This window comes from Melitaea cinxia, chromosome 29 (genome assembly GCF_905220565.1).
Source record: "Melitaea cinxia chromosome 29, ilMelCinx1.1, whole genome shotgun sequence".
NCBI classification, from domain to species: domain Eukaryota; kingdom Metazoa; phylum Arthropoda; class Insecta; order Lepidoptera; family Nymphalidae; genus Melitaea; species Melitaea cinxia.
In genome coordinates this window covers 4,509,562-4,653,740 of record NC_059422.1, presented here as the reverse complement: position 1 = coordinate 4,653,740, position 144,179 = coordinate 4,509,562, and the positions used below count along the sequence as shown (strand labels likewise).

The following is a 144,179-nucleotide window of genomic DNA, read 5'->3' as shown; positions in this document are numbered from 1 at the left end:
CTATCTCACACACACATTCTCTATCTCACACACACATTCTCTATCTCACACATACATTCTCTATCTCACACACACATTCTCTATCTCTCACTCACTCACACACACACACACACACACACACACACACACACACACAAACACTCCGCACAAGTTTTATTTTTTTTTACTTTTTTCATGCAGTGTCATGAAAAAACGTGAACAGTAAAAAATAATCTATTAGTCCACAGGAAATTTACTGGCAAGACGATTACTTCATATAGTCAATTACATACTTAAAAGATATGTTTATTAAACTCAGTGATAATTTTATAATCTTGTATCTTTAATAGCAACTATATACATACCATAATAACGTAGTATATTCGGATGCGCCAGATGTGGTATAGCGTACACGGAGGCTTCCTTATGCCAGGCGGAAGGTGAGGAATACAACTTGACAGCCACGGGGGTTCCCGCTAGACTACCGCGCCATACCGACCCGAATTTGCCTTGACCTGATAAAACGATGACTTACATTACCAGATAAGAGTTTCATTTTTTAAAAATAAACAACAAACGCGCAGGCTGCGCACCTAACTCTAGTTCCTTTATACCTTTGTCTATTTAATTGTAAATATGCGGCTAATTATTTGTACAAACATGTTGACAGGAGCAGACACCTCAGAAATCTTTAATATAAACTGACACCCTGCTCATGTCAGCGAAAGCAACAATCAACATCCCTCATCATTATCATCATTGGTACGGAGGCAGAGGAAAATTGTATCAAATCGCAATCTCTCTGCCTCCACCCAATTTTCTACTCCAACTAGCCTCTTGCTGAGGCCTGTGTCTAATAATTCATCGTAATTATTACAAAAGCGACATTAAAATACAAACTGTGTACCAAACTTATAAAAAAAAAAAAAAAAAAAAACTCTAGTTCCTATATTCAAAAACGATTTGTTTTATTAGATTTGTTCATATCACAACATATTCAATAAAAACAAGTGTTACAGCTTACTAGATTTAATTTGACCTGCAAAATTTTTCATTACATTACTGGTACTATCACTGTATAATAATTTCTGAACCGCCTTTATAACTAGGCTTAATTATATACCATTATAAATAGATTAGCTTCTATGTTATCATTGGTTGAAACTGTGCAAATTCTCATAAGCATTAGATTATGTACAACACAAATCTTAGAGAGCTAACTAAAATATTATATAGCTGGTCCAAATCTCTAAAATTTATTGCTTCATTGCATACCGTGACACTAATGAATGTAAACATAAATAAAAAAAACCTGTATTTTAGTTTCTACTTTTATACAATGATTTTTTATTTTATTTTACACAAATTGGTGAAACTATATTGCCATTGATGTCAGAAGAACTAAATTATCACATGTTCAACACTACTTCGCTCTTTCAGCGATAAGACCGCCTTTGTACATCTTTCATTTTATGTTTTTTTTTTCTCTGTTGTTTCTTTTAATGGTGTACAATAAAGAGTATTATTATTATTATTATTACTTTAGTAAAAATAACCTACTCTTGGTGTATTTTTAGCTCTAATTAGGTTGCACAGGTGAACTTAGCGATAGTACATTTAGGTCATTTCAAAAGGCCAAGTACGAAAATTTATTACTCAGAAGATAATCTATAAATAAAACAACTATTCATTTTTTAAAAAACTGCTGGTCCTATTAATTGCCTTAGTTTTCAAGATTATTTTGCTTTAGTTTTGGATTTTCAAAAAATCTAAGTTTATTTAGTAAATTAACTACAATAGTACATTTTGGTTGCAGTTTAGTTAGATAAGCTTACCTATATGTTCGATCAGGGTTAAGTTATCAACACACAGCAATCCAGTCGCCAGTGCATCAGGTCCAGTGCCCATTACATCTCCTGAGAACAGATATATATAATTAAAACTAGATAGATTTAAAATGTACAAGTGGATCTACATATGGGTAGATACTTGACAGTCACAGGTCCGAAACCAAATTAGTTCCTTGACTTTTTTATACAAATTTTTTTTGTACCATCATAAGAAAATTTCTATATATTGTATAACCCTAACCCATTTCTAGAGGTGTGTGGCAGTACACTATTACAATCATTTATATGAAAACAATGTTATTAACCAAGAGTAAATCAAGAATGCGAACGTTGTTAAAGGCACCAACAACAGGACAGTTGTAAATTCTTGCTAATATCAATAAAACATATTAACCTTTCTCTATATCAACTCCATTGCTAAGATCGTCCTTGTCCAACTCCATTCGTTTACAGTACATCTTCCTAAACACAATAGCCATTAACAAAACTGCTACTAAAGCTATGATGGCAGATGCTACGATGTTTGAATAGTTTGGATGAGTTGCGCTTTCCATTGTTGACTCAGCTTTTATCGTAACCGCTGTTTCTTCTCTGAGCGACGCTGTTGAAAATTTGAAAGTCATATAACATTAACTAAGATTCAATAGAAAGTATATCAGTCTGAATATGTGTATATGCGCGCGCGCGTGCGTTCGTGCGTCTCTCTCTCTTTCTATGTGTGTGTGTGTGTGTGTGTGCGCGTGTGTGTGTGTGTGTGTGTGTTTGTGTGTGTGTGTTTGTGTGTGAGTGTTTGTGTTTGTGTGTGTGTGTGTGTGAGTGTTTGCGTGTGTGTGTGAGTGTTTGTGTGTGTGTGTTTGTGTTTGTGTGTGTGTTTGTGTGTGCGTGCGCGCATGTGTGTGCGTGCGCGCATGTGTGTGCGTGCGTGCGCATGTGTGTGTTTGTGTGTGTCTGTGAGTGTGTTCGTGTGTGTTTGCGCATCTGTGTGTGTGTGTGTGTGCGCGCGCGTGTGTGTGTGTGTGTGTGTGTGTGTATGAGTGCGCGCGCGTGTGTGTGTGCGCATGCGCGTGTACGTGCATGTATTCGTGTACGTGCATGTATTCGTGTACATGCATGTGTTCGTGTACGTGGGTGTGTGTGTGAGCGTATGTTCGTGTGCGTGTAATGAAACAAATTTGAAAATTCAAAATACATACTGAAGTCAGCATTGCAAAAGCTTTTAGTGCAACAGCAGAATTTGCTCCCGGGCAGTCTTGCAGTTACTTTTGTACATTTGTCACAACTATTGGTACCATCTGTTTGAGATGAACGCCAACAACCTGCAAAAAATACGAATATTGGCTGTAATAGAAATTGGTAGCAGAGGTAAATCTAGTAATCATACAGCAATGCACTGCTTTGTCGTAAGAAAATATTATGTTACTTTTGTAAGAAAAAATCGGTTACACTGCTTAGAAGATGGTAGCAAATTTCTACAAATGTTTGGGATTTGGATGCTGTGACTTCACTCACTTTCTGTGATCAAATTGGGTTAGATAGAAGTTAGCTAGTATATAAATTAATACAAGAAAGAATTCAAACCTTGTCCCATAACAGTGATATTCCCTTCATTGTCTTGGTGCCAAAGAGTATAACAGAATGCTTTTGGATCTGTGCACTGTTCTACTTGAACAGTATCGCCATTTGGCAGAGTTGTTTCTGATAAGTTGCCAGCATCTATAAAGAAAATAACACAATTTTGTGTATTTTATTGAGGTAGCGCTCGACAGGAAATATCCAACTTAAAATCTGCAACAACCCGACCGGGGAAGTACTTCAATCCTACAGAAGATAACCAGAAGATAACAGCCAATAAATACTGCTTTCAAGTAGTGTTACGTTCCTGTGGTAAGGGAGAGAGTTCCTGGGGTAGGTTGGGGGTGATGACTAAGTGCTTGCGATGCTTCTGATATTGCATGCATTGTTGCATAAAATAATAAAAATTACTAACTATTACTAATACTTAATTTTATTTGCTTCTTCTTTTGAATATTCTTGAAGCTGTTGAAGCTATCATTTTGTTTTATATTTACCCATTTACTCATTCAATTAGATTAATGGCTATGTCAAATAGAACAGAGGAGGTACAAAGTAGATTAATCAGTTTAATTGAGATAATAATTTGTTTAGAAAAGCTGTCACACTATGACACATAGAAGTGTCAAACTAACTAGTTTTAATAAAATTTAATTACATAGTGTTTAAATTCAGTATATTAATATGGCAACTTCAGAGATAGCGAAAAAAGTTATATAAATACTCAATCGTAATTTCTCATACAACTTTTTTTATGAAATTATATTTAGTAGCATTATTCCGGGCCCAGTATTGGGGCCGGTTCTATACATAATTTACACTTTTGATTTGCCACTCTGTCTTTAATGTAGATGCAATATCTTGCAGATGACACTAAAATATTTAGAAATCCCTATCACAAAATATATTGCTACAATACATTTACGACAAATAAACACATTTATTTTTCAATCCTAATCATTGATGTTGGATACAGGCCATTACCAGTTATTTTAATGGCCTGTCTGAATAAATAAATATTGTTTACATTCCATGCAAAAATTCAATGTAGGTTTTATTTGTCACCTGAAGCTCAAAAATCAGATACCTAGAAGTGATAAAAAAAGTATTTTTTTTTTCAGAAAATCATATATAAAAAAATTCTTATTACAAATTTTTATGTTTACAATTTCAGCAATCATATTCTTAGTAATTTTGGTTAGTCTTTAGATTAAGACCGGTCATTTTGAAGTTAGATAGTTTAGGGTAATTTTTTATTTTTTTTGTAACGAAATTATGTCGAGAAACTGTCTAATTTTGAGCTTAGATAATTTAACGGGTCTTAATCTACAGACTTATCGTAATTTCTAATGTTGATATGTATTATTATAAAATTAACTATTAATTATATACTTGATTTAATTATAAATTAAAAAATGCTACATTATACCAAATATCTCATTTTCAACCACCAATTGCGCATTTTTATCCTCATCATAGGAGGGTGTTACACTCATAGCCACACTGTGGATCTTATATAAGCAGGATATTGTTGGAACAATTACAGTAGGCGCATCAGTTACAATAATTGCTGGTTTAATTTTGTACTTCTTAACTTGTTTAGTTACTCCCTTCTGATCATCATTCGCAACATTTCGCGATATCTCATCACCTGTTACTATATTACTTTTAACTGATGCAGAAGTCAACTGATATAGATTTTCTTCATCAACGGCGTCAAGCAACTCATTTGAATCTAGAATATTTACACTTCTTTTTTCTATTATTTTCGGCTGGTCTTGCGTCAGTGGCCAGTATATTGCATCCTGGCCATTATTCCATTGAATTGTTCTTCTATGGTGGTATTTAGTAAAGGTACGTACGTAGTGTGTTGGTTTTTGATGGTATATACTATTCCTGGTTTCGTGGGAGGAATCGTCGTGAGGTCGCGATGTTAAAACCTTCGCGGTGAATATAAAGAGAAATAGCACCATACATTTTAGTAATGGTGTTACTCTCTGTGATAGAATACCTTCCATCATTTTGATAAATTAAATTTTTATTTCAAATCAAATCATTTTGAGATTATAAATTATTATAGGTAATTTAGTGCAACCTAATTGCAGCTAAGCAACGACAGTGCATATTATTGATTTTTCTCCGCGGAATCGTTCAACACTATGCGCCACTTTTTGAAATTGTAAACCACTTTTTATATCATTAAAACACTTTATTTCTGTCTTTTCTGACTTTAAAACGAAGACCGTGAATTCTTATGAATATTTTATTAATTGATAAACTATTTAATTACATATTTGTACCATTTGTTTGATTATTTGAATATATCTGATGTATAAATTGAACACAAGAGTAACGAAGTTGGAATAATTGCAAACGGTTTCAATGTTTCATTCACATCGCGGCGTAATTAACGTTGTAAAAGCAATTAAAACAGAAATCGATCGAATGTTGACAAACACATTTTACTACTCGCCGACATATTGACCGTGTCACTCCGTTTTACGATTATGTCATCGTTACATAACAAAATAAAACCTTTTTTAATATAAAAAATTTAGGTTGCTCTAAAAAATTTGGCTTGATATAAAAAATATAATAATCATTATTTTAAATTAAAGAAAAGATAAGATAAGACATATTAGAAATCTGTGAATTAATAATTGATAAAATGTCATTATGATATTTCTTATACGTCAGAATGACAGTTTTTCCATCTAAATAGTTAAATACATAAAAAGTGGAACTTTAGAACAAGGGAGCCGCTCCTTTGTTGCTAAAGAGAAGAATAATAGTAGTACAATAGTCGTTTAATGAATTCTATTTATACTTCCTTATTATAAATTTAATAGTTTATACCCTTTAAATATTATTACAATGTCTTCCATTGCGGCAGCCGAGGAAATTGATGAAGCGAAAGAGCGCGCCCATTTTCGAGCAGTTGTGAACGCTTTTAAATATTATAAGTGAGTATATAATTTATACATATGAATATTTACAATAAGTCATAATTTTTTAAATATATTATGCTGTATATAATATAACTGAACTTAAATTTAAGTAGTTATAGCAGACATGAATCCACTTAGCAACAGTAAGGTGCATCAAATTAGTAAATGTAATTAACCTCTTTATTTGCAACAATAAGCTTTGTTTACGTCCTGTACACGTCTGGATCTTTGCCCTTAATGTCATAGTGCCGTAAGGTCTATTTCGCTATTAATATTAAGGCTATTTTAATTTTTTTTTTTATTAACAACATACTTAATAGGACATTCGGTAGAAAGTGTCTGCTATTTATTAGCTGTTTAATGTTCTATTTTTTAAAACTGAAATTCTAAATTTAAATACTAAAAAAATAACACTAACATTATAATAGAAAACTGAAAATATGATTGAAAATTGGTACTTTAAAATATTAAAAAGAAATAAATTTTGTATTAAATATATATTTATTACCCTACTTTATAGTCATTACATTTTACTGTTGAAATTTTATAAATCATTATGCAACATATTATGACTAATTCTATTAAAACTATAGTATATTAAACCATAAGTTTACAAATATTTTGAGTCATAGAATTCATGTTAGTAGGAACATTTATTCATTGTTTGAATAAATATTCCATGTACATACTACACAGTAAACATAAATCCAAGCTAGTTGATAAATTGTCTTATTAAACCATAGTTTTAAAAAATAAAGTATTGATAAAAACATTTACAAGTTATTGTTGGTATCATTCTAATTAATAATTTGTATTTTTTTTAAATTGTTAATAAAGTATTGATAAAAACATTTACAAGTTATTGTTGGTATCATTCTAATTAATAATTTGTATTTTTTTTAAATTGTTTAAATTTTTTTAAGGTATTAATAGTATATTTTGTTTACCATCTCAATAATATCTAGAAGTTTTACCTTTCTCTATCTCATTTCGCAAGAAGACCATTCCCAATTATTTTTTCACTTCTGTTATATCTTTGTGTTCAATAAGAATATTGATATATAATAATATCTTTAAATATATATTTGTATTTTTTTAGATTATGCAGTCTCGACAGGATACACAAATCGGAAAAGATAATCTCGATGCTCCAACCTAATCACCAACGTCGTCTTGAGAAGTACAAAAGCTACCTCACCAAATTTAAAAAATGTTTAGACGCTAACAATATTATTGTTCATCTGATAATAAAAGATGTTGATACCATGTTCGAGAACGTAGATCACAGTATTGATGCAAACACAAATGGTACGGAAAATTTTGGATGTAATTACAATAACTGTGAAGTACCCTCGCAGAAGCAACATAAAATGCAGCATGACGTTGAAAAGGTTGGTCTTTTTTTTAATATTTTTAACTAGCTCTTACGCACGGCATTGCTTGCATTGAATTTTTTTTTCGTGAAAAGTATCATATGTTTACTTCTAATACCTAATATGTGTGCAAAGATTCATGATCGGTTTTGTAGTTTTCGCGTGAAAGTGTATAAACAAACTTACATTGACATTTATAATATTGGTAGGGCTTCAAAATGGTTCAATTTTCCTTCGAGAGAAATAATATCAATCTACGATTTAGTAACAAAAATCTTATAATCTTATACTAACTACAGTAAACGCACTGCTTTGCCTAAGCGATTTACATGATTTTGGCTGTTCCACTTTCCTCCATTAAAATATATCCCATCACACGTAGTGATAGCATTCTCCCGGTAAAAGAATTTTTAAAATCAGTCCAGCAATTTTCAATTTATCCAATGAATATTTAAAAATAAGGTTAAATATCGTAGTTGCATTAAAAATAAATAATACTCAATTGTATATTACTCCTAACAGCGTTCCTTCAAATGGGAGGTTCTGTAGGTGTTATAGATCATGTTCCACATAAAAAAAAATCCTGGCCCATTTATAATTTAAGTCATAAGTATATTGTTAAATAGACAAGCTACTTTGATGGACTCATTCCGCATGATACCTAGTTGAGTTCTAATTGCCAATAGTTCAGATTATAGCAAGATAAATAATGAATAAGTGTTTAAATAAATTTAATATAAAATGTGCCATTGACACTTGCTGACCCACACACTAAATCACGATTGTTATATTCAATTGTGGCTATAGTAGTATCTGGTATAATAGAATTTATATGTGTACTCAAGAGATGCAGAGCGCTGTTGATAAATATGTATGGGTAACGATTCTGTAATATTGTAGGCTATAAAACACTACTATGATTTAATGGCATAGAGGATAGTGTAATCTCAGTTAGTATACTCACTAAGGGGAATCATTTCCTAGAAGAGAGATAGAATTTAAATTGAAATTGAGTTTCATTCAACAAATTTATAAATTTTTTCATCATTTTTAGACATACGTTTTTCGTGTTACGAATATGACAAACACAGTAATATTAAGTGTAGTCGACATTGTTAGAAATTTATTTGAAAATACTTTAAATATATCAGATCAATGGTATTACTACCACTATCGACAAACATCATGAGCTATTCTGGCAAAGAAACTAGATTGTAACTGCAATAATCTTTGTTTAATAATGTTTACAAATGACTTCCAAATCGTAGTGGTAGTCTTGCTGTTTTTTTTTGTTGTTTTTTGAACTAAAACTTCTATACGCACGTTTGACTTGGGGAGTAAGCTGGTGAATGCGTGACGAGAGCGTTACAAAAAGTGTGATCGGGAAAAGGTAAACGGACATTGATATGAAGATATACCTTAAATGGAGCTAAAAAAGTTTTACTTCAGTCGTGTGGTTTAAAGCACACTTGTTTGTCTACCTTATTAATGATAATGACGATCTCTGAGATAAATATTAATATTGTTGCAGGTTCAAAGCGTTTTGAAGAATATAGTAAGGGACTGGAGCGACGCCGGCGCAGCGGAGCGGGAACAGTGCTACAAACCTATATTAGAAGAACTAGAAGCACGATATCCAACTAAGCTTAGGTAAGTATGCTCGCAATCTTTCTCCGCTTCTACACCTGACACGCCACTTATACGACGCGATCGGTAACTGCAGGTGTCCCGTTGACATTGTATTTTTTTTTTCGCTACTTGGTGTGCGTTTGTTTCTTTCCGAAAATAATACAACATAATATGCCTATTAAATAAATTTTACGCTAAAATGTAGCCAAAAGTGTACACTACAACAGACATTAGGAAAAATATTCCCTCCGCCTGAATATGTTCTGTTCAATAAAAAAAAAAAAAAAAAAAATAATAACGAATTAAGAAATTTGAATTTCTTTGTAATAAAACATTTTTTAATATTGTTTTTGTTCAACAGTGATAGGGCGTACATCAAAGTACTAGTCCCCGGCGCGGGGCTAGGTAGGCTGGCGTGGGAGATAGCGGCTAGGGGCTATTCGTGTCAGGGAAATGAATTCTCTCTATTCATGTTATTTGCGAGTAACTTCATACTGAATAAATGTCATGAGGTGAGTTCAATATTTATATTTAAGATGTAGGGTTAGCTAAGTTAGTTTCTTAGCTAACCGATAGGCATAGCTTTTTTTTTTTACGCTGGAAAATGCTTTTACGCACTGACCCCGCCACCGAGCTTGGAAGCGGGAGTGTGGGGGTCCCGGCGGTAGGTGCAATGCCGGACTACCCACTAAAAACCAGCGGTGACCTCGTCGTCCTAGTGGGGCGCCACGGTACCACTATAAGTATTCGCCATGACGCCCCGACGTATGACCGCAAGTGCTGCGCGGCCGCCTTCGCTTGTAGAGCGCTCTCGGGCACCGAGAGCGCTCTATTGCCTCGAAAAGAGGACGCTACGGCGACATGGCCGCAGCTTCCTTAGCGCCTCGTTGGCTACTGGGGGCGTTTGTACTAAGCCCCACAATTTTCCCTATCTTTGGGGCAATCTCGCCCCCCCAGATGTGCGCTGCCGGTTTTCCGGCGCTGGAACAGACTGCGCAGCACGGCGTAGCATTGCAGCTGCGGGCAATGTGTCCTTCCTTCCCGCACCGGAAGCACAGCCTGCTTCGGTCGACCGCGAATGGGCACGTCGGGCGGGTGTGTCCAACGCCCATGCACTTAAAGCACCGTAGTGGGCGCTGTTCCAGAACTTTGACTCTGGCGGAGCTCCAGCCGACAAGAAGTTTGCCAGCCTCTGCCAGAGTCTTCGCAGCGGGGAACGGGCAACGCAGGACTACGGATCCCATCCCCCCGAACCAACGAAAATTTCGCCTGTCTTCATGAACTCGGTGGCGCAACCAGTGGTCCTGGCCACCGATCCTGCTACCATTAGTCATCCAGCCCAGAAAGTCGGAGACTCGCGAGCTTCATGGGCTGGACGACCCTCGCCGTGCCCTCAAACCGATAGGCATAGCTAATTTAACCCTAATTAACTTAGCTAATTAGGCAACGGTTCATCGGCTAAATGGCTAACTACTTATAATTTATTTCTAATAATTTTTAATTTATTTTTTGTTTTATATTCTCTGGCTAGTATTTAACTTACTGTTTTGTAAAATATTTAAAGCGGAATTTATACTGTTGTAAATAAGTTTGCCCTATTACCTTAAATCAAACAGACACTTCTCATTTTCTTTATATTACACTTATGTAAAAGGTGTGTTATTTCAGGTTAACAAACACACAGTATACCCCTGGGTACATCAGTATGTGAATCACATGACAAGCGAGCATCAAATCCAAGCGGCAACCTTCCCCGATGTACCGCCAGCGACTAAACATTCAGATTTTTCGATAGCGGCTGGTGATTTTCTTAAGGTAATAATTACAATTTACTTATTTATGTTACTGACTTTTTAATAATCTATATAAAATATATGCGCGCGCAGATCTTTCGAACGACAAAATAAATTTGAATAATTCGTTTTTTGTACTAATCGCAGTCCACTGCTGGACGTAGGCCTCCACCAGTTCGCGCCAAAAATGGCGTGAAATCACGTGTGTTGCCCATAGTCACCACGCTGGGCAGGCGGGTTGGTGTTAATTATTGTCACGACAAAATTTGTCTTAATAAAAAAAAAAAAAAAAAAAAACTTAAAATTAAGATAGTATTTGGTAAAATAAATGTCGTAATTTAACAATAGCGAAATTGACTGTGCTTCCCTGGCATATAAGTCCGCTAGATACCACAAGTTGCTTATGGGAACTGGTGATTTTTTGTTAACAATATTACACACTAAATAAAAAACAGTTTTATAGTCAAAAATAGAAAACAATTCAAACGTCTGTCCCAACTGCGATTTTGGTTCATATATTATTTTCAAAAAGTAACTGCGATTGCCGATTCTTCTCTGCAGAATCTACATTCCGAATCGGCGGTAGCGACAATTCTAAAAAATAATAACCACTTTAAAATCTTAATTTGTAAAATGTCGAATATTATTATTATAATTCAATAAAAAATTTCTTCCATGTATTGGAAAAAAAATTATATTTCACACTATTTATTATTGAGTAAAATAATATAATATGCTAAATTTCCAGGTATATACAGAGTTAGATGAATGGCACTGTGTGGCAACTTGCTTCTTCATAGACTGCGCTCCGAATGTGATCGAGTTTATAGAGAGGATATACGCTATCCTGCGTCCCGGCGGTTATTGGATTAATCTGGGACCTCTGCTTTATCACTACAGGTAATTAACTTACACCTGCGTTGTCATGTATGGATACTTTGTCATTATCATATACTTGAAACAAGAAGGTTGAGACCGTTTTAACTCCATTACTGTTTCATACTAGTTCTTTTTTTACACCACTAGATCGGTAAACAAGCATACAGCCCACCCGATGGTAAGTGTAACCACTTACCCTAGCTTATAGAATAACATCAGAAGCATCGCAAGCGCGTTGCCAACCTTACCCACGACCCTGTCCGAGAGCTCTGGTCACCTTACTTACCACGGGAACACAACACTGCTTGTAAGCAGTATTATTTAGCTGTGATCTTCTGTAAGGTCGAGGTACTTCCTCAGTCGGGTTGCTCCAGGTTTTCAATAACATTATACAAATGACCGCAAGCGCAACAGCCAGTGATGTGACTGATGCGACAAACAGCTTTCTAATGGAAAAAAGAGTGATTATAAAATCGGTTTTGGTTTATATAAAATCAGTTTGATTGTTTATGGATTCTAAATGAACACATTTTTTTTCATTACTAAGTTTTGTTATTGTTTAGAGTAGAGTTATCAGTAGAGTAGAGTTATCACTTAATTTTTTTTCGTTTTCAGTGATATGCAAACAGAAATAAGTATTGAGCCACCGTATGACATTTTGTTAGATATTATTAAGGATGTTGGGTTTGAGATTTTGGTAAGTTTGTTCTTTTTAATATTTTATTATACAATTTTTTTACTGTGAAGAATCTCAAACAATAAAAAAAATCATATTTCTATTTGTAAAAGATTACCTCACCAAGTGCATGTAAATGCGTGTTCAGTGTGTAAAGAAAAATAAAAAATATGTCCTAGTTTTACAAAAAAAAATCTAATAATATGTGGTGAATCTAATGTACAATTACTTATTCCCACTTAATATGATAATTAATTAAATGAATTAGTTTGTTTGTTTTTGTGCAGTATTAGGGCATTTTATCTAATAACCTGTTGTAAGACTAAAGTCCGGTGATAGGAAGGGGGGTTTGGGGGGCAGTACGCATATGGTACCCACTTACCATCAGGTTGGCTCTATGCTTGTTTGTCCTCCAAGCCTAAATAGAGATGTCTTCTAAATTGAATGGAATAATAGGTTAAGTTATAGGTTATATATAAACTCTGTTTTCATTTGTTATTCCTAAAATAAGCAATTTAATGTAACAGCCGACTGATATAACAATTTTTTTTTTCGATAAATACACATACACGCTTTAGCCTGTAATATCTCACTGCTGGGCATAGGCCTTTTTCCCTATGTAGGAGAAGAATCAGATCTTAATCCACCACGCTGCTTCAGTGCGGGTTGGCATATTCCCTACTAATAGTAACGATCGCTATCAGGTGTACATGATAACAACAGTGACCGACGGCTTAACGTGTTCTCCTGGGCACAGTGGGGAGACCCACAAGGACTGCACAAACATGAATGGCCAATACAAATATTTGTCATATGCGGGGATCGAACCCGCAACCGCCAGCGCAGCAACCACTAACCAGTGCTTTGACTGTTGCGCCAACGCGTTGTCAATAAACAACATTCACGTCATCATTCAACATCGTGTCGTAAATACACATACCGATGAATACGTATATTACACCCATATTGAGAGTTGGAATCGAACCCATAACTCCCGGACCTGACAGCAGGGTCACTGCAGACTGCGTCAATAACCTAGTTATAGTTTTATCTTGCATAGTTTAAAAATGTTTTTATATGTTACAGAAGGAAGAAACCGGTGTTAAAACGAAATACGCACAGAATCCAAACTCTATGATGCAACACGAGTACAAATCTGTTTTCTTTGTGTGCATGAAGCCATTGTTGTAAAAGTATTATTCGTATTTAAGTCGCTGTGATTATGATATTGATGTATCTGTCCAAGAGATTATGAAAACGTTTTGAAATATAGCCATGTTTATTTCTTTTATTTTTTTTATTCAACACCTTATGACCTGACAGAATATAGATAGAGCTTGAATCGTGTTTTTTTGGAAATTTTATTTAAATAAGAATTACATACTGATGAAATATGAATATAATTTTTCGATCTTACCGACATAATAAAACAAAAAAAAAAAACAACTAGTTATTTCAATAAAAAAATCACGAGTGTAATTAGAAAAAAAGGGTAAAAAATCGATCTAAAGACATAGGATTTGAACCGGGGTTTTCTCATTTCGAGACCGCTAGTATAAACGTCAGACAGTGATTCTAAGATTACGAGCATAATGTAAACACAGTAATTATTAATCATTAATAAGTAAGGATAATAGTGTAATTAGTGTTTTAGGTCTAGGTGGAGTGTGTACATAACAAGGCTAAAAATTATTACAAAACAATCCTGCAATGTAATGACAGCCCTGGATTATTCCTTTCTTAACATACCAATAAAACAAAAGTTTCAATCTGTTAATGTTTTATTTAAATATTGTATAAAATATCTTCCAATTTTGTTAGCATCCTCGTTTGAATGATTCATTTTAGCGTAAGTCAAGAACTGCCTTCGTAGTCTTAATAATTTCTGTGGGTTGACTGTGTTCATGAAACCCACTTCAAGTTCACACCCTGGGTAGTCTGGAAACTTCACTGTGTCTAGATTTAACTGTTTCGAGTCGAGAATGTGTTTTGAAATGGCTTGAGTTACTTTGTCTATTTCATATAGAAAGTTTGTTGAACTGAGGGGAGGCTGGAATGAAATAAAATTCTTAGTTACAAGCTTATTAGATAAAGATTTATCTACAATATTGATTGATTGATAAGTTTGATGGCTTAGAATGCAGAACACACAAAGGAGAGACCGTAAAGCATATTATTGATTGTCAAACGTGAGCCGTATGCTTGTTTGTGGTCATAGTTGTATAAAAAATTCACACATTGCACATCAGACTGCTACCGACCTTGTTCCAACAGATAACCATTTTTTTTTTAAATTTGAATAACTCTGCAAGGGAAAAAATTCAACTCCAATGGGGCAGTCCAAACTGCCTTCAAACTTTTTAGTGATTGCCGTTCGAATGGTTAGTTAAATATATTATATATAAAAAAAATCGACTTTATGACCATACAAAAAACCAATTTCATATCTAAGGATCTAATATTATTTTTGTACTTACATTTTGTGTACTCATGTTGGGCGGAGGCGGTTTCTTTTCAAACAGAACTTTGTAAACTGCTTCTAAATCTAATTCATTATCTGGTTGCACGGTAAATAGTGGACTATCCCATCGGTTATTCTGGTTAGGTTCTTCAAATCTGTCATTAAATTAATACAATTTATAATTGTTTAGGTGAATGCTATTAAGGTAAAGAAGAGAATAATTTTACAAATGTTAGCTTGGTTTAAATCAAAATTTTTAAGATATTGTGAGGTAAGGCACAGCAGGAAATATCTTGCTTAAATTCAGAGCAGCCCGACTGTAGTACCTTAACCTTGCAGAAGATCACAGCCAAATAAAACTGCTCTCGAGTCGTTATGAGTGTTCCTGTGGTAAGTAGATAGCTACAGAGCTCCGGGGAAAAGTAAGGGGGTTAGTGTCGGCAACGCCCAAGCAATGCTTCTGGTGTTGCAGGCGTCCATTGGCTACGGTTATCCCCTTATATTAAGATGGGTTGTACACTTGGTTACCACCATTGTAACATATAAAATGTTATTTATCCAATTACATTTTTTTAGACATCAAAAAAGTTCTTTTTCTTATTGTTATGTCTTGTTGATTAAGTTACTGGGTATAAAATTGTTACTGGCAGTAGTGAAGCAGTAATGTGAATAAATATATAAAATAAAAAGAGTTACCTTAATTTTGTGAGAGCATTAAAAACTTCTTCTGTATATGGTTCACAATTACTACCGTTAATATTATCATCACTACTGTCTTGATTATTTTCGTTTTTATTTATTCGTAATACATTGTCCTTCCAAGCATCATTGTGATTTCTTATTGTGTAAACAGTACATTGTGTTGATTTGGAAGCTTTTGATGCACAGTATAATTCATAGCGGTATCCTGAAAAGATTGATTGGTAGAATTAGTACAGTATAATCATATTTCCATTTCAGTCTATTGACCATATTACTTGCTAGAGATATCTTTAGCTATAAGGCAGCCTTATTGTGGATTTAATGTTAATTCCCAGTTATAAAGTCTTTTGTATTGTTAAAAAAGTCTTTGGTAAACAATTAAGTATATTAATATAATCATAAGTTCAAATAGTAACAATATATCAGTTGATAGAAAATGTGCATCATTCACAAATGTTAATAGTTTTGAAGACTGAATAACCCCTGATGAATGTTCGATATATACCGATCAGTTCATCGGTAATTTGAACAGCTTGGTGGGTGAGAGTTCAAACTCTTATATCACTGGGAAATATAATAAAACAAATTGTTACAGTTTATTAAAATACAAACATATTTTACTGTACAACCAATAAAACATTCTACATAGAAAATTTGTGTAAGGAAAACTAAAAATACAAAAATCAATCTTCTCTCTTCAACAGTGATTTTTTATACATATGTTTAACATACTGAGTTTGTAAAAGTAAAATTATTACCTTTGATATAATTGCTTCCGTCCAATATAACTACGTTATCCTTATTAATTAGCCGTATTACTTCAGATTTCAAATACCCTCTAACTCTCTTTTCTTTCTGAAAATCGAGATAGGTAGAATTTTTCTCATAACCTAGCTTTATAATTGTTTCTTCTTCTGAAACGATGTCGACATGCTTATTGTGCGTTTTCTCGAAAAATTCTTTTAATTGATTCGCCCGAGTCGTTTTTCCACTAACAGGTGTACCACATAGTATAATTAAAGGCATTTTTATTTGTTAGCATATCCTGGATAAGTGGATACAAATGTTTACGTCTGTCACGTCAATCTGACAAAATTAAAATTTTTTGACAATCATAGACTAAGGAATTCAACAAAATGCCAAGGAAGCTAGGATCAAGTAGAGCATACTTCATCCTTGCAAGGAAGTTATAGGTTGGGTATAAGTTCCTTGCAAAATGCACACTAGTTAGAGTAACTAAGTTTTGTAAATATCTACTTCACTATGAGAAGTTAAACATTCTTAAGTATGAGTAAAATTTTTAAACATTAAGGATCACGATTGCTTCACTCTAGATAGCTCTTTTGAAGAATTTTACTTATTATGACCAAATAAACTAATGGGGGTTTTGATTCACTCAAAGACTGTTCATTGATTTTATTATCCAAATACATCGAGACAGATAACCATAGCATTACTAGTAAATTGTCTACAAATCTTTTAATCCGCAATACATTTATGTTTTTTACGCTTCCTTCTTGATCGAATATACCTCTTAATTTACTACCTTTTTTTTATTGACGACAAAATATTTTTACGTTCACATACTAATAAAATTTGGCGAGACACACTTTACCACTTTTTTTGGTAAAGTGTGTCAGATCGCTATATTTGCTCGGTTAGTAGACTAAGTGGCAGTTACTACAATTATTTTTAATTATACGCTTCAGCCTGTAATATCCCATTCTTGAGCATATGCCTCTTTTGCCATGTAGGAGAAGGTACAGAGCTTAATCCCTATATGTATATCCCTAGATATATTCCCTAATATGAGTAACGATCGCTACCAGTTGTACATGATAACAACCGGGACCGACAGCTTAACGTGCTCTCCGAGGCACGATGGGAAGACCCACAAGGACTAACATCCAGACCGGACATAAAGTATTTCTATAAACACAAATATCCACTCCGAGCGGGAATCGAACTCGCAACCGTCGGCTTTTAGGTGCCGCGACACGGCACATGCACCATTATACGAGAGCGGTTGTCATCACACAAATATTACGAAATATTGAATAAAGTAGGTATTATTATTATACATGTTTTAGACATTTTACTTAGGTATATTAAATATCAACAGCTGCTTGCAAATGTGAAACGAGTTATTGATAAATTCTTATCGTTGTCGTCGCAGAGGTGAAATAGAAATTTGATTGAACTATTTCAAAACCGTGACTATATTTTTAACCGATTTGCAAAAAAGTAGGAGGTTCTCAATTCTATTATATTATTTATATAACGATAGTTGTAAGCTTTGCATTTTTAATTATAACAGATCACTATATATTTTATATAAAAGCAAATTTTTAAACATTAATAGGACAACAATATCGTGTTTTCTAGCGTCTTCGGTGCGACAAAGCCATGGGGCTCAACTAGCAGCTAACAGGGGTCACCAACCCGCCTGCCCAGCGTCTTGACTACGGGCAAAACACACGAGCTTACGCCATTTTTGGTGCGAACTTGTTGAGGCATATGTCCAAGCAGTGGACGGCATTAGGCTGAAGTGTAATAAAGGAGAAAAAACGAGTGTGCTTTAGACCACACCAGTGAAGTCAAGTCAGTGAAGTCAGTCTCTCGTCGTAATCAGCAGTTTACTTCTCAAGTTTTACTCACAACATTTACTACAAGAAGTTTTACTTCAAAAATTGTTAAGTAAATACGCGTTACCCCAGTCATAAGTTCTGAGGTAACAGACATAAATAAATACAGCCAAATTAAGAACCTCCTCCTTTTTTGAAGTCACTTAAAAAGTAATTCGATTGGTTGATTGACTAATTACCAAACTTGTTGCCCAACTTTTTGCAGATCTGGTTGTTAGATTGGGCACCTGCCCGATTAGTTGCTAGATCAATTACTTATGCTTGTTATATTTTGAGCCTTTTGAACCACCGCGTACTGGTTTGATCAGTTTTGTCGATTTTATTTATTACTAGCTGCGCTAGTAATAAATATTTGGTGCAATTCGATTTTAGAAATAGCTACGCTTTATACTTTTGTAAGGACTACTGATGTCTTTAGAATACGGCCCTGTTTCACCAGTTGTGAATACCTATTTGACGGATGACAATAGAAATAGACCTTGACAGCAGGAGCAGAATAGGCCAGTAAGACCTAATTCTACTCAATTAATAAACTGTAACTTTAAGATTAAATTGCGACTAGAAATATCTCATAAGGCATGATTTCGAAGTTTGCACGATAATATTTTTATATTATTTTAGTTTTTTAGAACCAGAGTTAACGCAATTTACAATTTCAAGGTTTGTAATTGGCACAATTATTATATACATAATTGTATTTGGTCGCAAACGAAAAAAACAGACTTCAATTACATCGACGAGTAATACAACGTACATCGACGAAAAAAATAGTCAAGTAACTACGCATTATCAAAGATTACTCAAAAAGTAGTTCTCAGATCTCCATAAAATTTAAATGTGACCACATGATAAACATCAGCTTTCGATTAAATTAAAAATTATCAAAATCGGTAGACCTAGTAAAAAGTTATGCGGGTTGTCGAAAGTTTCCCTCAATTTCTCTGGGATCCCATCATCAAATCCTGGTTTCCTTATCATGGTACCAAACTAGGGATATCTCCTTTAAAAAAAAAAGAATTATCAAAATCGGTACATCCAGTAAAAATTTATGTGGTACAATACAACGTAGGTCGACGAAAAAAGCGTCAAGTAAAAACGCATTATTAGATATAACTCGAAAAGTAGTTGTTAGATCTCAAATAAATTTAAATGGGACCAAATGACACACACCACCTTTCGATTAAAAAAAAATGTCGAAATCGGTCCACCCAGTCAAAAGTTGTGAAGAAACATACATAAAAAAAATACAGTCGAATTGAGAACCTCCTCCTTTTTTGGAAGTCGGTTAAAAAGAAGGACACGACATGAAATGTCTTACGGCCAATTTCAATATTCTGTCTATCACTTAATTTGCTTTCTAGAGTCTATCTCTATCTTGTGACGTAATCTTCATACAAATTGTGTCTAAAATGATATTAATAATAAACGCTTTATACTCAACGGCCCCTAGTAGTTACTCCTGTGTTGAGGGTCCGGAAACGGTGCTCTTCATCTTCTTGGATCGGTTCTGAGTATTCTTTCTAGGCAACGCCTTTGGATATGGTCGGACACATTCAGGAGATAAAACCATGGTTGATGGATTCGATACTGAGCCTGTTGTTTATGAAGGTGAGGTAGACAGGATATCAGCAGATGTTGGAGGAGCATCGACAGTTGATGGAATTTTAGCACCAAGTCCATGGGCGTCATCAGTTGTTACTTCAGCATCTCGAAGCTCAGGCATAGGTCTATCAGTGACAAATGATGTCAAAAAATCATCCTCAGTGAATGTGTTTTTGTTAAATGGGTGTATCCCAGTTTTCTGAAACCCCGCAATAACATTTTCCATAGAAAATGCGGCGACATACGCGGTGTTGGCAAATTGAGCCACTTCGTATATAGGTACCGTTTTTCCGGGTTGAGATATCATCCATGCATTCATGGCCTCCCTGTATCGGGCTTTGAAAGGACCATATACCGAAACATCCAGCGGCTGAAGGCGATGGCTACAGTGAGGTGGAAACGTCAAAATTGTTATGTGATTGTCTCTAGCCAACGTGACAATGTCAATTGTTATGTGGCTAGAATGATTGTCACATAGTAATAAACAAAGGTTCTCCTCAGACGGCTTCACATACTTGATGAAGTGTATCATGCTCCTGTAGAAACTCTCTTCAGTTATCCAACCACTTGGATTGGCTAAACCTAATGCTCCTTTTGGACAACCTTGTAGCATGAATTCCTTGAAATGGACTCTAGGAAACACGAACACAGGAGGAACAGTGCCACCAGAAGCATTAATGAATCCAAGCATAGTGACTAACTGTCCTCTCTCTGTCGATGTCACCTGTCCAACTTGTTTACACCCTCTAGTTGCAATTACTTTTGGCGGGTTAGTCACTGTTAAACATCCAGTTTCGTCAAGGTTCCATATCATATGGGGTTCAATTTTCTTTTTATTTAATACGTTTGCTAGATTTTCGTAAAACTTACCAACATTTTCTTGGTTAAAAGATGTAGCCCTGGATAAAGACGAATTTTCTGGTTTGCGTAACGATAATGATGGATTTCTTTTCATGAACCCTCGAAACCAATCCTTTGTAGCCTTTTGTTGCTCAATCCACTTTTCAGGTGCGACATGATTCGCAGCTGCAAATTGGTAAGCGAGCTCTTTAACCTGGGTTGTTGTGAGTCCGTAACACATCTTCGACGATCTTTTTAAATAATCTGTAAGTTGGGCCTCTTGTTCTTGGCTAAAAATTCGTCTATTGCCAATATTGGGATCATGAGTATACGTACTTAAAGGCTCTTTAACTTTCTTAACGATATCTGCTAAATATGATTTTGATATATTATATGCTGTCGCAACAGAACGAATAGACTGTTCTTTTTTTCCACAATACACAAGCACTAACGCCCAGACCACGACAAACAACTGTATGGCCAATACAAATGTCTATCGTGAGCGGGGGTCGAACCCGCGACCGCCAGTGCAATAGCCAGTGCTGTGACCGCTGCGCCAACGCGTCGTCATATATATCAAATAAAAATCTACCGCTTGTAGGCGAATCTAGGGATAGATTATTGAAAACAACCGTTTCTCAATGTCTAGAGCATCCTAACGGGGGGAGTGTCTTGACCTTCAAATACTGCATTCAAGATTGTTGCGTTTATGTACTGATGTAGGTATATAGCTTTTGTGGATTCGATGTATTGACAGCAGCGGTACGGTAGGTAATGCGCTTGTGATGCTCATCGCGTTGAGTGTGACTTTAGGCTGCAGTTGCGTAACTTACTAACTTGTATGTACAAATTTTATTCACATTTATTTTGCAAAGCATTTTAAATATATAATTTACTAAATATAAAAACATTTTTGTCTCCGACTGTACCTAATTAAAAAGGAAAACGTAACGATACAAACACGGGATAAACCCAACGTAAATATTTTATTAAATAACTAGACACTGCTCACAGCTTCACCTGGTTTTTTTTCACGACGGGCTGTGGCGTCTTGTCCCGGACACACAATCATCAAAAATCATCAAACTGTGTTCTGTTGTCTGGTTGAAGTATTTTGATGTAAAATGACTTTACCCACGTTTGACTTGGAGAGTAAGCTGATGAATGCGTGACGAGAGCGTTACGAAAACTGTGATCGAGCGAGGCGAACGGAAGTTGAGAGGGAGATATAAATTTGTGGAGATAGAAAGGGAGAGAGTTACGTTTTTATGAGTTTTACTTCAGTCTTATGGTCAAAAGCACACTTGTTTTTTAATTTATAACAATAATTGTTCCCTTTCTGTACCTCATACCTCGTACCGTCATAGTGTGATATTTTGTAAAATATTATATTTCTAAATAATAAAGCTTATTAGTGTCCCATAGTTTCCTAATTTTGTATAATATTAGAAAAGATTTAGAACGACATTTAATCTCCGTATTAATTAAGAAAATGTAAGAAAATACTTTGAAAACGTAATGGAATTACGACTTAAACTAAGTCCTTTTTACTTATCGACTTAAATTGTTGGCAATAAAATTTTATATTCACTTGTTAACGTACTAATTAAAATAGTCTATAAACATCCCACTACTGGGTGAAATTTTCCTGCTACATAAGAAATAGATTGGACGCTTTTCAACTACGGGTTTAGGAACAATTTTCCTTTCAAGAATATTGGTTGGTATGGTTATGACAAACATAGACATCTTGAGCTTTACAGACTCTCCAAAGAATGATAAAGAGTAACGAGGAAAGACATTGAGGTAAGAATGAATTATTTGTATAAGTAATTATTCCGAATAAGAATTGAATCCGTGACCGTCGATGTTAATGAAACTTTCCACTACGGCACTAAAACGTCTTGTTTAGGCAAATAAAATAAATCCGCACAATAATAAAAGCGTGTAAAACAAAGGAATAAATAAAGCATCGACACTAATATTCTCGGAATTAAGACGGACTGCTATTGTCCCTCGGGAGCTCTGGCTGGCTTATCTTTTGCTTAGAGCATGTTAGCCACTGAACTGTGAAATATTTTAAAAAGTATTTCATATTTTTTTATTTTAAATGAAATGAAACGAATATTTATTTCGTCATTAGGTGATTATACACGCAATGAAAGTAAAAAAATGAACATAAAAAACTAACAAAAACGTCATGGTAGCAAAAACAACAGAAAGTTTAAAAATTGCTACATCTTAACATTAGATAGGTACATCACAAAAAATAAATTTCGGACTGTAAGGTGGCGTTTTCAACATTTAAAGTATCAAAAAATATTTCATATTAGGTATCGCATTAGGTAATAAGCCTGTAATGGTAATATATTTATGGCAATAAATAAATAAATAAATAATTTTTTATGGTGGCCTTTGCCTATGATAACTTTCGACCCAATCGACATTTTAAAGAAGATAATTAGACTATACAACTGGTATAATAAAGAAGTGATTATGCTCGTAAAAAAGAGCTGCTAAAATATCTGTAAGAATAATACTAATTGGTACAATTTTTACGTACTAAATTAACAGCTGATATCTAAAAATTGACCATCAGCCTCAGCTAGCGAATACGTATAAGTTCATTTTACACACTAATACTACTATATTTTATACATTTTGTACATAAGATAAAATAATAATTAAAAAAAAAACAAAAAACCCGCCTGCGTGAAGAACAACTAATAGAAAATCAACTGAAAAAGCTGGAACAAGATAAAAATTCAATATGCACACTTAGTCAGCGAAATAAATAGAAACAATATCAAACATTTTGTGCTGTACATTTAAAATATATTAATACGGTAGTCCTTCGAAACTTTATGCAACGTCGTAGATAATATGCAGTCGGAGGCATGAAATTGAAGGATAAGTCAAATCATTCTCTCTTTGTGCATCTCACTGATAGCAAGCCCGGAGAAAGATCTCGCTCTGCTCAAAGCAACGTAAGCATGACCTTTAGCAAATAGGTGACTACATAAGTCAACAACTATTAGTTTTAATATAATGAAATTATTATTAAAATTATTTGTTTGTATTTGGTATTATGTGTTTGTTATTGATTTTATTAATGTAATTGTAAATTGGTGTGACATTTATTAATTTTTATTTGTAATTTTAATTGTATGTTTTTTTTTAACCATTGTATTTTATTAGAAAGGCTACACCCCGAAGTTGATCGTCGCCTAGGAGGCGAGTTTGGCATGGCATAGGCGTGGGAAAGAGCAAAGTCCACATTTTTTAAACTTTAATATTGTATTTCTTTATTAGTATTACGGTAATAATAATCATGATATACCTTTTTAAAATTCTTGTATTGTGCCCTTCAATTTGATACCCATATTGTAGTATTCGAGAAAAAATTTTTTTTTCTATAGCTACAATGGCTTCGCGCACCCGCCATGTTTGATTTTTTTTAATGTCACCTATCTAAGAACACTTGGGCAGCTAAGACAAACCTAACGATACCTCAATTATGTAAATCCGTTCAGTGGTTCTGGAAATATGAGGTAGTAAAGAATATTACATACAAACATACATACATACATACAAGATACGCGCGAAAAACATAACCCTTCCTTGGCAGTCGGGTAAAAATAAGAAATGTTTGGGGGCCTTTGATGTCACTCTTATAGGTAAATTTGGGATGTATAGGAAAATGACTGAAATTTTTTCACACTATTCGATTAAAAATGATTAGATAAGTAATTTTATTTCCTTATTCATATTTAATTAATTAAATGGCTTTAATGATAATTATATTTTTATATCGATTCTAGATATTTGTTATTTTAATTGTAAATAAATGTAACGCCACATGATTTAAAAATAAAGTTATTATAGAATTTTACCTGTATAGCGAGTTTATTTCGTTGATTGAAAATTATTATGGGCAGTTACGGCTGCTTTAAGTAAATTATATTTTAATCAATATATATAATTTCAAATGTACAGTAAAATAATTATACATTTTTACTATTACAGATAATTAATTGAACATGGCGTTTCTAATAGGGCCTCAGAGTATTGTCAACTAAAGTAATTAATTTTAGAAATTTTATTATCCACTTACATTTAATCGGTCTGCTATATTACTTATGTATTTCTATACATTGGAAATCCTCAGAAAGGTCAGAAGCAAAAAATACTTTGCTAATTACAAAGACATGCAAATTGTGTGGTTACATTACTTTATTTACTTTATAATCAAATTCAAACTTTTTTGATTCGAGTCTTTTTTAACCGACTTCAAAAAAGAAATAGGTTACTCAATTCGACTATATACATATAATGTTCGGGGATAACTTCGTTGTTTATGAACTGATTTTGATATATTTTTTTTGTTGGAAAGGAGATATCCCAAGTTATCCAAGTACTATGACAAGGAAACTAGGATCTGATGATGGGATCCCAGAGAAATCGAGGGGAACCCTCGAAAATTGTTGTGACGACTAGTGCGCTTGTTATTTTTTTAGTCTACTTACGCTGTATTACTTGTCTATGTAATTAAAGTCGGTTTTTTTTCGTTTACGAGCAAACACAATTATTTAAATCGAAAGTTGGCGCTTGTTAAATGGCCCTATTTAAATTTGATAAGTCCGGAAGAGATCTTTTTTATTTATATTTAATAATGCGTGGTTATTATTGACTATTTTTACATTAACTATGTTGTATTATTTATGAAGTCAGTTTAATGTTCACGAGCAAACACTATTAATATATCTGTAAATGCCACAATCTAAAAAAGTACCGACGTAAGCTGATCTACGACATAAAAAAAGGATTTATAATTAAAATGTCACACGGAGTTAAATTCGCTCCCATAGGAGTTCACAGCTCCATAATTTACTGTGCGCAATCCTTACATCAGAAATAAAATGTTGTGCTCACCTATCTACGATTCAGTTCGCGTTGGAACGCTTGCGGTGTTGTTTCATTGAGATTGAAATATTCAGGGATATTTTAAACAACAGGGTAAGGTTTTCAATAAGTAATTTTTAAATAACTTAAAAAATTTAAATTAATTTTAGGGCCTTATGAAATAGTCAGTACGTAACGGTAGGAAAATGTATTTAAATAAAAACAAAAAAACTTCGCTATATTTTAACGTGCATTCTTGTATAAATACATTTATATATTTTTGTTAATATCTGCATATATGTATACTAAAAATGAAAATAATGCAGTTTTTTAGGAGTGGTGTAATATTAATCCATTTAGGATTTTTATCTTAAGCTATAAGACAAAACACAATAATTATGACATAAAATAAAATATAAGAATTATTTTCTTCCAATAATGTAGTCGATTTAACTTATTTTTAATTATTGGACATATTTATAATTCTAAAGTCTTAATTTCCTTCCAATCCCACATACCAGGTAAAAGAAATGGTTTATTTAAGTGAATTTCTATTTTGGAAGCAATTGATTTAATAATAATAGTGCTTTATTTTTATTTCTAAATTATTTTCTGTGTCCATAGCGACTTAAAACTAATTTACGAAAACTTGATTATACCCTATTCAAGGAGCCATGAAATAAAATGTAAGCGAATAGTTCGTCATTTTAAAAGATGTATTAGCGATTTCTTCCAGACAACCTTTGGGTATAGAACAGCGTATAGAAAAGCGGTTAGGAAGTGTACAAATAATTGTTATAGAAATTAGAATACATCACAATAGATTATAAAATTATACATACATATATACATACATATGCTTTCACACTTACTTACATTCACATATACACATACACTCATATATAAATATAAACAATAGCGTAACGCTACAATGAGTCACCCTTTTACGTGCATGCAGCCGGCGTTCATCGATTTATTAGACGTTGTCACGTCAAAACCAATCAATGTCGGGTACATTAAGAAAAAAGTTTTGAGGTAACACACATAAAAACTAGCCCGTTGGCGCAGTTGGTAACATGGGGAAAGAGGCATAGGCCTCTACCACTAGATCAGCAGTGAGATATTACCACTCGTGTTGGCGCAGTTTGTGCCCTGCTTTCTACTCCGGGGGTTGTGGGTCCGATTGTGGGAATCGAATCTTGAGTCTGGGTGTAATATATATATATATATATATTTATTTATATGTGTATTATTTATATGTATGGTTATTGAAAAAAAAAACATGTAGCTATACAGTCGGCTGTTACCTATAACAAGCATTAGTTGCTTACTTAAGGAACAGATGACCGTGTGTGTATGTTATAAATATTAAAAAAAGACGAATTGATAATCTTCTAATTTTTTGAACATTGGAATTGAAAACATTGCGATAGATACACATTTAATGAATGAAAAAGAGAGCAAACGACCTTTATATACCAAGAGCTTTTACAGGTTTATTACTAGCCTATCAATGGTTTATCATACACTTATCAACAAGTGTCAAGATTTCAGATTTAAGCTTTTATTAAAACACTTGATAATATACCTATCTCGACATTACACTTAAATCTGATTAGCTTTCGTCGTATATACGTATTGATTTTTTTGGTTTATTATAACTAGCTGAGCCCGCGTCATCGTCCGCGTGGAATAAAAAAAAAATATTGTTCAGCTCGCAGAGTTACAATACAAAAATATTTCTAAAATAATAGTAGCTTAAGTTACACCCCCCGTCCCGTCAAAATTGGTCCATCCGTTTCAGAGATTAGCCGGAACAAACAGATAGACAAAAATTATAAAAAATGTTATTTTGGTATATGTACCGTATATACATCTATGTATGTATTTCGTAAAAAGTGGTTATTTTAATATTACAAACAGACACTCCAATTTTATTTATTTGTATAGATAAGTTCAAATTTGAATTTCTAATAATTGTTTGTTTTCAAACAAAAAAAAAAAACGACTTCAATTTACAAAGACGAGCATTGTACAATACATATTATGTGGCATAAATCAAAAAGTAATCGTCAGGTCTCACTCAAATTGTAGTGGGATCACACGGCAAGCACAAGCATATGAATCTATACTTAAACTAGCTGACTCGTCAAACGTTGTCTTGCCACACACACACTTCAGCCTATCGCAGTCCACTGCTGGACATAGGCCTCCCCAAGTTCGCGCCAGACATCCCGGTCTTCCGCAATCCTCATCCAGCCGACACCGGCAATCTTACGTATATCGTCGGTCCAACGGGCCGGAGGACGTCCCACACTGCGTTTGCCAAGACGCGGTCTCCACTCTAGGACCCGTCTACTCCAACGGCCATCGGTCCTGCGACACAAATGACCAGCCCACTGCCACTTCAACTTGCTAATTCTGTAGGCTACGTCGGTTACTTTCGTTCTCTCGCGGATAGTCTCATTTCTAATCCTATCTTTAAGAGAAACCCCAAGCATAGCCCGTTCCATTGCACGTTGAGCGACCCTAAACTTGTGGACCAGTCCCTTCGTCAGTGTCCACGTCTCGGCTGCGTATGTTAACACAGGCAGGACGCATTGTTCGAAGACTTTTGTTTTCAAGCATTGCGGAATCTTCGAAGTGAAGACTCGACGAAGCCTGCCAAACGCCGCCCAGCCCAACTGAATCCTCCTATCGGCCTCCCTCTCGAAGTTGTTGCGGCCCAGTTGGATAGTATGGCCTAGGTAAATATAATCCTGAACAACTTCGAGAAGGGTACCATCGACCGATACCGGTATCGGTATGACTTGGTTGTTAAACATGACTTTCGTCTTATCCAAGTTCATACAGAGACCGACACGTCGGGAGGACTCGTTTAGGCCGGCCAGCATTTGGCCTAACTCATCCAGCGTCTCCGCAAAGATGACAATATCGTCGGCGAAACGAAGGTGAGAGATGAATACACCGTTGACGTTGATGCCTCGTTCCCCCCAATCTAAGGTCTTAAAAACATCCTCTAGCGCAGTGGTAAACAGTTTCGGTGATATTACATCCCGCTGTCTTACCCCGCGCCGGAGGGAAATAGGTCTTGTTCTTTGGTCATTGACATGAACGGTCATCGTCGCCGCGTCGTACATAGATTTCAGTACATCGATATATCGCCAGTCGATATGACATCTCTGCAGAGAGTCCAGGACAGCCCAGATCTCGACAGAGTCGAAGGCTTTCTCGTAGTCCACAAATGCCATACACAGCGGTTGATTATATTCTTCCGTCTTTTGAATAATCTGCCGAACAGTATGGATGTGGTCCACGGTGCTGTAGCCATTTCGAAACCCAGCCTGCTCCGGTGGTTGGAATTCGTCGAATTTTCTAGCGAGACGATTCGTAACAACCCTCGAAAACAGCTTATAGACGTGGCTCAGAAGTGAGATCGGTCTGTAATTCTTTAACAGAGACTTATCGCCTCTCTTAAAGAACAGCACCACCACACTCCTGGACCACGCCTCCGGCGTGGTACCTCGGTGGATGACGGCGTTAAATAGTCTTGCCAAGGCTTTCAGGACTGGTCGCCCTGCGGCTTTAAGGAGTTCAGTGGTAACTCCGTCATCCCCCGGGGCCCTGCCGTTTTTAAGCTGCCCGAGCGCTGCACCAATCTCATCCTCTTCGAAGTCCGGGATACACTCCGAATAATGGCGCAACAATGGTGCCCGTGGATCTTCGGTGTCTCAAGTCGCAGGCTTGCGTGCGCTCGACGAGTACAGCTGTCCATAAAAATTCTCAACCTCTTCTCGGACCTGAGGGCGAGAGCAGACGGTTCTGCCATCTGCTGTTTTAAGCTTCGCAAGAAGGCTTCTCCCCAATGGTCTTTGGAAAACTTTGGACCCCCTATTCTGCTCAATCAGAGTAGTAACCTCTCTCGTATTTGAGCAGCGGAGGTCTCGGCGGATAAGTTTCCGTATCCTCTTGGAAAGAGCCCTCGTTGTCTTGCCGCTAGACGCTATTTAAAAAAAGACGCTTTTAATGAAAGGTGGTAGAAAGGTGAAAATTTGGGTTTGTATGTATTTTTCAACGCCAAATCATAATAAAATAAAAAATCAATAATTTATCTAAAAATCAAAAAAAAATTTAGGGGTGGACTACCCTTATGGGGGGAATGAAAAATAGATGTTGTTCGATTCTCAGACCTACTCAATATGCACACAAAATTTCATGAGAATCAGTCAAGCCGTTTCGGAGGAGTTTTACACCGCGACACGAGAATTTTATATATTAGATTATAAACCTGAAGAGTTTGTTTGTTTACTTGAACGGGCTAATCTCAGAAACTACTGGTACGATTTGAAAAATTCTTTCAGTGTTAGATAGCCTATTTATCGAGGAAGGCTATTATAGGCTATTTTTTTTCAAAGTAAGGCGTGCGAAACCGCGCTGTACAGCTAGTAAGAAAATAATCAACATAACACCCACCTAGTAAATTTAAAGTGTATTCTCTCTCTAAAAAGTTATGAAGTTACAAGTAAAAAATACAGTCGAATTGATAAATTCCTCCTATTTTTGAAGTCGGTTGAAAAAGACATGAAAATATGAATCGATAAGTAATATTTTCAACAGCTTTGACATTTACTGCCAGGCTGCTTATACTCCTGAATTTGTGCCATAAAGATTTTTTGGTAGTACAACAATACTTGTTTGTGTGTATAACTTTAATTCTGAAAATATTATGTTGTAATTTAAATTATTTGATTTTAAGACTTCTGACACATATTGTTAGATTTCTTTTATTACAGTAAAAACTAATACAAGCAACTATTCACATACAGTTTCTTTCAGGTACGATAAAGATGAATTCGAACTAATGTCATCAAGTGAAATCAAACAATGTCGATCATATTAATCCTACTCCTCCTTTTCGAAAGTCATTTATGTGATGATAATATCAACAAATTGTTTGATAAAATCAATGATGCAACTGTCAAGTTCAATGCCATCGGAGCAGATATAGCTTGGCAGGCATCTGTCGATCCTGGCAATCCAGAATTACCAAGAAAAGCGGCAACTTACCAACAGAAAAGAATTTATTGGCAACACAGAGAATGTAAAAGATTAGGAAATTTTCATAAAAATCGGAGTTTGAATTCGACTCAAGAAAGACAGGCTTATCTTTTGTGCAGAGAACCAAAATTTACGTATAGTGAAGCTAGGTAAGACTTTGGGGTTTTAATGTAACTATATACATATAAAAGAATGGCATTTGGCCTGAAATTATTTTAAAGTGATCTAGGTATGATAAAGTGTGATTATTTATTATTAACAAGAAATAATTTAAACGACAAATGTAATATTGGTTTGACTGTTTTGGTTCAATATTTATTTATTTAGTAACGGATACACGTCGTTGGTTTACAATCTCATTAATTTGTTAATTTGGTCTCCTAAAGCTGAGTTTACAAAACTACTTAATACCAAAAGCTAATTTATTAGTATGCTTTTAGTCTGAAGTTATAATATTAATTACTTTTTAAATAGTTCCGTAATAGTAGTTCCGTAAATAAAGTTATAAAATTTTATTTTAATTGATCTGTACTTAAAAATTTACAATAAGGTCGTAAAGTTAATGCACTCTATCGGAAATGAAAGCTACTTTACTATTTTATTACCGTTACAATTAACCGTTTATAGATTTAAACCATAAATTGAAATGCTTAAATCAGCACTTTAACACAATAAAGGCACTATTTTTGCTTTTTCTCTTTGAAATGTTTTGTTAGTAGGAATAGTGTCAGCAATATGCTGGTGTACTTCTGGTATTGCAGGCATGTAAGCTAAGTGGCTACGACAGTAAAGAATATAGCAACCCCCTCTCTTCCCGTGGCTGTCGTAAGAGGCGGCTAAGAGAATAACACAGTTCCACTACCTCCTTGGAACTTAAAAAGCCGACAGATGGCGGGATAACAATCCATGCTGACTTTGGAATACACAGGCCGAAGGCGGACAGCAGCATCTTCGTTGCAACAAAACCAGCCCTGCGGTCACCAACCCGCCTGAGCAGCGTAGTGAATATTCAACACACACGAGTTCACGCCATTTTTGGCGCGAACTTGTGGAGGTCTATGTCCAGCAGTGGACTGCGATAGGCTGAAGTGAAGGCGTCCATAGTCTACAGTAATTACTTACGATCAAGTATAACGTACGTCTATTTCCCACTCTAGAGGTACAAAGAACTTTAAGAGCTTGAAGAATTTTTTGTTACAGGGAAATAAGTAAAATTTACGAAGAACTACAACACATTTACACAGATGTAGTAGTTTGTATTCCACATAATGATCCAAATATTAATATAACGGCTAAAGAAAATGTTATTGAAGAATACATTTTCAGTATCAAACATTACTTAAAATTTAAAGAAAATTATGTTAATATCGCTGCTAAAATAGCTGCTAATAGTTTTAATGAGGAAGGAATATGTTTGAAAGGAGAAGAAGATTTTGAGAAAATGATGGAATATTCGAGAAAACCAGACGTACTAGAGTGGGTTTGGTTAGCTTTTAGAGAGAAAATGCAAATAATGAAGGAACCCTATGAAAAATTGATTAATTTGGAAAATACAGCGGCTCGGCGAAGTGGTATGATTTAAATATTAGTACCTATTTTAGATATACTTAGGGTAGTTACATTAAATAATTGCTTAAATCAATATGAAAACATGGCCTTTACTCCATATAAAAGAACGGTTACAGTTAAATTGCGAATATATTTTTTTCTACTATGAGGTTCTTCATTCATCAGGTTGCCATAATAACAATTGGGATCGACGGTTTTAGGAACATTCCGAGGCACGGTATACCCACAAAAACAGACACCTAGACTGGAATCCAACCCAAGACCATCGGCTTTAAGGCGACTACTTAAACTTCTGTACCACAACGTTTGTCTTCATCAGAATAAGTACTAGATTTAAATTTTGAAAATAGTAAAAACATCAAAGTTAACCTATTGTAATACATGTTCGAGAAAGCATAATAATTCTTTTTTTAATCTTTTACCTATAAAATTATTTTAATTTCAGGCTACACTGACATTGGAGCATCTTGGCGTGAAGAGTTGGAGATACCCAATTTAAGAACGATCAGTCATCGGTTATACAAAGATATAAAGCCATTATATGCGCTTCTCCACGGTGTCGTAAGATTTTATTTAAGAAGAGAATATGGGGACATTGTGCCGGAAAAAGGACCGATACCTGCTCATTTACTAGGTAAATATAAATACTATTCATAAAATTGCGAAAGTTTATAAGGATAGATGGATGTTTGTTGCTCTTAAGATTAACATCTATTGAACTTATTGTAATGAAACTTGGTATATGTATGTAGATAGCTGAAGATGCATGGTTACATAGTGCTATTTTTAGTCACGACTTTCACGAGATCGGAAGGACGTATAAACCTACAAATGTTAGAAGACATAAATTTGAAAATGATGTTTGTGTAATGTAGTCTCTGTATTTTAGTTTGAATGTGTGAGATAACGCATTGTTATTGTTAGACGGTATACTAGGAAAGTAGTGTTTAAGTATGTGTATAATATTTTCAACAGTAAATTATTATACGATAGCTATACATAAACAAAAATTATAAAAAAATTAATTTTGGACCATGAATATCAATCTATATATCTATATATTCTATATAATATATATAAAAGCGAAAGGTCACTCATCACGAAATTTCCGAAACTATAACACCTACATACTTGAAATTTGGTAAATAGGTTTTGTATAGGACGTAAACATCCGCTAAGAACGAATTTCACGAAATTCGACCCCTAAGGGGGTGAAACGTGGGTTGGAAGTTTGTATGAAAATCCTATGTTTTTGAAGTAAGAGACTTGAAATTTAAAATGTGTGCTCTATAGATGGTGAGAAGGTGTCTAAATAATTTATCTTTAGAAATCAACTCCCTTTTAGGGTTAAAACGGGGGATGGTAGGTTGACTCACTCATCACGAAATCTCCGAAAATATAACAACTATAAAAACAAATTAGGCAGGTAGGTTCCTTATAGGCCGTAAACATCCGCTGAGAACGGATTTTACGAAACTCGACCCCTAAAAGGAAAGAACAGGGGTTGCAAGTTTGTATGAAAGTCCTATGTTTTTGAAGTAAGATACTTGAAATTTAAAATGTACGGTCTATAGATGGTGAGAAGATGTCCAAATAATGTATCTTTAGAAACCAACTCCCTTTTGGGGTTAAAACGGGGGATGGTAGGTTGACTCACTCATCACGAAATCTCCGAAACTATAACATCTACATACTTGAAATTTGGTAAGTAGGTTTTGTATAGGACGTAAACATCCGCTAAGAACGAATTTTACGAAACTCGACACCTAAGAGGATAAAACGGGGGTCTGAAGTTTGTATGAAAGGCCTATGTTTTTAAAGTAAGAGACGAAATTTAAAATGTATGCTCTATAGATGGTGATAATTGTGTTTGCTCGCAAACGAAAAAAAAAACCGACTTCATAATTGATGTTTAATTTTTTTAGTTTATTTTTTTTTGTTTATTTTATTACATCGATAAGTAATAAAACGTAGATCGACGAAAAATAGTCAAGCAACTACGCGTTATCAAAGATTACTCAAAAAGTAGTTATCAGATCTCGATAAAATTTATATGTGACCACATGATAAACATCAGCTTTCGATTAAATTAAAAATTATCAAAATCGGTACACCCAGTAAAAAGTTATTATGGATTTTCGAGAGTTTCCCTCGATTTCTCTAGGATCCCATCATCAGATCCTGGTTTCCTTATCACGGTACCAAACTAGGAATATCCCCTTTCCAACAAAAAAAAAAGAATTATCAAAATCGTTACATCCAGTAGAAAGTTATGCGGTATAATACAACGTAGGTCGACGAAAAAAGCGTCAAGTAAAAACGCATTATTAGATATAACTCGAAAAGTAGTTGTTAGATCTCAAATAAATTTAAATGGGACCAATTGACACACACCACCTTTCGATTAAAACAAAATTTGTCGAAATCGGTCTACCCGGTCAAAAGTTCAGATGTAACATACATTAAAAAAAAATACAGTCGAATTGAGAACCTCCTCCTTTTTTGGAAGTCGGTTAAAAAGGAGTCCAAACAATGCATCGTAATCTATATATATAAATGAGAAAGGTGACTGACTCACTCATCACGAGAACTCAAAAACCGCTGGATGATCCATCCATCCAGGATGGACAAAGGTGAAATTTAGCAAGGAGGTAGATTATAGTTAGTAAACGTCCGATAAGAACGGATTTTTTGATATTCCACTGCTAAGGGCGTTTGATTGGGGTTGATAGTTTGTATGAAACATATTCAGCAGCTATAAGTTCGCTTGCTAGGAATAAAACTGAAAATAAAACTAAAAATGTGGTGTATAGAGATGTTTTATAAAAATAACTAATAAATTATACTAAATTGTGCCTTTTCTTTCGCCAACAAGCCAACACGCCAATGTGCCAATACGCCAACACGCCAACAGTCCAACACGCCAACAGCCCAACACGCCAATACGCCAACACGCCAATACGCCAATGCGCCAACACGCCAACACGCCAATGTGCCAATACGCCAACACGCCAACACGCCAATGCGCCAACACGCTAACACGCCAACACTCCAACACGCCAACACTCCAACACGCCAATACGCCAACACGTCAACACGCCAACATGCCAATACGCCAACACGCTAACACGCCAATGCGCCAATACGCCAACACGTCAATGTGTCAATACGCCAACACGCCAACACGGCAACAGGTCAACACGCCAATACACCAATGCGCCAACACGCCAATGTGCCAACACGCCAATGTACCAATACTCCAACACGCCAACAGTCCAACACGCCAACATGCCAACACGCCAATACGCCAACACGCCAATACGCCAATGCGCCAACAAGCCAACACGCCAATGTGCCAATACGCCAACACGTCAAAAGTCCAACACGCCAACATGCCAACACGCCAATACGCCAATGCGCCAATACGCCAACACGCCAACAGTCCAACACGCCAACAGTCCAACACGCCAACATGCCAACACGCCAATACGCCAATACGCCAACACGCCAATACCCCAACACGCCAATACGCCAATACTCCAACGCGCCAATACGCCAATGCGCCAACACGCCAATGCGCCAATACGCCAACACGCCAATGTGCCAATACACCAACACGCCAACAGTCCAACACGCCAACATGCCAACACGCCAATACGCCAACACGCCAACACGCCAACACGCCAATACGCCAATGCGCCAACACGCCAATACGCCAATGCGCCAACACGCCAACACGCCAATGTGCCAACACGCCAATACGCCAACACGCCAATACGCCAATGCGCCAACAAGCCAACACGCCAATGTGCCAATAGGCCAACACGCCAACCGTCCAACACGCCAACATGCCAACAGGCCAATACGCCAACACGCCAATACGCCAATGCGCCAACACGCTAACACACCAATGTGCCAATACGCCAACACGCCAACACGCCAATGCGCCAACACGCTAACACGCCAACACTCCAACACGCCAATACGCCAACACGCCAACACGCCAACACGCCAACACGCCAACATGCCAACACGCCAATACGCCAACACGCCAATACGCCAATGCGTCAACACGCCAACATGCCAATGTGCCAACACGCCAACACGCCAATGTGCCAATACGCCAACACGCCACTACGCCAATGCGCCAACACGCCAACAGTCCAACACGCCAACATGCCAACACGCCAACACGCCAATGCGCCAATACGCCAACACGTCAATGTGCCAATACGCCAACACGCCAACACGGCAACAGGTCAACACGCCAATACACTGCGCCAACACGCCAATGTGCCAACACGCCATGGACGCCAACAAAAATAACAAACCTGTTTAATAACGAACCGTTATTTATGATATTATATCTGTCCAGGTCCGGAAGAAGCCACTTCGCCTTCGACTTACCCTTTTTGCGCTTGATAAAGCTCCAAAAAAGTTTAGGGTTTGAAGACAAAGTTGTTTCCAGGCTATTCAAATACAATTTATAGTTTAGATTATGAAGGTTCGCGCAACGCTCCCTGAGCAATTTAAAAGTAATTAAATCACGAGGGTTGCGATTTTTACGATATTTAAATTTTTCATTGATGACTTTTATCAGTGCTGCAGAAAACCATAGCGGATAGACCGTGTTTTGGATTTGGGCACATGTTTAGCAATGATAATTCTCAGAACAGCAATCATAACTCGACAATTTCTTCTCCCAAGAATATTATTCAGGGCACTTGTAATTTTGTCATAGTCAGCTTTGTAGAAGCGGAACCTAGCCCCAAATACAAGATTCGTGCTTTTCCTGAAAGTAAATTTTAACGGAAAACTCAATAGGAGGGTGTAATGGTTCTATCCCGGAAAGAGGGTCCTTGCTTTCGCTCAATTGGGAGATAACCAGAGAGCTAATTACTGGGACTAAAACGCGATTTTTATTATTATTACAAAAATTATACTGTGTAAGAGCATTTAATGACATTAAATCAGTAATCCTGTTATTCAACAAATTATTCGTTGTTATCGGAGTCAGTGCAGGGCCAGTCGTCTAGTTCCAACACAGACCACCCAAGTTAAAATCCCCCCAAGAACGATTATGTTAAAGGAGCTAAGTTTATCAATTATATGATTTGTATTTAAAATGAAGTGTTCCAAGATATGTTTCTGTACCGGAGGGGGAATATAAACGGTGCTAATGTACAGATAATCAGTTTGACTATTGGTATTTAGCAGTTCAAGTTTAACCCATAAATCCTCACAGTGCGATATACAATTTATGTGGAGTAATTGTGAGATTTTTCCCAAATAGGAAGGCAAACATCTTAACCTAAGTGTATTAATATAATATATGATATGATATTTGAGAGCCAATTCATTGACGAAAGCAATCTATAAAATATTACGGTACAATGATTAATAAAATAAAAATATTCCAAAATCGAAAAATGTATCTCTTTTCGTAGCATAACAGATGAGATAATATAAAAAAAAATATCCCAACTGTTATGATAAGACATGATAAATATTTATAATATTTTTTATACAACTAGGTCGCCAAACAAGAGTACGGCTCACCTGATGGTAAGCGATTACCAGAAGCATTGCAAGCGTGTTGCCGACCTTACCCCGAATCTCCCCCAGGAGCTCTGGTCACCTTACTCACCACAGAAACACAACAATCATTTATTTATACTAACCTATATAACCATTTATCCATTCCGTACTCTCAGTTATTTTATGATCTTGAAAAATTAAAACGAAAAAGGTCCAATGAAAATAAAAAAAATTACATTTAAGTTGTTACATAGCGAGCAATGAACACTTTGTGACTGTCACAAACAAAAAAAAAAACTGTATAGTTATTATTTTATTTATTTATTGACAATTGACTTATCTCATATATAAAATTCTCGTGTCGCGGTGTTTGTAGTTAAACTCCTCCGAAACAGCTTGACCGATTCTCATGAAATTTTGTGTGCATATTGGGTAGGTCTGAGAATCGAACAACATCTATTTTTCATACCACTAAGTTAAAAAGGGGGGATTAAAGGGGTTAATAAAATATATGGCAAAACAACGTTTGCGGGGTCAGCTAATTATGTATATGACCATGGACATGAATATCAATCTACGAATTAAGTTACATTTTCATGACACACTAAGTTAAAGTTGATTAACATTCTGTATTTTTTAGGTAATTTATGGTCACAAAATTGGGAGCCACTGGCGAATATGATTTTATCGAAAGATATCAATTTGGACGACAGAATAAAAAGTTTGAATTGGACCGTGAAAGAGATGGTAAGTTTGTAAATCTCTTCTGTAGAGTGATTGGACCAGTTTTTGGATTCCAACTCGGTGTGCTTTGTACCAGAGTGTACGTGGTCCCCCTCGTTGACCCTGGATACGAATTCAGTGATCCAAGATGGGTTGGAGCTTGGTGGCTCGGTAAGTTCTAAGAATGACTCTGCACGTTGGTAGTTTCTTTATAGCATATATATTAAAATATACAACATCGGCTCTAAATTAGCCGGACCTTTAGCTCAAACATTATGTATTACACTTATTATACAGACGATTATTTGGATTGATTAACACAGATTGACAATCCTGTGATTACCTAGTAAAGTTAGGACGTGGTCCAAAACTTTTTATTTAGGTATATGTTATGACGTTTTACAGGTATATAAAAAAAATCAGTATACGTTTTTAAATTCTTGATTCAGTTGCAGTTGCAGCAGTTGCTTTTTTTTTAAAAATAATTATCTGGATATTGCATATAGTTAAACCAATAACTACGTAAGTGGTAAGAATGGGTGAGTGTAGCACTGGAACAGGCGAAAAGTTTTTCAAGATAAGGCCAGGTTTCGCACAAATAATGATAAAAAAATATTTGCAGACAAATTAAGAGCCAAGTACCACAGTTTTATTTCTCTCGTTATAAATTAATAATAGAATATACGAAAGGTCTTACTTAAGAGTTTAAGTAAGACTTTTTGTATATTTTAAAAGTTTTTTTATGTTACATATCTACCTATTATTTGAGCCAGTTGTTGACCTATTTTGGTATTTTATTTTAAGAATTACCTAATTTGAAATTTATCTTATTCTTGCAGGTCAAAAGAGCAGAAGACTTTTATATGTCGCTGGGTCTTCCGTCGATGACGGAAACATTTTGGCGGGAGTCTGTTTTTTCCCGCGAAAATCACAGATTAGCGCGATGTCATGGCACAGCGGCAGACATGTTTAAAAATGGCGACTACAGGTCAGTGTTGCCATTGTAATTGTAGAGAGAGAGTCCAGTCATTGTTGAGCCATTGAGTCATTCTTGAACCTATGGATGTTAAAACTTTTATTAAAAAAAAATTGTCATTGTCGAATAAATTAACACTATGATAACTAAATTTAAAAGGAATAACGTGAGTTTAAGTTTTTTTATAAGACTAGGTCGGTAAATATGCGTGACACAACCCTCCCGATGGTAAACGATTACCGTAGGCTATAGACGCATGCAATACCTTACTCCCCATAGGAACATAGCGCTACTTGAGGGCTGTGTTATTTAGCTGTGACCTTCTGTAAGGTCGAGATACTTCCCCAATTGTGCTTCTCTGAGCAGAATATATGCTATAGCTTCTATGCCTTAACTGAATTTATAAAATTATATTTTTAGGCTTCTTTATTGTTCTGGTGTTTCATTTGAAGATTTTTACGTCATACATCATGAATTCGGACACATACAGTATTATATAGCTTATGAAAATCAACCAGGACTTTTTAGGGTAAGATAATATAATATTAATAAATTTATTAAATATTTATTGACGCTATTGTAATATCTTTTACTAATCTTCTTGTATTCGAAAGTAATAAATTAGCTTAGAGATAAAACAGCATTCCTAATTTTTGGTTACTCGGGAGTCCCGAGAGATTACAATTACTGCATTTTTTTACTTTATTTTCTCAACAACACTATAGAATTATAAAATGTTTCAGCAAGCAAATTCAGCGTTACACGAAACCATTGGCGATACAATAATGTACGCAGTGATGACACCCCAACACTTGCATAGACTCCGCCTAATAAGAGATTCTGAACTTTATAATACAAGTGACATACATACGAATGCAAATTATCTTATGAAAGAAACATCGGATAATCATAAACAGAATATAGATAGCGATGCAAGAGATAAGTCATTTAGTTTAGATTTAGATAATATGAATCTTGAAACTCTTGAGAACTTTAAAGAAATAACTACAGACGAAATCCTCATTCTAAAACAAGCTTTGAATAAACTACCACAAATACCATTTTCCCTTCTCATAGATGAATACAGATGGAAGTATTTTGAAGGTAGTATAGATAAGAATCATTTAAATGAAGTTTTTTGGGCAATGGCTAAAGATATTCAAGGTATAGAACCTACTGATTTGAGGACTGAGGAGTATTTTGATATCGGAGCTAAGTTTCATGTTCCTGATAACACACCTTATATACGGTAAGTTGTGTTATGTTAATTTTTATCACAAAAGAAATAATTTCTCATGGTAGTTATTTTCTCTATTAGCGTAGTCATTTTAAATAGTATATTTTGTCTGTATGATTAATGTTGAGTTTTGATATTTATTTGGAATATTGGAAGTATGTTCATAGAAAAGAGATAAAGTTAAAAAATATATCACATTACTAGGTACTATAAACTAATAGCCAAAATGAAGCGATAGCAATAAACTAAAAGAAAAAAAAAACTAGCTAAATGTGACTCAAATTCATGCACCCATGGTTCTGTACAAACAAAATTATTAAAAATATTTGTATTAGATGATGTAACTAAAAATTTATGCTTTTCGCAATTTTCCTTTATCTGTGCTACAAGAAGATGCTTCATACCGAATTTTTAGATTCTGAGTTCATGGGAAGTACCCTGTAGGTTTTGATTCCCTTGCGAGTGTCGAAAACTTGCACAATTAAATGCTTTATCTTTTGATTGCGATGGCTTAGAAATTAGATTTTTTTCACAGCTCCAAGAGATAGTAGACCTAAACAGAGCTGAATTTCATATCAGCACTCATATTTGATAGGTCTTGACAGACAGACGGACAACAAAGCGATCCTATACGGGATCCGTTGTTTCCTTTTGAGTTACGGAACCCTAAAAACACCTTCGAGGTCTTATGTTTGTAGCTACGCAAGGACATCGAAAATACACCTTTTTAGTATTGACTAAGAATACGTTTTTCGTTTCAACTTAATTTAAAAATACAGATTTCCTTTGTATAATGTATCTAAGTGCCAATGATAAGTTTATATATTTCTTTCAATTTCAAGGTATTTCCTAAGCAGTTTTCTTCAGCACCAACTCTTCGAAAGTTTGTGTAAGGCTGCTGTTTTCGGTCACCGGAACGTTAAAGAACCTTTACCCCATACTATAAAAATGAATAGATGTGATATATACGGGTCTAAGGCCGCAGGAAGAATATTAAAGTAAGTTACTTGTTGTAAGACTTCTAGTACATATTAAACAACTATGTTAACAATCAGGTGCGACAGCCTTACAGGCATTATGGCGTTGTTTACTTTTACATAAATACTGATTGTTTCTTGTTTTTTTGACGAGTCGTTGGCGCAACGGGCTCAGCACTGGTTTGCGGCTTTTGCGCTGGCGGTTGCAGGTTCGTTCGATTCGGTCATATAGATGTTTGCCGTGATCTGGATGTTTGTGCAGGTCAGTCCTTATAGGACTCCCCAATGTGCCTAGGGAATATCGCCAACCCGCTTTGGAGCAGCGTGGTGGATTAAGTTCTCTCTGATCCTTCTTCTTCACGGGGATACATGACTAGGCCCAGCAATGAGATATTACAAGCTGATGCGAATATATATTGCAGCTGCGATGAGTATTTTACAAGGGCGTTAGTCCTTTTGACAGTAACAGTTCTGAAGATTTTTGTTCAGGTAATTAAATATATTTTAATACATGTGTAATGCGTTTTATTTTTCAGAGATTTGATGTCGCGTGGACATTCCCAACATTGGAAAGAAATTTTGCGAGAAACAATAGGAGTGGATAAAATTTCTGCATCTGCCCTCAAGCGACACTACCGCCCTCTATACGTAATGTTGATGCGACTAGTCGAAGAGCACAATATTCCTATTGGCTGGTAATAAGTTATCTGGATTTATATATTTGAGTAAATATCTATGATGATACTGTGTTTGTATTAAAGGATGATTAAATTATTTGTATTTTATTAATCTCTATTCAATAATGTTAAGTGCCTTACTTATTAGCCTACCTTATAGCAACTAAGGTGTTTGTATTTTATATTTTTTGACACTAAATTCCGCTAAGGAATGAACACTTCTGATTTTTTTAATGTCAAGTCAATACCGAATCTTTTGGGGGAAAACGTAATCAGCAGTTTTTTTTCCAAATTTTTTTGTCTTCCAAAATCGTAGGCAATTATATCACCATAGTCTTAATCAAATAATAAAAAACAATTGTAGGTGATACTGGAAAAATCATTAACGCTATTTTAGCAACACTGGAAGCCACTACATTAATTAAACAAACAAATTAAAAGTGAAAAACAATAAAACAAAAGCTTAAATTAACAATAAATATATTTCACTTAATTTAATTAAATAGTGCGCTGACGTTAACTTAAATAATTACAAAACATGGAAAAAGTCATAGAAACGTATAAAATTAAGTTGTCTGTGAAATAATTTATTAAAGCATTATAGTTAATTGACAAATTCAATATATTTACAATATTCTCTAAAGTTATGGTAAAATGAACATTATAATCTAACACGGCTTTTTAATATACTTTTTTTATAAAATATTTACAAATATTACTATTTACAAAAAGCTTAAAAAAATAATATTGCGAATAACGCGAGTATTTTCTATTGCTTTCAGTATCCATTTTTTTTTGTAAATTTTTACTATCACATTTTAATTTAATACCAACAATTTTACTAATAAAAGATATAAATACTTTTTTTAAACGTCAAACCTTTTGGTTTTATAATCTGTGTAGGGTAACAAATGTGACGTAGCAATTAGTGTTGCCATTTAAAAAAAACATCAATTCAATATACCTTTATGAAAGGAATATAAAATTGGGAATGTTGTAATAAATAATTTGAATATTATATCAGTACGATGATGCAATCTCTTGGTGTGATATAAAAGAGGAATCCCGATTATGCCAGGCAGTACCGAATTGATGAATGAAATAGTTATGAGGAAAATTTTTAAGTAATATTTGATATCTAACAATGAACAATTTCCAGCTAATATTGGGCTTTTGACCCTTATTTTATTATTTATCAATATTAAGTCGTTGGGGACTTTTTCCAGGGGGGACCAACGGTTTAGCTGAATTAATATCAGCTATTTATTAAAAAATGAAGGTCATTATTATTGTTAAAGATTAAAATACCCATTCACTATCTTTATTTTAGTGTGGTGTTTTTGACTTTAGTGAAGTTGATTAATGCTGTACATCTGAAGAGATTTTTAGGGTAAAATGCAGAATGCGATTTTTCCCTTTTAGCTATGCTTATGTTAACAAACGATTTTAACTCCAAGATATGTAGTGTTTATCTGAATTATCTTACAATTGGACAGTTGATAATTTCTAAGTAGTTAACGCTTTCCTCAAAACTTTTACTTATTGACAATATTGTTTCTCCAAAATAGTTTAGTAGTTTCAAACGGTCACTCCTTTAGAACCTAACAAAATTTGTCCAAGTGTTTCAATCGAGTGGGACTAGATTGTTAGGCTAGTGGGGTAGCGGGCTACAGGGTTAGTGGGCGGATAGGCTAGTGGGATGATGGGCGAGTGGGCTAATGATTTAGGTGAGGGTGGTAGCATGTGATATCCAGTCAACAGTGTGAGCCACACGATGGTAGATGCCTGGTTGACCTCGCGAGGCACATGAGTAGCCTGCTGATACAACACCAATGAGGTACCATCGGCCAGCACGTTCTAGCATCAGTGGTCCTCCACTGTCACCTTGACAGCTGTCCTTGCCACCACCTCGGTAGCCCGCACACAGCATCTCAGGGTATATCACTACATTTATACCTGCAAAGTTTAATCTCAATTATAAACTCGTTTCAATCTTATATTAATGAGGATATTTTAATTCTTTTTTTTATTTTGATATTAATATATCTTATTTTATAAAACATAAACTCATAAAGATGATGGTTCACGATGAATTAGCGTGTAGTTGTATTGTATGATGCCAACTCATACTAATATTATAAATTTGAAAATAGCTAATTTTGTATGTTACGCTTACATGCCTAAGCAAGCACCTGAACGGATTTTGATGAAATTCGGTACAAAGATAGCACAAAGCTTGAGAAAAGATATAGCTACATTATATCGAAAAAGAGGCTTAAACGAGGGCCACTAACTACAAACGAATAGTAGACAATGTCGAGGGTACCAACTAGTATTAATAAGTTTTTTTGTTTCTATCTACATGCGCTGTTCTGTTCCGAAAGTCAGAAACTTAATACTTGTGTTATAGGTAACAGCTGGCTTATATAACTACATTTTTTATATAGCTAGATATTTATATAACGCTATCTTTACTTCTACCACTTCTAGCACTATCTTTGCTTCCTATAAATATAAATAAATAAATAAATAAACCCTTCACACTTAACGACCCCCACTAGGATTATATTCCGTGTCAGGGGTCCGGAAATACACACAATAAACGAGCACAAACTCCCAGACCACGGCAAACATCTGCATGGCCAATACAAACGTTTACCATGCGCGGGGATCGAACTCTCAACCGCCTGCGCAACAGCCACAAACCAGTGACGTGACCGTTGCGCCAACGTGCCGTCAAAATAAACAAATGGACTAACCATTAGCCCGATGCCAGCGCTCGCACACGCGGTTGTCGAGCACGGGCACGTCGACCGCCTGCAGCGTGCGCGGCCGCAGGCGCGAGCCGGGGCTGAGCGCGCCCCAGCCCGCCGCCCAGCCGTACTGGCCCAGGAAGTCGGACCCTCGCTCCGGGAGGCAGATCGGAGCTGGAATGTGAAACCGAAACGGCTCATTGCCAATAGAAATATGCAATATAGTCTGGTGCAATAATTACGTAGATATTATCTTTCGAATATTAGCACGTGAATGTTATTGTAAATCAAGGCTTTGCTTTGTGTGACAGTGACGTTGTCATTATGTTTAACATAATTTATTAATTTTTTGTCCGAAAACAGTCGATAAACAATGGAACTTAACATTTTGATGTAGGATTTCGTATTTTATTATACACATTTAATATCGGTCTCTTTATAATGTTTTCAGCATGTATGCATAGGCAATGTGACTGTATGGATCACTTTGATAAAAACACACAAGTATTAATTTAGAACACGCAAATGCATTCGCACATGCTCATACATCTTCGCTCACTTATACACACGCTTTACCCACACGAACACGCATAAGACTTCACTTGTCTTTCGATTTTTTGTTTTGTTATAAAACATTTATTTTTATTTAAATTTTTTTTTTAAATAATCCCTATCGTTCTGATGTAGACCAAGTAAGTACCTTATAAATTGTTTAGGAAGGGAGTTGTTCTTATGCATATTATGTATATAATCTAATAACTCATCTATGGAATGAAGTTGCTATTAGAATACTTCCATTACATACATTTACACATTTCTATTGTTCCGTCCTTGTGGGTCTCCCCACCGTGCCTCAGAGAGCACGATAAGCCGTCGGTCTCGGTTGTTATCATGTACACCTGATAGCGATCGTTACTCATAGTAGGGAATATATCCCCCCAACCGCATTGGAGTAGCGTGGTAGATTAAGCTCTGATCCTCCTCCTACATGTGGAAAGAGGTCTATGCTTAGCAGTGGGATATTATAGGCTGGAATGTAACATATTTCTATTCGAAAAATTTGTCCTTACCAATATGAGGCATGTAATGAACGTTCCTATCCAGCGTTAGTACAGCGACGTCAAACCTATCGGCTTGCGGTGTGAATTTAAACAGCGGGTGGACCTGGAAACAATAAATAAAGTTTCCAATAATTATTTAGCCTTCAATAAATTACTAGGCGTTGATAAGTTTAAATAAGTCGAAATATACAAAAATAAACTAAAGAAACTAAGAAAGAAGAATATTAAATAAAAAATACCATATATTTTAATTCGACAATGATCTGAAATACTTTATTTCTAAACAAAATTAAACTTTTCTCTATAATTCAGTAATATATATATATATATTAAAAAAAAAAAAAAATCGAAAATGAAAACCAAATCATCTAAATAACACTGTTTTCAAGTAGTGTTGTGTTCCTGTTGGTGAGTAAGGTGACCAGAGCTCCTGGGGGAATTGGAGATAGGGTCGGCAACGTGTTTGCGATGCTTCTGGTGTTGCAGACGTCTATAAGCTACGGTAATCGATTACCATCAGGTGAGACGTACGCTTGTTTGCCGATCTAGTGACATAAAAATAAATAATAATCGAATTGTTATAGCAGTTTTATAAAACGTACCTTAATAGATCGAACACCAAACGTGTACGCTGGGAGCGGTTCAGCGGCCGAGTTGATGACGTAGTCACCGAGCGTGACGCGCACGTGACGGGGCTGAGCGCGCGCCACGCAGTGACCAGCCGTGACGACGTGGCGTCGGGATATAAGGGAGCCGCCGCATCTGTAATGTGGGGATAGATTTTTGAGGATTTGCGTAGATTTTTGCGTAAAGTAAAACTTCTTGTCCCACGCTTAGGTAGTAAGCTGGTGAATGAACGAAAAATGGGCGAGGTGAATGGAAGTTGAAGGGGGATATAATTTAGATAGACCTAAAGAAGTTTTACTTCAGTCGTGTGATCTAAAGCACACTCTTTTTATTTATTTATTCATGAAACAAAATAGAGTACAGATATGAGCGTACTAGAAAAATATATAAATTAGTAATTGTAGTTCTATACTATTGTCCATAAATATGTTTCCAAATTGGAACAGAATACGATGTTTACCAATTTGTTTTGGATAAAAGGAGACAGCAGCACCAGAGGAGCCACAAATATATCGTTCATCATCATTAAGAAGAGAAATATAATTAGGAATCTTAGAAATAAGAAAAAAAAAACATTTTTTTTGTGTGTATGTGTTTGTGTCCATGGCGTGTAGATTTGCGTGTTGTATAACATTGCTTAGTGTAAGCCTTCATGTCAAATTACATTAATAATTGGCACGGTAATAAAAAATAAGAGTTACCAATATGCAGCTAAAATTGCATAATTTTATAGCAGTGAATTTGCAAATACATAAACAGTATAATTACAAAATTACCTACACATCTGGAGCAATCAAATATTATTTAACATAAGTACCTCAGATAAGTACAGCCAACATACAGCACAGCTATAATGCAAGCTAATCTTTTTAGTTCGTATTAGGTGTAGTCGATTTAATAAAATTATTTTACACTTAGTATAGTAATTTTATTATACATGCCACATACAAAGTTACTAATACCAAATATATATAGTATCTATATATAGTATCTATATGTATAGCAAGGATGATTTAGCCAATGTCACGTAAAAAAACTTTGTTTTAAAATACATATAAACAAATAAAACGCTAATACACAGAACTAATCTTAAGAATTTCACTAAAACCATTTAAGGGTTATCGCAAACCGGCGACTTCTCGCCGCGATCTGACGCGGAGCTGTCGCTTGCATCGGTGACTAGACGTTACTACAGATTCTCAAAATTAAAACGTACACCTTCCCTCAGCGTTCCTCAGCGCTCACAACGAGACTGACGCTGCGCTGTCGCGCGACTGTCGTGCACAGTGCAAGACGCGGCAATAAGTAGCGAGTGCGTGCGACTCCCCTAACCCCTAGTTTGTCGTCGCAACTCCACGGTTCGCAGCGTTGAATAAAATTGTTGCCCGCAGCCTATCGTCGCGTCTAGTCGCCGAGCTGTCGCTGTCGCGTGTCGCGTAGTGATATACCTACTGCCCTGCCTGCCTACAGTAAATATAATTGATTTTGACGTATACGGTAGTTTTTGAGTGTTACATTAAAAAAACTTGCGATTTTTATATAATATATACAATATTTTCATGCAATATCATATTGTAATAATTTTTAATGTAATTTGTTTTGTAAAAAAAAGTTATTTCAAATGATGTCATGTTAAAATATTCATTTTTTTTTGTATCTAATATTTAATGGCATATTAAATTGCAAAAAGTTATTTTTATTGTTCTTTATTATGTACATTAGTTTCTATACAATTATTATATATATATATATATATATAACATTATAATAAAAATTAATTATAAATAAATTAATAATGTTATACAAGAACAGGAAAAATATTTCGTTTTGCTTGCGATAATCGCTTCATAATTTGCTAAAAGCGACCGATTTGCTTCGATGATTGCGACGGAAATGCGTGCGATGCGGCACGGATACTTGCGGATGTTGACGAATTTAACATCATTTAATGATATAATGAAGAATCATTATACATATATGACACGAGGTTTAAATTTGTAGGAAGTTTATTATAGCTACGTAAAATTAACTATGGCAATGAGCCTTGTGTGTGTGTGTGTGTGTTTTTGTGTGTGTGTGTGTGTGTGTGTGTGTGTGTATGTCGCTTTCAACAACTTCGAATGTCGTATCTATTTGTTGTTTTTTATTTTCTAAATTTTTTATACCATTTGTGAGCAGTTAATATCACAATAATATTATATGGAACATTAAACCAACCATACATGTAAATATATTTATTTACCTTACTTACCTGTTTGAACTTATTTACCATGCATATAAACATGCAATATCTACAAATAAAGTTAATAATATAAGAAGAGGAATGTGCGAAAGTTTTTCTAAAAGGCGTAGTCTAAGGAAATTGCCTATTCGTGACTAATTTAAAATCTTCAGAATCACATTAGTCATAAAGTTAGTTTTTCAACAATTAAATGCTTACTGTTAGACATTGCTCTCCTTTATGCTATGCATAAACCATTTTAGCATTTTATGCTCCCAACGATCATTTCCCTTATGTAGAACTATATGCCTTGTACATTAAAACTTTGTTATGTGCTATAGCCCTTAAACTTATAACTTGTTCAACACTTTTTTGCAGTGAAACTTCTTTAAGCGCATGAGGGTAACATTTTCATGGATGAAACGCAATCATAATAATATTAGCGTCACGAAGATGTGCAACGTTTTTGGCGGACAACAGAGCCACCTATCGTGTACTATACAAACTACAAAGGTTGTTACATTAATATCGACAGTATTACATTGCAAACTATTTTATTATATTCTATATCGTATAGAGACAATATAAACAGGCCTTTTCATCGTTTTCTGGGTGATTCTGAATTTTCTTATCAGCTCCTTCAATAACTTTTCGTAATCGGGAGTTATCGTCATCAATAAGTCAAATAAATCAATCATCCACGTACAAGTATTGAGCAACGTCTTTGGGCATGGACACAGAGAGATTTTAGATGAGAAGCCATTTTGAAATTCGAATAAAACTGAGCTGAGTGGGACGCGTTGTTTAATCTCTTGAACATTGTCATAACGTTCAATGCTGCTACATTGGAAGTAATTTACATTTCCTTCGTTTTGATTTCAGGTTCACCAGCCGTGACACACTGTTGAGGTAGTATTTAGTCTCTGTGAGGTGCAGTCGTCAAGACACTTACTATAGGTTTGTGTTGTAATCATCGTTAATAATGACGCAGAGTCCGACTAATCTAATAGCTTCAAAACCTTTTCAAATTCAGTGATAAATGGCAACACGAAGTTTAAATCTCACTGTCATACTCACTTGATCATGATATTTATTAGCCTTATTATCTGACATTGTATGTGTAGTGAATGTGGCAGTAGAACGGAAAGCAAAGTACTCTTCTTAGATACTCTTCGGATTTTAAATCTGTAGTGATTTATGTAGAATACCTTTAGGAACACCCTTAACTGACTCTAGAAATCTGCCTTCATAAAAAAAAATCATTTTCAAAAAAAAATTGCCTTTAAAAAAAATTCAAAAAAAGAAAGCCTTTTGATAGGCACAACTGATTTCGTGGCTGAAACCTCATTCGAACCTTTCCTATTATTTTAGATTTTATTTGAAATTAAAGTTTTTGTTCCTTCAAACTGACGGTGTGTTATAGTTGTCTCATTCTCAATTTAATTTCTCGTGGGAAAGGCGTGCAAGTATTCCTTAGGTTAAAAAGGTTTTTTCTTCTTCGTTATTAATCATTTTTTTTTCAGAACTGTGACCTTATTTGAATTTTAGTAGACAAAGTTGAAGTACATTCAAAATGCATTACTTTAGTACACTCTAAAATAACCCCGCAAATGTTTTCATAGTGTCCTATTTTGAAATATGAAATAGAAAATTTTTAGAAGAACTATAGCTAAAGAGCTTAGATCGAAACTATAGTAATCTATGAGAACATGCAGAAGATACAGAATAATTAGTATATTACTCTTGTACAAAAATATTACACTTAACACTAAGATTTAAAAAAAATATAACAAAACGAATTCATGTTCTACTTTTTTGTATACCAAAAAAAAAAAAAAACTAAAAGAAGCTACCGAAATTAATAATAAACTATAGTAAAAACAAAACCGAAAGCCATAGAGTAAATAAGAAAAGAACAGACCATCAATTTCTCTACTTATATTTTAAAATAATAGTATTCTCGTCTAGCAAGAACCTACATCTACAACGTGCTGTCTCTTTCGCACATTACCTCTCTATCCAACACTGCTTCCAACCGATAAGCTCGAAAATTGACATAAGCATGTTGCATCTGTAATATTAGAATTAGTACGTTATAACTATGTTAATAAATTATTACCGAAATAGTAACGGTAGTACCAAACACCTAAACGGTAATAGTAGCATCAGTACTCCATTCTTTACTATGTCATGGAATTAATGAGCAAGAAAATCAAAAGCTGGGCATAGGCCTCTTTATCCATGTAGGAGAAAGATCAGAGCTTAATCCACCACGATGCTGCAATACGGGTGGACGAATGTATTCCCTACTATGAGTAACGATCGCTATCAGGTGTACATGATAACAACTGGGACCGACGACTTAACGTGCTCTCCGAGGTACGGTGGGGAGACCCACAAGGACTAAAAACTAGACCGGAAATAAATATTTGTATAAACATATCACTCCGGTATAACAATATCCACTCCGGGCGGGAATCAAACCCGCGACCGTCGTTGTTTAGGCGCCGCCGACACGGCACACGCACCATTACACCAGAGCAACCGTCAAATATAATAATATATAGATATTGAAATAAAAATATTTTTGATACTAATGGTTAAACACGACTGAATTAAAACAGCCTTTGCCTCATCTCACACTGTGCTTGGTACATTTTTCTTTCCAATACAGATAGAAGGCAGGAGCTTAATCCTCCATATTACTCCATGACCAGAAAGATCGTACAGAAGAAAATATAATTACTTTGTTTTATTAACAAGAAAATTGTAAGCTTTTCTATTATGACCCGAATGGTGATGGTACTACTATTACTGTTTATCGTTCGATTTTCTAATACATCGGAGTAATGGCTAAAAATAACGTATTTACTTGTGAATTTTTTAAGAGAAATTAGAATACCGAACGTAATAAATAACATTAATTAGTTGTGAACATTATTATCGATACTAATTAGTATGTTTATGTAATTTTATTACAATATTACTATTTTAGTGTTATTAGTTTTGAAAACATAAATATGATGTAATTACATATACCAAAAACTTCTCTTGGTATTAATTATTAATAATTAGTAGTCTTAATAATTGTTAATATACAATAATATACAAAAATACAGATTTTATACAATTGTTAGGAAAATAATAATATAAATAATGAAAAAGTAGATATATTGTCTTTGTAGATACAACAAAATTAGAATGTTATTATTTTTTTGAGATGTTAAGCCTTAAAAAATTTCATATTTTTATATACAAATTATACAAGTATAATTTGTACAATTATACAAGTATAATTTGTGCATATTAAAAAAAATAAATAAACATCGATTTTATTAATAGAAGTCATAGCATGTGTTTATTTTTGTCTATTTAATATTCAGAAAAATATTTTTAATTTAAATCTCTAATCTCTAAATATAATTTAATAAAATTAATTATTTATTTAATTTATAAAAGCATGATTAATTTAAAAAAAAATTCGATAATGTATAATGAACTTTGCAGTACTCAAGTAGAAATCTCAACACAGAATTTCAATCCTTAATAGATGGTATTAACAGCGAAATTCAGAAGGCATTTGGTTATACAGTAAAAATAATGTTATTATGTAACATTTACAGAATTTGACTTTATATTATTATTACCTAAATATATTATTATTATGTATTATAGTGGTTATAAGATTATATAACAAATTTCATTAACCTGGACGATCCTATCCGTATGTACGCTTGCCAAGGGAATGTTCCGAAGCCTGCGTCATCGCCACCGACAATCCTCCGCTGTGCTGTTTGCTTACCAACCGCTACTCCGCAACCTGTAACCAATTATTAATAATATAAATAATATTATTAAAAAAATACGAAATAATAACAAATAAAATAAAAAATAAAAATAAAAATATTATTTAAATAATAAAAGGCCGAAGACACCAACCCGCCTACCCAGCGTGGTGACTATGGGCAACACACATGAGTTACGCCATTTTTGGCGCGAACTTGTGGAGGCTTTTGTTCAGCAGTGGACTGTAATAGGCTGTAGTGATGATGATGATTAAAATTTTAGTGGTCGTAAAAAGTGCTACGTGCACGCTACTTTTGGGGAGTAAGCTGGTTACGTGAAGAGAGTGTTACGAAAAGTGTGATCAGGCGAAGCGAACGGAACTTGAGAGGGAGATAAGTTAGTGAAGATAGAAAGAGAGCGACAAAGAGTTTCGTTTCGTATATTACTGTAGGGTACCTAAAAAAAATTTACTTCAGTCGTGTGGTCTAAAGTACACTCGTTTTTTTCGAGTTTATGTTTAAACTTTTAGGTATACGACAAAATAAGGTGTAAAATTGTTGTGGGGTTAATCTATACATATAATAAAATGGTAGGAAAGTCAAAACTGTACATTGAATATTTATTTAAAAGAATACTTGGGGTGTGATCTACAATCGACACCGAAGCCAAAAATATAGTTTTTAGAATTTTTGTCTGTTTGTCTGTATGTATGTCCGGGATAAACTCAAAAAGTACTGCATGGATTTACTTCAAAATTTGCACGAATATTATTAAGAAGTCGGGTCAACATATAGGCTACATATTATCACGCTATCACCTACGGGGAACGAGCAGTGAATCTTTATTTCTTCAATGCACTCTGTAACAACGTGTAATCTAACGACGCATATTCGAATATTATTGTTATTATGTTAATAACCATGCTATAAGTTAGCTTCAGACTATAAATAAAGACATTCTGTAGTATATTTAGTAAAAGCATTGCACCCGTGCGAAGCCGGGGCGGGTCGCTAGTGTATTTATATGAATTAACGTAATAATAAGATTTATTTTGTTACACGTTTTATGCCTATAAGCCTAAGGTAAAAGTTTGATTGTTTTGAAGGCATTTTTATTAGCAGCTACTTCTCCGATCTTGGCGGTATAAAGCAGTAACTACAAATGTAAACAGCACGTATAGTGTACTAATATAGAAAAAAAACCTAATTTTGTGTGTCTTAGACAATTATCTTTTAAATTACAAAATCACGAATCACTTCTTAAACATTCCATTGTGACATGTTTGATAAATACAATTAAAAAAGTAATGTTAACTAAAAAAGAGAAATATTTACAAAACAGAATAACTTAGATCCAACGAATTTGTAATATAAAATCCCACGAACATATAGTATATAAGCTATATATAAGTAATGTTACCATATATAAATTACCAGATCAGGTTAAAAGTACATTAACATTGCATTGTTAACTTGCGTAAGAATGCAGCAATTCAGTTCAATGGGACAACAGCATATAATTAAGTTATGTCTTGTTTAAAATGGACAAGTCATTTGGATGAAAATGACGAAATAAGCATCACGTCGTAAAAAGTCACAACTTATTACACGAATAAGCATATTGTTCTAAGTTACGTATTCAAAATAATATATTACATAAAATGTTTATAATACCTTGGTCAGGCGTTCGTTTCTCTTCAACCTTTTTTAGCAACTTTGGAAATTTTACATTGAAAAGTTTTAAAGTAACACTGGCGCTTAAAAATAGTAACGAAACTAAAAATATATCGAATTTCATTATAAACTATTCACATATTTTATTACAAAAATAATTTTATACAAACACTATTTTGTATCGAATTATATATATTTAATATTAATCAAATAACCAAACAATTTCACTATTAAAAGTCGTTCTTTAACAATAAAATCACGAGCACTAAAGAATCTTACAATACGTCGAATTAAGTTAAACAACTAATAACACCTAACTCAAAATAAAGCAAATAAACTAAAAAAAAAAAACAAAAAAAAATCCAATAACATGCACGTCTTCAACAATGTAATTATTGAGTGCAACTGAAAACGAGAACCGTAAAAAAATTACATAAGTAACAGGTGTGATGCATAACACTTTAAAGGGAATAAGTTACTTTATTCTGGTCGTTACTTAATGTATTAGTTACTTTATTATTTTACGGAAATATATCGTTCGTTATCGGTCGTATAAAAGTATGTCATATGAGATTTACATCTCATATAACATATAGTTTATATCAAGATATATAATATTTAAGTAGGCTTCTCAAGCACGTTTAAGTAAATTACTATCACGTGTTATACAGCTTCCGTAAAATCTATACTAATGAAAAATGTATCTAAACGATCGTTTGGATGTGGTACATTAGCGACCTATTTATATAAGTCTCTTTAAGGAGGAAGACTGTAATATTAATTTTGTTCTCTGAAAAAAAAAAGCTGACTTCTATTTTCATAAACAACAAACAAAACGAAATCAGTTTTAAGCATTATTAGCGACAACTCAAAAATTACTTAGGTAGGGTAGGGAGGTAGGGATGTAAGTAGGGAGGTATAAGATAGGGCAGAAAATATCCTGCTCATATTTTAAAGCACCCTGACTATGGAAGTACCTCGACTAAATGATACTGCTTTCAAGCGGTGTTTTGTTCCTGTGGTGAGTAAGGCGACCAGAACTTCTAGGGAGTATGCATTGGAAATTATGCACGTACGTAAATTTTATTTATTCATTTTTATTTCTCTACATATTATTAGAAAAATCTGCAAAATTCATAAACAATTGTTTCTGGGGAGATTCGTGTTGTACCTTGCGATACTGACCTTATTTATCGACTGAATTGTAGAGATAAAAAACTCGTCAGAACTCACTCAAATTTTAATAAGACTACAAGACAAGTGCCAGCCTTTGAATTAAAAAAATATATCATAAAGGCGGTCGAATGCAGTCGAATTGAGTACCTCCTCATTTTTTGAAATCGTTTAAAAAACAAACGTACACTTACGTAGTTTTATTAAATTTATTAAATTAATATATCAGTATAAAAGTTTCACATTACTCTGAGTCTTTATTTTGCAATAAGGTGATCTATTTTGTTGTTCGTATAGTCACTAATCTACTCTTACGTCAACTAATCTTATTTTGATTGACCAGCATATTCAAAACTTTTACAGACACGAAACAAGAAAGCCCATTTTTCACAGTTGTTAATACCGATAAAAATTACATTGATTGACCGAAAAATTATTTTGAAATCGGTTCATAACCAATCAAATAATTGCTAAAATTATTCAAAAACGGGATATTTACCAGGTTTTTTATTTTCATTTTGCTGAGCTCGATATTTCGACATTAGCTACGAATGTTTTGGTCTTATGAACAATATATTATTTATATATATATGTTTGATTTTTGTGTATTGATGCATATGTTGATAGTAGGAGCTTAAAAAAGTTTATTCTATTGTTTTTAGCGCATACAAGTTTTTTTTTAATGTATTTATTTACTGGCGGACCTGGTAGAGGTTGTCCTGTCTGGAAAACAACTACTAAATTTGATAGCTTACATACCGATAGCAGCGCCACGTTTCGGTTCCAATTGAGATAAAAACTATCTCCCAAGTTGGACCAAATTACAGATACTTGTAAAATTTGATAATAATTGGTTCAGTAGTTTCGGAATTTATCTGGAACATACATCGTGACATATATAATATATATATATATATATATATATATATATATATATATATGTACACGAAGAAGGTGAAAGACTTCAACTTGAACTTTCACGATTGCGGTCGGACTGCGGTTGTGACGAGGAACAGCAGAAAGTCAGTATGGTAGGTTATTTTGAAATACGTATACATAGCTATTTAAGTGGGTAAAATTTATTTATATTTAATTATATAGTTTTACTAGCTGACCCCGCAAACGTTGTTTTCATGTATGTTATTAACCTCTTTCCTTTAATCCCCCCCTTATAACTTAGGGGTATGAAAAATAGATGTTGGCTGATTCTCAGACCTACTTCATATGCACACAAAATTTCATAAAAATCTGTCCACCCGTTTCGGAGGAGTATTTTAAACTAACACTGTAAGACGAGAATTTTGTATATAAGATAATGTATGTAATTAAATAAATAATAAATAAATATCTTTACAATTCACACACGGTCGTTTGTTCCTAAAGCAAGCAACTTAATGCTTAACATTTTTGAATATCATATCAAAAATTGACCGCTCCAGCGGGATTCGAACCCGCGTCTCCAACTGACCGTGTCGGCGCTCTAGCCAATTAAGCTATGGAACAATGTACCCGCTAGAGCGAAAGTTCTTTGATATGATGATTTTTATTTTCGGTTTAAGCGAACTTAATGCTTGTGTTATAGCTAACAGTCGACTGGTATAGCTACATGTATTTTTTTCCATAAACATACTTATAAATAATACATATATGAATATATAAATAAATATTTATATTACACCCCGACTCGGGGTGGGAATCGAACCCACAACCCTCGGAGCAGAAAGCAGGGTCACTACAAACTGCGCCAATGGGCTAGTCACTAAAAAAACCGTAATACTTTGTCAATCGGATAACTATGAGTTTTCTTTTGATTTTGATTTATTTGTATTTTTTTTTGAAGTTAAACTTTTTTTGGCGCGTTAGATAAAAATGGAAATAATGAGACTAAATTCTTACGATGCGCGCGCACACCGTCACAAAAAACCGACACTCTAAAGTTAAGTAGTCAACGAAGAAGAAGTTAGCAACGTGAAGTTAGATAACCAATGACCACAATTTTTTTAAATTATTGTAACGGTTCAATTTGAGGTTGAAATATAGGCTACGATATATCATGTAGTGACAAATATAAATGGAATAGCTGAATTAAAAACGTGTGAAAACGCTATATATAGTCTATAAATAAAATAATAATAATAAATTTATTCGTATATATCTTTAAGAACAATAATCAAGTAAAATTTTAGTACTTCTTTGAAAAGTATGGACTAAGATCTTGGGGCTTCATCACTTCAGCCTATCACAGTCCACTGCTGGACATAAACCTCCACAAGTTCACGCCAAAAATAGCGTGAACTCATGTGTGTTGCCCATAGTCAGGTTGACCGCAGGGCTGGCTTTGTCGCACCGAAGACGTTGCTGCCCGTCTTCAGCTTAGGTGGTTAGATGGTTATCCCTTAGTCGCCTCTTACGATACCCACGGGAAGAGAGGGGGTGGCTATATTCTTTACTGCCGTAACCACACAGCACAGATCTTGGGGCTTCAGGGCAACAAATATCTTGCAACTTACATTGTTGCAAAAAAATATCTTGTAAAGTATAATTTCACGGTTGTTAGGTAAGCGTTACAATGCTATATGCTATGGTTCTGTGTATCATGATGAAAATTATTTCAAAATTATTTATTTCGTAACTGTACGGAGACAAAAATTTTTTATTAAGACATTGATTTCTTAATAATTGACTCTACATGTGTCCTTAAATATAACGAGCTGGTAAAAATGTGTTAGGCATTTATATTACAAAGAATTATGTTTAATTATATAGAGGTTACATGATGGCCGCAAATGTTTAAAAGTCACTCAACAATTTGGGTTATTTTTAGACAAGCAAAGTTTATATTTTCTATATTTTTACCTCAAGAGTGAATAAAAAAAAAAACCAAAAAACAAGAAAAGGCAGGTAGGAAACAAGGTTTATTATTTCGAAATTGATGGGGAAGATTAGCTTTTTGCTCTTTCGACAAAACTTGATTATCGATTTTCATAAGCAGGCTCAATAAAACATTTTGTTCACTTATGAAATTTTTAGGTAACCAGGAGGTAACCAGTATATATATACATATATAGACAACGGCATAAAGATGCCTGTTGTACTAATAATAATTTATTTATCTCTAGACAAAATAAAGGCTTGAAATAATGAAAACGATTTCTTCGACTTATCCTTTTGTTTATTGACTATAATGATTATAAAACGATTATATAAGAATGTCAACGGCATCCGATAACAATTTGCCAATATCGGAACTCGTGTTTTATGTAAGCCGTGAGTCACGGATTGCGAAAGAATCCGATAGGATGTAAGTCTCATTAGCATATAATGTTGCACGGGTGTTCGTGGTGTGGATGAAGATGCACTTTTTATTTTATATGGATTTAGCCTGTTACATCTCTCTGCTAAATAAAGTCCTCTTTCTCCATGTTTTTCTGAATAATGTTACTCAAATGAAGTGCGGTAATTTTTTTGTGTTTGTTCATTTTAAAATTTTACTTTTTACAAATTAAAAAGATGTCTTAGAAATACAGAAATCTTGTAGTAAAAAAACAAGTTATTAACACCAATATTGAGATGCAATATTTGTCAACTTATTCAACATTTTTAATTATGAATGATTGTGGGTAGTCTGGAAGAGATCACTATCTAGTGATAAGACCGCCTGTTGCACGCGATTTAATTTTTTTCTTTAAGCTTTATTCTTATGTAATTTTTATATGTTACTGTAATAAAATTATTGCAATAAAGTTATTTATTATTATTATTGCTGGGCTTCTTATAACTAATAAAATACTCAGCCCAAAAGAAATCGTTAAAGCAAGATATTTATATCATTAAACAAGTATCTATTGTTATTTTATGTGGTCTCAGTCGTCGGGGTCGTATGCATTTAGAAAGCAAACTTTAGTAAAGGAATAGGAGCACATAAAAATGTTTGCTAAATACACAATTCTCTAACTATTCCAAATAAACACAAAATTTCTGTATCAAAAAGAAATAATCTTTATTTTTGTTAACTGTATTTTATGAATTTTTATGTATGTAAGTGTGTTATTGTTTTCTAATGTCTACGCGAATTTCACTCATAATGAAACACCTTTTTTCGGATTTTATCGCGGTTTATCAAGGTTTTTAGAATACTAGGAGACGTCCTCCCGTGACCATGGTTGCTGTAAAGTATCCGAGATGGCAGACATCCGAAAAAGTTGTTTCATTATAATGTAAGTGTGGTGCCAGGACGACAACTGCCAAGCACAGTAATTTGTGTCTGTCAAGTGGCAGCGAAATTGTATTTTTTCACACACACATACAACCGCGTGCCAAATCGAGTTTAACGATCAATTTCTATTGTTATATGTTAATATATAAACAATGCTCATGTACTGATGGTGTTACATAAGAAGATCGTTTAAGGATGTAGCTGGCATACAGCATTTTAATGACAAAAACTGTGTCGCCTTAATATTAAAATATTCATAGCGTTTCGTGTCCTTGACAATCGTGAATGACCTTGTGGTGACTTTTTAGAAGATTGATTAGTATTTTATCATTGCTTACTTTCTTTTTTATATTTACTGTGAAATACTTTGACATGCCTAATATAAAAAAAAATTACTACGTAAGTAGGACAAAAGTTAAAATGTTACAAATATATTAAAACTAGCTGTGCCCGCGGCTTCGCCCGCGTTGAAATTAGTGTGTCACAAAGTTTTGCCGGCAAATTTCCAGTGAAACTCTCATCAAAATCGGCTTAGCCGTTCCGTAAACCTTCCTCTTGCCAATGGTGGAGCCCTCTCTACAATGGTGAAACCGCATGAAAATCCGTTCAGTAAATTTTGAGCGAATCGATCACATACACTTTTGGGGACTTATAATACACTAACTGTTGCCCGCGATTACGTCCTCGTGGTTATGAAGATATGTATTACTATAAAGATGTTTAACGCAAATTATTTTTTTATTTCAGTCACTTGAAATGCTTACCAAACTGAGTAACTTTTTAAAAGGCACAATTTAGTATAATTTAATAGTTATTTTTATAAAACCTCTCTATACACCACTTTTTTGGTTTTATTTTCAGGCTGTATATGTTTCATACAAACTATCAACCCCAATTAAACCCCCTTAGCGATGGAATATCGTAAAATTCGTTCTTAGCGGACGTCTGCTAACTATAATCTACATCCCTGCCAAACTTTATCTTTGTCCAACCTGGATGGATAGACCATCCAGTGGTTTTTGAATTCTCGTGATGAGTGAGTCAGTGACCTTTCTCTTTTATATATATAGATTACGATGCATTATTTGGACACCTCCTCACCATCTATAGAGCATATATTTTAAATTTCAAGTCTCTTACTTCAAAAACATAAGACATTCATACAAACTTCCGACCCCCGTTTTATCCCCTTAGGGGTCGATTTTCGTAAAATTAGTTCTTAGCGGATGTTAACACCCCATAAGGAACCTACCTGCCAAATATAAAGTTTGTAGCTGTCTAGTTTCGGAGGTTTCGTGATGAGTGTGTCAACCTACCATCCCCCGTTTTAACTCTAAAAGAGAGTTGATTCCAAAAGATACATTATTTGGTCACCTTTCTACCATCTATAGAGCATACATTTTAAATTTCAAGTCTCTTACTTCAAAAACATAGGACTTTCATACTAACTTCTAACCCCTGTTTTACCCCCTTAAGGGGCGAATTTCGTAAAACCCATTCTTAGCGAATGTTTACGCTCTAAAAGGAGCCTACTTGCAAAATTTCAAGTTTATAGGTGTTATAGTTTCGGAGATTTCGTGATGAATGAGTAAACCTACCATCCCCAGTTTTAACCCCAAAAGGGAGTTGATTTCTAAAGAAACACTATTTGGACACCTTCTCATCATCTATAAGGCATACATTTTAAATTTCAAGTCTCTTACTTCAAAAACATAGGACTTTCATACAAACTTCCAACCCCCGTTTTATCCCCTTAGGGGTCGAATTTCACAAAATCCGTTCTTAGCGGATGTCTACGACCTATAAGGAGCCTATCTGCCAAATTTCAAGTTTTTAGGTGTTATAGTTTCGGAGGTTTCGTGATGAGTGAGTCAACCTACTATCCCCCGTTTTAACCCCAAAAGGGAGTTGATTTCTAAAGATACATTATTTGGACACATTTTCATCATCTATAGAGCATAAATTTTAAATTTCAAGTCTCTTACTTCAAAAACATAGGACTTTCATACAAACTTGCAACCCCCGTTTTACCCCCTTAGGGGTCGAGTTTCGTAAAATCCGTTCTTAGCGGATGCCTACGTCTTATAAGGAGCCTACCTGCCAAATTTCAAGTTTGTAGGTGTTATAGTTTCGGAGATTTCGTGATGAGTGAGTGACCTTTCGCTTTTATATATATTATAGATTATCAAATGGTTTTGGTAAACTATAAACTTAGTAATAAAATCGAAATGTTGTTATTATTATTTTTCGATGCTCTGGTGTTGAAATATGGTATTAATTTGATAGTTGTTTTTCGAAAGCTCTCATTGTTCTAACAATATAATATTTACTAAATTCAATTCTGTAAGCATTCTCAAACAAAGACTATCACTATAAATTTAGTAGACTACGAGATGTGATGATGTTGTGTAAGATTAACAAATTATATACATTGTTTAAAATATCTGTATGTACAGATTTTGTACTAATATTATGGAGCTTAGAAAGGAAACTACAATCTCGTTTTTATACTGTATCTGAATATTGTAAAAAGTCAGGTTTGAAACAAACGCCATACTTTATAGGAATTTTTTACGAAAGTGTGATATTGTCATGGACAGTCCAGCCATACAAGCTTTACTCAATTAGCTTCAGTTAGTACGAAGTGCATCCTAATCTATCAAGTAGATCCTAATTTATCACGCTGCTCTAATCTGAGTTATATATAATATCGCAGATTTTTTTTCAAACTTGCAACAAAACTCTTATTTTTTTTCCTGAACTTAAAAATGAGAAAAGTTTTATATACAATCGATTCCAGCCCGATTACTCCACTTCCGTTTTCCCAATCCGTTTAAAATTTTAAATGAATCATTTTTATTTTGTTATTAAGGAAATCAAAAAATATTCGTAAAATATAATGATTATTTCCTCTTCACTCGTTTGATAGTTTGCAATTTAAGACAACGTCTGTCAAAACAGCTAGTTAGTAATAACAATATAAAAATAATTGGTTATCATCAAACGAAAAGCAATCAAAAAAGATTAACACGGTACCGTTAATTGCTATTCAGTTCTCAAATGTTTTGACACACATAGCCGTGTTTATATACGTGTTGTGTTTATTAATTCGTTAAGTAACATATATATTATGTCACTTAGAAAGTTGTAGTTCGTATGACCGACTTATCGTATTTGTAGGTAATGTTACGTCACGGTGGCATCGTGTATGTTTCCGAGAGAGATTTTTCGGTAATAGTGTGTTGTTAGCTTAGTAAAATAATGATTGTTGTTTTGCTGTGTGTTGAACGTGAAACAATAGTGAGCCAGTTTCGTGTTTGTGTGTGTGTTTTCAGTTGTTTTAAATGGAATTTCTTTTTTAACCGACCTAAAAAATGGGGATTATGTTTTTATTATGTTTAATGAGACCAGAAAAGTAAAGGTGTCAAAAATAGTCTACTAATGTGTAAAAAATACACGAATGCTCATCAGATATTTAGCTGATATACATAAAGTTTTAATAGGAATTAATCTGGCTAAAAAATTGTTTAAATAAAAAAATAACTACATTTATCTCTAGGATAGAATCGTAAGTAAAAATCAGAAAATAAATGCAACTGATACATAATAAACATGCCTTCCGGCATAAAAGACATTAAAAAGAGGTTTAAAATACTTGTTATGGAAATTTTAACTAATAATGACTTTTTTTTCATACGCAACCACCCAGCAACAAACATCTATATGACCAACACAATTGAGGTTGTTATTACGACAAATTTAAAGTATGCCACTTAGATATTTTCCCTGTAATCATTTTTATTATGTGTCATATTTATTGTATATTTTGATTTTGAAGTTGGTATCCGGCATTAAGCAATTATAACAATCATCGTTGAGTCATAATTGGAATTATGTGATTGGACAAAATTTATCGAGCAATTTTGTAAGTTTACTCTTCACTTTCCATTTTAGTGACGTAGTATAAAAATATTTGTTCATTTACTAGTTCGAATTTGTCAGGGACCCAGATTGTAAAGCGTTTTTGTAACCGACTTCCAAAAAAGGAGGAGGTTCTCAATTCGATTGTATTTTTTTAACCGACATCCAAAGAAGGAGGAGGTTCTCAACTGTATTTTTTTAAATGTATTTTACATCAGAACTTTTGACCGGGTGGACCGATTTCGACAAAAAAAAAATTTAATCGAAAGGTGGTGTGTTTTATTTGGTCCCATCAAAATTTATTTGAGACCTAACAATTACTTTTCGAGTTATATCTAATAATGCGTTTTTACTTCACTATTTTTTGGTCGACCTACGTTGTATTATACCGCATAACTTTTTAATCGGTGTATCGATTTTGATTATTTTTAATTTAACCAAAAGCTGATGTTTATCATGTGGTCAGATTTAAATTTCATTGAGATCTAATTACAGCTTTTTGAGTAATCTTTGATAACGCGTATTTACTTGGCTATTTTTTCGTCTACGTGCGTTGTATTACTTGTCAATGTAATTGAAGTCGGTTTTTTTTCGTTTGCGAGCAAACACAATTATTATGGGTTATTCAGCCTGTTTGTTAAAAATATGGTACACAAAAGTCAAGTGTTTTTAAGTGTTATGCAGAGTTTGTTGCTGATTCTTCTCTGTAGATTCTACACTCCAAATCTGTGTTAGCTTTACTGTTTTATTTTTATTAAATAATTTAACTATATATAATTTATTAAAATTAACGTAATTTTGATTTGTAAAATGACGATTCATAAATGCTTTTGAAGTCTTGAATAAAGTAGATTTTTATTTTGATTTTGAACTAATATATACATATAATAAAATACTGTACAATGTGAATGGGATGCTTGTGGAGACAGATAAAAATACATATGTATATAAGCTTACATAAAGTAACATATATGTGGAAGAAGATGAACTTTTATGGACTCCAATGTGTGTAGGTTTTAAAGAAAGTCAAATACTTTAGAACACTACAATATTACGTCAATTTTTAACACAAATGGAGATGAAAGTTATGCCTTTTCTCCTTACATTTTTGGTGTTCTAAAAAATAAATGTGTTTTTCGTATTGTCTTATTATGAATAGGTTTTAGGTTGTTTGTTCACTGTTAGTTTACAAGTATAGCGCTATACCTCGCTATGAATATGACAATCTCATGATGGTGGTAAGGACAAAAAACTCTTTGATGTGAAAGTTTAGCTGTCTGTATATTATTAGTTACTGAAAATTTTAATTTGTTGTATAATACAAAATATATTTAATAGAATTAAATGAAATACGAAATAGTAACTGTCTTGATATGCCTTAATCGGTATTTACGAGTATAATGATTTATTTTGTGTATAATTTATTTAAATAAAAGAATTTGATGTTATATATGAGATGCTCTGTACCGAACTGGCATTAGGTACTTTTTACCTAAATCGATTTTTTTGGAATTTGTGGGCTATTATTTACTGCTTAGGGTTCTTCTGCACTATATGTGTACATTTGCTGTTAACTAAAAAGATATACTTCCTATCCGTCACTGCTATATCGTGTCCTGTGCCCAAAGGTTATCTGGAAGAAATCGCTCTTCAGCGATAAGATCGCCTCTGTACATCTTTTTTTTAGTCACTACTGTTTGTTTATATTTTGGTGTAAAATAAATAATATATTATTATTATTATACATGTATATATGGTGTATCGAAACGAAAATACAGCTATTTGCAGTTACTACGCTATCGATTGCTATTAAATGCTATAATTTAATGGAGAGGAAGGCTAATGGTGACTTTGAACGTGTTCGTGTAACCGGCAAAGCGTAACAATAAGCCGATACGGATGTAAGCTGTTTTAAATGTATGGACTCATATGTCGAACTTTCCCTTAAAGCATCGATCGCGTCTTCGTGCTCTATCGCTTGTCTTTTCGTGGACTTAATTTGTAATTTACTTTTTTTTATTCTATACTAATATTATAAAGCTGAAGTTGTTTATTTCAGTGTTAGATAGTCCATTTTTCGAGGAAATATTATAAAGTACTAGTACTTTCCAAGTTGGGCTGCTGGAAATTTTGGGCTAGGGATTTCCTACTCAATAAAATATACACATTACTGACATATTCTTAATTATCTTGGACTGTTGGTTTAACTAGAAACTTTCATAACTCAACTGTCCTCAATAAATAAAGCTATTTTCTCAAATTAAAAGTTAATAATAATAATAATAAATAAATTACAATTTTTATTATTAATAATCAGGAAATTGATTGAAAATAAGGCAATATAATCAAATTTTATTAATAATCGTTTTATTAATGTAAATAGTAATAGCATCGTTTATCTTTTTGTTATGAATAAAGAAACGTTCATTGTTATGAAATAAAGTTTCGCAATCACAAGAAATTTAAAACAACATAATTACACGGGAAAAGAATTTAAATAACATTTGTAATTAGTTTTTGACTTTACTTATCTAACAGACACGCCGTCTCCGTTGTGTTCATTAAAGATCTTGATACATGGACCGGAAATAAATTTAAACGTAAAACAATTTTGGCATTTAAATGTGTATGTAATGTGTGTTGTTTATATCGCTCACTCAATCACTCAGTCACTCAATCATTCATGCAATCAATGACATTTACTTATTCACTCAGTTTTAGGGCGTATTTCAATAGTTGCTCATAAAATATATCTTGTACATAAGTTACTAATAGTCCTAGTATCCACGATTTAAGGCAGTAATCTTGGACCTAATTAACCTAAACTATCAACCTAACTAGCTAAACTTACTTTTAGATACACAGAGTGCTATTAGTTGGGTTATTATTTTATCTGTCGGTTACCGTTATCCATTAGACAGATTTATTAGCAACTAATGAAATAAGCCTTTAGCCTGTAATATCCCACTGCTGGGCATAGGCCCATTTCCCGATGTAGGAGAAGGATCAGAGCTTAATCTACTACGCTGCTCCAATGCGGGTTGGTGGATATATTTCCTACTATGAGTAACGATCGCTAAAACGTGTACATGATAACATCCGGGACCGACGGCTTAACGTGCTCTCCGAGGTACGGTGGGAAGACCCACAAGGACTGCGCAAACACCCAGACCACGGCAAACATCTGTATGGCCAATACAAATGTTTGTCATGTGCAGATATCGAACCTGCAACCGCCAACGCTACAGTTACAAATCAGTGCTGTGGCCGTTGCGCCAACGCGTCGTCAAACCCTTAGCGAAATGTGCGAAATACATGTAAAATTAGTGTTGTAACGATTTATGAAATGATTAACACAAAACGGAAACAAAATTTAAATATCAACCAGAACTGGCACATCGTTTTGTGTTATTCACATAACTTGCCCAATCACTCATTTATTTACTTACTCATTCTCGTTTAGAAATCTTCCGATGTTGTACGACCTACATTCAAGACGAGAATCTATACTAATACTAGCTGACCCCGCAAAAGTTATTTTGCCATATATTTTATTAACCTTCTCAATCCCCCCTCCCCTTATAACTTAGGAGTATAGGGGTAAAATAGATGTAGTTCGATTCTCAGACCTACCCGATATGCTCACAAAATTTCATAAGAATCGGTCAAGCCGTTTTGGAGGAGTTTAACTACAAACACCGCGACACAAGAATTTTATATACTAAACTATAAAGAGGTAAAGTTTCTAACTTTGTTTGTTTGTAGGGGGTAATCTTCGCAAATACTGATCCAATCATGAAAATTAACACAACACAAAGCTACACTATTCAGGGGTGATATGGGCTATATTTTATTGTTATTGAGCAAAAAAATTAGTGAAAAATAATACTATATGTAAATCAAGTCGGAGAAATGCGAGCGAGATGAAAACTTTACTACATATTTGCGCCGCAAAAATATTTAACGGCCAACGAAGTGGACACGAGTCCGCTGGTAGTTTATAAAATGATTAAGACTTTTTTTAAATTTATACATTAGGGAAATTTCTATAAAAAAATAAAAAATAATAGAATTTAATATGATTTTTTTCTTTTTTTTATCTTAGAACATATTATATTTAACTTTTTACACATTGTCTTTAACTACTTTGATTAAGGTAGGGCACAGCAGGAAATTTCCTGCTCAAAATATGAAGCCACTAGGGTAGTCTCGACCTTACAGAAGATCACAGCTAAATGATACTGTTTTCAAGCAGTGTTGTGTTCCTGTTGGTGAGTAAGGTGATTAGAGCTCCCGGGGCGAATTGGGGATAGGGTCCGCAACGCGTTTACGATGCTTTTGATGTTGCTGACGTCTATGAGCTACGGTAATCGCTTACCATCAGATGAGCCTTAGGTTGACTTAATTACTTAGTTACATTAAAAAAATAAGTACATGTCGTCCATGAGATACTTCGCGATATAAAAATGTAAATTATTCACTAATTGATTATAAGTAACCGGTCTTAAATAACAAAATATTAAAAAATTTGAAATTCTGCACGAACTATTAGTTATTAATTTTTATTTATCTACATATTGTACGCCTTTGTACACTGTATTTTATTTGTAATATGTTATTGTGTTGATTGTTGTTGTGTACAATAAAGAGTATTATTATTATTATTACTAGAAAAATTTGCAAAATTCTAATACTAGTTTCTGAAAACAGTTGATTATTCAACGGTGGGCGGGTTAAGTACCATCTTTGACTAAGCACATACAAGGTTATTACTTCACGCTTAACGTGTTTTTTTTGATACGGTAGGCTGATTTACGTGTTAACTTGTAAACTTTCTAGACTAATAAAAGTGTCTTCAATTTTAAAAATGTTTTCTACTATAATGCTGTTTATTCAGGAACCAGTTAATACTATTTAGAGTTTATAAGAGGCTGTAATATATCTACTATATGACTATGATCAAATGACCATAAATAACGACGTAATTTTCACAAAGTCGGTCGCTGCTGCCTTTATATTATAAAAATGAACGCTTCAAAATCAACGGCCCCAAAAGGATTTTCTCTTGTGACGGGGGTCAAAAACACCCACAATACACTAGCACAAACGCCCAGACCCCCGCTATATATCTTAGATATTATTTTAATACATACTATATATACGGTATACACACGGTATATATTTTCATGATTTTCCTGTATGGACTTTGTTGATAGTATTAGTTCCGCCAATGGTTTCGCAATAGGTAATATCATTAATAAAATATTTGTCTATCATTTTGCATAATAAATAGTAATTTGCCTAATAGCCGCCGGTAATTCTTGCGACGGACTCATGTCGCTTCTTTGACTATACTATTAAGTTTCGTATCCTTTCCTCAATGATTCATGAAGATGATTCTGACGGGAAGTTGCTTGCTGTACTTATTAGTGATTGGTTTAAGTGACGAGCGCTTTATAATTATGTTAGTAGTAGCGATATTATTATTTTTTACAATAAAAATTACGCTTAAACACGATGGCTTCTTCTTGGATTTTCTGTTTAGGGGGTCCAAAAATATCAAACAAAAAGTACTGGATAAAAACATCAAATTAAAATAAGTCAAAGCAGTATTATATTATACCTCAAATATCTACAAGTTTGGCCGTAAAAGGTATAGGTAAAGGTAAGTGGCGATGTGTCGTAGTTTTTTGATTAAGCAAGTTGTAAAAAACGCTTGACAACTCAGGGATATGAAGCCTGCTTGTTACTCAAAAAAAAAAAAAAAAACACTTTTCAACAGATTATGCTACAATTATATCAGAAGTTTTTATTTGTAAAAATAACATTTCTTCGTCAATCTCATAGTTTTTTCTAAACAAGAAATAAAATTAATGTACGCATAACGTTTGAATGCTTTTATGGTTATTGTTCTACTAAACCAAACTGAAACCGCTTGAAAACGGCCCATACCTAAGCAAAAACCTTCTCTCAACATTGAAAAGATATTACCAGGTCCCAGAGAAGCTTGGGGGCGGGATCGTGGGCCGAATACTTGTTGGACATGAAGTATAAAAAAAAAACTATTTTTAGAGCAGTCCACTCCACTTCGCTGGTTTTCAGATAAAGTTTATGTGAATTTATAATATCTTCACGCATATCGTCTGTATCTCTACACGTGTACCACACGTAGCGATAATCATGGTCGACGACGCGTGGTTTCCGCGATGCCTGCCTTTCACTGTTTACTTATGCATAACGCCAGAGTTTGAGTGTTGACGTTAACTATTTTTCACCTGTTCGTTATGTTAGTAAACCGTTCGAGATTTCCTATTATTAAACGACATATAAACGACTTATAAATATATATATAAATGAATAAGTAAACTAAATCCAAAACGAAAAAATATTTATTCAATTAGGCTTCAAAAGCACCTTCGAATTGTAATTTTACAAATTAAATTAGGTATATTATAAACAAATATCTTTAAATTAAGCAAACGATCATCTGTTTTTGAGGTAGGTAACTTAATGCTTGTGTTTTAGGTAGTAGCCAGTTATGTAACTATATTTAATTTGAAATAATCTAATATATAAAATTCTCGTGTCGCGGTGTTTGTAGTTAAACTCCTCCGAAACGGCTTGACTGATTATCATGAAATTTTGTGTGCATATCAGGTAGGTCTGAGAATCGAACAACATCTATTTTTCATACCCCTTACGTTGCAGGGGGGGGGGATTAAGGGGGTAATAAAATATATGGCAAAACAACGTTAGCGTGGTCAGCCATTTATTGGACCCCATTAGGGTTCCAATAAATGGCGTTATTTGATTCGTTTATTTACTATTTGATATGGTATTAATCTTTTTCTTAGACTAGTAAGCCTTTTTTATGCCTATTGAGACAGTTGATCTGAAGGAATAAACTCCAGTCGTGCGTCGGAGCTGACATAACCATTTTTTATCGATGACTCCTTGGCGTATTTTCACACTATTGCACTAGCGGTCGCGAGTACGAGCCCCGCTTATGTCAAACATTTGTATAATCAATACAAACTGTGCTGTGTTCTGGAAGTTTGTGCTGACAGAGGGATTAAAATCGAGTCCGAGCTTGATTGTGAGGCGCTTATTATTTATTATTTCTTTATTCCACAGTAACTACTCAGTAAAGCGTATATATAATAAAAAAAAGATATATCTTAACTGTTAGGTAGTGTAGTAAACTTCTATTAGTCAAAGTTTTCTGTCACTTTTTGATTGTTACGGTGGCGAAATTTAGTGAAATTTCTAGTATATATTGCACATGCCTATCATTTTCCGTCACACTGAATATTTATTTATTTATTGATTGTTAATTTATTGCAGAATACTTTAATGAATTGTATAAAAGGCGGGCTTAATGCAAAAAGCATTCTGTTATAGCAAAAACTGGATTATGTATTATCATGGATTATGTATTATCAGTAAGGGACCGGTTTTGTTAGCGTTTCTAATGTACAAAATTTTGATAAAAGTATATCATTTTAGCATATAAACGTGTACTCTACGCTCGTTAGTAAAAAAGCGTGAATAAAGGATTAAATAAAATAAAATAAATTACGGTTGAAACAAAAGTTCAATAGACATTTTTATCATAACTACAAAAATAATGATCAGATATTATACATATTTACAATTCACAACTTAAAAACATTTACAGATAGTTTTGGTACAAATCATGTCTACGTGGATTTGGGCTACATGGATTTGGGGATTTTTTCCCCGTTGAATCGCTATGCCGATTCTCTGGGCAAAATATGCAAAAGCCCTTTTGTCACCAGTAAGCAATAAGGCGAGGAGTTATCTTATTTAATTTTTTTTAGTACTGCTACTCCAAGGTCCAAGTGTTTCGACTGCAAACGGCACAAAGATGTAATTTGGAATTAGTGATGAATATTTGTGCCGTTTAGTCGTTTCAGCTTTTTCCACACTTTTAAGGCTTGTAAATAGCTTGGGAGCATATTAAGCTATTGGTCCAGGTTGTTATCATGTACACCTGACAGCGATCGTTACTCATAGTAGGGAATATATCCGCCAACCCGCATTGGAGCAGCGTAGTGGAAGCTCTGATCCTTCTACTACATGGGGAAACAGGCCTATGCCCAGCAGAGAGATATTACAGTCTGAAGCGTATTCATATAGATGACCTTTTAGAGTGTTGTCTTCATTACAAACTAGTAGTACAGGAATATATCGATTTCTTTTTCTTTAATACAAACCCTGTACTGACAATTATTAACACAACTTAAATTAACTATCCGATTCGTTGCAGACGTTAGGAACTTGTGCGTACATTTGTTTAACACATTATGACGTATCATTTTTTCATTATATGTATTCAATATAAATGCCAATTTGTCGTTTTATAAGACATTAGTTGACTACTTATAATTGGAATCGGAAAATTATACAATGTGTTGCTCTCAAAAAAAACAAAGATTTTATTATACAATTTTTCTTTATACATTATGATACAAAAATAAATTATAAAAACCCCTAACCTACCTGAAAAAACAAAGAAACGACATTTAAAGTTATTTACCAATTCCTATACATACAATTAAAATTAAATATTTCTTTTATATGTGACTATTATGGACTGTCAAAAATCTCTTTATAAAACAATACATATTACTACTGCTATAAAAAAAGGTACTATACAAATATATACAAACTCAAAGGAATATATTCCTTAATATATTTTTAAATTCTCACATACGTAATATGTAAACAACGTATATAACATACACGCATATTATTAAGCTCTTTCGTTCCCATAGATAGTGTAAAGTCATTTCCTCGTCTTGAATTCTTGTTTTCGCATTCACTTTATTGTTTCCTGGATGTTAACGCACTGTGGTTATTTTATCGCTCGCTAAATATATTATTCTAATGATATTTAAAAACTTACATAATATTTTATTTATTTGAAATCTTTTATAATAATTGACAAGATGATTCCAGGTGGCATTTGCTTTTGAGGATGTTTGTTTTCAATTGACATTTATCAAGTTTTTTACAGATTTCTATTTTTTAACACATTCGTAGTTCTTAACTTAGACAATTTTATGGCTGTGTTTTGCCGGTGACAGATAAACGAATTTAATTTCTGTTATATATATATTAATAGACATACTATTCAGCCTGTATTATCCCACTATTGGGCATAGACCTCTTTCTCCATGGAGGAGAAAGATTGGATCTTAATCCGCCACGCTGCTCCACTGTGATCAATATCAGGTATTTTTGATAACGACCGATGAACGACGGTTAAAAAAGTAGTGTGCTTTAAACCACACGACTGAAGTAAACTTACAAAAAGTAACTCTCTCTCTTTCTATCCTCACTAACTTACGTCTCCCTCTTAACTTGCGTTCGCTTCGCCCGATCACGCATGTCGTAACGCTCCCGTCACGAATTCAACAGCTTACTCCCCAAGTCAAGCGTACGTAAAGAAGTTTTACTTCAAAATTATTTATATTTGTTATTAGAAAGATATTTTATTCTATGCCCGTGACTTCGTCCGCGTGGAATTTAACAAAATAGTTATTGTTCACTTCGCTGAGCTATAAAAAATAAAATAAAAGTAGCCTAAGTTACTCCTTATTACATCCGCTATCTACTAGTGAAAAACCCATCAAAGTCGGTCCAGCCGTTTCAGAAATTTGCCGGAACAAACAGAAAGACAGACAGAAAAAAATTATAAAAAATATTATTTTGGTATATGTACCGAGTATACATAAATATGAATTTAGTAAAAAGCGGTTAATTTAATATTACCAGACACTCCAATTTTATTTATTTGTATAGATTTATAAAATTAACATCAAAATTGTATCTCTAGCGAACAAAAAGTCTAGCAAGAGTTATATATTTTAAAGCGATCGTCAGACATATTTCAATAGTTATTTAGGCATGGCTTTCGTTTGCACAATAACCCCAAACTGGGAAACACATCAAATATTTGTTAACAATATAATAAAAATAGTCTTTATTACGAAATTGGAAGGTTTAAAATTGCAAAACTTATTAGAAGAGCGTGTTTTACGATTGCCATTTTGGTTTTTTCGTTGAGTAATGTTTATTGAGATCCGTTATGGTGAAATGTATGTGTATTATAGGTAAAAATATTAGATCGGTTTTAATGTGACTTAATAACTGAAATTCACAATAAATTAACTTTTTAGTATAATTTATTTATTATTTAGAGAACTATACTTTTCAAGTGACTCGGAGAACACGTTAAGCCGTCGGTCCCGGTTGTTATCATGTACATCTGATAGCGATCGTTACTCATAGAAGGGATTATATCCGCCAACCCGCATTCGAGCAGCGTGGTGGATTAAGCTCTGATCCTTCTCCTGCATGGGGAAAGAGGCCTATGCCCAACAGTGGAATATTACTGACTGAAGCAAGCGTTTCTATTCTTTTCAAGTGGTTGAATTGTAACACCAAAATATTTATTTGACAAACAACAAAAATAATTTATGTATTTTTTTTGTATATACTATATGTGCATAGAATTGCGTTGCATTATCTTGTATAATTTCATAATGGGATCAGTTAAATTATTAAATTATAATTTAAATTTTCCTCAAGAATTATGAAATATTTATTTAAATGTTATTATTATAAATTTTTGAGTTATTTGTGGTATATATTTTATCGTCAATGTAAGTATTTCGTGTATTCAAAACAAAAGCGGAACATTCATCCCGTTTCTTGTTTGTCCAACTTTCAATTTTAATTTAGTTATATTATGTGGAACTATTCAGTAACTATAATTAACTAGCTGACCTGGCGAACTTTGTACCGCCTTCTTTATTTTTTTCTTAAATATAATAATTAATATATCAAAATAAAATATAGCGTATCTTTCAAGTTGGATCAAACTGCACATGGTGTGCGAATTTTATTATAATCGGTTAAGTGGTTTAGGAGTCCATTGAGGACAAACATTGTGACACGAGATTTATATATATTAAGATATTGAAAGAAAAATTACGAAAAAAAAAACTATTTTTGTACGAAACCTCAACCTCGCTTCGCACTTCGTTTTGTATCTAAAATAGCAGCATTAGGCGATTATTCCGATTGTTTGAACGTCCATAAAACCCTAATGTTACTTTAACTCAGTCGTAAAGCGTCAAAAACGATTTCCAGACATGTCAGTTAATGTTATAAAGACGATTTCACATTTGCATGTTTTATATTGTGCGTTTTGAAATATTTTTTGCATAAATTGAAGAATGAAGATTTTTCATTGTTATTATCGAATATAACGGAGCGTTGACGCAACTGTCATAGCAATTATGGCTGTTGCGCTTGTGGTTGCGGGTTCGTTCCCACGCATGACATACATTTGTAAACGCCATACAGGTATTTTCCGTTGTCTGAGCCTTTGCGTTTGAGTACTGTGTGTGTTTCCAGATTCTTAATACAGGAGTAATTCTTTTTGGGACCCGTGGAGTGTTAGGCGTGTATAAGGCGCTTATTATAATATATTTATAACTGTATACAAACTACAGGTATTAAATGAAAGCACATATGGCATTACGGGAAAAGAAATCGAAAAATTGCATTACTTAATAATAATATACAAAACGTTAACCAATTAGACAAAAGTTTGATATTAGTTATGAATCAACATATATTGTACCTAAACTACGTAGTTCTATTCGACTAATTTTTTGTATGAAGCATAGAAATTGTATTTCCGCCAACCCACAACCAGCGTGGTGGATTAAGCTCTGATCCTTCTCCTACAAGGGGAAAGAGGCGCATTCCCAGCTGTGAGACATTACAAGCTTAAGCGATAGATATTGTAAGTAGTATAAGTATATGGTTCGTAATATCACAATTTCTGTTTCTTTTTTACGAGAAATAGTTTTTTTTTTAAATTATTTACTTTTAAAATTAATGTAATAAAGAAATATTTTAATAAATTTCATAATATTTAATCTTCAAAATAGCCAAAAAAACTTAATAGCACAGAGTATTAATGAATATGCAACACTTTTCAATAATTATATAAATGTGCAAATGGCTTTTTTTACTATTTTTTTTTTTTTTTTTGATGAATGAAACTATACTATTTAGTCTTGTATTAAATTATCAGAAAAAAGGATAATATATGTTTCTATCTATACTATGGTATTATTAATGTGACATTTTTTTTGCAGCGCTTGAAAGCAGATTGATAACTGTGATCTTCTGTAAGGTACTTAGGTGAGGTACTTCCCCAGTCGGGCTGCTTTATATTTTGAGCCGGATATTTCCAACTGTGCCCTGATTAAATTTAGGTACTCCGCTGCATAATTTTATTTGATGATTCTCTGTTTTACTATTTTAACCACATTTTTGTATAAAAAGTTAAAACACAAACATAAATATTACAAAGTTGTTATTTTCAAGCGTTATATTTTTTTTAATAATATACTTTCAAGTATTTTTTCTTCTATCAATTTATAAAAAAAAATAAAAGAAAAAAAAAATGTTTCCATCCACACAATGATATTATTAAAATCACATAATCTGTATATAATAAACATGTGAGGCCAGCTGAGTTGAGATCTTCATGCGCCGGCGCCAGTGAAAGTGATTACGTAACAACAGCTGACATGCAGATAAGTCAGTGTCAAGAATATTTTGTTTATATAGGCTTCGAATGAAATAAAATTTCTTTTAAAATTAATTCAAAAATAATTATTGCTGCAAAATCATTCATTAATTTATTCGAAAATGTTATTAAGCTTTTACGATCACTATTAATATTTTTTTAAAGAAAAACGTCTTTACGCACACTTGGCTTGGGGAGTAAGCCGGTGAATGCGTGACGAGAGCGTTACGAAAAGTGTGATCGGGTGAGGCGAACGGAAATTGAGAGGGATATTTGAGTCAGTGAAGATAAAAGAGAGAGAGAGTTACGTTTCGTAAGTTTTACTTCTGTCGTGCGGTCTAAAGCACACTCGTTTTTTTATGGGACTTATTGTACCATTATTTTGAAGCTCCAGATTTTGCAGGCGCCACGCTCGTGGGTGATTGAATCCCGTAGAATAAAAAGTATTTATTTTAATGTTAATTTACGGCTCTCGACTAAAGTGCACAGATAATTTCAACATTGGTACGTAGAATATACTAAAATCTACAGACATAGTATAAAATTTTGACACTACAGTTAACAGAAACTCAACACTAAGAGCACTGTTATTTGGTAATTTTTTTTTTTTAAAGAATGATGTATTTCAGAGCAGCGTCCTGCTACAGATTTAGAGATATTTCCTGCAGAGCCCTTTCTCAGTAGGATCAGTTAGGAGATAATTTAATAAAGCCTCAGGCGTTCCTACTTTCTACTACAATAAAAATCATAATTTTGTTAGGACTGAAGATTGTGTGAATAGATGATAATAATAATAAATGCTCTTTATTGTACACCACAAAGTAACATTACAAAAAAAAAGATATTTATTGCTATTTATTAATTAGATATTATTATTATTTATCAGATATGTGTTGCTACGCAATAACTACTGATCTGGTAACAAAGAAAATCATTTTCTAGGCAGGAATATCCAGAATAGTCCAATGACTATTTCTGTCTTTATATTCTTAACCGATCGTGATGTCATCGATTCTTATCGGTTTCATCATTTTACCAGATGATTAATAATTACTTTCAACAGATTAATTATTATCTACCTATCTTATATTGCTTGTGTATTGCTACTTAGGGTTCATCTATTAATCGAATGTTTTGTAGTAACTCTTTAACTGCCTTTTTAATATTTGGTGAGGTTCTAGATTATTTCTCCCTGTGCTCAAAAATCAAGTGTAATCTAATTAAATTTTGAAAATTTAGGCATCGTGATTCAAATGTCGAGGCAGGCATCAAGGTTGCAGTGTTTGGTGATTGTTTTTTTTTTTTGGTTTATAAATCGCGCTTTTAACGAATAATAAATACATGTGATATCTCACAGTAGTCCTCCTCTCTCCTTATTATATGTCGTGATTTCCCCCCACTTTGGAACGTTACGTGATAGACGTCCCCTTATGCAAAATTTCTATTATTATTAATAAAAGTTACTTAATTAATTTTTTAGAAATGTTTTTATAAATGTTTATACGCTTTTTTTGTTAATATTTTTGAAAACTTTTATTGCTTTCGTACTAGCAGTATATGCATGTACACTAAAGTACAGTAATACAATTAGTAATTGCTTCTAGCTATGAACTTGTAAGTAATTAAACGCACAAAAAATGCAATAAATAATGCTGTTATAATATATTGTTGTATTATGTAGTTGGTGTTCATGATAAATAATCATTGTGTTTGCTCGCAAACGAAAAAAAAAAACGACTTCAATTACATCGACACACACAACACTACACTTAAAAGACAAACTTAATAGAACGACTACAAGATTCGAGCAATAAGCATTCGCGGTAATTTTTTCTTCCACTTCACTCTTTTGGGTAACGGCATGTTTCTTGAAGTATTAAAATTTTATTCATTTATAGATATTTAAATGTAAAAATATAATAAAAAGGGGTATAGTGAATACCTAAATTAGTACTTTGAAATAAACAAAAAAATTCGTTAGCTTAATGACATTAGTAGTCGAGATTTATAATTATTTTTCTGGGTTATCTAGTTAAAATATACATAGCAGATGATTTGATTTCTTTTACCAATGTACACAATTTAATAAAAACAGATCTTACTCATATATTATTTTAAACAAAGCGCTTTGTAAAGTATGTTTATTTTATAATTTACTTTGGCATATATTAAACTTAAAAAAATATATATGTAGCTATACCAGTAGGCTGTTACATATAACAGAAGCTAATGTTTGTAAAGTAAGCAACTTAATAGTTCCTTACTGTACGAACAGATGACCGTCTGTTTATGTTGTAAATATTTATTTATAACTTAAATAAATATAGCATAAAGGAGAAGCAGATAATGAGTTAAATGAAAAATGTAAAAAAGATGAAAATTTGACTTACCTGTGTTCACCTAATGAACATGCATAGAAAGTGTTAATATATAATATAGTACATAATATATAAATAGATGTGAGGAAGCAAGACATAGTTAAAGAGCTTAGATAGAAATATATAATATACATAACTTATATACAATATACCTGTGACCACTCGAAGGTAAAGAATATTCTGGAACATTGTGGAATTTTCTATGATTCTACCTATGTCTTGCCACACGACCACATCTGAGCTCTGTTAGTTTTGATTTATCCGTTTTAAATCACACAGTTTTGTAATTACTATTAAAAAAAATAAATACGTTACTATGATGCTATACTAATAAAAAATCTAGAAATGACTATAAAGGTTTTGATAATCTTTTCACAGATTAAATAAAAATAACAACCCAAGAATGAAATAGAACGCAAGTCGATACAAATTACTCAATAATAAAAGTCCGATGCGATAAACCGAATACAATTAGAATTACGCAACTGTGTGATAGAATTCGCTGATTTTAAACACTTACTTTCATCGTTTATAACTGGACCAAAACTGTGTCCTTCATTCGCAGAGTACTCTATACTGTTCGAGTCTTGAACACCAAGTAAACCAGCTTTCGCTACTCTGTGACAACAACTCTTTAGTAAGCCACCACAAGAACCTTCTAGAAGGCCACCAACCATCCAGCAGTAGAAGAAAAATTCACAGGTCCCACCTTGTGAACAGTTCTTTTCAAACTGTGTTTCATCATTCTTAGAATTTTCCGTAAAACTAGCTTCTGGCACGTTATCTATTAATCTCCCTTTTCTCTTTTCATTTGTACTCGGAAATTGTACTTTGTTTGTACTCTTTAATTCTCTGATTATTTCGTTAATTTTCTTTATCTGTGCGTCAGATATCGGTTTGAATTCTGGTAACACAGATTCGTTGGAAGCGTACGCGTACTTCCTTTTAATTTTAACTTCTGTCTGTATGAACATAGGTTTTATATATTTTGTTGTGTGTTCGTGTTTATTATTTAATAATCCGATTCTTTTAATTTCGTTGTATCGAGCTCGATGTGGTTCGTTGGCATCTGTTCGGATAAAAAAATTCATTTGAATATCTTACAATACTTTATACATGTTACTTAGAGATAGAAAATGTTACAAAGTATAGATTATATAACATAGAAATTTGTGATGAAGTAAGGAATGTGTTAGTGAAGTAATGATGTGCTGCCTGTATTTACAATATAAAACAAAATTCGTATAAAGTAATAACTTCAACCATAAAATATTTGTAACACATAGTTCCGTTAGCTAACATGATTATGTAAGCGCTAAACTTCTGAACTACGTTCTAAGAATCCCAAAGATTGTCTGTATTTCGTTGTATATTTATAATTATTATCGACTTTTAGCCACGAAGTCATAGCATAATAGCACCTTTTTCGGTAAATTTCAGATAAATTAAAAAAAATGTTTACGGCTAGTGAGAAATTTTAATGATAAATTAATGAACGGTTCTTTGTAAACGAATACACGGTCTTTAAAATCCTATTAAGCATAGATTACTCTCCTTCGTATCATCTCCATTTCGATAAATGTTGGAAATGCTGCAAGTCGCTTACCTAAACCAATTTAGGTCACATTTTCAGGTGGTTCCTATATTTTGTATTTTGATTTCGGCACGCATTATGTACTTATTTGCTTAACAATAAGATACCGTCATTGACAAAAATCGAAGAAACAAGACCAAGTTGTTTTAATGGACGTTATTACCCAATCTTTAAAATTATTACAATATTCAGCTATAACTACAACATAAGACCTATTCCTGGCCAAAGCTGGTCCAATGACCTTTGCCTCCTCTCTCCTCTTTTCCTGATTAGCAAAGAGTGATGTTTATAAGCCTCTTCTGCCTGTATTTTATCTCAAAAAAGCAAGAAATCTTTTCAAGTATTATATTGACAATGGGTGGAGGATTGGGTTGGATGGTCGGATTGGAGCACTTGGAGATCATTGCACTTCACTATTCGATGTGGGTTAGCGACTAATTTTCTAACATGAGTGTGATGTAGGTAGTATGTATTTATTTAATTAGTTTTTGAGGGTAAGACAAATCTTGTGTATGTCAGTCTCTGATTAAAGTTAATAACGATTGAACGTAGTTTCCTTAAATAAGCTTCCGTAGAATCCCCAAGAGTCCAGAGATTCCCCAGTGGCGACGATATAGCGGTTATCACGCGTGCACATTAAATAAACTCAGTGTTGAGTGTAGTATGTGTAGAAGTGCCGGGACTGTGCGGTATTAATTATTGCGTTGCGAACAGCGAGTATAAAAGATGGCGGTTGGAAAGATCGGTGCGTTTGACGTGGCTAAGGACAATTGGGACACATATGTGGATCGTTTAGATCAATATTTTATTGCCAATAATGTAAAAAGTGAGTTGAAAGTCGCAACTTTAATTACGGTCATTGGTAATAGTGCGTATGAGTTGATGGTTAACCTTTGTACCCCGGACAAACCGTCTTCAAAAACGTATACGGAGCTTGTGGCACTAATGAAAGGTCACTTAAACCCCAAGCCGAGTATGTTGGCTGAAAGGTTTAAATTTCGGCAACGGATCCAGAAACCAGGTGAAAATATCGCGACATACTTCTCGGAACTAAAAAGACTGAGCAAGGATTGTTCTTTTACGGCAGACAGCTTAAAAGGAAACATGAGAGACCAATTCGTGTGCGGCTTGGTAAACGATGACATACGGCAGAAATTGTTTACCGAAGACGACAGCATCACTATCGACAAAGCGTATAAGGTGGCCTTGTCAATGGAGGCGGCAGAGACGAACGCAGCATTAGTGGAGGATGGTACGAGGGGCAGGAACGGCAGCAGCACACAGGAAACCGCGACCGTACCCGTGCATAAGTTTCGACAGAGCGGCGGCGGCGGCGGGTGGCGCGGAGCGGCCGGCGGCGGCAGCGGGCGGCGCGGAGCGACCGCCGGCGGCAGCGAGCGGCGCGGGGTGATCGGCGGCGGCAACCGGCCGGCGAGGCGAAACACGCGCATGACGCGTGAGTCAGCGCAAGCTAGCGGCGGCGGTCCAAGTACCACAAGCGGAGCGGGCCAGGACGAGTGCAGAGTTTGCGGGGGCAAACATAATTCAAATACGTGCAAATTTAAGCTATACGTATGTCGAATTTGCACTCAAGAGGGGCATTTAAAGAGGATGTGTCCAAAGTTGGTGAAAAATAATTCTTTGCATAATATGCAAGAATACAGACAGAGCAGCGACGGCGACGGCATTAGTGGCGCTTACTCAGCGGATAGCGACAGTGACGAGGTAATAGTACCTATTAATCGCTTATCAATTGGACAGTGTAAGCCTATTATGATTTCTTTATGTGTGCAAGGCTATGACTTAAAAATGGAATGTGACACGGGGAGTGCAATCTCTTGTATTAATTATCAGTTATATCAAAAAATGTTTTCAAACTTACAAATTAAACCCACTAAGTTAGTTTTAAGATATTATACGGGTGAACTAGTGTGCCCGGTGGGTGTAATTAGGCCAGTTGTAAAATATAATAATACGAAAAAGATATTGGATTTGTACATTATTAAAAATGGAAATACAGTTTTATTAGGTAGACAATGGATGGCGGAGTTGAACATATTAGTGTCAACCTTACAGTACGGTACAATTAATCATAATAATTGTGAAACCGGTTTTAACTTCGCGGAATTTCGTTCCAGATATTGTAAAGTGTTTGCGGACGGTCTGGGGCGGTTCACGGGAGGACAAGTGAGCATTCGTGTGCGTGAGGGAGCGCGGCCGGTGTTCATGCGCGCGCGGCCGCTGGCGTATGCGCTGCGGGAGCCGGTGGAGCGCGCGCTCGAGCAGCTGGTGCGCGACGACATCCTCACCCCCGTCGACCACTCGGACTGGGCAACACCGATCGTGCCTGTTGTGAAGAAAGACGGTACGATTCGAATCTGCGCCGATTTTAAGTTGACTTTAAATAAGGTTTTGGAGGTCGACCGTTATCCTTTACCTAAAGTAGAAGATCTTTTGGCTCGCTTGCATGGGGGCGAAAGATTTAGTAAAATAGATTTGTCACAAGCGTATGCTCAGCTGGAACTGGATGATACTAGGAAATACGCGGTAATTAACACTCATAAAGGGCTTTTTATGTATAAACGCTTAATATATGGGTTGTCATCGAGCCCAGGAATTTTTCAACGGCGATTAGAACAACTGTTCGCAGATTTGCCTCACGTGGGAGTATTTTTAGACGACATTATCATAACGGGGAGGGACACGTCTCAACACATAGATAATTTACATAAAGTTTTCGAACGCCTGCAGTCTAGTGGTCTAAAAGTAAAAAAAGAAAAGTGTACTTTCTTTGTGGAATCTCTTGATTATTTAGGGCATGTCATAAGTAAAGAAGGAATACATACGTCCAAAGATAAAGTAGAAGCTATCGTTAGAACTCCGATTCCAAGAAACGTATCAGAGTTAAGGGCTTTCATTGGGATGGTCATGTATTACGGAAAGTTTATAAAAAATGTAAGTTCAATCCTTACGCCCCTGTATAATTTGTTGCGTGTCGGTGCGAGATACGATTGGAGTGAAGCGTGCGATGCGGCGTTTTCGCGTGTGAAGCGGGCGCTGAGCTCGAGTGAGGTGCTGGTGCACTACTCGCTGGAGCTGCCACTGGTGCTGACGGCGGACGCCAGCGCCGCGGGGATCGGCGCCGTCATCTCACACATCACGCCCGGGGGCGAGCGGCCCATTGCGTACGCTTCGCGGACACTTAACTCGGCTGAACGTTCGTATGCACAAATAGACAGGGAAGCATTAGCCATTATATACGGTGTCAAGAAATTTCACCAGTATTTGTACGGTAGGAAATTTATTTTGAGGACAGACCATAAACCCTTAACATACATTTTTGGTAGTAAAGTAGGTATACCAGTTATGGCGGCGTCTAGGTTACAAAGATGGGCTATTATCCTTTCAGGTTATTCTTACGATATAGAGTATGTTGCGTCCGGCAAAAACTGCGCCGACGCACTGTCACGACTGCCTCAACAGACAAATAAAAATAACATCGTAAACGAATATACTTATTTAAATTTCGCGGAAAGTTTTTTGCCAGTGACGAATGATGACGTGCGCGTAGCAACGGCTCGGGATCAGGTACTGAGTAGAACGATGGTTTACATACAGTCGGGGTGGCCGTCACAGTGTGTAGACGATGTATTGAAGCCGTATTTTAACAGACGACATGAGCTATATGTTGAACGGGGTTGTATTATGTGGGGCTACCGAATTGTAATACCAACGTCATTACGAAACACAATTTTAAAAGAATTACATGTTAGTCATATGGGTATAGTGAAGACGAAGTCTATGGCTCGTAGCTATGTGTGGTGGCCCAATATAGACGCAGACATAGAATCGACGTGCCGCGCGTGCGAGACTTGCGCGATGGAAGCGACCGCACCACCGCACGCCGCACCTCGCAGTTGGCCGTATTTAGCCCAGCCGTGGAGTAGATTACATATAGATTTTTTAGGCCCGTATCAGGGAAAAAATTTCTTTATAGTTATAGATTCCAGCTCAAAGTGGATTGAGATATTTGAAATGAATAAAACTAACGCTACAGCTGTAATAAAAGTAATGCGGTCACTATTTGCGCGTTTTGGTTTACCATTGGAGGTAGTATCAGACCAAGGCCCGCCGTTTACGAGTACAGAGTTAAAGGAGTTTTTAGCTTTAAATGGTATTAAACAGTCGTTCTCTCCAGTGTATCATCCGGCTTCAAACGGGGCAGCAGAGAATGCCGTCAAACTATGCAAGCGAGCAATAAAGAAAGCCATCCGTGATGCCGTAGATATTGACACAGCGTTACAAACATACCTACTAGCTTATAGAAATAGTATTCAAAGCACAACAGGAGAAAGCCCTGCCATGCTGTTGCAGCGCAGGCCGTTGCGGTCGCGTTTAGACCTATTGCGTGGAGATCACGCGCGCCAAAAACAGGTGGAGGAGGCACAGCGTCGGCAAATGACGAGCTCCGGCGCTGAGCCCCGACAACACGCGGCGGGCGATGCGGTGTGGGCTAGGAACTACGGAAGTCAGGACAAATGGTTAAAGGGAACCGTTATAAGTCAAGAAGGTTCGCGTAGGTATGTAGTAAATAGTGATGACGGTCGACTTCTAACGAGACATAACGATCAGATTAGGCGCAGAAGTCGACGTTCTAGTATAATATACCCAAATGCATCGCCCGAGGAGGCCAGTGAGGATGTCGTCGAGCAACAGCCGCCACCGACAGTAGCGACGCCTAGGAATAGTGAGGGGACGGGTAGTGGTGAAGTAGGAGGTCAGGAACCACCGCTGGTGACTGATGCAACTCCAACAAAGGATTCGCCAACCCGTAACGTGAGCGCGTCACACTCGCCGTTGATTAATAATAAATCACCGACCGCACCTACCGCGAGTCCCATGAAGCGTCCCACCCGTATTGGTAAAAAGCCAGTTAGATATGGGTTTGAGTTTGATTAGGTTAATTATCTAAGAACACGAAATCATTAATTAGACATACTTAATCATGTTTAATATAGCGTCATAGTATTTAAGTAGATAGTGTGGTTGTAATAGATATAAGTTAGATATAAGTTAGATATAAGTTAGATATAAGTTAGATATAAGTTTGATACAGATAGTTTTTTTTAAAAGTAAGTATTTGTATATTGGAAAATGTCTTAGTTTAAGTGTGCAGTAATTTAAGTGTGGAGGTGTGATGTAGGTAGTATGTATTTATTTAATTAGTTTTTGAGGGTAAGACAAATCTTGTGTATGTCAGTCTCTGATTAAAGTTAATAACGATTGAACGTAGTTTCCTTAAATAAGCTTCCGTAGAATCCCCAAGAGTCCAGAGATTTCCCAATGAGTAATAATCGCTGTCAGGTGTATATGATAACAACTGAGACAGACAGCTTAAAATGTTCTCTTTAAAATGCATCCCTCTTTTTCTCTCTCCTTCAAAGATTTAGGCGATAGCAAGAAGGCCATATACCTAGACCAAAATCAAACGTATTTTTACAAATACATTTATCTGTTTGGCATCTAATCGGGTGAGAACTCAAAATCACCGGCGTTGAGGTGACTAAACCATCATACACATATATTAATCCAAATAATAATAACATACTTTATGGCACATCAAAACATGAAAAAGCTTAAAGATCACTTCAGCCTATCGCAGTCCACTGCTGGACATAGACCTCCACAACTCGCGTCAAAAATGGCGTGACCTTATGTGCGTTGCCCATAGTCACCACGCTGGGCAGGCGGGTTGATGACCGTAGGGCTAGTTTTGTTGTACCGAAGACGCTGCTGCCCATCTTCAGCCTGTGTATTTCAAAGCCAGCAGTTGGATGGTATATCGCCATCGGTCAGCTTTGTAAATTCCAAGATGGTAGTGGAAATGTGTTATCCTTTAGTCGCCTCTTACGACCACGGGAAGAGAGGGGGTGGCTATATTCTTTAATGCCGTAATCACAAATCAACACAGTTTAAAGATATAAAAATATATATACATATCATCTAAAATATATATACAATCACCTAGGGTTTACTGATTCAATCTTTAGTTCTTCAATTGCCTATAATTAAAAATGTGTCACAAAAGTGTTGCCGTTATAAAAAAATGTAGAAAAGTATATCTGATCGGCTGATTTTTTTAGCTTTGTGTAAGCCTCTATTTTTTTTTTAATTTAACAAAATGCATAATAGTAAAACATTTGATAACTTATTAAATGGAAAAGGCAATAAAGATAGTTCCATTTAAATATGTTTCGTAAGAAGCGCTATTTTTCTCGGACGCTAAGTGGGTCGTACCGTCAGCAAAACATTTACAAACTTTTTGTTATTTTCATTTATGAAAAAAGTTTTATTTATATCATCGACGTAGTACCATCGATAAAATGCATATTATTTATTGATTACATTGACAGTTGCGAGTTTTTTTTTGTACATGACAATCGTTTGTAAAATAACATACAGATGTTTGTCATAATCCGGTGTACTTATATAATATTCTAAGGTCGTTAAATTACTAGTGCCGATAATAAGCTTTAATATGTTACTTAAAACATATAACAAATTTACTTTTTCCTGAATTATTTTATATTATACGAGCTGTACCCTGCGCGCGTTGTTACGCTTTATTTTATACATACAGATTAAATGTAGTAATTAATTTTATTACTTTTACACGCATTGCAATGCTCCTGGTGTTACAGACGTCTATAAGCGACGGTAATCGCTTACCATCAGGTGAGCCGTACGCTTGTTTGCCGACCTAGTTATTTATAAATAAAAAAACGCATATAAACACACGCAAAAAAAAATTGATGTTATTGTTTTGTGGTATACAGTAAATAGTATGATGTTATATTACTGTAAAGTTTATTTATTATATATGACTGTATTCGACAAATATCATTAAAAATCTTCAATATAAGATAAACCCAGGTAGGCTATATAAAAATTACTGTGTGATTAATATTGATGTAAGTTTTGTAGCATTTGTTTAGTCGCTATTTGGATAACTGATTTAATATTTTATCTACTGAATTATCCTTAATTATATGCATGTGGTGTTTACCTATATGAGTTGTGCACTTAGATTAAGCATAATGCATGTTCCGTTTTGTAATGAATGTTTTAGTGTAATAACTGCTGGTAAACTAATAAATAAATAAATATGATGAGTATCCTGAGCATCAACTCACAAGGTAGACAATATACATACTAGTAAAATCTAAGGAAACATTTATTAATTATTTTACATTAAGTAAATCCAAAGTTTTAATATTTTAAGTATTTTTTGCAATATTAGTTCAAAATTATTTTTGCGTTGACGCTACAGTTTCACTTTCACGTACTGATCGCGTAATGTTATACAATTACATCGTTATTTGTATTGTGCTGTAAAATATTATCGGCTTTGTCATCAATTTAACATACACAAATAATACTACTCGAAATAAATACACAAATCTACATTCATACAAGTAACGCTCACATATAAAGAAATTTCCAACGTAACCACACATTTATTTCATATACATACATAGAAATTTGCGTTCATATTAGTAAACACATTGCAAAGTTATGAACATAATCATAATGGAAATTTTTTAATGATGATTATGCAAAATGCAGTCAGACGAAATTCAGTTCCATCATCGAGTTTCCACCTTCGCGTAGAAAATTTCCTTTATAGGTTTTTAACCGACTTCAAAAAAGGAGGAGGTTACTCAATTCGACCGTATATATATATATATATATATATATATATATATATATATATATATATATATATATATATATATATATATATATATTATTGTATGTTCGGGGATAACTCCGTCGTTTATGAACGGATTTTGATAATACTTTTTATGTTAGAAAGGAGATATCTCTAGTTTGGTACCATGATAAGGAAACCAGGATCTGATGATGGGATCCCAGAGAAATCGAGGAAAACTCTCGAAAACCCGCATAACTTTTTGCTGGTTGTACCGATTTTGATGATTTTTAATTTAATCGAAAGATGATGTTTATTATGTTCAACTTTTGGAGTAATCTTTGATAATGCGTATTTACTTGACTATTTTAGTTTGCCTGCAAACACAATTATTTAAAATGTGAATAAAATCCCACAAACAATTTTATAATTAGTAATAGAATATTAACGCTTATGCAAACTTTATTAACAAATCATTTTAAATATTATAAGATTATCAGTTGTGTAGCTTACAGAACATTTGCATTTAATGAAGATTTGTGAGCCTATTTGAATAAAGGTAATGTGAGAAAAAAATATGGTTCTTCGATAGGATATTTCGAATTGATTCAACAAGCTTTGCTCAAACAAGCGTACAGCTCACCTGATGGTAAGCGATTTCCGTAGCTTATAGACACCTGCAACACCAGAAGTATCGCAAGCGCGTTGCCGATCCAATCCCCAATCCCCCCAGGAGCTCTGGTCACCTTACTCACCAACAGGAACACAATATTGCTTGAAAACAGTATTATTTTGCTGCGGTCTTCTGTAAGGTCGAGGTACTACCCCAGTCGGGCTGCTCCATATTTTGAGCAGGAAATTCCTGCTATGCTCTACCTCAGTTCGAATTGTTTACGATATTGGTGTTTTATCGCACAAAGTTCAGTAGTCCGGCGACGCAATCCCTAGAGAGCAGGAAGTAAATCTATTTTTGAATATTAAATTATTTTTTACACACTCTTTTTTCATCCTAAGAAATGAAAGCTACCTTACATTTACCGAACTTTAAAAAATACCTACATTGTTAAGACTAAAAAAAAAAAAACAAGTTAAGGTAACAAAAGCATCAGTCAATTAAAAAATTCTTTTTTTTTCTTTAGGGTTAATGGCTTTCAATAGTGCCAAATGAGCACAGATGATTTTGCCAGTGTCACGTAGAAAATTAAAAAAATTAACATCTATATATTATGTAGGTACATTACAAACTTAGGCAATATAACTATTGTTATCTAGCAACCCTAACCTAGTCACAATGTTTAAGGAACATCAAATAAATAAGCATCGTTTTATCGTAAAGCTTCTCTGAAATTGATTGATTTTTGGATGCACACAAACAGTTTGAATTCATTAATATGTAATTAATATGGGTATTTAATTATTTTAAACTAGCGATGCCCGCGACTTCGTTCGCGTGGAATTTAACAAAAAAGTTATTTTTCAGTTTGCAGAGTTATAAAATAAATACATTTATAAAATAATTTCTAAAGTAGCATAAATAACACCTTATTACATCAGTTATCTGCCAACGAAAATCCCGTGAAAATCGGTCCAGCCGTTTCAAACAAAAACAGACAGACAGACAGACAAAAATTGTAAAAAATATTATTTTGGTATATGTACCGTAAACATTCATATGCATTTTGTAAAAAGCGGTTATTTTATTATTACAAACAGACACTTCAATTTTATTTATTTGTATAGATTGTATATATATAAACTTAAATAAATGTAAACATCATTATTTTACAATTACTTTAAAAAGTAAAAACACGACAATTACATAAGTATTTCAAAGTAAAATGAAGATCATTCAAGGTGTAAGTGTTGCGTAATACCTTTTAAACCTATAAATTTAAAAACCGTGTCCAAAACACATCTACTGTTTAATGAAAGCTTGTTACTCGTATTAGCGTTTATTAATACAAACTTGCTGTGTGGCTACGGCACTAAAGAATTTAGCCACCCCCTCTCTTCCCGTGGGTGTCGTAAGAGGCGACTAAGGGATAACAAGGTTCCACAACCACCTTGGAACTTAAGAAGCCGACCGATGGCGGGATAACCATCCAACTGCTGGCTTTGAAATACACAGGCCGAAGACGGACAGCAGCGTCTTCGGTGCAACAAAGCCCGTACTGCGGTCACCAACCCGCCTGCCCAGCGTGGTGACTATGGGCAAAACACATGAGTTCACGTTGTTTTTGGCGTGAACTTGTGGAGGCCTATGTCCAGCAGTGGACTGTATAGGCTGTAATGATGAATACAAACTTAATGCGAGTATAAATATACATAAATATCAATGACACGCCGAAATGTATGTACGCGCGTACCTTCTTAACGACCGCACTAAACTGGATTAGGTGGATTAAGTTCTGATCCATCTCCTACCCATGTAAGAGGTCTATGCCCAGCAGTGGGATATTACAGGCTGAAGCGTAAATATATATATATATATATATATATATATATATATATATATATATATAATGATAATTAATACATATAATTGAATATATTGAATATAGACAGACATACGGTCATCAATTCCTAAGGTAAGCGAGTTAATGCCTGTGTTTTGAGTAACAGACGACTGATACAGATTCATACATTTTTAAATAAATGTACACATAAATAATATTTACACACATACCTTCGGATTACAATACACATTCATAAAATTATATACAGTTTCCAGTATATGAATATATATATCTACTATAGTATCTTATATACACGATAAGTTACCTATAGGTTCATCACTTCATCATCATCACTTCAGCCTATGGCAGTCCACTGTGTCCACTTTTAATCCTATCTTTGAGAGAAACTCTTAAGCATAGCCCGTTCCATTGCACGTTGAGTGACTTTAAACTTGTGGACCAGTCCCTTCATCAGTGTCCACGTCTCGGCTCCATATGTTTACACAGGCAGGACGCATTGCTCGAAGACTTTTATCTTCAAGCATTGCGGAACCCTATACCTATAGGTTACCTAACGTTTATTAAAGAAGGCTATAAAAGATCGTGCTATGATTGACGAAAGCGAAGCTGGTTACCGTTTTATTATTTTGTCACACTAGACGCATGCTTAGCGTCGCTTGAGATGACGCGATGCATTATTGCTTTTCACATTAATGGCGGTAATGTTTGTTTGACAACATAGTACCGAGTATACAATACTAAAGCTTAGCGGCATGTTACGAGTATGTATTTAGGGCTGTCGTAACAAAATTTATGGCAACTTGAAAAACTGTTAAATACTCAACGTCGCCAAATATACGATTTTGCTGTTACTCTAGGTAAAATTGGACCAGATGATACTCACATGTAGGCATCAAAAAGTGTGTGTGTCAGCTCCGACGCATGACTGGAGTTTACTCCTTCAGATCGACTGTCTAAATATGCACAAAAAAGGCGTACTGCTCTAAAAAAGATTCATACCATATCAAATGGTAAATAAACGAATCAAAAAGAAAGAGGAGAGAAACGTAACGAGGTCATTCGTTCAACAGATTTAACTCGTCATATTTTTTTTCATACCGGGAGCTGCTTTGAAATTGGAGTAAACTCCATTGAACTCTAAAAACTCTTAGTATTATAATCTAATATATAAAATTTTCATGTCGCGGTGTTTGTAGTTAAACTCCTCCGAAACGGCTTGACCGATTCTCATGAGATTTTGTGTGCATATTGGGTAGGTCTGAGAATCGAACAACATCTATTTTTCATACCCCTCAGTTAATAGGAGGGGGGATTTAGGGGGTTAATAAAAAATTATGAAATTTTGTGAGCATACGGGTAGGTCTGAGAATAGGCCAACATCTATTTTTTCATATCCCTAAGTTATAGAAGGGGGGGAATGGGGGGGGGGAATCAAGGGGATTAATAACATATATGGCAAAACAAAGTTTGCGGAGTCAGCTAGTAGTATTATAAAATAAATAATACATTTGTCATTCGAATATGAACGTCATGTGATCGTAATCACTAGATTTCTAATGTTATACGTTTGAAACGATCATGAAATGTTAAACATGTGGCCGAGCCCAAGACTGAAGTAACTTCATTTTTCTTCTCTGGTTATCTTTTAGCTTCAATTGACAGGTATCTGTCAAAACATTTTTCGAAACATTGATTTTATTTTAATGAATTTAAAATTAATAAAATATATACAACCTTGATTTAGATTCTTGGATACCATTACATAGTAAAAACCAAGTCGCTTCCCGTTGTCTGTATGCTTACATCATTTAAACTACGGAACGGATTTTGATGCGGTTTTCTTTAGTGAATATAGTGATTCCAGAGGAAGGTTTATAAGTATAATACATGCATAATGTAGTAGAGGAACACTGATAGTTTTTGCAAGGGTGCGAAGGGGGCGGGTCGCTAGTAATTAATATAATTAGATCCGATGTAAAAAGGAAAAGAAAAAAAATATTTAATTTACTTTCCTTGACAAATTATAGGTATAAAATTGAAAGTCTTAAAAATGTAGGAAGATAACAAATAGTGTACATAGCAAGATCAAAAACTAGTAAAGTCGGTTTGAGAATTGCTCAACGGGAGTCAATGACACTGAAGAGGGAAAAAGAAATACATACAGGAATTCGATGTGTGAAGGAGATAACTATGTGTGTGCCTGTTGTGACATGCGACCGAGCGTGGCAGTGAAATTTGTTAAGAGGCAGTTGTTTTTATTAAACACTAGGCAGATGTCGCGGTTTCACTTACATTCATGGCTATTGTTATGCGTCTATAGATCAATATACATACGTGTAATTGAACCGCTGAAATGTACGGGCATACATTTCAGCGCATAGCAAATAATTACACGAAATTTGATATAAACATATCAAATTTCGTTCGTTTTTGTGTAATAGAATAAAAAAAAATCCATATCTTCGTTAAAAAATATGGAAATACGAAGTGCATCGATCCAGTTAGTTTATTATAAAAAATTAAAACTATATGCACACTTTTAAATACAACAACGACGTTTATTATGTGGTCACATTTAAATTTCATTGAGATCTGATTACAACTTTTGGAGTAATAACGCGTATTTACTTGACTATTTTTTCGTCTAACTACGTTGTATTACCGATCGTATTACAGACTTTGATGATTTTGAATTTAATCAAATGCTGATTATCATGTGGTCCGCTTTTGAATTTCATCGAGATTCAATAACAACTTTTTGAGCAATCTTTGATAATGCGTATTTACTTGGCTATTTTCTCATCTACCTACGTTGTATTACTTGTCGATGTAATTGAAGTCGATTTTTTTCGTTTGCCAGCAAACACAATTATTTCTTTTATTATTATGCCTTGACTATCACTAAAATTAAGATTTCAAATTAAGATTTTCTAAGGCTTATATTGGCTCTTTGAAGAATCTTCGTGTATTTATTCTTTAAATATTTCCTACCAGCTGTGTCCCGCTGTCTCACTCGCGTCAATTAGAGGAAACAACGCACTAAAATTATATATAGCCTATAACCATCCTCTGAAAATGGACTATCCAAAACAAAAATAATTTTCCAATTCGAAGCAGTAGTTCCTGAAATTAGTGCGCTTAAACAAACAAACAAACATTAAAGTCTTCAGCTTTATAGATATAAGAAAAATTATTAGTAAGTCTGATGTTTATAAAACAAAGCAGTAAACGTAGCATCTGTAGACCAAGCTTACTAGTTCTCCCAAAAATAAGAACCAAATTTACAAAAAATAAATAAATAAATAAAATAAAATTCTTTACTATCTTATAAGGCGAAGCGTTTTGTATCGTTACATTTATTATGTTGTTCTCATGTAAGTGTAAATAAAATTCTTTAAACTTTTATAACATTAAAATCGATGAAAGATGTACAGACGTAAACAGCTACAGTTTTCTTATATCAAGGTACCTTTATATATTTTCTTCGCCTTAAAACACAGATGCATGTTGCCTGTAGTATCGTTAAAAAGATTTAATACGACATTGCTATAAATTTTAATACTCGTGTCACGTTCTAAGTTCCGTTATGTTTACGAGTTACAACTTGGGATGTTAATGCCAAGTTATAAATTTGGTGACAAAATCTTATGTAGTATTAAGACACAAATATATACAATATATTTACCGCTCTGTTCATCTATTACTACGTATATTTAGTTTTTATTTAAACAATATCAAATAAATAACTATTTTATGCTTTTAAATTTCATTGTGGATTATGGTTAGTACACGTTCAAACAAATTATTGTAAATTATTTTGTTTACTTTTTTTTAAATCATTATTATTCGTAAAAAGGAATCTCGAAAGAAAGAAAGGTCCTTTTATTATCTTGTAAAAAAACGAAAAAAAGAACGTCTTATACCTCAGTGTGTATAAACCTTATTAATTGTAAAGATTTAAAAATGACTCAATAAGTAGAGATGAGGATTTTATCATTTCGTAATAGCACTCTATTCATTGTGATAAGTTAGGTCGTTAAGAAACCCTTTTGATGAAGAGGTTATCTTGTAATAAAAATAAATTACAATACATTCATTTTCCTTTATAAAGAGACCCGAAGTTGTGATTTGAGGTTTTATATCTTTGTATTATTTATTGGAATTAAGAGATAAAACGTTAAAATATTTCATGTCAGTACAGTAGTATCAATACCCATAAAATTTCAGAATAGTTTCTTTATCTGTTTGTGGAAATAAATAAATATTAGATTGTCGTCCTACTGAAGGACCAGTTAAGTATGAATCTTACATTACGTTTACACTTAAACAATTAACCGACTTCAAAAAAGGAGGAAAGGTTCTCAATTCGACTGTATTCGTCAATGATTGTTTTTAACCGACTTCAAAAAATGGGGAGGTTGCTCTTTGAGATCTGTAACTGATCTCATGAGTACTTTTTCAGTTATCTCTAATAACGCCTATTTACTGGACTATTTTTTCGTTTACGAACGTTGTATTACTAGTCTGTGTAATTGAAATCGGTTTTTTTTCGTTTGTAAGCACAATTATTATAACATAATTACAACAACCGTTCCATAGATGGCATTGACATACGATTGTACAACATAAAAAAAATATTAATAGGTTTTCAGTGTAAAATTAAAAATGAATACAAATGTAAATATGGAAGCATTATTGAATTGTAAATGAATGTTATGACACGTGATTTATTTGCATTGTTTTGCATATTATGTATGACGTCCGTTATTGACTTCCTTTAATATTTTCCCATATACTGTTTATTATATTGCTTCTACAAATAATTATATTATTTGTCTAGGCCATTGGTAAGGTTGTTAGTACTGGTTTCCACTCTAACGTAAGGGTTTGGTTGCCGGTTTGAGTTTGAGAGTAATATAATACATGTTTTCAATCATTATTACAGCCTATACAGTCCACTGCTGGACATAGGCCTCCACAAGTTTACGCCAAAAATAACGTGAACTCATGTGTTTTGCCCATAGTCACCACGCTGGGCAGGCGGGTTGGTGACCGCAGTACTGGCTTTGTCGCACCGAAGACGCTGCTACCCGTCTTCGGCCTGTGTATTTCAAAGCCAGCAGTTGGATGGTTATCCCGCCATCGGTCGGCTTCTTAAGTTCCAAGGTGGTTGTGGAACCTTGTTATCCCTTAGTCGCCTCTTACGACACCCACGGGAAGAGAGGGGGTGGCTAATTTCTTTAGTGCCGTAGCCACACAGCACAAGCAATACATGTATTAGAAGTATACTATTAAAAAAAATTAAAAAAGTTGGTTGTTACCTGTAATACAGGCATAGAGTTGATTACTTTAGGAAATAGGAACAGACAACGATGTATCTATATGAAACATATGTATTTATTGATTATAATTAATAAGCCTATCATTTTCTTCTTATGTTATGATATATATGGAACGTAACGTTACAGAATCAAATATTAGTTAAAGCTGTCCTGGCTAGAACCACTACTTAAGCTTTTAAAGCTATACGTTTAAAATCTGACGTATGCGTATTTAGCCATTATGGTTAAAGAATGCAGTGTAAAAAAAGCTGACTAAGAATTATTAGCGTAAGAATTGTATTTGCCAATTACAAATACACGCACACGCGCACGCTTCAGCCTGTAATATCCCACTCCTGGGCATAGGCGTCTTTCCCCATGTAGGAGAAGGATCAGCTTAATCCACCACGCTGCTCCAATGCGGGTTGGCGGATATATTCCCTACGACTAGTAACTAGACTAGTAACGATCGCTCTCAGGTGTACATGATAACAACCGGGACCGACGGCTTAACGTGCTCTCCGAGGCACGGTGGGGAGACCCACAAGGACTGCACAAACACCCAGACCACGGCAAACACCTGTATGGCCAATACAAATGTTTGTCGTGTGCGGGGATCGAGCCCGCAACCGCCAGCGCAACAGGTACAATCCATGGCTGTAACCGTTGCGCCAACGCGGCGTCACGCACATGCAATAAAATTAAATTATAAATTCATCAAATTTTACAGTTAAATTATCACAAATTCGTCAATAATTATCGATAATAACTAGAATTACAAGGGCTAGTCAAAAAATTTACTTTTTACGATACCAAGAAAGTACGGAAAAGTCAGGTTATGTCAAGGGGTCAGTCAAATTAATACGTTCTTAATTGTCATCTTGCATAACCTATTGCGCATGCGTTATATCATGTTGAAATGTCATGGAATCCACGTTATGTAAACGGCTTTTGTGTTCGGAAACTGGTCGGGACATGTCGGAAGTTTAATGTTATAGATATTCTGGCGCCATCTTTTTATAAAAATGTTGTTTAGAGGCCGGATTATGTATATTTCCAGTCCGTTCTCAGATATGTTAAATTTTTAATTTAAAAGTTTATTTATGAGAGATTTTGTTTATGAATATATTATAGGTAACTAGTTTTCAACCGTGGTTTTATCCACACGAGACAAGGCTAATTTTTCTTTGTATTGTTGTATTGCTACCGGCCTCTCTTTTACGACCTTTTTTAAGATTCGCCACTATTCTCTGCCTTCCGGCTCCCTCGACAAAATGGGTTATCAAAAACTGAAACAATTTTGATTCGAGCTTGTAGTTCGTGAGATTACGTTATCCAAATAAACCCTTTGGTTTTGTATTGAGATTTATTGCTTCTAACAGTATAAATTAGCATAAATGATTTAAGCTAATGTTACGTGGAATGGAGAAGACACAAGTATGTAGAAATCAAGTGTTACTTCAATTATAGACACAAACAGCTTTCTTGAATGGAATCAGTGAATTTTTATTAAGAATTAAGTACACGCCTCGCACTCAATAGTCCCAACTAGGACAGGATATGAACCGGGGTCCGGATACACACATATCCCGTAATCATACACATCTGAACCACGACCAACATCTGTGTTACCAATACAAACATTTGTTACGTTTTAACAACGAATCCGTAACTGCTAACTCATAAGCCTATTGTTATAACCACTGCGTCAACGCGTCGAATTAGTTAATATGTAATATCACTTTTGACTAATCCGTTGGCGCAGTTTCCTGTTTTCTGCACCGTGAGTTGTGGGTTCGATTTCCGCCTCGAGCATCGAATAAAAAATATATCAGTCGGCTGTTATCTATAACACAAGTATTAAGTTACTTTAGGAACAGACGACTGTGTCTGTATGTTACATATATTTATATTGTTTATATCTTAATATATTATATAAATAATGCTTCACGTTGTTTGCCCGCGTTGGACACCTAAACTACTTAACCGATTTCAATAAAATTTGCACACAGTGTACAGTATGATTAAATTTGAAAGATAATTATGCTATATTTTATTTTGATATATTTAATTATTGTATTGAAGGAAAAAAGGTAGTACAAAGTTCGCCAGGTCAGCTAGTTATATATATTTTACTAGCTGACCCCGCAAACATTGTTTTGCCATATTTGTTATTAACCCCCTTAATCCCCCCCCCCCCTTTATAACTTAGGGGTATGAAAGATAGATGTTGGCCCATTCTCAGACCTACTCGATATGCACACAAAATTTCATAAAAATCGGTTCAGCCGTTTCGGAGGAGTATTTTAACTAACATTGTGACCAGAGAATTTTATTAAGAAGATTTTATATCAATAAATTTTTTGATATAAATTGTTTGGCGCTAAAAAATACTTAGCTATACTTAGATTAGTTTAAGAACTTACTTATTAAGGTTAAATAAAAAAGGTTTATTAGTTTTTACTTTTCAGTTTTTTCGGCGGTTTAGTATTTTATTAAAAAGTTTTTATTTCATATTTTTTTGTCCTCTATTTTTTATAATCTTCTAATTACTACAATCTTAATTTTTGATTACTTTTAAAATACATACCTTACAATCAGTGTTTGAACAATCAATCATCCACTGTTGTTCTACCCTTAGGGTTGAATTTTTATTTTTAAATTTATATGGGACCAATTTCGGGGTATACTATTTCCAATAAAAAAGGATTTATCAAATTCGGACTACACTGTAAAAAGTTATGCGTGGTCATATCTTATAATAAGTGAGTGAACTATCAATTATCCCCTGTTTTTCTACCCTTAGGGTTGGATTTTTATTTTCAAATTTATATGAGACTAATTTCAAGGTGTACTCTTTTTAATAAAAAAAGAATCATCAAAATCGGACTACTCTATAAAAAGTTATACGTGGTCATACATAAAAAAAAATACGCGTCGACTTGAGAACCTCCTTCGTTTTTTCGTCGGTTAAAATAAGTAATAGGCAAAAAATAGGTAAAATAGGTATCAAAGATAGTACGGACGGAAGAGCCAAAGCTAAACATATGAAAGAATCCCCAGCAATGTTTATATATAAAAAAGATAACAATATAATTTCTACATCTCAAGATCGTGAGAGAGATGGTGAAAATAGAAGTTTCACTGATGGCCCAGCAAAAACAAGATAAAACCTGGGAACACGCATTGTATTCCACGAAAGTGTTTATACGTAATTAAAATTATTCGAAACACATATAACGACATTTTGAAAGTAGGTTACGAATGTTTGAACGATAATGATGAGTAGGAAATATATGTTTTAATTTTGTTCTTTTAATGCTTTTATTGATAATTTTATTATTTATTATTAATTTATATCATATTCGCAGAGCGGTTCATTAATTAATCTTGACTTCAAAAAAGGCGGAGGTTACTCAGTTCGACCGTATATATATTTATTTGTATTTAGGGATAACTTCGTCGTTTATGAACCGATTTTGATAATTCTTTTTTTGTTGGAAAGAAGATATCCTAAGTAATGTACCATGGTACGGAAACCAGGATCTAATGATGGAATCTCAGAGACATCGAGGGAAACCTTCGAAAATCCACATAACTTTTTACTGGGTATACCGATTTTGATAATTATTAATTTAATCGAAAGCCGATGTTTATCACCTGGTCACATTTAAATTTCATCGAAATCTGATAACAACTTTTTGAGTAAAGTTTACTTGACTATTTTTTCGTCTATCTACGTTGTATTACTTGTCGATGTAATTGAAGTCGGTTTTTTTTCGTTTGCGAGCAAATACATGGTCGTCGTTCGAGGACCTTTCTTCTCTATCAGTTATCGCTTCTCCTTGCAATATGGTCTGCGCATTGCCACTTTAGTTTGCAGATTTTGAGAGCAATGTCGATGACCTTTGTTCGTCTAGGGATTTCATCGTTTTGGATTTTGTCGCGTAGAGTATATTAGAGCATAGTTGCCCAATAAGAGTTTTTGATAATGGATTAAGAAAATAATTACGAGGTATAGATTTGATGAATAATATTAACAAATTATTATAAAACATGAAGAGACAGAGATAGGGAGATAGGAAGAAAAAGGAGAAAGAGAGGAAAGAAAAATGAATTATTGCTAATAATCTATAAAATTAAATATAGGTAGGAACATAGTAAACTAAGATTTTTCGCAAATATTGTTAAGTATTTTTAGGATAATTAAATTATATATAATTTCTTTTATATTTTAAAACTTTGACGGTAAAATGTTCTTGAACGCCATTCCTATGCGTTAACGTTAAGTGAACGATGACTGCTCTTGACGCTTGGTTTTTTGCTGGACTAGTCGATTAGCTTCAGCGTGTGTGAAAAGAAAACTCTCATTGATTAGCCTCAAGTCTATGTTGATTAAGTAAAAATACGCTGAAAATATTAACTTAAGAATTACTTTACTAAAAGGACTTGTATATCATAACTAACTTTTAAATACCATTTTTGTTTTTTATAATTTAATACAGATGTAAATTTTAAGTGAATAGTTATTCTTTCTGTAGTTACATAAAAGTATTAAATAAATTAAAAATGAATGCAATTAATAGTTTAAAATTTGTAGTAATGTCAAAAATAATTATGTTGTTAAGGAAAATTTTGACCTGGATACGGTGACCTGAATTGCTGTAAAAAGTGATAAGCCTTAACATTGAAGTAAATATATTCGTAATGAATCTAAAGTGTACATTTTTGCGTGACTATAAAGTTTCAATAAATAAATAATAATATAATAAAGTTCACATCACTATATATTTTGTGATTTATTGGCAAAAGATTCGAATAATCTCGAAATTATTAAATTTATTTTAGTTTGTAACTTTATGGATATCGATAGTAATAGAAAAATGAGGGTAATTCTATCGTTACGTAGGTATTACATCAGTGTTTTTGACAAGGAAAGCATTGCGTAAGATTTTATAGAAAGTACGTCGATGGCTAGGTTTTGGTTGTAAGTAGAACCCGACTGATCTAGTCATTATATAGGCTATTTGATAAATGAATAATTTATTTGTGTTTTGAATAGTTTTATGTAAGCCTAACTTATGTAACAATTAAATACTGATTTCTTAGATGTTGCTTTTATTTAAAACTAATTTAAACTACTAAAATTTATTTGACATAAGTTTGTTTTATTTGTTAAATATAAAATAATTCATGTTATAGAGAAATGTCTTGAAAAATCTAATTGTACATTATCATTTTGTTGTGTTTGTTGAGTGTGATAGTAATATTTATTTTAAACGAGAACTATTCAAGTAAAAATACTCTTAAGATTTGTGCGATCCTAGCAGAGTATGAAAATATATGGCAATATCGATGCAAAGTAGCTTGGAAAAAAAATAACTTTATAAATATTAATACGCACTGTCAAAGTTAAGATATTAAGGAATAAACTATAAAAAAATACGAAAAACCATTTCCTATATATTAGAAATTCTTCACGCATTACAAATTAATTTTACAAGCGTCGAACAGAAAAAGTCTCTTGCAAACGGGAAAACAATTCGCGACAGTTAAAACAATTTTGATTATAATTTGTTACGCACTATTATGTTCCTTAAAATAACGGTGTATGGTCTAATTTCGTCTGTGTGTAATAAACTCTCATTTTTCATACTTGCGTGACAAAATGTCGCGTGTAGTCAAATGAAGGGTACAGTTGCGATTTTAATTACCGTATTGGTTGGTTTTAAAATAAATTTGATATTCGCTTGTTGTTACAGTAAAATGTGTCAGCGCTTACAATGTTTTTTTTTTTGCGAAATTTCATTTTGATTGTGCCAGTTTAAAACAGCAAATTTCGCAAATCATAGGATAGACAAGACACAATTGAGATTGATCGGTGTGGTTGAGATGTCAATCTCGATTAAATTATGAGCAAAGACGTAATAGTAGCATTTTCATTATAACACTAATTTCAATGTTAATTTTTTAATTAGTTATTTTAATAATTATTTTGGATAGTTTGATCAGATTATTTTTACAACTCCCGAGATTATAAATTGCATTTGTTGATTACGTTTAAATTTTATTTGCTTTATTTATTTATTTGTTTTTAGTTGTGTTAATTATTTCAGTTTATCAAGTAATAAATGATAATATGTCAATGAGTTGATGTAAAATCTCAATTGTTACACTCAGCTATGATTTATAATGTTATAATAAAATTTTCACTAAATTGCTTCAACAGCGGAAAATCATTTTTCAACCGCTTCAATCGCATTTTCAGTGGTAAATTGTGATTTTCAATTAAGTGGTATTATAGTAGTTCTATATCACGTAACTTTTATTATTATTTTAATTTTGCAATTGTTCTTGTTCCCATTTTATCATAAATATAAATCATTTTATGTCCAAAATTATTTTACGTCATACATATTGCGTCTAATCGTAATTTTAGTGTAATGAAATATTTATTACAAATCATATTTTTTTCAGGGTTACGAAGTCATAAATGAATCGTATAATCTTTATGTATACTATTACTTTATAATTTATATAACGTTTTAATAATTACAATTGTTTTTTCACAAACGGCATCATATTTTATAGTGCATGAAATAAATATAAAATATATTTATTTTACGTAAAGAACATTAAAAATGTGAAGAGAAAACATTGCAATTTTGAACGCATCAATTTCTTAAATAGGAAACCGCCATACTAGCTGTCATTTTCAATTGTCAAAACGATCCAGATGGTGGGAAACCATTCTCACGGTAAAAGTATAGGTAAAAGTGTTGAACAATCGTTGAATTGTTAAGGGTAAAATATAAATCTTTCTATACGCAGCTATGTTGTAAATTATGAAAAATTATAATTTAGTGATGTATGATTATCATGCAACGTAAATTTGATTTCTTACGAAAATTGCAGACAATATTAGTTTTTACACAATGTAGCTGAAGATTTTTTTATTTTGTAGATATATATTTGTATACGTATATGTTTGTATGTATGTGTACGTATTTATATACGTCTATGTTTATTTACATCTACCCTCTGAATTACTATTACAAAGAGTAATTGTTTTTTATTTATTTGAATTGAAATTTATAACAAAAAATTACTGATCCGATTTTAAAATTGTCTACCTTCTACGCTTATTATTATTTCTCCAGTAATGATTTTTTTAAACATTTTTATACTACCCGTATTCTTTTTAAAAAGTGTTTTAAATATATTAACTTTATTGTTATTTCACGTGTAACCTTTTTATTAAAAGTAAATAAAGTACATTCTATTTAAGTTACAAAAACTATTAAAGTCATATAGTATAAGGAATATCGTAATTAAAAGCAATTGAAATTATAGATGTCCATTGGTCTACTGTCCTCGTAAATTTTATTATTACTGTTTTATTGAAGACATCACTTCAAATGAGAGAAGATGAAATCTCTTAGGAAACTACATTAGAAAGGATTTTAATATTTTTTTAGTAGTCTTTTATTTATTTAATTATTTATTTAACAATTTTTATACGTACAAGATTATACACAATATTTTGTCATGGAGACTCACGTATAATGGGTGTGCTTATCCCTGTAAGAGATTTCTTCCAGCACACCCAAAAAGGAACGGTTACAGACAGAAATTAAAGTAGGTACGTACAAAGAAAATATTGTATCATTGATATATATACCTATCATTGATATTTCATAATCATCATCATAATATCATATATATATCATTGATATATATATATATATATATATATATATATATATATATATATATATATATATATATATATATATGATATATATCTTTTAGTACACGTATTTTGATTTAAAAGCTATTGCACCAATTATTAAGATGAGTTTTACTTACAGAAATGATAGTATAGCGTACAAATTACTGTATTATTTAATACTAGCTATTGCCCGCGACTTCGTCCACGATGAATAGTCGCTTAAAAAAAACCCGATTTTGAGACATTCTTCATTAGTGTTCCGCTCCTATTGATTTTAGCGTGATGATATACAGCCTATAGCCTTCCTCAATAAACGAGCTATCTAACACTGAAAGAATTTTTGAAATCGGACCAGCAGTTCCTGAGATTAGCGCGTTCAAACAAACAAACTCTTCAGCTTTATAATATTAGTATAGATAATAATTTGATATTTTTTAAATGTAATATTGTATTGGCGGGCTTAAGTGTAAATAAATAAATATTGTTCTTTTGGTTTGCAATAAACTGTTTTATTATTATTCTTTATTCTTTATATGTATATCAGAACATTAAAGGAGCTTTTCAGCTTAAAAGGATATTGCGTCTGCGTTTTTTGTTTCCTCAGTGGGAGAAACGAGTTTTGTAGGACGACTATCCTTATAAAAAATTGAAAAAAAAAAATTGGGTTCTCAAAACTTCAATTTCCCAAAACATGTGATTTTGCATTACGATTCGAAATTCATATTTTTGTCGACTGAAATAGTTTTTCCTTGATTATTGATTATTATTTTCTTTTGTCAATTGTTTTTAGTTGTCAAAACAATACAATATTCTTGATGTATTAAATGTAATAAATATAGCCTTATTTCAGTAACAGGTATGAGTAGATAAATAAATCTGTTGCGCAATATTTGTGCGTTTCTAATTGTCATGAATTGACTTATTGCAGTTTTTAATTGTCGTTCTAATAGTTTTACTGTTCAAATCTGGGTCAAAAGTAATCGTTAAATGTAGCGAAAAGTTTTCAAAACGCTGGAAATAACGTACATTGTTTTAGTTTTACAGTTATCATAATATATATTTCTTACAATACTACAGAATACAGGTCAAATATTTTTTTCACTGACATTTTGGGCTACAAAGAGGTCGATAAAAAGAGGTTCTAAGGCCGTTTTTTTGCTCATTTAAAGTTTGTATCGCGTGATGGCATTATCGTTTTCGTTCCAATTTTAAATTAGTTGGTCGTGAATCGTTTTATTTTTAAAGAGACTGACATAACAATAATTTAATCGTCGATTCATGTCGATTTCAACTGTAGAATATGAGTTTTTAACTTTTGTTTTCATGTTAAGTGTGTTAGGTTAGGTTAATTTTATATAAATTACTAGCTGTACCCTGCGCGCGTTGCCAAGCTTTTTTTGGGCGTACCAACTCAGCGACTAGCTTCAATAAGGTCTCATACAGGGCTATCTACATACAATTAAAAACATTATAAAATTATGTAGTATATATTTACATTTAGTGTATGTCATACTACATTAAAGTGTGTAGGTATACAACCCTTATTTAAATAACATTGGAGGTTACTATAGCCTAAAAGCCTTTATGTGATAAATGGTCTAGGTATACCACAGCAGTGGTATATTTTTATATGTATTTTTGTGTAGTGCTTGTAACAGCAAAATATGCAGAAAAATAGTAGACATAAAAATAGTTTACATCGCACTAAGCCTGCCCACTTCAGTTTTGATTAAGTGAATGTATTAATGTAATGCAATGAGTAATTATTCTATAAAATTTCACTCACTGTCTGTGTTTGTCTTAACCCGTTAAGTTTACATGTTACTGTTGTATGAATACCGTTCAATGTGAATAGTAATATTTGACCGTAATTGCGAAAAATACGTGTAAAATAACTTTTTTTATTTTAGATTTAATTATTTCTTTTATATTTTTTAATTTAATTATGCATAACGTATACCAGCGAATAAATGTAAATATTTTAAATATGATTTTATTATAAAAAAAATTGTTTTAAAAATATACAAAAAAAACGCGGAATCGTTTATATGTAAGTAATATCATGTATGATATTTATACGACGCTCTTACAACGGTATATAACTATCGCGGAAGACAAATAGTGACTCGACCACACTTTCTTCTTCAGTACGTTCTCTTTCGCTAACTCCTCGATAGCGTTCGTTTCCTAAACCACAAGCGGTAACAACTACTTGACTCACCTCTTTCCGTGAAAGCGTCGCTCCCGCTGCCAATGTCTTGCAGACCTTGGTCCTCCGTACCGATTTCATTACCGAAATTCTGATCACGAAACACAACATTCTCATTGAAATTTGGACCGCCGTGGGAATTCGTTTGCACGGAATTACTGCCACTGTCTGGGGAATAGGGGAACACCACTCGAGGACTTCGAGCCTTCCATCCCACGCTTGGGACGTTCAAAACGTTCGGGACGTTTGGGACGTTCGCCAAGTTCGGTCCATAGAAACCCGTCCTTGGAGGCGCGTACGGAACTTGATAAGGATCGAACCCGAAACTCGGAGCGTAAGGTCTACTAAACCTACCCTGATAGAAATTGGGATAAGCGAATGGTCGAAGACGCGGCAGATCGTAGAACCTCTCGTTTCCAGACGGATATTCTTCTTTGAAAGGTTCTTCTTTGTGTTCTGTTTTTATTTCTGGTGACGTGAACTCATAGTCCGATGTATCATCGAATTTTATTTTGGAATGTTTTGGTTCTGTCAAATCTATCTCTCCTCGTCCCAAGGGCTGGTTGCTTTCATCCTCGTCTAGGAACATCACTCTCGATCTGAACCTGCGTCTGTAGTTTCTGGGTACGAACATGGGGAAGGCGATAGGTTTTTGATACACGCTCAGCGCCCGACTCGGCTCGGCGGCTACGAAAGACGCGGCCGCTAGCATAATCACTTTCCATCTGTTTTCGCTTAACATGTTGTCGCGGTCACTGCTCCCGGGATCTCACTTTCATTTTACTTTTTACGCGAATTTTGTTTATCTGTTTGTGGGTGAACGTTATTTTTTTGTGTCAGTGTGTTGTGTTTTTTTATTCGATTTTCATTTTTTTTTTGTTTAATCGATGCAAGCACGTGATGTTCGGGCGGGAGTCGAACGCGGACTGGGTGCGATCTCGGCCCCCACTGAGAGGCGACTGGGGTTATGTAAAAGTGTGTGTTCTGACGTGAGCGGTTTATGTAATGGTGATAGCGTTGCTCGGCGACCGTGTTTCGGCCGTGACGTCACACCGGGATAGAGTGGACTGTTGAGTAACTAGGATAAACTTACTCTATACCTGATACTTGCTGCACTTATTAATAGTGTTAGAAGATTAAGAAATATAATAATAAAAAGTGCGTTAAAATTAAATTTGTTCACTACGATAAAAATTTATTTAATACTTAAAGAAAAATGTGAGGCGTTCATGTTTACCTAAATAAAAAAAAATCAGTATTCCATTTGAGATGTATGTTTCCCTGCAATAATGGATATAAGTTTGATTTAATTTAGCTCAGCCATGTTGAAAGTGTTCATGAAATCATTTCAGTTTTAGAGCCAATCGCTTAGGTACAGTGTAAAAAGTAAATCTTAATCTTTTTATAATTTAATAAGAGCTGGCAGCTACTTCGGACAAAGAATTAGTCTAGCTATTCAAAGGGGGAACGCTGCCAGTATCTTCGGAACCTTGCCTAAAGGGACTCCTTTTAATAATATTTTTTAATTGTTATATTATGTAATATATACTTAAGGTTTTTTTTAGTTTAATGTTATTTATCTTTTTATAATTTTATAAAAACATAATTATATCGTTCTCTTTTATAATTTTACTCTAAATATATGTAATTTATATTATATTTTATTTTTCATAATAATTAGTTAAATCCGACTTCTAAACATTATTTTTATGGCAATCAAAACTGAATTTACAAAAAATAAGGGCATGGTCGGAATTTTTAAATATCATTTTATTTTCATAACTAAGACACTATCAAGTAAAATTAATCTATCTCATCTATGCGCAAATTTTTGAAATTGTTATCACAGACATCTGATAACGATTCTTACACATAGTAGGAAATATATCCTTATTAATTGTATGCTTCTTTTTACGTTTACAACAAAGAGTACATTATTATTATTATCCTTCAATCCACAACCGAGAACCATGGTTGATAAAATGTCTACCCTTCTACATTGAAAAAAGGCCAATGCCCAACAGTGGAATGTTACAGACTGATTCAGCTTCAACTCCAATTCTCTTCTCTTCTTAGTCTTAACTTCCTATGGCTCCTAGATTGAGCAAAAGGCCTCTACAGTGCTAAAGCTTTGCATTTTGTTCTGGGTGATTCGCTTCGCCTCGCACCACGTCAGCTCCATCGCCTTTAATTCCGCTCAATAACAATTAGTGATAATCAGTTCGTCAAATGAAGCGAGTGAAATGTCAGGGAATGTTATTTTTGTTAATGTATACAATCTGAAACGGGGTGTCATGGTAACTTTTGGTATTACACTGTAATATACATTATGTTTCGGAGAAAGAGGCCTATGCCAGCTGTGGGATATTACAGTTAAAAAAATAAATTTAATTTGGAAGATAAATAAGCTGGTAAAACAGTGTTTAATAACTTTCTTTTTACAGTCAATTACAATTTATCAGGACCTTAGTCAGATGTTACAACGTCTTAAAGGCTTTTTCTCGTTGCTTCAAGTTCGTAGGAGCCTGTTTTTGTTTTTTTATCTATTTATGTAAGCATAGAAGGGTCGATTCAAATGTTGTAAATATGCACAATCATCGTAGTATGATATCTGATAAAAGTGATGATATTAACTTATGAATGCTTTAATACATTTGAAAATTTAAATAACGTATTTGTACTTACAATATCTGTTAATACAATACCTGTATGTAAAGTGTGATATTATTTAAATAATCGTTCTCACAAGCGCCATCTGTTGTTAATACGTTGAAAACATTTATATCGAAATATATTTAACGACCCACGGACCTTATTGACAGTGTTGTTTATAGTTCATAAGAGATGGCGCTGTACGCTATAATAGAGTTTAGTATAAAAGACTTCAACGAGTTCAAATGTGTTAGTTTGGCACTGTTGGAAGCCATTAATCTGAATGAATGAATGAACATTTTTGAATAAATTTAATCTAAATTTTTATGAATATTATTACTTAAAAAGCTTTGTTATCATCTGTAAATACTTAACGACAAATTAAGTTTGGTATAATTAAGATAGACAGTATAGATATTATATAATACAGACTGTTTCTTAAAATATCATTTACGAAATTGTTTACTTAGTTTTTCTTAAAGAAATTAGTAAAATGTATCAAATTAACGATGAAAGCGTATTCAAAACATAATTCCATTAACGTTATATAGAGATATTGGCGCTTCTCGTGGAAAGTTTATAGAACAGTTATTTTCCATACTATTTTTTGATTACATAAATGTGATAGTAGGCATATGAATATCGCCTTAAGGTACCTGGTATTTCATTTAAATATCTTTTTCCAATTTCACTTGAACCTATAAAAATTCCGTGCATGAGGGGTCAAGCCGATGGAATTCGTGGTACTATATTGGTTTAACTGACTTAGACCTGGAATTTTTGAATTGCGATAATATTTTTGTGCCACCACAAGTGGTGCAAATCGACAAAATTCGTTTTAGTTTTAGAGGTAGTTGTTTACGAAAAAAAAACTTCTGAGTTGTATCTTATTTTACAATTATTAAATACTTAAAATGTGTGATTATGACACTCGTATTGTTAAATCGCTTTATACATATAACTTTTCTTTGTGTAAACTAGCATGCATTTCCCTTAAGTAAGAGATAAAGATATACCTCACAAGATTTTTTTTTAGTTCTATATATTAATACGTAAAACAAAAAATATATACCCTCTTTTTACGAAAATTGCGTAGACGGAGGAGTATAAAATTTCGCACACTTATAGTTTATGTAGAGAAGAAGTGCAAAATGCTATTTTTTTTAATTATGCATAAAAATACATTAAATCAATAAAAAACATTACACACACTACCATGAATTCGACATACACGCATAATACTCTTTTGTTTATTATTATAGAAGTATACTCTTTGACAACAGAACCTCAATAATGTTCGAACTTATAATTTAAATTAATTATATTCGAATTTCGAACAAAAAATTATTTGATTTTTACCAGATTAAGTGACACGTGAATATTACGAAAAATATACTGAAAACTTATTTTAAAATTCAATACAATCGTAATTAAATCACAAAGTACGAGGAATTTGCTGAAGGAAAAAGGTAAATTAAAACTGGAGTATGAAATGAATTTAATATTATGGACTGGATTTGAATTTACGTCAGTTTGATTTACGATGATATATTTATGGATTATTTATTTATAGAGATTGTACACTGCACACTTTACAGTTTTAATTACTCCTTTAAATGAAAATTATCATTATTTTAACAAACAGTTAAATTTTTAAGAAAAGCTGCTTGCATATATAAATAGGCCTTTTACATCATAGCACTATCTCCATTTTTATAAATAATATGGCCATCAAGAAGATTACGGTCAATCTAGAATTTATACCTACATACTTTCACATATGCAATATATATATGTATGTATATATGAGTTGGATTCGCTTACTCATTTATGCAAATTAAAATGAATATTTATATTTCCATAATTAAATATAATTTATTTGTCAGAAGTTTAATAATAAATTCTGTATAATTATATGTTTCGTAAAAAGCTTACAAAGTTAAAGAACAAGCTATTGAATTCCGAGCTTTTGGCGCCAGATTATATAACGATATGGCGCCTGAAAGTGTGTCGTCAAAGTGAAAACAGATGTGTGTCATTTTTGTATAAAAGTTTTTATTTATTTACTGTAACTGTCTTGGTTTCGTTTGCATGTAATGAGTACAAGATTATTTTGGGACTTACCGACTTCAAAAAAGCATTTTTCATGTCATCATTTCATCATTACAGCCTATACAGTCCACTGCTGGACATAGGCCTCCACAAGTTTACGCCAAAAATAACGTGAACTCGTGTGTTTTGCCCATAGTCACCACGCTGGGCAGGCGGGTTGGTGACTGCAGTACTGGCTTTGCTACCCGTCTTCGGTCTGTGTTTTTCAAAGCCAGCAGTTGGATGGTTATCCCGCCACCGGTCGGCTTCTTAAGTTCCAAGATGGTTGTGGAACCTTGTTATCCCTTAGTCGCCTCTTACGACACCCACGGGAAGAGAGGGGGTGGCTATATTCTTTAGTGCCGTAGCCACACAGCACTTTGGGGATTCACTTTCATCTAAATCTGGTACTTGTCGTGTGGTCTCATTTAATATTTTGTCAAAATCTGACGAGTAATTTTGATTTATCCCTAATGATGTTTATTTAGTAGGTTATTTTTTTTTCAACTACCTTCGTTATATTACTTGTCAATGTACGGTGAAGTTGGTTTTTTTCATTTGCTTGGAGACCCAAACTTGCTAATTTGTTAATGTGTCAATCTAAAATTTTGACGATATATTTGGTGTCACTACATTTCAAGTTAAATATAGTAATTTATTGAACAATGTGTAAGTGTACGATAAACTCTAAAACATACGCCTTAGAATGTTGGCTAAAGTCAATTCGCATCAGCCTGTAATATTCCACTGCTGGGCATAGGCCTCTTTCCCCATATAGAAGAAGGATCAGAGCTTAATCCACCACGCTACTCCAATGCGGGTTGACGGATATATTCCCTACTATGAGTAACGATCGCTATCAGGTGTACATGATAACAACCGGGACCGACGGCTTAACGTGCTTTCCGAGGCACGGTGGGGAGACCCACAAGGACTGCAAAAACACCCAGACCACGGCAAACACCTGTATGGCCAATACAAATGTTTGTCATGTGCGAAGATCGAACCCGCAACCGCCAACGCAACAGGTACAATCCATGATTGTAACCGTTGCGCCAACGCGGCGTCAAAAAGTCAATTGTACGATGAAAAATAACAATCGATAGTAAAAACGAGAACCGCGTTTTTAGATTATCATGACAACTTTTGATGTTGTTGCTTTAATCATCTTAGTGTTTAAGTTTCAATCCTTTTCCTACATGTAGAAAGAGGCCTATGTGGGACGTTACAGGCTGAAATGATATATGATAATATAGATAAAGAAACTTATCAAATGATTCTTTTAGATAATAAACGATTTCAACGATAAACATGGCAAATAAAAAAGTTTGTTATGAGCGGGGATTGAGCCCGAGGCGCAAGCGTAACAGCTGCTGTGACGACGCCAACGTGTCCTCTATTAGATAATTTTTTATGCGACTAGACGACGCCATCAAATAATTATGTCTGTTTGTTGAGTTCAGACTGGAAGAAATGTGCAGAGAACGTTTTTAATTCTCGCATAACGTTTCTGACGTCATGTATTGATGAGAAATAAATTGCAGCTACAGAAATTAGTGACACAGATTAGTGATAGAACCACAAAAATTCAAATGTGTGTGCGTGCGTGTGCGTGTATGTTTGTGTAGTATATGTGTTTCTGTCTCAATTAATTCAATAGTAGTTTTGACTCGATGTGCTTTCAAGGTGCAGACACACCAACAAAAATTTAAAAAGTAACAATTTTGGTATCATTTCTATTGAATTCGGGTACAGCAGAAATTTCTTGCTCAAAATTTTTGATCTTTGCGATCAGGAAAGTTTTTTTTTTACGTGGGGAAAATCCATCATGGATACCTTCCAATGCGGGTTACGCCAGAGGGTTACGTCAGACACCTACTGACTAAAAAAAAAACACCACGTGTGAGCAGCCGTCCACCTGGGTGGGGCGAGATAGAGTCGCGCTAGCATTCAGCACCTCGCCCCAGATTAGGAAAGCACCTCAACCTTATAGAAAGTCATACCTAAATAATACTTCTCAGAAGTAGTCTTGTGTTCCTGTGGTGAGTGAGGAAGAGCAGAGCTCCGGGGTAGGGTCAGGGTTCAGGTCAGCTGCGCGCTTGCACCACTCCTGGCCTTGCAGGCGTCCTTAGTACGTATTTACGTATTGCTTACCATCAGGCGAACTGTATGCTTATTTGCCAGCTTCGTAGTATAAAAAATAGATTATAATGAATGAAAAACATATATAAGTAAAAACGTGTTGTAAGTCACTGTGTCAGTTTACTTATAACATATTTGAGGTTTAATTTTCAATCTCGTTCCAATCAATGGAAAACGAGTTTACGTTTTTAATTAATTAATTTATTATTTAAGGTCAATGTATTTCCGGAACAATAAATTAATTTGTTTTAAGGCCATGGATTTTAAGATTAAGCACAACTCAACCTAGAATGAGTGTTATATCTCTGTGACTCTATATAAATAAAAATGAATCGCTAAATACCAGTCAGTCAGGTCCTGTTGCAGTCCACTGCTGGACATAGGTCTCCCAAGTTCGCGTCAGATATTCAGGTTCTCCGCAGTCTTCATCCTGCCTATACTGGCAATCTTACGTAGATCGTCGGTCCGACGGGCCGGAAGACGTCCCACACTGCGTTTGCCAAGACGCGGTCTATACTGCAGGACACGTCTGCTCCAACGACCATCGGTCCTGCGGCACAGATGACCAGCCCAATGCCATTTCAACTTGCTAATTCTGTGGGCTATGTCGGTCACTTTCGTTCTCTCGCGATAGTCTCATTTCTAATCCTACCTTTGAGTGAAACTCCAAGCGTAGCTATTGCACGTTAAGCGACTTCAAATTTAATAAATGTCAATAAATGCTAAACTCGAGAACGGCTGAACCAATGCTGCTAATTTTTTATAATGTTTTTTAATAGTTTGAGTTCTTTCTAGAAGGTTTCTTGTAGAAGGGTTCCCAGGAGCGCTGGCTACCTTCCTCACCACAGGAACTCAACCCTACTTGAGAGCAATATTATCCAGCTGGGATCATTTTTAAAAATGAGACACTTGCCCAGACGGTCTGCTCCAGATTTCTCTTACTGTAAGATGCTTAGTAATGGTTACTCTATTTATATCAAGTTTACAAATGTTATATGATATGTTAATGGTATTGACATTGTGGGTAGTTGCTCATTTATCTATGTTAACCGCAGTCCTATTTCCTTACTAATTAATACAATACTCGTGTTATTTATAAATTAATTTTAATAAAGATAAAATAAGCTAATTTAAATGTCAAATTAAATGCGTCAAAAAATAGATTCAGTAGTGGAATACATTTTTTCTATTTGATGAATAGCCATAGTGATAGACATAGTCTTCGAAAACTTGAATTTTGATAACGCATTAGCATAGCGATCACAGCGATGGTTGATTGCGCTGATGGTTGCGGGTTTGATCCTCGCTAGTAATAAATATTTGGATGTGCCACACAAGTGTTTTCTGTGGTTTGGGTGTTTGTGCTTGTATATTGTATGTGTTTCCGACCTCCGACACACGAGTAAATCCTCAGAGTTGAGCGTGAGGCGTTTATATATGTGTGGCAACATCTATCTTGGGGTATACAAAAGTAGAGAAAAACTGATGTATCCTACATTGATACAAGAACCCGACAACAATCGTTGGGGCGTTAGCCCACCAGACACAACATCCGTCTGGTCGGAGGATCCTCCCTTTGTAATGGGGGATGAGGAACTCAACATCATGTTTCTCACACACTCTAAAAATGTCTATCAATGAAGATTTTGAAGATCTCTGTTTGAGTAATGGTGTGTACTAACGCATAAGCAGGCTCAGCAACAGCGTCCCACGGAAATCTTTTTCACAATCCTTAAAGCTATATTCCTAACCAGTACACTTTATTAGATTATTCTTCAGAACTAGTAGGTAATTTTTTTTTCAAATTATGAGTGGTAATGTGCACGTAGAGCATATAGTTACGAAGGATTTTGTGTATATAATTATATACGTATTTTACACATTATACACATATAACTTATTTGTTATAATATCATATTAAAGCAACCTGGTGGATAAAAGCTTTAATCCGTTTCTTACATGTGCATTTACGAATATGTTTTTTTTAACAAACAACCCGACCTGTGCACACTTCGTTAGGCGTTAATTATTATTTTTGCGATGCAAATATATAGTAAAGTTTTCATTTCACTCGCATTTCTCCAACTTGATTTACATATACTATTATTTATCACTGAATTTTTTGTTCAATGACAATGAAATATAGCTTATATCACTCCTGAATAGTGTAGCTTTGCATTAGTGAAAGAACTTTCATGATCGGTACAGTATTTACGGAGATTAGCCCCTACAAACAAACTGAGTTAGAAACTTTACCTTTTATTAGCATAGATATATAATCGATAATGTCAGATTTTTAAATTGCTAATCTTATGAAAAATATTTGAAATGTTATGTCCAAACATAACGTAGGCTTTAAAACATCACACTATAGTATATTATAGCTAAAAGGGTATGTATGTAGGCCTGTGTGTGTGAAAAGACGACAAACGTCGAGTACATAAACGTAGATTGGATGAAATTGAGAAAGTCTGATATGAAAATCTGCTTAGAAATGAAAATACAGAACAGCCAATCAATATGAGCTTACTATTAAATTTTTCCTCAAACACATACTTTCCGATACGCTAAGACACGAAAACATTAAACTATTTCACTGGGGCTATAATAATCATGACAGCGAATCGTGAAACCTGACTTACGACCAGTTTTGAGAAAACGAGCGTCAGTCCAGCGAGAAACACCAGTGGGTACTGACGGTTCGACGCGAAAATTAACATTTATATCATTAAAATATTCCCGGCAAAATTGAATTTCGAACGTAGGCGACGCTAGATTCTTTAGTGTACATTTTACGCGCGTAAGCTTTTTTTTAGTGTTGAGATTGTTTTTTTTTCGGATTTTTATTTATTTTTTATTTAATTATTAATTTATGTGTTTTATTTAGTTTTGTTGAGTGAAAGTGTTTTTAGATCTAAAAGTGAAAGGCGCTTCGAGTGAGTACAGTCCTCAAAGCCAGTTCTTGTTTTTAATCGGGTTAGATGTTTGTGTGAAGATGACTTTACTGACCTAGATATTAATTCTGGTCTTCGATATATTTTTTTTAAGATGAAAACATTTTTTTTTTATTGACAAACGAAAGTTTTTAAATGACACACAATTTCGTATTTATAATACAGAGCTATACGTGTGTATGTTACTGAGCTCTTACTGAATTGTATAACCGATTTTGATAAGGATTTTCTGTGATAATGTAGTGCCCTGAATGTTTCAGAATTATTTTCTCAGGCTTCTAAGTCATAACATTTAAAAATTATTTCGTTTAACATACTATTTTTATATTTTACTTACAAAAATTATTGGTAAAAAAAACAAGATAAAAAAAAACTGAAAGCCAACCTTGTTTTTTGATTGATTGGGTTTTTAATGGCTTTCAGTTGTGCCAGTGGAGCACGGTTGATTCCGCTAATGTCACGTAAATACTTTTTGTTGTTATGGAAACTTGACATCTGTCAACTGATGTCACAAACTGTGAGATTAAAACTGTCACATTTTAAATTAAGATATACACACACATTATATACGTTTGTGTGTGTGACAGTAATATTATTTAAATTATAAATTTTTTCCATTAATAATAAAAAATTCTCACAAAAAATATGCACCGTTAAAATTAGGCCAGTAATGAATGTAAAAATTTAAAACAAGAAATCAACAAAACAAAGGCGAAGACGTTGTCACACTAACAATACCGAAAAAGTTTCACTCATTGTCATTTTAAAAACTTTTTTAAATATAACCTCTTTATAAACAATGTCTACTTAAAGTACTACTAATGAGAAAATTTGTCTCTACCTCATTTTGTAAGCCATAGTTTGTTAGAAAAGGTTTCTATTTTATGAAAAACTAGCGACCCTCCCCCGCTTCGCACAGGTGCAATGCTGATACTAAATATACTACAGAATGTCTTTATTTATAGTGTGAAGCTAGCTTACAGCATGGTTATTAACATAATAACAACAACGTTCAAATATGCGTCGTTAGATTACACGTTGTTACAGAATGCGTTGAAGAAATAAAAGTTCACTGCTCGTTCCTCGTAGGTGACAGCGTGATAATATGTAGCCTATATGTTGGCCCGACTTCTTAATAATATTCGTGCCAAATTTAAAGTAAATCCATGCAGTACTTTTTGAGTTTATCCCGAACATAAATACAGACAAACAGACAAGAATTCTAAAAACTATATTTTTGGCTTCAGTATCGATTGTAGATCACACCCCAAGTATTCTTTAAAAAAATATTCAATGTACAGTTTTGATTTTCCTACCATTTTGTTATATGTATAGATATAAGTTTTGAGAACCTTAATAACTATTTATAAGTTACATAGAATCCTACTTCTCGTAATATTATAAATCCGAAAGTTTGTGAGGGTAGATGTATATATGTATGTTTGTTATACATTCACGCAAAAACCGCTTTACCGATTTTAATGAAACTTTGTACGTAGATAGCTGGAAATTTAAAATAATACGTAGGCTACTTTTTATCCTGAAATAATGCCGCTAAAACCGCGTGGTGTAGCTAGTATTTTAAAAATAAAAAAATAATAAATATTTTAAATATTTAAAAGCTTTCGAGAGAGCAAGGGAATTGTTAAAATGATTGACATTTGAGGGGATTGGAAAATGTTGAATTATAATAAAAAAATGGACAATATTTGTGCGGAATAGTATTGTTTTATTCATTTTTAGGGTTCCGTAACTCAAAAAGAAAAAACGGAATCCTTATAGGATCAATTTGTTGTCCGCCTGTCTGTCAAAAAATCTTTTCTCAAATCAAACTTCTAAGTCAAGGCAATCAAAAGATATAGCCGTTTATGCTGCAAACTTTCGATACTCGTAATGGAATAAAAACCTACAGGGTACTTCACGTGAGCTCAGAATTTTGAAATTTGGTAGAAAGCAATGTTTTATAGTACAGATAAAGGAGAAATTGCGGAAAGCATGTACTTTTAGTTGAATCTTATAATAATAATATTCTTTATAATTTTGTTTGTATGGAACCCTCGGTACGCGAGTCCAACTCGCACGTGGGTGGTTTTTTATTTTTAATTCACACACACACAGACGGTCGTCTGTTTCTAAAGTAACCAACTTAATGCTTGTGTTATAGGTAACAGGTGACTGTTATAGTTAAATATATATATTTTTTTGTAAATATACATAGAAATAATATTACTAACTCAGACTCAGGCAGGAATCGAACCCAAGACCCGCGGAACAGAAAGCAGGACCACTACAAACTGCGCCAACGAGCCAGTCAACTTAACAGGTCTAAACTGGATCAAAGCTTCAGTTTATTTGTAACTAGTAGTATATAGTTATTTTTTAAGGTTAGTTCTTCTCCTATTTGATTACATCACTTCAGCCTATCATAGTCCACTGCTGGACATAGGCCACCAGAAGTTCGTGTCAAAAAACGTGAACTCACGTGTTATGCCCATAGTCACCACGCTGGGCAGGCGGGTTGGTGACCGCAGGGCTGGCTTTAACGCACCGGAGACACTGCTGCCCGTCTTCAGCCTGACATTTACAAAATTAATAATTCTCTGTTTTGGTTATAGAAAAAAAGGTCCCTTGTAGCTACAATTATAAATCAATATTAAAACAAGAATAAAATAATGCTTAGGTACATACTTTGGACTTTACCCGTCTTCGGCTTGTGTATTTCAAAGCCAGCAGTTGGATGGCTATCCCGCCATCGGTTGGCTTTTTAAGTTGTACTATGTTATCCCTTAGTCGCCTCTTACGACACCCACGGGAAAAGAGGGGGTGGCTATATTCTTTAATGCCGTAGCCACAACAACAGACCAATCCATAACAGACCAAACCATAAATATGGTCCGAAATTATATTAATACTAGCGACATCTGTCCGTTCATATTTTTGTACACGATAAGTAAACATATTATATACTAAAACCTTCTCCGAAATATGTTGTATCTTATGGTATAAGTATTATTTCAATCGGTTCAGTAGTTTTTGTAGTATAACCGAACAGAAAAACCGACTCTCCATTTACTAGTATAAATATATATTAATTTTTTTATTTTGTTATCGTAGGGGAACCTATTTACGGGTGATATCCAGGATGCCCGCGTAGGCATTCCTAAGTACTACATTATCACTTTTTTGTAAATATCATAATTGTTACGAGAGCGAAACCTCGGACAAAACCTATTTTAAAAGTAAAACGCAATTACAGCTAGGAAGAAAATTATCGTGTATCCATAGGTTTTATTTGAAAAGTAGCATATTACTTATTTCTAATGCTTACGCCGGGCATCTAAAAAACTCTATGAGACGAGATAAAATCCGAAGAAGTTTTTTTATTATAGTAGCATAATATATTACGTTAATAAACCCGATAATCTATAATTTTTTAAGCTACGTGCAACCTTTATATGAGTACTCATATTATGAAATAATAGTTTCAACCGTGTTAATTTCAATATTTTAAAGCCTTCCTCAGTAAATAGATAATCCAACAATAAAATAATTTTTCAATTTGAGATAGTATAATCTAAGATTAGAGAGCTTAAACTAACAAACAAAACAAATTCTTGAGCTTTCGCTTCAGCCTGTAATATCCCACTACTTGGCATAGGCCTCTTTCCCCATGTAGAAGAAGGATCAGAGCTTAATCCACCACGCTGCTCCAATGCGGGTTGGCGGATATATTCCCTACTATGAGTAACGATCGCTATGGGGTCACGGGTGTACATGATAACAACCGGGACCGACGGCTTAACGTGCTCTCCGAGGCACGGTGGGGAGACCCACAAGGACTGCACAAACACCATGACCACAGCAAACACCGTCCTTTATGGCCAATACAAATGTTCGTCATGTGGGGCGATCGAACCCGCAACCGCCAGCGCAACAGGTACAATCCATGGCTGTAACCATTGCGCCAATGCGGCGTCTTGAGCTTTATAATATTAGTATAGATAACAAGTAAATACACAGTATGGTTGAAATATATTTTTATATTTTGTGTCTCCTGTTTTTGCAATTAATGTTCTTCTGTTTGGACTACTGAATCTAGTATCTTAATTCTTGTCTTTCATCCGAGTATATACTCGTAGTATTCGTAAGTATAATATATATAAGTATATAATTATTCGTATATAAGTATTCGTAGTATTCAATAAAAATTGTGTTTGCAGGCAAACAAAAAAAACCGACTTCAATTACATCGACACGTAATAAAACGTAGGTAAACAAAAGAATCGTCAAGTCAATACGTATTATCAAAGATTACTACAAAAGTTGTAATCAGATCTCGATGAAATTTAAATGGCCAGTAAAAAGTTATGCGGATTTTCGAGAGTTTCCCTCGATTTCTATAGGATCCTATCATCAGATCCTGGTTTCCTTATCATAGTACCAGGGATACAGGGGTATATCCTTTACAAGAAAAAAATAATTATCAAAATCGGTTCATAAACGACGAAGTTATCCCCGAACATACACAATATACGTATATATATATATATACGGTCCAATTGAGTAACCTCCTCTTTTTTTGAAGACGTTTAAAAAATAAACTCAAAGTTCAAAAGGCGTTTCTTAAGTTGCAATAAAATTAATAAAACTTTTATTTAGTCGCAATTTTTAAAAATAGATTTGTCTGAACGAATTAAACTAAATAATTTAAGTAATTACAAATGATTTTTTTAACTAAAATAATGTTTTTATCATATTCTGATTAGTAACATCATAAACATCAAAGAAAAGTACCAGATAGTATTGCTTTAGAATATCCATGAATTTAAAGCTTTCTAGTAGAGTGTGGTAATTCTTACCTTTTTCCTTCTTCGATTCTTTGTCCAGCCTTCAAAGGCTACAGTTCAATGCAATGTAAGTATAGATTGCAATGCAGGTATGATACAGATTTCCACTTATTTTCTCAAAGACGTCACGCACCAAAAAGCATCAGCGTTTGTGACGCTTTCGCTCGATTTAATTGCTAGAAGCCTTATGTAGGCTTTATGTTAGGATCATAAAGATAACCTTTCATTATATAATCTTATTCGATTTAAAATTAAATTATCTATTAATATACAACACAAAAGTACTCTATTGTTCAATTATAAAACAAATGGCTTTAAAATAGCATGAAAGTATTTACGAAGGGCGGTCTTAAAAGAGCGATCTCTACTAGACGAAAAAGAGTTAAGCGATAACAAGGACCGTACTAACATCGCATTGTGGTTTTTTACATTTTTTGTTTTATTGTTTTTTATTTCACTACTATAATTGACGTAGAGTCTGTAACAGACAACGGTCCTTAATAAAACACAAAAAGCTTGATAAAAGTTTCTTGTTAAACTTTCTAATTTAAGATAGTATTTAGTTAGATAACTTAGATTTACTGGAAATCACTTAATTTAAATAAGCACTGCTTATTATGTGTTAAATACTAGTACTATACTTACTTACTAAAACACAAAAAAAAAAATAGAGCCAGCAGTTGATATTAACGTATTTAAGGAAACAATCTCTGCAGCATAAAAATAAATATAAGCTTGTCAAACCATTTGGCTTTCATAGCGTTTAATGATTATTTAATATTTAATTTTCATTAAAAAAAAATCACACATCTTCAATATATATAATTGTTAGGTCATTCATTCATCACGAAATCTCAAAAACTGCTAGACGTATAAAGATTCACTTTAGCATGAAGATAGTTTGTCGTTCGTCTAGGGGCTCTTGTAAGTTTGTACCAAAGTCCTTCAGTTTTTGTGCTACACACTTATTTAAAATTTGGCGAAGAAATAGTTAATAGTTAGAAGACGCTTACTAAAAATGAAATTTGCAAAAGAGTCACATTGAGGTGGTCTGAAGGTTATAAAAATATTTTATTCTTATATATTTTGTCTTCAATTTTTTAGTAATACAAACTTGAAAAATAACACAAATTCACAAACAACAAATTTTGAAATATTATATTCCAAGGGGTTGAAATAGGAATTAAAAACGTTCCTACCACTCGCCATAGGGGTAATAGAGTGCTCATGATGCCCATAAGTGCTCATTGGCCGAAGGCAGCTCGCACATGCGGCCACTGTCAGGGCGTCACAGTTACATTAAAGGTTGCATTAGCAATCCCGTGGCACCACACTGATGAGGGTACCACTGGCTTTTAGTGGGTAGTCAGGTACGTTGTGTCTATGTCGAGAGCCCTACACTCCATCGTTAATTCGTTTCCCATCATTCATCAATCGAAGTACGTTATTTCTGGAGTTAGAAGCTTGAAAATAACATCTTATTAAAGTACGTTTTATATATAATATAATCATAAATTTTTATCTTTGAACAACTATTTAACTGTAATGAAAATTGCACATACATATATATTCTATAGTCTATTTCTTATTCCGAAATTACGCGGGAAAAACCGACCGTTGCAAAAATATCTTAGGCAAAAATTAAAATTGCTTAATACTTTCTTATTAATAATTAAATACTTTTAAAATCGAATACGTGTGAACCTTAAAATTCTCATACACGATTAGAAAAAAGTTGGAATGTTTTAATAATATCTGCTATAAATAATTAAATTATATTTAAAATAAATTATAAAGTAATTATTAATTTTCAATTATTAATTTTCAATTATTAATGTATAGTTGTTTGTTTAATCCAACTTTCAAATACAAATTATTTATTTATTAAATGAAATGATTAAATACTTGAATAACAACATTCAGTATCGTACCGTATTTGTAGTCAAGCATGCTCTACTTAATAATTTTTTTCAGTTAATTTGAATTTCGTATGTATACTGTGAAAGTTTAACACACGTAAAACATTGTAGACAATCTTGGCAAGTCATCACGATGTTGAATTTTAGCTAATTCGTCAGTTTTCGACTGAAGTTTTGAAATTTTATTAATTATTAGCTGTACCCTGCGCGCGTTGCTACGCTTTTGTTTATTTATTATTTAGTTGTACCAACCCAGAAACCATCGTGGGCTCATGCTCAACACTTTGCTGAAGATCGTGACATGATAATATGCATAGTTTACGATTCTATAAAGGACATACAGACAGACATATCAGTAACAAAACTATCGAGTAATAAATGATTTATATTACGTATTTGGCTGTCGTATTTTATAATAATAATAAAAATAATGACATTTATTTCGGGACTAGCCCATATTGTGTTAGTAACAATGTTTCTTATAACCTAGTGTTAGTACAATAACAGAAAATAAATTTAAAATAGTTCCATTTGTATATTTTAGTGATGATTGTTAATTTATAAATCGATTGGTCGATTCAAATCAATTAATTTTTTCAATGTTTTCGCGAAATTCACCCATTATAATGAAACAATTTTTTCGGATTTTATGGCGGTTTATTAAGTTTTTTGATGCTCGACGTTTCTGATATTTTACAGTCATAGTCAAAGTCACGGGAAGTTGTTTTATTATTATTAGTTGTTTTATTATTATTTCTTTTATTCAATATATTTTCTTATGATTACATTTTTAAATATATTTATAAAAAAGACAAATAAAAATATTTAAAAATATAAAAATAGTAGTCCTCCGATGGCAGGTTGGGGCCCAGGCCACCGGTAGTTAAGGTTCCAGGCTGAGGAACCTCCTCACAATGCGGGCCGTTTCAAGCAACACTGCCTTTTGAATCCGACCCTTGATCCAACAGTCAAGTGAGAGTTTCTTAAGGTGTTGGTCGAAACTCTTCGCTAATAGACCATTAACCGATACAACAATAGGAACAATTATTGTTGAGTCTACATTCCACATGCCGGTAATCTCGTGGGCAAGGTCTAAATATTTACTTAATTTTTCTTTTTCGGCCTTTACGAGATTATCGTCATGTGGAACTGTAATGTCAACAATAATTGCTCGGCGCGCTGATCGGTCTACTAGCACTATATCAGGTTTATTGGCTGCAATAAACCTGTCAGTGACAATAGATCGATCCCAGTAGAGCAATGCACGACCATTCTCAAGAAATGGCGTTGGGCTATACCTATAATAAGGCAACTCATTTTCAACGAGGCCGTAACGAATAGCAAGTTGTTGGTGTATAATCCTGGCTACTTGGTTATGTCTGTGCAAGTACTCGCCGTTAGCAAGATGACTACAACCGGAAACAACATGTCTAATGGATTCTCCAGGCTTATGGCAAGCTCGGCATATGTCTGGAGTTCCGTCTTTCATGATATGTTTCCGGTAGTTATTCGTCTTAATAACTTCGTCCATAATTGCACAGACAAAACCTTCGGTTTCTCCGAAGAGGTTCCCGTGTTGTAACCAGGATATAGAGCTGGGCTGGTCTACATCTGGGTCTGTCAGAACTTTGTAGAACCGGCCATGTAATTCCTTGCTCTTCCATACGGCCACGCGGTCAACGGTACGCATTACTATAGGCTTACGCCATTTCTCTTTGCCTAAGGACAGCGGAGTAAAGCCCCTATCAACTGCAACAACGTCCATGTGCATATCGCTCTTCATATTTAAAAAGTACTCTCTGAGATTATACACCTCACGATTGTGGAGATTTTTAGCGTTTAAAAAGCCACGACCCCCACATTTTCGTGGGATGTATAATCTCATCACAGACGATCGAGGATGGTGTATTCGGTACGTTGTTAACAGTTTACGGACTTGGCGATCAAGGGTATCTAATTCCGTTTGAGTCCATCTCAAAATGCCAAAGGTATAGACGATTAAGGGCATAACCCAACTGTTAAAGGCACGTACCTTGTTACCGCCCGAAAGAAAGCTATTGAGAACTTTCTTCAGCCGGCCAAAGAATCGTTCCTTTACCTGTTGTTTCATGGCTCCGTCATCAATGCCCAATGCCTCTGACATTCCGAGATATTTATAGGTTTCACCTTCATTGAGAGATCTAAAAGACAAAGAGTTGTTAAGTTTTAAATTTTGTGATGATACAGTTCTACCTCTTTCTACATGGATGACAGCGCATTTATCCACACCAAAATCCATTCTTATACAAGTGCTAAAGGTTTCTGTTATTTTAAACAACTTGTATAAGTCTGGTAGTTTGGATGCGAAAAGCTTCAAATCATCCATATAAAGTAGGTGAGAGATTGCTTTGCTTCCTCTACGAAGGTGAAAGCCCAACCTTGAATCCTCTAATAAAGTGCTTAAAGGGTTCAAGGCTAGACAAAACCATAATGGACTCAAACTATCACCTTGAAAAATACCCCGCATAATCCTTATCGGTTCAGTCGATCCTGAAACATCAACCGCACCCGGATGACGTAAAAAAGTGTTCCACTGTCTCATACACGTACTCAGAAAGGAGCACAAAGCAGCATCAATTTTGTATAGCTCCATTACTTTCATAAGCCATGTATGAGGCACTGAATCATACGCTTTCTTGTAGTCAATCCAAGTGGCAGCCAGATTTTTCCGGTTTCGACGTACCTGTTGGCATATGGTCATGTCTATGAGGAGAAGTTCCTTGGTACCGCGACTACCAGACTTACATCCGTTCTGAGTCGTAGCCAAAATATTATTTGTAGTAATATGTTTTGTAATTTTTGTGACGAGAACAGATGTAAGTAGCTTATAGATGGTGGGTAAGCAAGTTATAGGGCGGTAGTTTTTAGGATCAGCGGTACATCCCGATTTGTATAACAGGAATGTGGTACCAGTCGTCATAAATTTTGGTAAAGTATTAGTTGAAATTGCATTTTGAAATTGTGATGCCAGGATGGGGTACGAACTATGAAACCATTTAAGCCAAAAGTTATGCAATCCGTCCAGTCCAGGACATTTCCAATTCGACGTTGAACGGATTGCATAACTTATATCTTCTGAATTTATTTTAATTTGTTCCATTTGTGGAAGTGAGCTGCACCTCCTCCTGACAACATCCATCCAATCACTCTCAATGTGGTCAATGGGGTTCGACCAAATATTTCGCCAAAAATTATTTATCGATTCTCGGGTCGGTAAATTACCATTGACCACATTAGTAGTGCACTGTTCCCAATTCCTGTATACCTTTCGTTGGTCGCTTTGAAATATGCTATTTTGATGATATCGATCCCTGCGTTTTTTATACCTCTTAATGCGTTTTGCCCATGCACAGAGTTTTTGCTTCAGAAAATCTATGCGGTTCGAGACTGATGTTATGTACTCGTTGGATCTTATATTTGTACCCGCAAAAGCCTGGTGTACAAACCGCATGATTTTTGGACGCATGTTACCTGCCCTGAAACATGTTAATTTGGCTATTAGTGTTCTGGTTAAATTTATTCGTTTTTCAATTCTGGCCTGCCAAGCTGGAGCTGTATGGGATGGTAAAGTAATTTTATTTGATTTAAACTTCACATTAGCTACATTACAAACAGCTGCAGCTCCACAGTACAGAAGTGAGTGAGTATCGGATAAATTTTGAGTGCTGTCTAAATATTGTTGTAAAATTTTATCCATAACACCTACTAAAGCCAAATTACGTCTGTGAATAGGCAAACGAGGTAGCTGTGGCCTAATATTTGGTGGCAAGGATCTATATTTCAAAATAGCATTCTCCAAAGCTCTCCTCATAGGCTCATTATCCTGTTCGTTTACCGACAAATCAACACTGTTAGGAGATATATGATTTATATTAAAATTTATTACCTCTCTTTGCTCTTTTTGTGATGTTTGTATATCACGAATGTGACTAACAGTATTAAGTTGTGGTAAATTTGTACGCAGCCGCTCAAGTACTGATTCATCCAGGAGGTGACAACGCTGAATGGCTCGTACTTGATCCGATAGTCGTTGTGCGGTTACGGTGACGGTTGGTTCAAGCGCCTGAAACAGAGACAACATCGTTGAACGATACGCAGTGAGGTTAATTCCCCCACCTGTCGCCTCATAGTACGCTCGCATGACACTCTCATTCATTTTTTGAGTCCATCTCATGCGGCGCACAGCACCACCGGCAGCGGGATTTCTTGTGGGAGCGTATTGTCCCTGAACCTCCAAGCAAGCTGGTGGCGGGCGTATGACTCGTCGACGGTTAGATGGTCTCGTAGATGAGTCAGCATCGTCAGCATCCGATTCCGCGGTGGACGGCGGTGTTTGATATTCGTCATCTGTCGTTGACTGTGTTTCGGAGCTCGATGGAACCTTTGGTCTTTTTTGTGCGCGTCGTCCTCTGGCTTTATTCATTTTATCTTCTTGGTATTAGTCATTTTTGTGATATTTTAATTGTATTTTTATATTTAAATATATTTTAAAATAATAAATTTAATGACAAGATAAAAAAGCGTCATTTCAGTTGACAGCTGCCAGGTTTATTATTATTATTATTATTTTAATTTTTGATAAAATAATTATAACTAAATTGTTACATACTAGTATTTTCTCAATGGCACATGTATTTGTAATTTTTTTTAATTTCTTTCGTTTTTTTTCTGGATCATATAATATGTTAATTAACCTATTACACTCTTTTATTTCAGAATCCATTTCATCTCGCCAGTCCAGTGACAATTCGCGCTATGTCCGAATACCATAAAGGAATTTCACTATGTCAACGGTGAGCCAGGAGAATTCATGGAAAACCATACACTATTATGGAAATCATTTAAATAACAATAGAAGTTCGTACACGGATAAAGTTTTGAAGAAACGAAAAAATGTTTATGACGTGACAAAATGGCGGACTAAAGCAAGATGGCGGATGACGGAAAGGATGTTATTAATGTTTATGATTTTGAATGTTTTGCGAGTGACTCACGGAGAAAGTAAGCTTATTGTTCTTAATACCTTCTTGGGAATTCGGTTAAATATAAAATTAAGCTTTAAATGTAAATTGAGGTTTTTATATGGTTTTACAATGGAGACCAAAGTTTAGACCTGATTTATGAAAAAAGTAATATGGTACACAAATTCTGCAACGAATCATTTATCATTGTTAAACATAATCTTTATTAGTAGTTGCTATCATAGCTGTTGATAAACTATCTAAAAGCCAGATAAGGAAAACTTTTAGTATCCGTTTGTTTTCTTTTTAACGGTGAAACAGGCTCTTAATCCCATGTAAATTATTTTTCAGGTCTAACAAGCCGTGTTCTGGCCTCCATTCTGGGTTATCCCAGTACATGCAATGTTGGTGCAGAAGTGAGACCTTGCACCTTGTCTCTTACCTGTTGGCTACGAGGAGGAGTTAGGGTTAGGGGTTGTGGTAGTGGCTGGCTGTTCTCATGCTGTATAGCAGCTGAGCCGTCAAGAAATGATTTTGATAACACGTATGTACTGTTCAAATGCTTAACATATAGCCTTTGAAGTGACTATAAATTGATGAAGTAAATAAATTGTATGAGGTTTAGCTGATAAGTAATCCTCAATGTTTATGACACTATTAGTCATGGTCATCAATTTAAACTCAAGTATAATGAAAATGAATACATAAATAACGTGTATATTAAAAATAAATTTATGCGTTCAAAATGCAGAGTAATCATCTTTTAAATAGTATTTGTAAATAATTTCAGGATACCCTCTTCGGATTGGAGGTATGAGTACAAAGTCGTACCGCCGAAGTTGCGTCAAGTTCCACAGCGGAGCGTGGTTCCTACTAATGTGTTTCGACGAAGAGTTGACGATGATATTAGTCAGGTATATTTATATTAAGATTGTAATAACGCCATAGTAGAAGCGTTTTACAGCCTTGTCTTACGTCATCTATGAATTATCTTTCTATTTATTAGACAGTGACAAAGAGAATCAGGGTATGGTATGTTTGTAATGACAACAAATAACGCCTCGACTTGCAATTAACGGCTCTCAGTAGGATTAAGTAAGGGCTTGGAAATATGAACAACATACAAGCACAAGTTCGTACGTTTGCATAATTTGTATGAATCGATTTCAATGATTCTTCTTGCATTACAATGCATGCTACGCTTCAGCCTGTAATATCCCACTACTGGGAATTGGCCTCTTTCCCTATGTAGGGGAAGGATCAGAGCTTAATCCACCACGTTGCTCCAATGCGGGTTGGCGGATATATTCCCTACTATGAGTAACGATCGCTATCAGGTGTACATGATAACAACCGGGACCGACGGCTTAACGTGCTCTCCGAGGCACGGTGGGGAGACCCACAAGGACTGCACAAACACCCAGACCACGGCAAACACCTGTATGGCCAATACAAATGTTTGTCACATGCGGGGATCGAATGAAGTACACCTGATGGCGATCGTTACTCAAAGTAACTCGTAGTGGATTAAGCTCCTTAAGATGATCCTTCTCCTACAGGCCTATTCCCAACAGTGGGATATTACAGACTGAAGCGTAAGCGTAACTAACTAAATAGATAGTCGACTTGGATATATTTCACTTTTAATTATTGATTTGGTTCATTATGAGGTTGGTTTTATTTATATTACATTCTACATCAGTTTTGAATCATATATATGTCCCAATACAACATGTACTAGTACCAAATATGTAAAAACTCTTCATTATTTGGGAATCATATAGCCCAATAATTATTGTGACTCACAAAACAAAACAGTTACCGAAAATTGCTTAAAATGATGATTGAGATAAAGCAGCGAATGTACCTTACTACATTACAGATAATCATAAAAGCATGGTTTCCAAGGAATAAATTTTGTTTGTATAATTTTCCAGGTGGACTGTGGTCTACCGGCTACAAGAATTTTACAAAAAAGAATTATTGGGGGCAGAGAAGCGAGATTTGCGGAGTTTCCTTGGCAAGCGCATGTCAGAATATCTGAGTTTCAGTGCGGCGGTGTATTGGGTAAGATTTTCCGTTAAAAATTAAATACGCTCAAATATTTTATTATTAGTAACAAAAAATGTTCAAGTACAGTTGCTGTTCAGTGCGAAATCTTAATTACACACTTATTAAAAATTTTTGGTAAACAAAGGCTTTTTTGCACAACATTTATATAGCAACATATATTTCAAAAAAAAAAAAAAAAAAAAAGAAATACATAGTTTTGGCCTAAATATTGTTATAAGGAAAAAAATCATTTTTTCTTTTGCACGTATCATTTATTACTATTACAGTGTGTTAGTTTAATACATTAATATAAATCCATTAAAATATGTTTAAAACTCATTCGAAGTGGCCTTCATGGCGGTAAGGCTTTAATCTAATATATAACCATAACCTATCTAATTACTAAATTAGACTGTTTATCGACATAATTTGGTTATAAATAAATAAATAAAAAATAACTCTAACCTGTCTAACTTCAAAATGCAGTTCTTAATCTAAGGCCTAGCCCCATTGGCTGCAATACAGTCTTCTAAACGTTGAGGTCAGTTATCAATAGAAGCACGCACTCTTTTTAAAATGGGAAAACATAATGAACAATCACATAAAAAATTACAGATTCGAAATTCAAAAGTAATATTTTGTTTATTTTTAATTGTAACAGTATTTTTGGCCAAACTATGTATTAGCTGACTTTATGAGAGAAAATTTTAATTTTTACCGGTTTTCAAGAAATCTTTAGTGAGTTTAGGCTGACTTTTCAGTTCAGTAATAAGGGTTTATGGTTTAAAACAATATTTTCTTTTCAATTTCAGTATCGAGATGGTACGTCGCAACAGCTGCACATTGTGTGTCCCGAGCTCGAACGCGTGACATTGCGGTGTGGCTCGGTGCCTTGGACACTACTGCTGGTACCCATACTGCGAGAAAACTTGGGTATGTTTAAATTAGGACCAACTGTACAAAAGCTTTTATTAAGCTAGTTTCCTTCAGTTTAGGGCCATATAAAGATATATGAAGGCATATTATAGCCGAAATTATAAGTGAAAAAAATGAGGCAGTAGTTAGTGAAGTTGCATATTTCGGTTATAATATCGATTCTTATATCGCAGTTTAATGGAAGGACGCCAGTTTAATAACATTTTGTATTAGAATTTATTTGTACTTGAGAGTAATTACGTTAAATTGAAACACTTATATCTTAACTAGCTGACCCCGGAAACGTTTTTTTTTGCCATATATGTTATTAACAACTTGATCCCCCCTTATAGCTTAAGGGTGTGAAAAATAAATGTTGGCCGATTCTCAGACCTACCCGATATGCATACAGAATTTCATAAAAATCGGTCCTGCTGTTTCGGAGCAATACGGTAACTAAAACATTGCGACACGAGAATTTTATATATAAAATTTCATTTAGTTTCATATTATTCGGTAAAATCATTATTAATGGTTCTGTATCGTTCTTCTTTAACCTAAAACCTGGATGTTATTGTGAACATCTTTTTTTTTTCTTCTTAATATTAGTTATTCTTCTAATCATTTCTAACAAACGTTTAAAAAAAATACTACGGCTAAGATTTGAGCTCTTAACAGTCCTCTGCTTTTTATTCTCGACTGTGTACATACTTGTCACACCCACTTATAGAAGGAACTATGAAATCAGATAAGTCGTAAGATGTTGATTTGTATAAATTAAGAATAATTTTAATGTTTCTTAATTTAAACAACCAGATTGAAAATATGTGGATATATGTACCGATGTTGGTTTTATTAAAATAATTTGAAGAATTGAAGTGAATCACTAGCTGTTTCGCTTTCACGGCCAAACTTTTATGATGATAATAAAAATATGTATAGCCGAACATGAATTATAAGAAACAGTAAAAGTTGAAAATGGCAAGGTCACCTTTATAGTCTGTTAATAAATGTTTAAATTGAATTTTTATTAGTGATTGATTATTGATAAACTTACTGATCAACTAAATATTGTACTTTGCAATTCAATTATACTAAAATTCTTTGTATTACTTGACGACCGCTCTGGTGTAATGGTGCGTGTGTGGTATCGGCGGTGCCTAAGCACCGACGATCGCGGGTTCGATTCCCGCTCTTAGATATTTGTGTTTATATATTCTGTATGGTTGTAAGTCCTTGTGGGTCTCCCCACGGTGTCTCGAAGAGAACGTTAAGCCATCGGTCCCGGTTATCCCGGTTACACCTGATAGCAATCGTTACTCATATTAGAAAATATATATCCGCCAACCCCCATTAGAGCAGCGTGGTGGATTAAGCTCTGATCCTTCTCCTACATGATGATAGAGGCCTATGCCCAGGGGTGGGCTATTACAGGCTGAAACGTTGTATAACTTGACGTGATAATGTATGTTGTGACAACGTGTAATTAAAAGAACATTGATATTCTATTGTAAGCTCATGTGTAAGAAACTATTATTAATATATTTTTTGTTGATAATAAATAAAGAAATAAATATATCTTTCAGGGTTGTCCAGAAAATTCTTCATCCGCTGTTCCAATTCCGTATTACACAGCCCGATAGATACGATATTGCCCTTCTCAAGCTGTCTAGACCGATTATATATACCAGCCACATCTTGCCGATTTGTCTACCGGATCTGGACCTTGAATTGCGAGGAAAGTCAGGCGTTATAGCCGGATGGGGAAAAACTGATGCCAGTAATGGTCATACTGGCACTAACTTACTGAGATCTGCTACTGTTCCTATTTTAAGTAAGTAATTCAAACTTGATTAAAATACACATGGGGTGAAATACTATGGGTTTCGTCAATTTATAAATGTCTTTTTTTTAATGTGACGATGTTGCAAGTTCGATTCAAACTCGAGTTAGATATTTATATATTTAAAAATATTTATTTCCGGTTTGAATATCTGTCCACAAGGTAGACCCATAAGGATTTCCCCACCGTGTCTCGGGAGCACGTTAAGTTGCCGGTAACGGTAGTTAGTATTTATGACTCATAGCGATTATTATTCATAGTAGTGAATACGTCTGCCAATCCGTAGTGGAGAAGCATAGTGGAATTAGTTCCAATTCTTTTCCAACATGGAGATCCAGCAGTGGGCAGGCTGAATCGCATCTCGTCAATTGATACGTGATAATAATTTTGTATCCTCCAGGTACAGAACAATGTATTACCTGGCACCAAAGCAAGCAGATCTTAGTTGAAATTCACTCTGAAATGATATGCGCCGGCCATTCAGATGGCCACCAAGATGCTTGTTTGGGTAAGAAATATCTGTAACATAATATTTTACTTATCTGTCCCCAATTCGTTAAACTTAATATTTTTACTCTAGAACCCCACTTTATTGACAACTCTGGTTTGGGAATCTTTATATAAACTTCTTTTTTATAAACTTCTAAAATGAAATTTTCGTGATTTTTAAATAATATGTTATAATGTATGGACAGCTACTACCAGGATAAAGATTCCGCTTAGAAGAGTCATTATAAGAAATTTATTCCTTGAAAAGTCAATACATATTTTTTAGCATGAAAGTAAGCCTTTTGGACCTTTGAACATACGGAAGTCTATTGTACTATTACTGCCAGTTTTTAAGATCAAAATCAATATTTTAGCCGAAGAGTGTGTACCGTTTCAATTAGAGAATTCCTAACGTTAGGAAACTATTGATTTCTGAATATAACAAACTGTTATGATGTACGATTTCTTTACTCATTAGTAAACAGGAATACTAGCTACGAAAAAATTGACATGAATTTTTAATTGAAAATATTATTACAGATTACAAATCTTTATATTCTAGTACCTACGTTATTAACAAGTTACTTTTCAGGTGATTCCGGGGGACCTTTAATAGTCCTGGACAGCGGAAGGTATTATTTAGTTGGCATCACATCCGCTGGCTTCGGCTGCGGCGTGGACCACCAGCCGGGGATCTACCACAACGTGAAGACCACCGCCGGCTGGATCAAAGAAATTATCAGTCCAACTTCTAACTTCATTGATTTTTAGTTCCACACAAAAGACATTTAATTTAAATTAGAAAAGAAATAGAACTTTGTTTAAGTTTATTGTTGTTTTCAGAAGATTACTATTTGTTTTGGCAACATAAGGGTAGTTTGGGATCTCGAATCTTCTCAACTCACATAAGTCCCGCATAACAGAAAATGTACAAAGATAACATTAACGATCAGTAGCAAATAATGCAGATTATTTTGATCTTCTTATTATTGTGCGTTATATTTTTAACTGCTTGTTTTAAAATTCTTTTGGGGCGGTTTATAACAATTTCAAAAATCTTAAAATTATTTTTTGGATTTTCAATGTTGATGTTACTTAAGCCTAGCGCAGTTTAATGCAAAATAAAAGCCTCTCAAGTTCCCCTTTCCTTCCTTAATTTCACCCCAAATGTCAACATTATATCCAGGCGTATTTTAAGATTCTTTGCCCAGAGCCATTTTGATATGCCGCCTTGTAAATTAAGGGAAAAGATAAATTATGTACTAGAGATTATTAGCGTATGTATTAATTAGAGTTCTCTACATTCTCTGTTTCCAAATAATCGATTATACTCGATGAAACATTTGGGCTGATTTTTTTAAAGTCATACATTGTTGTAGACATCGATTATTTTTTTACATCCCTACTACGTATGCTCGGCTTGCTGCATCCCTCGTAGAATGCCATTCCGGGCCATGGCCCTTTTGGCCTTAGGCTAAATACACCCATGTTTCCAGTTAGTGATCTAGCGCTGATCGTAGAGTCACCGAGCCAGAAGGCAAAGTACACTATGTTTTATTCCTCCAGAAACGCCTGTTGTTGTCTATCACTATCTTTCTATTCCACATGTCCGTTCCACATGACCTTGTCAAAAATTCAGTTTTATAATATATAAATAAGCTTAAGAGGTTTTTAATGTGATATTTTTGTTGAGACCAATGGTAAAATAAAAAATCAAATGGCTAAGAATGCACTAAACAAATATAACAACAGTATAAAAAAATATTAAATAACTTTAAATGACGCATATGTTTTTGATATTTTATGATGATACTGCAGTAAATAGCAATGAATGAACATTACTGCGACGACGTATTTAAAAAATTTTGAATTATCAAATCTACCTAAACTATATTATAATTTATAAATAATTATCTGATATTAGAATGCGATTGTTAATAGAGTCATTAGCTGCTAATTTATTTTATTTTCTTTAACTATTTATTGTGTACATCAGTTACGTCACTGATAAGTCAAAAATATGTATTTTAATCTTTATTTAAATGATACGATTAATAAGTAACCAATGCATACATTAAACATAAATGAGACAAAGGAAATAGTTTCAAAAATTATTTCGTCATGTATTCTTTACTTGTCCTTACCATTCAATTCATTTTATAAATATACAAAAGTACTAGGTTGTCTGGAAGAAATGGCTAATTAGCCATAAGTCCACGCATTGTACTTCACTGTCTATAACTATCTTTTAGCTTTGTTTGTAATATATTTGTGGTGTACAATAAATTATGAATAAATGATAAATAAAGTAGGCACGTTTATAGCATTGATTGAAAAATACTATCACAATACGATGTTTGTCAAATGTTGATCGTCTCCAGCTCTATGTATACATGTGTCGTAGGCACATCTTTTACATAGCTTCTGATCTGGTCTGAGCAGTGAAATAGTCTATCAAATTCATAATGGGTAATCATTGGTATAAGAAGCGGTTTTCTAATTGCAGAGAGAATATCAATTTGTACTGTCAATTTGAAGCTAATTAACGTTATTAAGTTTTGATGCAGTTTATCATACCAATACCACAAGGTTATTATTATACTTTTAAAATTAGTAGATTACCAAAACTGTTAAAATAAATTATTATTATATTTCATTGACTACTTTGTAGTAGTATAACAGAATACCATCTTTGTTTAACTGATATAGCTTCCATCAGTGGCATCTGGCGAGCGTGGTTTTTTGCCGCTCGGGGCTCACCGAAAATTTGCTGCCCCTACTATACAAATTTAATTATTTTCTACCAAATTAATTTTATACACATTGCGAGCAGAATTTTTATTATTTTAATTAATCAAACAAACTCTAATAAAGGAGTTCCAATTGCGGACATAACTTCGATTTTTTTTTGTCATTTGAAAAAAATCGTGATAAATTCGTCGAACCCCTTTCGTGTGTCGTCCGGAGCGATGGCTCACCGGCAACCCCCACGCTACGCCACTGCCGCCTAAATTTTATTTTGTCTATCTGTCTGCTATTATGTTTCTCAGCATACGATTAGTGTAATGCTTTCGTCACGTATTAGTTATCTCAAGAAATTGTTTTATTTGACTATTCAATTATACTTGCCATCAGATTGTTTTAAATTTGGCTGATATGATCTCTATTTATGATTTTGTTATCACGTGTTATTTGAAAAATATAAATTATAAAAAAATATGTTTTTTTTTTTTATAAGTGATACCTACACGTTTAAAAAAAGTAAGTGTGATTTACGCTGGCTATGTTCTTTAGTTTTTTAAAAAACGCGTCAAGAGACGAACTTAAGCTGTTGTCTTTAAATCAAGTTTGCTAATAAAACTAACAGCTTAACAAAAGAAGTCAAATTTTTTATCACAATATATGATCTAGTAAGCTGAATAAAAAGTATATTTCAACTAGAAGCTGTTGAATACTGGACATCTATATTATAAAAGTTCAAAGCCATCCAATTAGGCCATCTTTTAAAAGAAAACCTTGGAATTAAACCAAAAACATAATTATTGAATCACATATTTACAAATCGCGTATCTCTTTGTGGAACTTGTAAAATCACTTTCAATATGAAACTCTACCGTTATCTGCATACAAAACTTATTTTTAATTCAAATACTTAAAGTTCATAATTCTATAGCATTAATGAGTGATTGGTCAACCGGGAACTCAAAATTTATTAAGGAAATTAAGAGTTTACGCTTCACTCTATAAGATTCATTTTAGTTTGAATTTAGATATTTCATTTAACAGATTTACGTTCAAAGTAATTTTAACTTTATTACGTACACAGGAGGTCCAATTTTCATTTTTTTAAATATTAAGTTGTAAAGTCGTGTTTCAAATGTCAAACAGCACAGTTGGTGAGAATGTCGCGGCGCGTCGACGTATTCTAAATTCAAATTTCAAATATATTTTTTCCGAATTATAGTCAGTCAGGTGTGATTTTAAATATTCGTTACAAAATGGTGGGAAAAGTGACATTGTATTTTTTAATTGTCGCAGTTATGGCAACGGTTATGGATGGCCAGACCTTGGGAGGTAAGTGAAAGGAGTTTTCAAACAAAGTTTTTATACGCTTGTAAGCTGGGATAGCTATGTATAAATGTTAAATTATGTAATGACGGTTTGAATTTGTCTATATTTTAAGGATTCTGTTTTATTTTAATGGGTTTTTGGTAAAAGATAAACATAAAATATATTTTCAAGATAAACATTTATTATATGTTTTAATGTTTATGAAGAATATATTTAAAAAAGCGAGTATTACTATTATTTCTTGTCCTATGTAATATTAGACAGAAATCCTTTACTTATATATTGTATTTTAGATTGTTTAAAAATGTTTGTTGTAACAATATTCATACATATGATCTTTTTTGACAAAATAGTAAAAAATAAAAAATAAAATTGTGTTCCATTTTTAATTACTAATGACGTCATCATATCATCTTAATATTTAGACCAGTAACACCACAATCTATTTTTTTTTTATTATTATAATTTTATCTACTAAATAATTTAACGAGAGCACATCACACTAGTTCACTTACGCAGTTTTAGTCACATTAAGATTCTCGTCAAATTCTTAGTATTCAGTTACTTTTTCCTTATACAAGTAAGAGTCCTTATACAGGTACTCGTATTTTATGGCCTACAGCTTCCTATAACAGAACAAAAATATTCATTATCATTTCAGCCTATTGCAGTCCACTGTTGGACATAGGCCTACACAAGTTGGCGCCAAAAATGGCGTGAACTCTTGTGTGTTGCTCATAGTCACCACGCTGGGCAGGCGGGTTGGTGACCGCAGGGCTGGCAGCAGTTGGATGATTATCCCGCCATCGGTCGGCTTTTTAACTTCCAAGGTGGTAGTGGAACAGTGTTATCAAAAAATATTATTATTGCTACAAAAAACTTACGAAATAACACAGACAGACAAATAACAAGACAGATAAATAAAGTTCACAGCTATTACATTAGTTTATAGAGGGCAAGGCCTTTGACATAATCTGATAAAGTTGGCTATTATAATTTAGATTACTTTTCACAAATTTTTTACGTATATGATAACAATTTTTTTTTTTTGATTTAAAAACACATACTTCTGACGACCGTGACCTTTTTGAAAACTATAAAATATAAATACTTCTTTTTAAATACGTAGTTCCGTTTTAAAAACTTATTTATTTCTGGCAATTTTTGTCAGTTAAAGAAACGTTCTAGTTCATTCTTTTATTTTATTTTAGTTAACAATAAAAAACTCTACTAAATAGTATATTTATTGCCGACACTATTAATTCGTCTTCAGAGAATAAGTCATCACTATTAATGTTTTAATAAAGTTAATGCTATTTACTGTTTATTTCAGTACTGATCAGTTATATATTTAGGAAGAAGAAAACCAATGTTTATTACAGTGCATTAACATAATTACGCTTCAGCCTGTAATATCCCACTGCTGGGCATAGGCCTCTTTCCCCATGTAAGAGAAGGATCGGAGTTAAATCCACCACAGCAGGCTGGCAGATATATTCCTTACTATGAGTAACGATTACTGTCAGGCGTAAATGATAACAACCGAGACCGACGGTTTAACGTGCTTTCTGAGGCACGGTGGGGAGACTGCACAAACACCAAGACCACGACAAACATCTGCATGGCCGATACAAATGTTTGTCATGAGCGGGGATCGATTCCGCAACCGCCAGCGCAACAGCCACAAATCAGTGACGTGACCGTTTCGCCAAGGCGTCGTCAACCTAATTATTATGGCGTAATTGTACGATGTCGGGTTACTCGTTAGCACTAATCAGCAACTCACATAGGAAAAGGAACAGAAATGAACCCCGATATTTAATTCCCGACAGTCGCATGTTATGTCCAACCTGAACAATCATAAATTCCTTTATTTAAGTAGGCTTCAAAAGCACTTAAAAGAGTCATTTTAAAAAGCATATAATTTATTTTAATCAGTTAATTATAGTTGGTGTGACGCCACCACAGATTAGGCATGTCGATTCTGCAGAGAAAGCTTGCCAGAAACTTAATAGTTATCAACTTTAAAAAAACGTTAATATATACTAATATTATAAAGAGGAAATATTTGTATTTTTGAACGTTTTTAATGGAAAAACACAAGAAATACTGAAACCATTTTAAAAATTCATTCACCAGGTGTGGGTGTGACTAAGTGACATAAGCTACATTTTTACAGAAAAAAAGAATAGCAAAATCATGTAATACAAGCAGGTAAAGCCGCGAGCGGAAAGCTAGTATAAAATAACTGTATTTGCTCGCAAACGAAATTACATCGAATAGTAATATAACGTAGGTAGACAAAAAAAAAAACAGTCGAGTGAGCACGCAGTATTGAAGAAAATCAAAAAGTACTCGTCTGATCTTGATTAAATTTAAATGGAACAACACGACAACTACCTTACATTTAAAAAAAAACATCGAAATCGGTTCACCCCGTAAAAAGTTCAGAGGTAACACACATAAAAACAGTCGAATTGATAACATCTTCCTTTTTTGAAGTTGGTTAATAAAATATTAAGCTGCGGTGTTAGGTTGACTGCAATAAGGTTCTTGTGTCAACTATTCATTTCACGCAAGTCGAGAGGGTCATGAAGGTCTTAGGTAATATTGTGTTTCCATAATTGCGTCTCGAACTGTGTAATGTCAACGCTACTTAAATCGTCTGCTGCAAATCGGAAAGCCCTGTTTAGGGCCTATCAATTTGTGGCAGACGATTCCCTATTCGGAGAATTCCAATTAGTTAATTTTATTTTCATTACAGTGTTTATTTTTATTTAGTAAGTCTGTAAAGAAAGGTTAAGAAGGCAGATCACTTCAGCCACAGCCACGAGAAGACAGGGGGTGGCAATATTCTTTACTGCCGTAGCCACACAGAAGATAGATATCATATCTAAAAAAGTCTCATTGTAAAACACAAATAAGTTAAAATATTAAAAAAAAAAAAAATAACTGCACTATCTGCATCATTCATTATTTAATTCTGACTTCCAATAGGCCGTGATAGATTACGCTATGAATCATATTACGGGAAATGAGACTAGAAATATCAATTTGTTGATTAAGCTTTGCAAGGTAATGTTATTAACACAGCAGAAAAATAGCTTGTTGTTTTATACGCGTAAGTCTTGAGTTACATAGCTTTTTTAAAATCTAATACGCTTCAGCCTGTAATATCCCACTACTGGGCATAGGCCTCTTTCCCCATGTAGGAGAAGGATCAGAGCTTAATTCACCACACTGCTCCGATGCGGGTTGGCGGATATATTCCCTACTATGAGTAACGATCGCTATCAGGTGTACACGATAACAACCGGGACTGATGGCTTAACGTGTTCTCCGAGGCACGGTGGGGAGACCCGCAAGGACTGCACAAACACCCAGACCACGGCAAACACCTGTATGGCCAATACAAATGTTTGTCATGTGCGGGGATTGAACCCGCAACCGCCAGCGTAACAGGTACAATCCATGGCCGTAACCGTTGCGCCAACGCGGCGTCGAATTTTAAAATCAAATGAGATGCCAAAATAAAGTTTCTAGAAATATCTACATATCACACTTGTTTATTATACCGAAATGATGGTATAGACACGGAAATGATAAATACCTATCACAAATTCATAACTTATCATTCAATTGAGGATTATGCGACTTAAGTTACAACTTATTACTCGGTACAAGATTATATAAATGACTAGCTGTACTGTTGCTACGCTTTTTTTGTGGTCGTACCAACTCAGAAACCTTTGTGGGCTCATGCACAACACTTTGCTGACATGACATGATTAAATGTATAATTTACGATTCTATAAAGGACGTACAGGCAAACATTCATTTATATATATATATATATATATATATATATATATATAGACTAGCTGCGCCACACAGTTTCACTCGCCTAATTTCCGATTTCGTTAGAATGTCGGGATAAAAAGTAGCATCGATGTTATTCTAGATCTTCGGCTATCTACGTACTAAATTTCATTGAAATCGGTCCAGTATTTTTCGAGAACTGCAGTACTTTCTATTTTAGAACGAGTGTCTAAGGCTGCACTAACAGGTTCCTACCAAATTTGGTTAGGCAGGCGAGAAACTCGAGCAGTGAAGGTGAGCGTTGATGCGCATCTCAAAGGGGGCCTCCCTAAACCTACACCTAGGTCGCAAGTCCTGGGAACTGCTCCGAGTTTTTCCTTCTGTCACACGATGGACCCGGCACCCGCACGGTGAATCCATGGAATGCTAAAAAGTTTGTCTTTCTCATATGGAAAGAAGTGGTTTCTGCCTACCCATACGGGAAAAAGGCGTGATTATATTATACACACATACACTCATCATCATAAATTTAGCATTGATAATATTTGTCCTGGACGGCGATGGTCCTTCTGCGAGACAGTAATGTTCCAGAATGAGAACGACGAGCGGATGAGAGAGGAGGTCACCGACGAGGCCTCCGTCCGCAGGCGACGAACGGGGGTGCGTAGGAGGCGCTACTTAATGCACCTCCAGTAACGCCCCTGTGCTCGTGTCGGGCCGGGAAGGGAACCCAGTCCTGCTAGACATGGCGTCGTCGGGATTGTTCAGAGGTGAGCCGGACAGTCCCCATGGAGGGAAGTCTGGCCTTTTCGCCGAGGCCAGCCGGTCGCTGGAGGGATCCTGTTGATCCGGGCAGCAGATCCGGAACCCTCCAATTAAAGCGGCTGAAGGCTCCCGCAGGGGTTTGGTCGGTAGTGCACCCCCAAGTGTTGAAGCCGACATACGGTCTAGGACTGGCTACCCGGGCATCCTGGATATCACCCGTAAATGGGTTTCCCTGTGATAACAAAAAAAAGCATTGATAATATTTGTAGGACAACAATATAGGGGTTAAATGGCGCTGGTTACAACCATGAGATTTGTTTGAATTTATAATAGTTCAATTTTATATAAACGATATTAGCTATTATAAAATTACTATACTGCCGTAACTGTTAAGTTTTTTACCGATTTTTTTACAGTGATATATGAACATGCATTCTGAATCGGTATTAGCATCACATCAATATTATTATATTATATATTTATTATTTCTATGTATATTTATCAAAAATAACTAAAACAGTCGGCTGTTACCTGTAACACAAGCATTAAGTTGCTTAACATGGGAACAGATGACCGTGTGTGTATGTTATAATATATTTATTATTTCACTATCAAATAAAGAAACAATATGTATAATTTCACAATTATAAGTAGCAAAAGAAAACAACTATACACCAAGGTTTGTATAATGCTACAGTTTACATTTCATAACGGTAAAAAACGTAGTAAGTAATAAAACAATCTCAGTAACAGTTTTAGTTGGTATATCAATTTTTATACAATTCATTTTAATCACCTCACTCACTTCAGCTTATTGCAGTCCACTGCTGGACATAGGCTCTCCAAGTTCACGCCAAAAACTTATTTTAATAATTACATTTAGAATACACTGCTGAATTTAGGTCTGCTACCTCAGTGTTATATGATTTAAGTATAAGTTGCCTATTACGTATATACGCAAAAACCTGTTTTAGTTGTGGCCATCATAAACGAAACGTGTCTGTGGAGTCACAAGCCTGTAGGTCATATGTTTCCGGCGACTTTTCGAATGAATCATAAATATTATTTTGCCTTATTTAGTTAAATAAAAAATAATTGAATATGTTTTATTAAGCAGTGATTATTTGATTATGATATTCGTAAATGATTAGGTAATGAATCGGTTTATTGTACAATAAACAGAGAACTGTTATTTAATAGCTTCTGGGGATGTTCGGGGGTAGGGTCGACAAAGTGCTTGCGATGCTTCTGGTGTTGCAGGCGTCTATAAGCTACGGTAATCGCTTACCATCAGGTGAGACATACGCTTGTTTGCCGACCTTATTGTACAAAACAAAAATTATAAAAAAATAGCTATTGTACTCTGTTTCACTCACATTCATTGCCATCACAACAACTATCACCAACATTTTCACGTGATCTCGTTTGTATGGTAGGACATCTAATAAATATAGATCGTGATTCGCGGTAAAGAAATTAAATTGGGTCTGCCTGTACTATAAAACTGCTGGGGATCCCCTCTTTTTCCAGGTAGGGGAAGGGTCTGAGCTTAATACACCACGCTACTCCAATGCGAGTTAGCATGGTATAATTCCTACTACTGAGTAACGATCGCTATCAGGTGTTTATGATCCAGGATCAACAAATCAACGCTTGCTCTCCGAGGCTCCAATCTTTCTCACATATTGAAACACCTTAAGAAGTCTAACAGTGGCACATTTACTAGAAGTTTTAGATGTGTCCAATTCAGAAATTTTATACGAATAAAGCATTTCACTTATATGGAACTCACCGCCATTATCATTTTAAAACTCCCGATATTTCAATGACAATGCAGGCGCCATAGTCACGGGCCATTCGGCTCAAAATAATATCAATAAGTACCTTGTTTTTTTTTATGTAACTAGGTAGGTAAACAAGCGTACTGTTCACCTGATGGCAAGCGATTACCGTAGTTTACAGACACCTGCAACACCAGAAGCATCGCAAACGCACTGCCAACCTTATCCCCCCACGGGCTCTGGTCACCTTACTCACCAGCAGGAACACAACATTGCTTGAGAGCACTATTATTTAGCTGTGTTCTTCTGTAAAATCGAGGTACTAACCCAGTCGGGCCGCTCCATATTTTGAGCAGTAAATTTCCTGCTATGGCCAACCTCAGTTATTAGCAAAAGCGTCGATAGTGGCCGTGAAAGCATAAAAACCGAATAAAGCCTTGTGTACGTTTCTAAGTATAAGTGTTGTCGTTACATGAAAAAAAAAATCATTGTCTAGCTACAGTTAGGAGTAATTTTACGCTCAGTGACATTTTCTACGCGGTTGCTTTCAAATAATTATTTTATAGTACGTATACGTTACGCTGGTGTTATTACGAGCTGTATAAAGATTCATTATTTCAACTTTCTCGAGAATATATGTTAAAATGAGAATACCCACAATTTCACCTACGTTTACCCTAAGCGTTAGGTTATCGCTTGGTTCCTATGTCTCGATATGGTGTTCTGATGATTTGCTTTATGAC

At 34.2% G+C, this 144,179-nt stretch overlaps 8 protein-coding genes across 8 annotated transcripts in view; 4 read left to right on the top strand and 4 right to left on the bottom strand.

Annotated features, from left to right (window-relative positions):
- Nucleotides 1-5,888, bottom strand: part of LOC123667858 (probable serine/threonine-protein kinase DDB_G0278901) — a 13,159-nt gene extending 7,271 nt beyond the window's left edge. The window contains exons 1-6 of the mRNA XM_045601692.1: nucleotides 4,831-5,888; nucleotides 3,408-3,542; nucleotides 3,023-3,145; nucleotides 2,224-2,430; nucleotides 1,815-1,895; nucleotides 345-494 (exon numbers count right to left, since the gene is read on the bottom strand). Of these exons, the coding sequence (XP_045457648.1) occupies nucleotides 345-494; nucleotides 1,815-1,895; nucleotides 2,224-2,430; nucleotides 3,023-3,145; nucleotides 3,408-3,542; nucleotides 4,831-5,422 (1,288 nt within the window). The 5' untranslated portion in view covers nucleotides 5,423-5,888. The remainder of the gene's footprint in view (nucleotides 1-344; nucleotides 495-1,814; nucleotides 1,896-2,223; nucleotides 2,431-3,022; nucleotides 3,146-3,407; nucleotides 3,543-4,830) is intronic.
- A 372-nt stretch (nucleotides 5,889-6,260) lies between these two features.
- LOC123667823 (carnosine N-methyltransferase) lies at nucleotides 6,261-13,988 on the top strand. Its single transcript, XM_045601663.1, has 8 exons — nucleotides 6,261-6,364; nucleotides 7,449-7,740; nucleotides 9,254-9,372; nucleotides 9,713-9,863; nucleotides 11,020-11,166; nucleotides 11,893-12,044; nucleotides 12,639-12,720; nucleotides 13,786-13,988. The coding sequence occupies exons 1-8, from the start codon at nucleotides 6,276-6,278 to the stop codon at nucleotides 13,888-13,890; spliced, it is 1,137 nt and encodes a 378-aa protein (XP_045457619.1). The 5' UTR covers nucleotides 6,261-6,275; the 3' UTR covers nucleotides 13,891-13,988.
- A 474-nt stretch (nucleotides 13,989-14,462) lies between these two features.
- On the bottom strand, nucleotides 14,463-16,950 carry LOC123667824 (protein KTI12 homolog). The gene is made up of 4 exons (XM_045601664.1): nucleotides 16,621-16,950; nucleotides 15,857-16,067; nucleotides 15,177-15,315; nucleotides 14,463-14,749 (listed from the first exon to the last, which is right to left on the bottom strand). Exons 1-4 carry the CDS (start codon nucleotides 16,886-16,888, stop codon nucleotides 14,465-14,467), a joined length of 903 nt encoding a protein of 300 aa, XP_045457620.1. The 5' UTR covers nucleotides 16,889-16,950; the 3' UTR covers nucleotides 14,463-14,464.
- A 3,157-nt stretch (nucleotides 16,951-20,107) lies between these two features.
- LOC123667752 (MFS-type transporter clz9-like) lies at nucleotides 20,108-22,314 on the bottom strand. Its single transcript, XM_045601592.1, has 2 exons — nucleotides 22,302-22,314; nucleotides 20,108-21,345 (listed from the first exon to the last, which is right to left on the bottom strand). Exons 1-2 carry the CDS (start codon nucleotides 22,312-22,314, stop codon nucleotides 20,108-20,110), a joined length of 1,251 nt encoding a protein of 416 aa, XP_045457548.1.
- Nucleotides 22,315-30,719: 8,405 nt separating this feature from the next.
- Nucleotides 30,720-42,701, top strand: LOC123667948 (angiotensin-converting enzyme). Its single transcript, XM_045601777.1, has 10 exons — nucleotides 30,720-31,058; nucleotides 32,110-32,480; nucleotides 32,924-33,112; nucleotides 38,657-38,763; nucleotides 39,579-39,727; nucleotides 40,136-40,244; nucleotides 40,459-40,573; nucleotides 40,715-40,964; nucleotides 41,795-41,950; nucleotides 42,466-42,701. The coding sequence occupies exons 1-10, from the start codon at nucleotides 30,736-30,738 to the stop codon at nucleotides 42,626-42,628; spliced, it is 1,932 nt and encodes a 643-aa protein (XP_045457733.1). The 5' UTR covers nucleotides 30,720-30,735; the 3' UTR covers nucleotides 42,629-42,701.
- Nucleotides 42,702-44,329: 1,628 nt separating this feature from the next.
- Nucleotides 44,330-106,838, bottom strand: LOC123667751. Its single transcript, XM_045601591.1, has 7 exons — nucleotides 106,109-106,838; nucleotides 79,573-80,121; nucleotides 52,977-53,088; nucleotides 47,023-47,182; nucleotides 46,430-46,523; nucleotides 45,366-45,533; nucleotides 44,330-44,562 (listed from the first exon to the last, which is right to left on the bottom strand). The coding sequence occupies exons 1-7, from the start codon at nucleotides 106,836-106,838 to the stop codon at nucleotides 44,330-44,332; spliced, it is 2,046 nt and encodes a 681-aa protein (XP_045457547.1).
- Nucleotides 106,839-127,524: 20,686 nt separating this feature from the next.
- LOC123667750 (serine proteinase stubble) lies at nucleotides 127,525-133,825 on the top strand. The gene is made up of 8 exons (XM_045601590.1): nucleotides 127,525-127,741; nucleotides 128,053-128,245; nucleotides 128,492-128,615; nucleotides 129,639-129,768; nucleotides 130,566-130,686; nucleotides 132,255-132,502; nucleotides 132,912-133,019; nucleotides 133,593-133,825. Exons 1-8 carry the CDS (start codon nucleotides 127,525-127,527, stop codon nucleotides 133,769-133,771), a joined length of 1,320 nt encoding a protein of 439 aa, XP_045457546.1. The 3' UTR covers nucleotides 133,772-133,825.
- Nucleotides 133,826-136,895: 3,070 nt separating this feature from the next.
- LOC123667840 (probable chitinase 2) overlaps nucleotides 136,896-144,179 on the top strand; it is a 16,098-nt gene continuing 8,814 nt past the window's right edge. Inside the window, exon 1 of the mRNA XM_045601678.1 lies at nucleotides 136,896-137,074. Coding sequence (XP_045457634.1) covers nucleotides 136,999-137,074 — 76 coding nt within the window. The 5' untranslated portion in view covers nucleotides 136,896-136,998. The remainder of the gene's footprint in view (nucleotides 137,075-144,179) is intronic.

Coding starts and splice junctions, on each gene's coding strand:
- LOC123667823 (XM_045601663.1), top strand. CDS start 6,276: ATGTCTTCCATTGCGGCAGCCGAGGAAATTGATGAAGCGAAAGAGCGC. Junction 7,741..9,253: donor TGCAGCATGACGTTGAAAAG/GTTGGTCTTTTT, acceptor ATATTGTTGCAG/GTTCAAAGCGTTTTGAAGAA. Junction 11,167..11,892: donor CGGCTGGTGATTTTCTTAAG/GTAATAATTACA, acceptor CTAAATTTCCAG/GTATATACAGAGTTAGATGA.
- LOC123667824 (XM_045601664.1), bottom strand. CDS start 16,888: ATGCCTTTAATTATACTATGTGGTACACCTGTTAGTGGAAAAACGACT. Junction 16,068..16,620: donor CGGAAGCAATTATATCAAAG/GTAATAATTTTA, acceptor CAATCTTTTCAG/GATACCGCTATGAATTATAC. Junction 14,750..15,176: donor CCAACATGAGTACACAAAAT/GTAAGTACAAAA, acceptor ATTTCATTCCAG/CCTCCCCTCAGTTCAACAAA.
- LOC123667948 (XM_045601777.1), top strand. CDS start 30,736: ATGTCGATCATATTAATCCTACTCCTCCTTTTCGAAAGTCATTTATGT. Junction 40,965..41,794: donor GATAACACACCTTATATACG/GTAAGTTGTGTT, acceptor TTCAATTTCAAG/GTATTTCCTAAGCAGTTTTC. Junction 41,951..42,465: donor GCCGCAGGAAGAATATTAAA/GTAAGTTACTTG, acceptor TTTATTTTTCAG/AGATTTGATGTCGCGTGGAC.
- LOC123667751 (XM_045601591.1), bottom strand. CDS start 106,838: ATGTTAAGCGAAAACAGATGGAAAGTGATTATGCTAGCGGCCGCGTCT. Junction 45,534..46,429: donor TCATTACATGCCTCATATTG/GTAAGGACAAAT, acceptor TTCACATTCCAG/CTCCGATCTGCCTCCCGGAG. Junction 44,563..45,365: donor GCGCTGGCATCGGGCTAATG/GTTAGTCCATTT, acceptor TAAACTTTGCAG/GTATAAATGTAGTGATATAC.
- LOC123667750 (XM_045601590.1), top strand. CDS start 127,525: ATGTCAACGGTGAGCCAGGAGAATTCATGGAAAACCATACACTATTAT. Junction 129,769..130,565: donor TCAGTGCGGCGGTGTATTGG/GTAAGATTTTCC, acceptor TTTCAATTTCAG/TATCGAGATGGTACGTCGCA. Junction 130,687..132,254: donor CATACTGCGAGAAAACTTGG/GTATGTTTAAAT, acceptor TATATCTTTCAG/GGTTGTCCAGAAAATTCTTC.